Raw genomic sequence first — 121896 nt, forward strand, 5'->3', positions numbered from 1 at the left:
AATGGACTAGTTAGCTTCCAATCAGAATAAATACTAAAGAAGATGAACTCAAAAGAGAGGATGGGAAGCCCCAAAACTTTATAGGTTGAAATACTCAAGAGCCTTGTATGTATTCTCACTCTTTATTTGCCATATCTAGAATTATTATATATGAAAATGATATGCATTTTAAAAAAATGTTATGGGCATTTCTATGGGGATTTCTTTTCCTTCAGGAAGCAGATTATCTGTTGCCTGTAGGAAAGTTTTTTTTTTTTTTTTCTCTGTTCTTTACTACTTTCCAGCAGTTTCCATTCAGGCTCAGGAGTGGCCCACGACTACTCTTTTACTCTTTTAGCGGTTCTGCTCATAGGGGCAGATAAAGTGGAACATCTGTCTGCTGGTGGCCTTGTTCTGGTTTAGATGTGGTTCTCTCAGACCTGGTCGTCTACTAGCCAGCCCTCCTTGGAGGTACCCCTCAGACGCGACCTGCTGAATCAGGCTCGGGGTATGACTTACAGTAGCATCCCCGTCTGGACTTATGGAACCTATAGGTGTGGCTCCTGAGCACAGTGTGTTAATGTGTTCTGGTCTCTCGGCTGAAATTACTGCCACTATTCTTAACTCTAGTAGGACCCCTCTATGAGGTGTCTGTATGCCCTTTAGTGGTAGCTTTTTGTCTCTTGGTATAGACATTGCGACTTAAACCCAGTTCATTGCCCCGTAGGTTCAAGTTTTGTAGAGTCATTTGGGACTTTAAGCAACAGATGCGATTGGGTTTAAAACATATCAACACAGATTAAATAAAAGACTTATGGTAGGGTTGTATACTGATGCAATTACACTGTTGTATACCATAAAACATAACATTTACTTAACTAATCTGTCATGTTGTAACCACTATGGCAAACCAGCTGTTTTGCTGATGGTTACGGTAGAACATCATGAAGTAGCAGTTAAAGTCACGCACGTGCAATATGACGTCTGAATGCTGTTGCTTTTCCATCAGTTGCAGTTGCTTATAGTCCCTTTTTTTTTTTTCGAAGGGGACAGCCCATGCCACTAATAAGGATTATGTGGCAATCATATCTGATCATGTGCCCATGGGAGGTTTTTCTGTTGGACGTCACCCCCTGGATATGCAGGTTCTTTCAGTCAGCCTTTCTTGTATGGACTTTGACCCAGGGAAAACTGTATTTGAGTATATAAGCTTTTGAGCAGGTGGTCATAGAAGATTTTTCCCTTTCTGATGCGGGGACTGGAAGTGAAGTGCAGCCTCCTAGTCTTTGCCTCTGTGAGATCTATGTTTAATTTCAGGTGATGTTGAAATTGTCGATAGCTTCCTTCCTACATATAAACCTGACAAATTTGTGTGTAGCATGCTGATATGAGCAAATGAGATGTATTTCTCAGGGTAGTGCTAAGTGCTACTGGCCAATAAAATGGTGTGATGCTACAAGGGCTTCAGTCATCATCACACCAATGGTCTTCCCATAGAGACGGTATGCAGTGTTTAATTTCCTTTCCTATTCAGCGAACCAAGGTTACATACATAATTAAGAAATTTCCGCTCTTACTAATTGGAACATACCATTTTCATAAAATAAACTTTTACCTCACCATATAATTATTAAGTAACTTTCATCCCATATTTAAGAACAAGAGTAAAATTGACCATATATGCAATAAAAGAACGGATAAAACCAATAGCATACATTTGCACAAACATCTTAAACATTTTATAAAATTCCCCACAAGTTTGTGTTTCCTTTAAGGCCATGCCCTCTCAGCTCAGTAAATTTCAGAGCATGCATAAGAATAATAAGAACATAATATAAACAGTGATAGAGGACAACTCCAAGGTCTCCTCATCACAGAGGGGATCATATAAACATATACTTTTTTTTCTGACAGCAGTTTATTGTGTTGTGTGATAAAATTGCAGTATGATAATATGACCATAACCTGATGACAGCAATCTGTGACATCTGTGATGTTACACAATATTTAAATTTTATATTTACACTTTATACTGCATATTCCATCTGTCATATATAATCTGTTTCACAATAGCTGAAAGTCTTCCTGACTTTATTACATTACAAAGCATGCAGCATACCTGCATTGGATTTATTCGGGGTGTCTATTTAGACTAGGTCCACCCACAAACGTGCAATAAAGCTAGTCAACACTATAAAAGACGGCTGTTAATTGCTCGCTCCAGTGGCATACATGGTAAAAGTGCATAACAGAATTTTTGTAAAAATGTATTTATTTTTTCAAATCTCATATTACATCGGAAAGGCATTCATTTTCAATAAAAATTAAGGAAATAATCAAAAAGTTCAAATTAAAGTATCGGGTAGATGTAGGGTAGGTGTAGGGCTTTATTGTCAGTAAGTTGGCATCCATTTAATAATTTGAATTTAAACTATAATTTACTATCAATATGTTATTATTGCATAGGCCTACTGTTTTACAATGTACTATAATACTGAGGTGCAGACAATTGCCAGTATTTGCAATAAGTAGAATAAATAGAAGAGAATCCTGCTATTTTCACTTAGTGTAAAAAGTGTAAATAGCATCTATCTCGATTTACAATCAGTGAAAATAGCCACTAACGGATTTATTTCTTATTTGGTAAAATGAGTCACTATCTGGTTAAACATTTATTATTATTATTATTATTTTATTCCAATTACTGATGAATTATTGCCATTGTTTACCACAGCAGAACATGTTTAACATCAGCAATTCCATGTAAAAGAAATCAGAAAGACTTAAATGACAAAACAAAAATTTACAATGAACATTTAAACAACTAAATAACAGAAAACACTTGAGATGTATATTATATATATATATATATATATATATAATACTATACAGATAAAGAAAGTCCATTATTGCGAATGAAAGTCACATTTATAGCACTGTAATGGATTAAAAGCATTTATTTTATTTCATAACCGTAACCCACAGTAATAAATGTGAAAAAAAAGTGTTTAATAAATTAATATGGTCAAAATATTAGTTCCCAGAGATCAGTTGTTCTCCTGAAGACACAAACTTGGCTCATGGTTTTTGTTGATGCTGATTCCACCGACTGAATTGTTAATTTGTCTTAAATTTGTCACGAAACTTAACTACTCTTTTCTTTAGCAAAACATGTCTCAGGCGAACCTTTGCTCATATAGATTCTTTTTAATGAGGTTCGCTCAGGTTAAATTAAGCTTGGTCTGTGTGGGAGAATGGTCACCCTTCTCCTCAAAAGTCCCTCAGTACCTGATGCATTTCAAATAATTCTTGAAGTAATGACGGGCTAGTTTGTTTCTCCCATCCGCTCGTCCTGGAAACCTAAAGCGCCTGTAATTGCTTTGTCTGTGTTTCTTCTGGTGGTCAACTGAAAGTCCTTTGCAGGACGCAACCAGCAAATCTCCAAGACCATCAAGAAAAAACTCTGCAGGGGTTTAGGGTAGAGAGACAGAAGAAGGGCAATCATAAAAATATACTCAAGAGAGATAGATACTAAAGTATATTTTCACAGACAAGAATGTCCAAGACAGTCCCAAAAATCTTGTTCACTTTGCTTTGTCATGAAACATGAAAAACAAGAATTCAGTGTGCAAACCATAAACTATCCAGAAGCACCAGGATGCACCTACCAGTGTGAGCCACCCTCTTCAGAAACGGATCAAAGCCAACCCGTCGCACAGCATCTGTCCGTGCCAGAAAGTAGTTGACGACCCCATCTACAAAGAAACATCCGTCAAAGCCTGGAACTGGTTGATTCCTCCTCCCATGGAATCGTCTGAGACAACCGCCCTCCTCTTCATCCCCTTCCTCGTACTGAAGGTGGAAAAAGAACTGATTTCTTCCCACTGCACCGCCAACCTGCAAACAGAGAGAGAGAGAGAGAGAGAGAAAGGAACTGTTTCTATAGCTGAAATTATCCCTTTTTATTTACAGGTTAATAGTTAGAGAAGGCCACACAATCTTTCTTGCACCATCAAGTCAAAATGAACACTATACAAAGAAAAAAGAGGTGAGCACAGAAAAGCAACGAGTCTCACTCGCTAATCACTTTATGGATTATTTGTATTTAAGACACAGAAGAACTTCTCATGAAACTTTTTAGGAATTGAAGAACATGAGCATACCTTAACACATTTAGAAGGCTACCTAGAGTCTCAGTTTTTTTTAATCACTAACAAATTTGTGCATATGCATGTTTTTAATGAATGAGACCCACCGATTAACCTTTTAATTTCCTTTGCAAAAAAACAAACAAAAAGTATCACTTTACTGACCACATCCAGTTCTGGAACTTTCTCCATTATCTCCACAAAGCTTTCAATCCGTGTATTGTTATTGAACATGTAGTCATCGTCAACCCACAGGATGTATTTAGTGGTAACCTGAGATATAGCCAGATTCCTGCCTGCAAACCAGCCCTGAGGAAACAGATAAAGGGATCTTCCATATTTTTGTCACCTGACAGCATTATGTTAATGACCCACACACACTATTATTAAAGCAGTACCAATGAAGCCTTAAAACATATTTACCTGTGCAGGAGGCATAATGTAATGCTCTAAGTTGTAGCCAGTCACATTTTGTGGCTCCAGACTGTCGTCTGCAATGATGATCTTGATTTTGGGGTAGAACTGTCGGATGCTGTTGATGAGTATGTTCAGCTCGTCATATCTCAGAAAGGTCTTGGTTGTTATGGTCACCTGTGAGTTAATATCTAAGACCCAGAGAAAGAAGGGGAAAGGGTCACTGACCATACATAATCTATACAACACCAGATACGTGCATGTTTTGTGGTCTTACCTGTCCCTGGGTCATACAGAACAGGAACTGAGGATCTCTTGATAACAATGGGAAATATGGCCTCATAGTCCTCAAAAGAAAAATTAACTAAGGAGACAAGGAAAAGTGGTTTACAGTAGGCTAAATTGAATTTCAAGTCAAAAGTAAACTAGACAGTAGAAAAACAATAAAATCAGTAGCTCACACCCATTCTCTGAACATACTGGACAAAGAGGGTGGTGCTGGCATTACCCAGATCTTTAGTCTTCAAACGGTAGATGGTGCCGGTGTAGGTGACTCTGGAGAGCAGATCATTCAGATGTGTGCGGCTGCTGGATGAGATGGTCAGAGTACTTTGACCCTGTCCTTCCACCTGATCTCCATCCAGAACATCCTCCACTGAGAGTACTCCTTTCTTCACACTCAAAGTCACCTAAGAGCACCAAAGTGGTAGATCAGGGGTGTCAAAGTCTCAGCCCTGCAGAGTTTAGCTTCAACCCTAATTAAACGCACCTGATTCAGCTAATCAAGTCCCTTCAGGCTTATTTGAAAACTACATGCAATGTGTGTTTAGAGGATGGTTGGAACTATACTATTCAGGAAATGAGTTTGACAGCCTTGTGGAAGATGAATGGATGAGCAGTGTGATATTCATTAATAATCAGGACTGGAGGTCTTTCACAAAGAAAGTAATCAGTAGTGTTGAGTTCACACTTGAAGAACACAGAACATATTCATTTGGATCCTGTAAGCCTTGGCAAAGCGAAATACAATAGACCTTCCACCTTGACTGACAACATCAAACCAAAGAAACCCAAAGGTCCTCCATGGGCCACACAAATGTTAAAACAAACCTTATATAGTCTTCTTTTTTGTGCATGCAGAGCCAAACCTGTGAAAATGGGCAGTTCAGTTCAATTCATATTTAATTTTCATAAATAGTAATTTATTTATTAATTTATTTCCTTTAACCAAGATGTAAAATTTCATGAAAGTACATCCTTACTTAGTTAATATTCATTTTGAAGACAAAGTAAATTGCTAATTTATGTATTGGCCTCTGACATATAAGATCTAACATCCAAAAGTAGAAAGAGATATCTAAGCATCTAAGATATCTAAGTCTTAAACACAGCCAAGATCAGAAACCTCTTTCACATGAAGAAGGGAGTTTTACCTGGTATCACACTTTTTGCAAGAGGTTCCACTACGAAACCCTGGATGGGATATTGGAGGGGTGAGTTGGGTTGGGCAAGTATAAGTGACTCCATTTTTGTCCCCATCCTAAGAAATACAGAATTAGAACTTTTAGAATTTAGCCAAAATAAATTTAAGAGTAATGAAAAGGAAATAAGGACTAAGAACTGGAATGTTCTTTGACCTGAGCTGGTATTGGCGGTACTCCTCAGACCGACGTCTCTGAAGGTCTTCCAGTTCATCCACTGGCACATTTTGAGCATTTAAAGAATATCCTTTACAGGAACAAGACGAACGATTTTTAATGGGAAGTGGCCCAATGTTGCGATCATACACTCTGTGAAACCACATAGGCAATGACAAGGTAAATATCACACATAAAAGGTCATATAAAATTATACAGAGGTAAAATCAAGTTACAGAGATTATAGTATTCTAAATAAATAACTAACCACTGACCTTTGTTTAGAAAATTGGAGGAGCCCTGTGCTGCAAAAAAAAAAAAAATGCCCATGAAACAAATTTGCAAGACAACAATATGATGAACAACCGAACACAAATATGAGCAAGATAGAGTAGTAGGGTCATACCCTGATGGCAACAGTCTTCTTATGTCATCTGTAATATCCAGAAAACCACTTTGTATACTATAAATGCCCAGTGCAGTAAAACAGAGCCCAGTCAGGAATAACTTAAAGAGAAAGCTGTAATTCATTTCTAGTGATTATCTGAAAGGAAGAAGTCAAAAGCAGATTATGACGCATTTATAGGTTTGCTGGGGTTGTAAAAACCAATGAACTATAAGTGCAGTAAAGTTAGTTTATGTTGGACATTCAGCGAAATAAGGCACTTTCTCAAAAGTGCATAAAAACAATAAAAAATATACACATTTCAAGATTTGAAAACATGCAAACCATAATACAAATAAATTGTGGAAGAAGTGAATTAAGTGGAAAACCATTAATAATTTTAAGCTGTGAATGGGATATTCACCACAAATTGTTACATTGTTATCACATCGTACTCCAACATTTTCTTTTAACTGATAGAAACAGGTGTTGTTATGACACCTGTAATACATTCAGCAACACTTTTAACATATCATACATGACTTGGATTTTGGAAAAGACATTTAGTCTATTTTAAAGGAATTGTTCAAAATTCCAAATCTAAATAACTTCCTTGTCATGTGACCCGATGATGTCACACCAGTTTTAATATCTTCACACACACCTGACACAAATCATACATGGCTTTGATTTTGGAAATATGATTTCATCTATTTTTGGTGAATTTTTTAAATATTCAAATCTATATAACTTCCTGGTCATGTGAGCTCATATTGCCACACCTGCTGTATTGTATTAAGAAACATTCTAACTTACATTTTGAATAATTAATAGACAAATTTGAAAAATGCCCTTACAGACAAGCTTATTTAATTGTTGTAGGAATGAATGGTACAGTGGACTATGTACTACTTTAGGACATTTAAGGCCTGTTGGCTCATGAGAGAGCCAGGCTCAAGACTTATTGGAATAATGTCCTGATTTTATTCTCCTACTGTTGTTCCTGCATACATAATACACTGGGCATGGCAACATGAAATCACATGATAAGGAAGTTATATAGATTTGAATATTTGAAAGGTTCACCAAAAATACACTAAAATCCTATTTCCAAAATCCAGTTTGTATTAAGACAGCAACAATAACAATCCAGGCTCCTTCAGCCTTTCAGTACAGATGAAATTATAAATAAGGAAAATAAGGTTTATGATTAAATATTACTTTCCTTTTCACAATCATGAAAACCAAAAATTAAATGATATGTAAATTCAAGTTAAAATTAAGAATAATCACAACAACATTATGTGAGAGCAATTGCAAAACGAAAGTAAAGAAGTTTCAGGGTTCTCTAAACAGAAAGAAGAATTGGCATTTATATCATTAATATCATTAATGTCAGTCATGTGACCTGATATTGTTACACAAGGCCGGTTTATGTTCACAAACAAAAGTTTACTGTGGATTTTGCACTTTTGAGACACTCCTAATTTGATGCACCAAAGTGGGGATCGTTGTGAGGACTTTTTTATCTTCTGACGTTTAAAACAGTCACATTATTGAATAATATTATTATTAATTTTGATAATATGATTGTAAATGTGATCTGAACGAGAAAAGCTACAGCATGATCCATGACTATTATGCGATTTCAATAGGGTGGCCATATGTTATTCATACGGGACACTTCCTGGCCAGGATTTGAATATTGATATTGAACGATGATCAAAAACAACAAAAATAATCCTAACAAATGAAAAAACAAAAACATACTGATCTTAGGCCTACTAAATATATAGGCTAACCAAAATAAAAAGAATACTGTAGCATTGTCTGCACCTTACTCCCACACACACTACGTGGCTCCAGGTGTTTTTCAACATTATCCCTTAGCAGGGTTGTTCAGTATGAGCTGTTTTGCAAGGTTCACCCAAGAGTCCACCCAAGCTTCTGAAATCAAGAAGAAACTCATTCAAGCCATAGGCCAAAATCTGCTGCTCTATCAGTACATTCTTTCCTAAGTTTACAGACACCTGGCACACCTGACATTTCCTGCCAATACTGGCGTCTCCGTTTCTGGGTCCATGCAGGTCCATCTGATCCACTGATCTATGATAGATAATTGGATTGCTCTTAACGTCATAAAGGGAGAAGCTATCGTACGCTTTTATTAAGAAAACATTTCTTAACGAGTCACTGTTTGTATATGCTAAGTTTCGCAAACAAAAATGATGTTTGTTTAAAGTTGGGATTTCCCCTGAATTTTTCCCTTCTTTTTAAAAGTTCCGTTCATATCAGATCGGAGGAAGAAGACACACCTCAGCATATGGTGAGTGTGATTACACCAAGTAGCCTACAACATGTTCCTGGATCAACATCCTTGTTAATCTGGGTTGGGTTTAGGGGTAGGGATATATTTTTGGACTATAATGTTGATCCAGGATAATCAAAAGACTTGGCAAAATCACGGCGACCCTCAGCATATACAGGTGCATCTCGGTAAATTAGAATGTCATGGAAAAGTTCATTAATTTCAGTAATTCAACTCAAATTGTGAAACTTATGTATTAAATAAATTCAATGCACACAGACTGAAGTAGTTTAAGTCTTTGGTTGTTTTATTGAATATGGTGACATGCAAATCAGCTAATCAACTCAAACACCTGCAAAGGTTTCCTGAGCCTTCAAAATGGTCTTTCAGTTTGGTTCACTAGGCTACACAATCATGGGGAAGACTGCTGATCTGACAGTTGTCCAGAAGACAATCATTGACACCCTTCACAAGGAGGGGAAGCCACAAACATTCTTTGCCAAAGAATCTGGCTGTTAACAGAGTGCTGTATCCAAGCATGTTAACAGAAAGTTGAAAGTGAAAGGAAAAAGTGTGGAAGAAAAAGATGTTCAACCAACCAAGAAAAACAGCAGCCTTACAAGGATTGTCAAGCAAAATCGATTCAAGTATTTGAGTGTACTTCACGAGGAATGCACTGAGGCTGGGGTCAAGGAATCAAGAGCCACCGCACACAGAAGTTTCTAGGTTGTCGTATTCCTCTTGTTAACCCTCTCCTGTACCACAGACAACATCGGAGGTGTCTTACCTGGGCTAAGGAGAAGAAGTAATGGACTGTTGCCATTGTTTCAAAGTCCTCTTTTCAGATGAGAGCAAGTTTTGTATTTTATTTGGAAACCAAGGTCCTAGAGTCTAGAGGAAGGGTGGAGAAGCTCATAGCCCAAGTTGCTTGAAGTCCATTGTTAAGTTTCCACAGTCTGTGATGATCTGGGGTGCAATATCATCTACTGGTGTTGGTCCATTGTGTTATTTTACACAAGAAAAAAAATGTTTACCAAGACATTTTGTAGCACTTCATGCTTCCTTCTGCTGACCAGCTTTTTCAAGATGCCGATTTCATTTTCAAGCAGGATTTGGCACCTGGCCACACTCCCAAAAGTGGTGTGCTTGACTGGCCAGCAAACTCACCAGACCTGAACCCCATAGATTCTTTGGGCTATTGTCAAGAAGAAGATGAGAAACAAGAGACCAAAAAATGCAGATGAGCTGAAGGCCACTGTCACAGAAACCTGGGCTTCCATACCACCTCAGCAGTGCAACTGATCACCTCCATGCCACGCCGAATTGAGGCAGTACTTAAAGCAAAAGGAGCCCCTACCAAGTACTGAATGCATGTACAGTAAATGAACATACTTTCCAGAAGGCCAACAATTCAGTAAAAACTTTTTTCTTTGTCTGATGAAGTATTCTAATTTGTTGAGATTGTGATTTGGTGGGTTTTTTTTTATGTGAGCCTAAATCATCCCAATTAAAAGAACCAAAGACTTAAACTACTTCAATCTGTGTGCATTGAATTTATTTAATAAGTTTCACAATTTGAGTTACTGAAATAAATTAACTTTTCCACAACATTCTAATTTATTGAGATGCACCTGTTTAGGGTGAATTAAGGGTGATTGGGATAGTTTTAAAATTTCAGACATGAGCAAGGTTTCTTGTCATAAATTAAAAACATAAGCCTAACACATTATATATTTCTTTATTACTGAAGATGTTAATTATCAATTTCAGGAGGAAACAATGTATATAATGATGAACTTTTCTGTAAACTAAAATTTGGATGATTGGGACAACGTTTGGGTGATTGGGACAGCACTTTTTCCCATTGATTTAGGGTAGTGAAATAATATTAACTGTATTGCACAAGTTAGTTCATACTTTAATATACTTTTATATGCAGTATTAACTTTATTTCTCTCTTCATAAATCCATCCAAAATGTATACAATACAACACATGTAACTGAGGTAAAAGAAGGCTCGAGGTCCAAAAGTCACTGACAACATTTAAAAATCAAATATGAGACAAGTAAAAATACAAATAAAAATGTTTTAGGTAAAAGAAACAAACAAAACAACAACAACAAAAACAAAATGTTTTGGGTGGTCTAATCACCAGTTAACTATTTGACAAACATATTTAACCTGCACAAACATTTAACAGACACATGAGTATAGTTTCTATTGTTTCTACATGAACTACTTCTATTTGATAATTTTTATTTTAGCAAAAATCGAGCTTGTGAATATTTTTGTGGTTGATTAGGGCTTGCATAAATAAGGTTGCGAACCACTGATTTAGGGTATACAGATCATATACAGTGGTTCTCTATTACAAGGTAAATCATTTTCTAAAGTGTGTTTGGGAAGATGGGACAAAATTAAAACAACCTAATTTGGAAAACAGAAACATGATATTAATGATATTTTTTTCTTCTTTTTTCTTTTTAAGGATTTTGTAGTAGTAGTGCATCATATTTGTGACCCTGGACCACAAAAACATAAGGGTCAGATGTATACATCATCTGAAAGCTGAAAAAAATATCTTTCCATTGATGTATGGTTTGTTAGGACAATATTTGGCTGAGATACAACTATTTGAAAATCTGAGGGTGCGAAAAAAATCGAAATATTGAAAAAATTGCCTTTAAAGATGTCCAGATTAAGATCTTAGCATTGCATATTACTAATCAAAAATTAAAAGTTTTAACGAAATGTACAAAAAATCTTCATGAAACATGATCTTTACTTAATATCCTAATGATTTTTGGCATAAAAGAAAAATGTTGACCCATACAATGTATTTTTTGTTATTGTGACAAATATACCCTAGTGACTTAAGGCTTTTGTGCTCCAGGGTCACATTTATGTTTCCATCAAAAGTTTGTATAATATAGTAGCTATGAAAATTTTAGGACCTTATTATGAAAACTAGCAAAAGCTTATGTAATTTTCCTCGGTTCATGCCATAGACGGTTCATGCATTTAATTTCCCCGCCCACCTGCATGATGTCACTCCAATGAGGGCACCCCATTTTCTTACAGCTAGGACACAACAACAACAAAAAAGTTTTTATTTTTGCTCATTAGGTGAGAAAAAAAATTCTGTATAGTTATACTGTTCCTTTTGTCCCAACCACCCTTAAAGGGTTAGTTCACCCAAAAATCAAAATTATGAGCTCTCAGTCCCTCCATTGAAACTGTGTGTACGGTATACTGTCCATGTCCAGAAAGGTAAGAAAAACATCATTAAAGTAGTCCATGTGACATCAGAGGGTCAGTTAGAATTTGTTGAAGCATCGAAAATACATTTTGGTCCAAAAATAGCAAAAACTACTACTACGGTTCGCGAACGAATCATTTGTTGTAACCGGATCTTTTTGAACCAGTTCACCAAATCAAAATGAATCATTTGAAACGGTTCGCATCTCCAATATGCATTAATCCACAAATGACTTAAGCTGTTAACTTTTTTAACTGATTGAACTTCTGTGAAGAGAGAACTGTAAAAGACCATTAAATCTCCCTATCTCTGAAGTGGGCCGTCATCTTTACCTCCAGCCATAGAGGGCAGTGTTGTCATGGACTACCTAACATCAAAAAAGGGAAGTTCAGCGGGCGTGCGCGCTGTGTGTATGTTGGCGCACTTTTCATGTGATGCACCATTAAATGCTACCAGTGAGTGAAGCGAGACGAATTTACGGTTGCAGACTGAATAATAGTTTTACAAACGAGTTGATTTCTACCTTTTAGCTCCTGGCTGATGAAGGACACAAGGTATCGTTTTTATTCCATTGTCTTCTAATCTTTGAGAGACTGTGTTTATTGTATCGATCTCCTCTAAGTTGTTAGTGGGTCGTTAGCATTTGCAGATGGTAAATCAGCGATATGTTATATAGAGTGTGTGATTAATTGTTACGGTCACATTCATAACACAGTGTAGTATTATTGCCCATTTCTCTAGGTTTAAACTTCTGAGCGATTATTCACAGGAAATTAGGCCCTTATTTGGTCATTTTTATGTTTTAGCCTTTTCTCTCTGAATTGAGATCGTCAGCTTTCAAAATATCTCATAGATAAATTAATTCTGTTGTCATTTAGTCCTTATTGCATTTTAAAAGGAGATTGTTGCAATTAAAACAATTTATAAATTCATACAGGTCATATGTAACATTATAGCACTTTGAAATAAGCTTGTTAATTGTTTAAAACCCATTTTTGGCAGGTGCTTTTAACTGCATTAAATATTGTTATTGTTAGATAAATAATTCATATTCATATTTACTGTAAGGCATCTATTTATATGAGCCTGCATAATGCTATTTATGGTGTAGCCATTTATGTATACAATTTGCTGTCACATGTCTGATGTTTGTTCTTTGTTTGCTTTATTCAGCTCTTACGGTGTTTTGGAAGGTGTTTTTGGAAAATAAATTCTTCTTTAACATCAGTTCTTGAGAGTGAATCGCATCTGTTCAGCCGGGAATGCTACAGTAAGAGCTTCACCCAGAAGATCAACAGCTTCTCCTTATCTGTCCCCCTGTAAAGAAAATGGACGCTTCTGGAAATAACGACCCAGACCAGCAGATGGATGCGCCTCATAACGGAATGGAAGAGGAGGAGCTTCACCGTTCTGGTCGACAACGCAACCCCACGGAGAAGATGCGTGCATATAAAAAGGAGGAGTCCCTGAAAAAGGAGAAAAGATTGATTCAGCTATACGAACAATGGAAGGACTGTGCTCGCAACACAAGGGAAAAGCTTAAAACAGACGTTAATGAGAGCCAACTGATAGCACTTATTAATGCACTTGAGAAGGGAAGAGATGATGTCATGCACGTCTACCTAGAAATTAGAGATTACATCGCTCCTTCCAGTGACACAAGACGCAGAATCGATACTTGTGAAGCTGTGACGAAAGATATTTCAAAGATCATCTTTGACAGAATAGCATGCCTTGAGGACTTTGATCAAGAAAATGTGAAACACAGCCTTCGTGAGTTACTCCGTCACGATTATGCTTGCTCTGTCTATGGATCCACAGTCTCACGCATCACATCATCAAGGTCTGCAGCTATGTCAATTGCAGCCAAGCGGGCAGATGCAGCAGCTGAAGTAGCAGCCAAAGAAGCAGAGTACTCAATTATACCAGAAATTGAAGCTCGAAAGTGTGAATTAGAAAAACTAAAGGCAGAGAAGGATCTAAAAGCAGCTAGAGCGAGACTGCAGGCCTATGATCAAGAAATGGCACAGGAAGCCAGCATTCATAATTCAGACACGAATACAAGGGAAAAGCAGGATGTAAGCATAACAGGGCAACAGCATATGGTTCCATTTCCCATCCAATGTCCTACCAACATCACAGCAACAAGCCCTACTGACATCACCGCAACATCCTCACCTCCAAAATCTGATATATCGTATCTCGCTCAGGCTGTCCAAGATAGCATAGCCCTGAACAGACTGCCAACAACAGAACCACCTGTGTTCAGTAGTGATCCTATCCAGTTCATTGAGTGGAAGGCTGCATTTGTGTCGCTCATTGGTGGAAAGGCCATTTCTTCTGCTGACAAGCTGCACTATTTAAAAAGGTATGTTGCTGGGCCAGCTCGGAAGTCTCTTGATGGCATCTTCTATAGGAATGATGATGAGGCCTATAATGATGCATGGAACAAACTGAACCAACGGTATGGACAGCCATTTGTCATACAGAAGGCATTTAGAAAAAAACTAGCCAAATGGCCTAAGATTCAGCCCAAAGATTCTGAAGGTTTTAGAGAATTCTCAGATTTCTTAAATGCATGTCATCAAGCTATGCCTCATGTCAAGGGGCTTGAGTTACTAAATGACTGTGATGAAAATCAGAAATTAGTACTCAAATTACCAGATTGGGCAGCGGCACGGTGGAACCGTCAGGTCACGCAGACGCTGATTGAGACTCATGACTTTCCAAAGCTTATAGATTTTGTGAACTTCATGTCCATGGAAGCAGAGATTGCTTGTAATCCAGTCACTTCCTTCAGCGCTCTCCGTGCCTCTGACCCCACTTCAGAAAGGTGGAACCTCAAGGACAGCAAACGGAACAGAGCTAGCGTCTTTCACATCCAAACAGCTACGGAAAACAAACAAAATGATGACAACAAACAAAGGCCACCTAAAGGAAGCTTCAAAATGTGTCTCTTCTGCAAAGACATCAAGCATATGATTCACAATTGTACTAAATTTGTGGCAAAGTCAGTAGAAGAGAAACGAAAATATGTGAAGGAGAACCATCTCTGCTATGGTTGCATGAAACCAGGCCACAGTGCAAAAGACTGCCGTCACCGTCTATCCTGTGACACCTGCAATGGTAGACATCCAACGTGTCTACATGATGAAAACTACAGAAGGAAAGCAAACTCTGCACTAGCCTCAAACCCAGATGACACGGAGACAACTACTACTACGTCTCACAAAGTAGATAATGGTGAGTCATCCACCAATACTTCAATGATTGTGCCAGTGTGGGTATCAACTGAGAGAAATCCAACCTCTGAAAAACTTGTTTATGCACTGCTTGACACCCAGAGTGATACTGTGTTTGTCGATCGAGAGCTAAGCAACCAGCTACAAGCTGACTCCTGTCCTGTGAGATGGAAGTTGACAACAATGACTGCAAAGGATGTTGTCATGCCGAGTGAAAGAGTGTCAGGTCTCAAAGTAAGAGGCTATAGCTCCCCCGTTGTCCTCAACCTGCCAAGTGCTTATACTAAGGACTCCATTCCAGTGAACCGCACTCACATCCCTACTTGTGACACAGCACGACACTGGAAACATCTCTCTACAATAGTGGACAAAATTCCACCTCTGCAGGATTGTGAGGTTGGTCTCCTGATAGGCTACAGCTGCCCAAAGGCTTTGGCACCAAAACAGGTGATATTAGGTGGCGATGATGAACCCTATGCAGTCCATACAGACCTTGGATGGAGCATTGTTGGTCGCTTGTCTTCACACCATGAATCACAAAGCTTCAACACCATCTGTCATAGAGTCAGCATTAAAGAGCTTCCCCCAGTGACTCCAGCGGATGTTATTAAGGTATTGGAGTATGATTTCAAAGACGCTGGTGAAGATAATAAAACTGTCTCACAAGATGACATCCTCTTCTTAACCAAACTGCAGCAAGGCATAAGGAAGAACAACCACGGGCATTACGAGATACCTCTCCCCTTCAAAGAGAGACCTCACTTCCTTAACAATAAGCAGCTTGCCATCGTAAGGCTCAATCATCTTAAAAGGAAATTACTGAAAGATGAACAGTACAAGCAACATTATGTAAGGTTTATGGAAGAGGTCATTGAGAGAGGTGATGCAGAAGAAGTGCATGATGAAGGAAAGGGTGGAGAGACGTGGTACATCCCTCACCATGGAGTGTATCACCCTAAGAAGCCAGACAAGCTCCGTGTTGTCTTTGATTGCTCTGCCAAGTACCGGGGAACCAGCCTTAATGATCACTTGCTCCAAGGCCCAGATTTAATGAATAAGCTGACTGGTGTTCTTTTAAGATTCAGAAAACATCCCATTGCCCTTATGTGCGATGTTGAGAGGATGTTCCACCAATTTCATGTGGAAGAAGCAGATCGAAACTATCTCCGCTTTCTCTGGTGGAAAAACGGAAACTTTGCTTTACAGCCACAAGAGTACCGCATGAAGGTCCATCTTTTTGGTGCAACCTCATCACCTGGATGCGCCAACTATGGTTTGAAACACCTCGCAAAGGAGAATGAGTGCATGTATCCTCTTGGCTCAAAATTCATCATGACAGACTTTTATGTAGATGACGGTGTCACCAGTGTAGCCAGCACAGAAGAAGCCATCCAAGTAGCAAGAGAAGCTCGACAACTGTGTGCCTTAGGTGGTCTTAGACTACACAAGTTTATTTCAAATGACAGAGTTGTCCTGGATAGCATTCCAATTTCTGAACGAGCCATTGATGTAAAGGCACTTGACCTCAACTTTGATGACACACCTGTAGAAAGAGCTTTAGGGATCCACTGGCACATTGATTCTGACAGATTCAGATTCTCTATTGACCTCAAAGACCAGCCAGCAACACGCCGTGGCATACTATCCACAGTTGCATCACTGTATGATCCACTGGGCTTTATTGCTCCTTTTTTGCTCAGTGGAAAATTAGTACTACAGGAAATGTGCAGAAAAGGAACAGGCTGGGATGAACCCCTTATTAAAGAATTGCAGCCAAGGTGGGAACTATGGAAAGCTGATCTTGAGAACTTGGAAAGGATCAACATTTCCCGCTGCTATGTGCCTGCAAACTTTGGAAAAGTCATCAAAAGAGAACTTCATCACTTCTCTGATGCCAGCAACAGCGGATATGGCCAATGTTCCTATTTGAGACTTACCAACGAAGAAGGAAACATTCATTGTTCACTTGTTGCAGGTAAATGTAGAGTTGATCCCATTAAGGTTCAGACTATTCCCAGACTTGAACTCACAGCTGCTGTCGTCTCAGTTGCCATGAGCAATATGCTTAAACAGGAACTGGATTATATATAGACATAGAAGAGCACTTCTGGACCGACTCCCAAGTGGTTTTGGGATACATTAACAACGAAGCGCATCGCTTTCACACGTTCGTAGCGAACAGAGTGCAGAAGATAAACCTCAACACTACTTCTCACCAGTGGAGATATGTTCCCACCAATGAAAACCCTGCGGACCATGCGTCCAGAGGTTTAAATGCTGGTGAGATTCTTACATCCAATTGGTTGACAGGGCCAAAATTCTTATGGAACAAGTATATACCTCCTGTTGCGGATATTGACACTGCACTAACAATTTGAGATCCTGAAGTAAGACGGGCTCAGACAATGAGTGCAGAAACAGCAGGACTGAAGCATCAGTGCCTCTCAGACCGCTTGGCAAAGCTATCTTCATTTTCTGGAGCTGTGCAAGCTGTAGCTCGCCTCGTCCGCCGAGCCAAAGGAGATAAGTCCAGAAATCACAGTACAGTAGCTGAACGACAAGATGCTGAACGCATCATCATTAAGGACTTGCAGAGAAACACCTATTCAGAGGAGATCAAGTTCTTGAGAAAGCGGGCCCAGCTGTCACCTCGTAGCAAGCTGTATCATCTTGATGCCTTTCTTGATCTAGGAGTAATCAAGGTGGGAGGAAGACTTTGCGATGCGCTCCTACCCAGTTCAGTCAAACACCCAGTTGTCATTCCTAAAGATCACCACATAACAAAGATGATAATCTCTCAATGTCATGAGAATGTCTAGCACCAAGGAAAGGGCCTCACAATAAATGAGATCAGATCACAAGGCTTCTGGATTCCAGGAATGAGCAGAGCAGTAGCATCCCATGTGCATCACTGTGTGACATGTCGTAAGCTCAGGAGACCAGCAGAAGAACAAAGAATGGCAGATCTCCCCTCAGAACGTATAAATCCATCCCCGCCATTTACATACTGCGGTATGGACTGCTTTGGTCCCTTTGCCACTAAACAGGGTCGGAAGGTACATAAAAGGTACGGCCTCATCTTCACATGCTTCAGCTCCAGAGCTATTCATATAGAAATGCTAAATGACATGTCTACAGATGCCTTCATCAATGGCCTGCGCTGTTTTGTTGCATTACGGGGAGCAGTGCGCCAAATCAAATGCGACCAAGGCACCAATTTTGTAAGAGCAAAGAATGAACTGAAAAATGCTCTAAAGGAAATTGACACTAATCGTCTGACAGTGTTCTTAGCGGAGAAGCAGTGTGACTTTGTCCTAAATGCACCCCATTCAAGTCATACAGGTGGGGTATGGGAGAGACAAATCAGAACAGTGAGAAACATTCTTCGCTCAACTCTCTCACAGTCCTCTGACAGACTGGACGATGCATCACTTCGGACATTCTTCTATGAAGCTATGGCGATCGTTAACAGTAGACCACTCTCAGTTGACAACTTAAGCGACCCCAAGAGCCTTGCACCTCTCACCCCAAATAACCTGCTCACTATGAAATCCATTCCAGCACTACCACCTCCAGGCAGGTTCGTCAGAGAAGACATTTATGCAAGGAAAAGGTGGCGTCATGTTCAGTACCTTGCAGAGCAGTTTTGGAGTCGTTGGCGTAAGGAGTATCTATCCAACATCGCCACCAGGCAGCGCTGGCACACAGCAAAAAGAAACCTGCAAGTGGGAGATATTGTCATGGAAAAGGCTGAAGATCTGCCCAGAAATGAGTGGCGGCTGGCCAGAGTTACAGAAACTACTACAGATAAAGACGGGCTTGTGAGACGAGTCAAGGTATGCCTTGGTGACCGGAATCTGGGGAAGGATGGTCGTCGACTCCACAAGCTGTCTGTCATTGAACGCCCAGTTCAGAAGCTGATCCTGTTGCTAGAGACCATCTAGCTGCTTCTGAGAACAACCACGTGTATCCTTTTTATTGTATTACTTAAATGCTGATATACATTTACCATAGTATGGACACTTTGTCCGTTTCTGAGTTAAAGGTAAAAAAAAAAAAAAATTTTTTGAAAATCATTCATAATTTATAGTCCTTGACGTTATACAAATCACTCATGATTTGGTGGGAGTGTAAAAGACCATTAAATCTCCCTATCTCTGAAGTGGGCCGTCATCTTTACCTCCAGCCATAGAGGGCAGTGTTGTCATGGACTACCTAACATCAAAAAAGGGAAGTGCGCGCTGTGTGTATGTTGGCGCACTTTTCATGTGATGCACCATTAAATGCTACCAGTGAGTGAAGCGAGACGAATTTACGGTTGCAGACTGAATAATAGTTTTACAAACGAGTTGATTTCTACCTTTTAGCTCCTGGCTGATGAAGGGCACAAGGTATCGTTTTTATTCCATTGTCTTCTAATCTTTGAGAGACTGTGTTTATTGTATCGATCTCCTCTAAGTTGTTAGTGGGTCGTTAGCATATGCAGATGGTAAATCAGCGATATGTTATATAGAGTGTGTGATTAATTGTTACGGTCACATTCATAACACAGTGTAGTATTATTGCCCATTTCTCTAGGTTTAAACTTCTGAGCGATTATTCACAGGAAATTAGGCCCTTATTTGGTCATTTTTATGTTTTAGCCTTTTCTCTCTGAATTGAGATCGTCAGCTTTCAAAATATCTCATAGATAAATTAATTCTGTTGTCATTTAGTCCTTATTGCATTTTAAAAGGAGATTGTTGCAACTAAAACAATTTATAAATTCATACAGGTCATATGTAACATTATAGCACTTTGAAATAAGCTTGTTAATTGTTTAAAACCCATTTTTGGCAGGTGCTTTTAACTGAATTAAATATTGTTATTGTTAGATAAATAATTCATATTCATATTTACTGTAAGGCATCTATTTATATGAGCCTGCATAATGCTATTTATGGTGTAGCCATTTATGTATACAATTTGCTGTCACATGTCTGATGTTTGTTCTTTGTTTGCTTTATTCAGCTCTTACGGTGTTTTGGAAGGTGTTTTTGGAAAATAAATTCTTCTTTAACATCAGTTCTTGAGAGTGAATCGCATCTGTTCAGCCGGGAATGCTACAAGAACTGAAGATGAACACCGAGCCGAGCCAGATAGCGAACAAAAGACTGACTCGTTCATGAGTCAAGAACCGTTTCTGTCAGACGCGTCCGATTCGAGAACCGAGGAGCTGATGATACTGCGCATGTGTGATTCAGCGTGAAGCAGAATGACACACAGAGCGTCTGAACCGAACTGATTCTTTTGGTGATTGATTCTGAACTGATTCTGTGCTAGTGTTATGAGCGCGGGTAAACCGAAAGCTTGAATCAAGGGCAATCATCGCCAATGACGCCATTACGTCGAGCGCAAAAGAACCGGTGAACCGTTTTCTTCAACCTGTTTATTGAATCGAACTGTCCGAAAGAACTACTGGTGATCTGAAAACCGATGAAACCGGTTCTTGACTCGTGAATGAGTCAGTCTATTGTTCGTTATCTGGCTCGGCTCGGTGTTCATCTTCAGTTCTCTCTTCACAGCAGTTCAGTCAGTGTACTGTTTGAGTACATTTAGTGTCAGCCACATTAAAAAAAGTTAACAGCTTAAGTCATTTGTGGATTATCAGTTCGATTTGGTGAACTGGTTCAAGAAGATCCGGTTACATCGAATGATTCGTTCGCGAACCGGATATCACAAACTGCTTTGTTTTGAACTCTCACAACAGACACGGAAGAGAAGACAATGCTGAATAAAGTCATAGTTTTTGCTATTTTTGGACCAAAATGTATTTTCGATGCTTCAAACAAATTCTAACTGACCCTCTGATGTCACATGGACTACTTTGATGATGTTTTTCTTACCTTTCTGGACATGGACAGTAGACCGTACACACAGCTTCAATGGAGGGACTGAGAGCTCTCGGACTAAATCTAAAATATCTTAAACTGTGTTCCAAAGATAAATGGAGATCATACGGGTTTGGAACGACATGAGGGTGAGTTATTAAGGACATAAATTTGATTTTTGGGTGAACTAACCCTTTAATTCACAGTTTCTCCAGTATTTTATTCGTTGTTTATGAAGGCTAATTACGCTGTGCTGTAACGTTGTCATTCGTACAGAGCAAATTGCAAATGTTTCAACAATTTCGTTAACATCATGTTTTTTTAAAGCAGTTAATGATTACACGTTGGGTGATTTATTTGTTAATTCAACAAAATATAGGCTACTTGTAACAATTAACTCCAATTGAAATTGTAATTCTAGAAAAAAACACAGTAGAATGTGCACTTGAAGAGTTGGAAACAGATGTTGCTCTCATCAGGAAATAAAATACACGCACACAACATCATTCAGAGAAAAAACGCAGAACTGCGTTCTAAAAGTAAAAATTAATTTATGCACCCATATTCTAAAACTAATCTTGTTTGACTGATCAATTGTGATTCGGGTGATTTTAGGTCAACTCATTTCAAATCAATGACTTGGCTTTAAAAGGACTTTGGCCAATACAACTGGTTCAAATCTGCGCAACAAGCTTCCAGGTCCAGATTGCAACCAAGCACAGCATCCTTTTTTTTTCTTTGGGTCTAGATTTCTCTGCAATTGGTGGACTTTATGAAAGCTGAATATCCGTTTATCTATTTACAAAATGAAATTTAGTTTATTTTGCCTTTGCACTTTTGAATTAAAAATACTATTTATTTAAAAAATATTCAGTAATTTCAGTCCCAAGTCACGGCCATGCCTAAAGGTGTGTGAAATGTATGAATGATGCTCCTAAATGTTAAAGGGTGGAGGCTTGGACACAGTATTCGTCAAGCCACAATTTAACAAGCAGATTAACATTATTTAGTTAAAATACAATACATCGGTTTTAGTAAAAACATATTTAGGCTTCGCACACCCTATTGTTTATTTGAGTCTAAAGTAATCAGATTTAAACAGTTTTCATCTGTACTGTCGACCTCCAAAATTATTTGAAACTATTTAAAAGTGCACAATCATTTAAATCTGTACAGCGATAAATCATATGAAGAAGCAGGTATAAGTAGAGCAACAGCGAATTATGAATACATACCTGTTAGGCTGTCATATATCAGCAAAACGCAGCACCTGCATCAAAGACTACTAGGAGGAAAACGATCTCTCACGTTATTTATATAGCTAAATAAATAAATATAACAATCAAAGACTGCCTTTGGGTGGGGTTGTCTCACGCATCAAAAAGGACTACCAATATGACTATATTGATTTATTTCTTTGCACTAAATAATGTCCTGCTGTAAAAACACCTCTTTGTATCTCATCCTGTCTGCAACATGTTGCAAACGTCTTTTTCCAAATGTTGCTAGAGATGACACCCCCAACCAGAATAACTGTTCATTAAAATCACAAAAGAGCCAAAGTGGAAATACAAGTGTGAAATGCAAATATCACTTCCTCACCCCTTCTGTGAGCACCAGTATTTCTCTCTGCAATTTGCACTGTAGACTCACAATTTGTCTCTATATGCTATATGACATACTGGATTTAAGAAACCATAAGTGTCTGAAATGGGCTAAATAAACTTCTGTTACTCCGAACTCATGTGACTCACTTTCTTGAGTAGAACACAAATTAAGATGTTTAGTTAAATGCTCAAGCTGTTTTTTTTCCCCATAAAGTAAATGTAGATGAGGACCTGGGGAAGTTGACTTAAAGTTTTTTTGTGTTTTATGGGCTTGGGACAACATTAGAATTGTTAGTACTCCAAGACACTGTGAAGCTTGATGTATACGTTTCGTGTTGTTTCACGACCTTTGTGACCTTTGAAATGGTTTCCCGTCTGGTGCGATCAGTGTTGGGGAAATTAATTTGGAAATGTAATAGGTAACAGATTACCCTAAGTTACCCATATTAAAATGTAAATAGTAGTGTAACTATTTCAGTTACTTTATTAAAGGTAACCGATTACAGTTGATTACTTTTCTGTTCAAACGAATGCTTTCAATAGGTTAAACATTTTCAAACATTTTCAAACCTAACCCTTACTTTACCGTAGCACTAAAAGCTGATTACTGTCAGACTTTCAAAAGTCTTCATTTGAATTAAGATTATGAGAATTTCATTTTACAGCATAGCCTCCACAAATTCAGAGATTTTACTTTAAGATCATTTTGAGGTCAAATACAGATTTAAAAACATAAGAAAATATTTAATAGCAATTATACTGTTTTTGAAATCGAATTTTTGCATAACTATGACAAGAAACACTGGAATCTAATACACATTTACAAAACTGCGATCACAGTGCTAGAAATCCCTGAGGATTTGAAAGCACATAAGACATTCATGATAATTGGGCAAAGACTGGGAATCACAACATGGAGGACAAGACACACCAGGGATCGATGAGGTTTGTAGCGCGGCATCTCCAGAAGAGCTTGCCCAAGTCCTGATAAACACACTCCCACAAGATCTGACCGGTTCCTTGGCCTTGTTTACTGCTGCTGACCACAGATTTGTCCAGGTATAGATTGTCATAAATCATAGCAGCTGCACATACTTGCAACAGAACGCGTGTGCAGATTCATTAAGCTCATATTCCAGAATACTTAAGTAAAACTTAAGTAATTAATGTCAATGTCATTTAGGCTACTGAATGTGTGAAGAGTGATCCTCACGTGATATACTTTGGTAAAATAATGATTAAATCAGAATTTATTCGCCCATGTGTCAATTTAATCCTGTTTGCTGATATTTGTTCCACTGAACTGGAGACATTTTGAAGAATATTTATTCAGGTCGTTTCCATAGAGCTAGCTTATTTTTTACAACCGCTGTCATATTAGGTATCATGGACTATTACAATAGCTTTGCATGAAAAACAGACCAGAACTTATGTTTGACGTCACTTCTGTCAGATGGAATGACTGAGAGTAAATAATACTAATGAATAATGAATAATTGTATTTATTTTTACACACAGTGAAGTCATCGTCTTGAAATGTTTGCTTCAAATGACCGGTGGTCTACAGTATAATGATACAGTACTTCTGAATAAGACATCCAGCCTGACACCTGCGGTGATGAAAACCCTGAGCTGTACATTTCAACCTGTGAAAGCTTCCATCTGGTGGATGGAAGGAAAAGTGAGCTTTTTCTGATTTGGCAACATCTAAAAAGGAAACACTAAATGTCATACCTTTGAAAGGGATCTCCATTTTTAAATAAGGTGCCTGAACCTGAAACTTGGATAAAACACGAAGACTCATTGAGGGTGTAAGACATACAAATATAGGTAAAAGTTTGCTCTTTTTATTGGCTATTCTGTTATCACTAACCAACTCTAAATTGTTATTAGTCAACTTTGTCAAATGCACTACATTCAGCAGCTGTACCGGGGCACGTGTGATTTGAGTCATGTCCTTTGACTTTGACAAGTTTTATTAGTCTCAGTAGGTGTGTGTGTGTGTTCTCTCACCCCTGTGGCTGAAGGTGAGGACAGCGCAGGCAATAACACCAAACCCATCACTTGAACAAATAAAGCATGAATTTAATAAGGAACCATTTAAACAAATTCCAACACTACCACCTTGTGTTCACTTTACGCTATTGAAGCCACTGTTAACAATCATTCCTTGAACCATATTTTTATTTAGGGAATAAAAACACGTATTTTCTGAAAAACCAAACCTGGTTACAATGCATGATATGAAAGCTTATATATATAGCACTTACTATGACAAGTGACTAGGCTTCAAATATTATTTCACATAGTTTAGTATGACTCCTAGTGCAAACAAAAATCTTACTGCATTAATACAATTCATTAATCTCAATGGATTATTACAATTACAATTAATGGCAAAAGGAGTGTTTGGAAATGTAAACAAAGCTTTCTGTTAGTCATATTCACATCTTGCCCCTACCTTGTGCTTTGGGTTGCAGATGCCCCCTGAGCTGTTCAGGAATATGACTTTCAGAGGCTGCTGTGACCTGGATCGGACTGAGGACAGAAGAGCGGCCCGCTGCATCACGGCCCACTGGACAGACCAGAGGAATCACTCTGCGAGAACTGGGGGATCACTGCTGATATACACAGACAGACAACACACAGACTCCGTTATCAGCCCATTATCACTTGGTTAAAGTGGCTGCTAAACCTGCTCTCGTCCTGAGTGTGCTGCAGTTGTAAGAGGGCCTCTGAGTTAAAGAAGGGCATCACATTAGCTGAGTTGTGCTGAAGTGCTTCTGTTAAAGCCTGAGAGTGTTTCACCATCATACTGTAGTCCCGGCAAGGGAGGATTCAGGCCCAGTCTCAGTAAGCAATCCCATCACCACCACAAGCTTCATATCCATCCGCTGCAGGAGCGAGAGCCCAAAGGCCAGACTCTGAACCATCTCATGGCTATCAAACACCGAAGTGTCAACCTGCAGACTAAGCAAAAATCAGCTTCAGGCTGTACATAAAAATATATATTTAAAATATATTGAATACAATTTTAATATAAATTAAAGTAGAAAATAATTATATACACTATATATATATATACACTATATATATATATATATATATATATATATATATATATATATATATATATATATATATATATATATATATATATATATATATATATATATATATATATATATATTAGTTGTAAATATAAAAATTATTGAAATAATATTTTACATTGTTTTACCATTTCTTTGACTGTTTGTGAATAGCTGGCAGAGTCTTCACATAAAACATTCAAATTCAGCTTCTGATTAAACCTGGTTACAATGTACAAATATGCCACTTAAACATTTTTGACTTGTTTTTGATTTTAAAACTATGTTTATACTTATTACAAACTAATTTATTAATAAGAAATAATCTATATGAATAAATTGATATTTAATATACATTTATAGCTTATAAAAGTTTACTAAAAGAACATATCTGCATCAAGATATTAGTATTATATTAATATAGAGTTGTAAAATAGGCTGAAAGTGTTATTTTATAAGCTTTTTTTTAAAAATGAGACAAGAACCATGCAACTTTAAAAACAATATTTATATTTATATGAATATATTTACAAATTAATTCATAAATAATTTGCATGTATAAATTCATATTTAATATATACTTACAATATATACAATTGGAATAACACATTATTAGTTATATTTTATAAGCTATTTAAAAAATATATTAGGAGGAATTTATAAAAAAAGATAAATATATAAAATATATTACATAATGATTTTAACATTTAATCTAATATTACAGTTTAACATCTTATTGTACTTCAATTATGTCAATTATGTTTATTTTTTAATAAAATATATATTTTATTTAAAGGTATTCTATATACAGATTTTGACCTAATTGGTTTATCAGATTGATTTAAATGGGAAAATCCTGTACCATATGGCTATAAAAACACAAAGAAAAAGAAAATATATTAGGCCTAAATTTGTTGTAATTAACATAATGAAGTGCATTAAAGATTGCATTACGTCAATGTTTCCCAAACTGGGGCTCGTGAAGGGGTTGTGAGTTTAATTAAAGCTAGTAATTAATCAAAACATAAAAATGCAAAATTGAAACAAATCATTTTAAGATAACATCAAAACAAATACTGACAGATGTTCAAAAATATACATTTTTTTTTGGCAGTGGTCAAATTTGTTAGTTCAACCTATTACATTATTCGCTAAAACATTCGAGTATGTCCTTGTGCATATATGTAATACAGAAAGGAGCAAACACAGTCGTATTTTGGCCATGTGGATCCAGTTTGAAAGCTGGTATTTCCCTGAAGATAGAGACATGATGTTCCCGTTTGGTAATCTGCTGTCAGTGAGAGCTCCATATGGTGCCAAACACTCACTGACCTGGATTTTTACACTTTCTCTGTCCACACAAATCTGCTTAAACTCCAGGGCCCGTATTCATAAACAATCTTAATGCAAAAAGTAGCTCCTAGTGACAAAATTCTAAGAAAATTCTTAGAAATGTGGCCGTTTACTCTTAAAATTAAAGAAAAAATCCTAGTAAAGAAAAAAGTAATTCAGAAAGCATCTTAACCCTTAAAAGAGGTCTTAAGGTCAAACTTGTTAGGAGCACAGACGAGATCATGTTTGTAACTGATCTTATTAGAGACGTGCTAACATCTCCGACACAGCGCAGAAATGCCATAGCGCCAGAAATGAATCACTACATTACGATATTTGGCAACTGGGGAAATGCAACAATGCAGTAGTGATGATTTGGGTCTGTCACAACCTTCTGTAAGCAGAGTGATCACACAAACAATTACAGCACTTTCAGAACATCTTATTGTGTCGCAGTTCATTTCGTTTCCACTGGACATTCCCACCTTGTAGGCTCAAAAAACTGCATTTATGAATATAGCAGGCTTATATGTGGGTACAAGCAGGGGTAATGAACCGTTAATAGTTTGTGCTATATGCTCCCATGTCTGCTTCTTGTCCCTTGCTGTGAAACCCGGCCCGAATTTTCCTTTAAGAATGGCCTTGTGTTCATCCACTAACTGGGCCAACAGTAAACACTGTTCCTCTGTCCAGTTTGATACATTACAACCAACATTCAAACTGCTCAGACCCCTCCCAAATCAACCCAAATCAGCATGTGACTCCTCACTCTCAATACTTAAAATCACTCTTTTTTTCCTTCTTGGACAACCAACCAATCACAGTCTTCAAAAGATTGTGTCATACATAGCAACAGGGTCAACCCCGCCTCCTCACTAAGATGAAAGTTTTTGTCTTTTCCTTACTCAGAGTTGCTCTCAGATCGGTCCCGAATCGCTCTTAAGCCAAGACTCCTACGTAAAAGTTTTTAAGCTAAATTAAGAGTTTTCTGAGAGGATTCTTAGAATCTTTATGAATACGGGCCCAGAGGTTTAAAGCCCAGCCTGTGCAACAGAAAAGCAACTGCAGATACAAGTCTCTTATTTTTGTACACATTTTGTGTTTTAATATAGACCAATGCAATAACCAAGAGGACTTCCTTAAGCGCAGTGACACTAAATCTCCTGAAATTATGATTTGAAAGTTCAGTCAGGGCATTTGAGGAATCGTGCGCATTAATTGATGTGTAATCCTTTGACAGCAGCTGCAGAGATTTGGGCTTTGAGGCTTTACAGTCAACCAGAAGGAAACGAATTTAACAGACAAACAGTTTTGAGCACATAAGGACACGCGAGGTTAGTTGGCAGAAAGGGTAGGGAATACATTGTTTTTATTGTACTAAGAAACATAGTTATTGACATGCATTCATTTTCTATTGAAACAATATAAAACATCAAGATCACAAATGAAGGGAAAAGCATTTGTTTTATATATATATATATATATATATATATATATATATATATATATATTAAAAAAGGGAAAACTAAAATGTAATTAAATTTAATTAAATATACAATAAAATAAAAATAACCTTGATATTTTACCAAGAGTTTGCAAGATTTCAAAGAGATGTCTGTAAGATGCTGCTGAACACAGTATTGTAACCTATAACACATCTACACAACTAATTGGTAACCTAGCACAGATTCTAATCTGAATGCATCCTAGATTAGATCAGATCCAAGTTATCAAATACTTCTGTTCAAAGTTTGCGAACTGCATCTTAAGAGTTTCGATTTCCATCACCACATCAACTCATGGAATCAGTCCAGGATCTCACTGAATCTGTGTATTTGCTCTTTGTTGGGAAAAGGGGTCAAATCAGGTGATTTATCTGTGTTTTTATAATCCCAAAAAAAGAAGTAAAGTGTCCTAATCTCATGTGAAACTGCCTTACTCTTGCGCTTCCTCCTCATTCTGTTCCCAGTGTTTTTGTTTCTTGCGTTTTCTCTCCGCCATGATCAAGGCACCAAAAACAGTCACAATCACAGTAGCGGTGATGACTAACACAGTAACAGTCTCAGCCACACACAGCTGGCTGTCCACCCAAGCCAAAGAGGCTTCGGCGAGCTGCCAAGGCTCCCGACAAGTTACGTTGCGATAGTCATCCACGTAGAGGTGCCGCACGCTGAGCAGCTTACTGAAGACACGGTGCAGGTCGCAGTCACAGTTCCACGGGTTCCCAGCCAACTGCAGGTGCGTAGCAGCTGTGTGCAAGCTGAGGAACGTCTTGAAGTTTAGCTGTTCCAGATGATTCCCCTCCAAACCCAACAGAGACAGACTGTGCAATGGTGCTAGTGCATTGACCTCGATCCGAGAGATGTTGTTGTTGCCCAGGAGCAGAACTTCTAGGGCGGGGAGCATTGTGAAGGATCGGTCTCGCACGGCACCCAAGTGGTTCCCTTGGAGGTAAAGGTGGCGCAGACGGGACAGGCCACGGAACGCACCTGGTTCGAGAGACTGGATGCGATTGTGGCTGAGGTCCAGCTTCTCAAGGTTCTCCAGATGTTCAAAGCCTGACGTTTTCAACAGCTGCAGTGCATTGTGGTCCAGACGCAACTCACGCAGAGAAGACAGGCTCTCTGAGAAGTTAGGAGGGATCTGTGTGAGGTTATTACGACTCATGTCTAGCTTCTCCAGAAAGGACAGAGAGAAAAAAGCCTGTATGGGAAAACAGACATTTCTTTAAAATGTACTAATTCATTTACCATAAATAAATAAATAAATCACTCACCCTCATGCCATCCAAAATGTAGATGAGATGAGTTTTTTTCTTCATCAGAACAGATTTGGAGAAATGTATTTCTTCACTTGCTAACCAATGGATCCTCTGCAGTGAATGGGTGCCATCAGAATGAGTCCAAACAGCTGATAAAAACGTCTCTCATATGATGTCATACTGCTCAGAAAATCAAAACTGCTTGATTAATGAGAGTGTTTTGGTCTTTTGGGGATTAAAAAAAAATATTGAATGGATTTTTATTGTAGGGTGGTTGTGTCCAAACACTGCCAAGACACATTATATACAAATGCCATGAAAAAGTTACTTTTGTGCATCTGATGTCCCTGTTAAGGCGTTTTAACCCTTTTTTCTTCACACAACATTTCCTGATACTCTGGAATCGTGTGGATTACTGTCATCGTTGTTTATCAGCTGTTTGGACTTTCGTTCTGACGGCACCCATTCACTGCAGAGGATCCATTGGTGAGCAAGTGATGTAATGATAAATTTCTCCAAATCTGATCCAATGAAGAAAAACTTATCCAAATCTTGGATGGCCCGAGTGTAATCAAATTTTCACGTTTTCGGGAGAACTATCCCTTTAATTAGCTGGTTCAGGTGCATTTGATTAGAGTAGGAGCTGAACTTTGCAGGGAAGGTAGATCTCCAGGACGCAGGATTGGGTCTCCTGGAATAAGTGCTCTTACCTGTGTTTGAAGAGCCTGGATGCTGCTGTCTGAGAGCACTAGTATACGCAAAGACCAAAGGCCAGCAAAAGCTCGACTCCGGATCTCCTTAAGCTTGTTTCCTCCCAGGTCTAGGAGCCAGGTGCCATGGGGGAGTCCATGTGGGACGTCCTCAAACCCCCTGGCGTGGCAGTCCACCAGGTCTGAGTCTTCATAACACCGGCAGAGGAGACTACACCGTCTCGAGCTCCTCGACGGAGACAGAAAGAGTAAAAACAACGCGATGGACGGCAACATGATGTGATGACAGCTTCAAGAGAGCTGACTGGAGCTCTGCAAGCGCGAGAGTGCGGTCCCGTATTCTGCACGCGGCGATTAACAGATCCTCAGCTTTCCTCGGGAGAGGAACGAGATCCCGGTGACAAACGCGTCCGTTTCTATTAAACTGTAGTTTCTGTAATAAGACGGTAAACTAGACTTATACAGTTGAGCAGAATATTAGCAGTGCAGCTGGAATGTCTATCAGAAACACGAATCGCCTTAAAACTAAAAGCCAATACGCTCACACACGCAATAACAGATAATTGCACTAAAGAAGAAAACTTACGGTCTTTGTCGAGGAAAAATTAAAACCGTACTACTACAGAATGCGCGGAACATCAATTAATTAAAAGTTATTGTTTGATTCCTTTCCTCCACTAAAAACACAGAAATCAACGAGGCTCTCTTAGTCAATAACAACACTCTTCTTTCTCAGTTATTCAGTTCGGCTCCACACCAAGATGCGCAACGCACTAGTGATGGGAAGACTCATTCCCGCGAATCGGTTCTTTCGAACAGGTTTAAAGAACCGGTTAAAAACGCGATTCCTTTACGTTGTAACCATAGACTTTAAGGTCATAATTTAAACGTATAAAAATAATAACTGCATGCTATAAACGTTCCAAAAGTTACGTATAGGTAGTACATATTGCTGTTTATTACTTATTTTATTGTGTCAGTTCAGTTGGTTGCAGCTAGGATTCAGCTAAAAAAAAGTATTTTAGAACATTAATTTACATTAAACTGTACAAGTTTCTGTTTAGTTTTAGTTGAACGTGTATATATATATATATATATATATATATATATATATATACACAGAGATGCATACATATATAAAAATAAAATTAAAATAACAGTTAAATTAAGTCATGTATTAAGTCATGTACTTCTCAGCAAAATCTTCCAAAATTATTGTAAGTAATTCAAACTAGAAATTCCCATGTTCAAAAAGGAGTAGGAAGTTCATAAACTTTTCAGGTCCCACCCCATTTCTCTATTTAAAAAATCATTAACATCTGTCTGCTTTTGCTTGTAGCCTATCGATTTTTTTTAATAATTAAAATGAACTGTTTTGCATTTGCTTCAATAAAAATGTCATAGAAATATTTTCAGAGCTTGTTTTATGTAATCTATCATTTCATCCGCCTTGTGAACCAGTTCAAGAATCATTAAACACCAACAACATTTAATTAGTTTTTAGTTAGCCTCTATAACCATTCACTGTGTATGTCCATAAATAAATAAAATCCCAATGAATCTTGACGGAGACTGACAGTATCTAACATTCACTTTTGTGCTTCACTTTTAAATTTAAAATAAAAAGTACAATTGTTACATTTGTTGAGTGAACGTGTGATATCTCATTGTAAATTTAAGAGGCCCAATACAATGCCCTAATAACCTGAATGAGCAATGGGGGTCAGGGACAGAAACACAAGATCATGCGTTAAATAATGCATTGGTTTGTACCATAATAATGGAAAAAACTTCAGCATCAATGATTCATTCCAGTCAAGGCTGTACATATTCATTCAAACTCAAAATGACAAGGGATCCCCTTAGATTCCCTAACAAAACGAATAACTAACTTGTCCTGTCCCCTGTACTTGACCAAGTTGACTAAAACCTATTCTGTAAACCATTTTATTATATATATATATATATATATATATATATATATATAAAAAATTCTGCATAAAATAAAATAGAGATTAAAAACAAGTGAGATTTTTCTCTTTTTTTATTTGTTCATTACTATTTTTAAAAATAAAAAATAAAATACTGCAAAAGAAACCTTTAGGCAAACAGCAACCCCGTTAACACAGCGATATAAACTGGTATGTGACGTGGATGCCTGTCACAGCTTGGCGCCACTGCTAGAGCCTCCATCAGGCTACAAGGTTCATGAGGCTGGGACGGGGAGGATTTCGGCTTTTTTTTATCCGGTGCTGCCCGTCCCCCCTGTCCCAGTCTCTTAACATGGCAAGATATTACTTTAACATTTCCCAAAAAAGTGATTACAAATATTCCCGTTCACAAAAGAGATCAGTCCTGTCGTGAAAGTTAAGCAAGATACGAGCCGTCTAATGCTGACACATGTCTAAGCTGGAATAACAAAGAAACGCAAGTCTCTCATTGGTCACTGCATGTACCCCCTATCAGTTTGGATGTGTTCGGATATAATAACAATACTACAAACATTGCATCATAGAAAATGGTCCCACTATGGAAGAGGCATTCAAAATGGCAAGTACAGGACCAATATGGAAGAAAATCACAACATCATATATATATATTACACGTAAACTGAAAGGATGCTTCCAGTACTCAAGAGTGTTACTCCTTCGTCTGTCACTTAAAAGTGACATTTAAAGGTAAAAAAAAATGAGTTTTATATTATTAATATATATATAGTGTTTTGGAAAATGAGATGTTGGGTAGATGCTTAGTGCAATTCAATTTCCCCTTGCTCCACGTTCAGCTCTCAGTCAATCTAAATCTTAAACTAAAAACTAAACCCTGCATGAGCGCTAAGGAAGTCAAACGGCATTTATCCAATCTGAAAGGTTTTAGAAGTTAGGAAAATAGTTTTTGTTCTACCCTCACACACTTAGTGCCACATTTTGTAGTGGTAGAAAGGAAGATTATGGATTGGAGGAGAACATGTGATTTCTTTGTTGCTATCCAAGCAAGATGAAATGAACAAGTGTGTTATTTGATGACAGGAGGAAAAAAACAGAATGGGATTCGGTGGAGTGACGTTGGAGGGGAAGTCAAATGTTGTCTATATGAAATGATTTCCTAAGACGGCACTCTATTTTCTTGTCAGTGGAAGCAGTTTTTCTCTTCAGATGTGTAGGACCATCATCCCTGCTCAAAACGCTGAGTATCAGCTATCTCAACCTTTATATGGTGACTGGTTAGAAAAAAAAAAGCATCAGAAAATATTAATTTAAACCAAACAACACTTCCTTTGTCAGCATAATGTTTCCTCTTTCTGAGCCTGGGCTCATGATGATAAAGCAGAGTCTTTCTGTGTTTGTTGAGCTTGCTGTGAATGCTGCACTGATTTTTGGCTCTCCAGATCTCGAAAATGTTTCTCGACCTGTGGACAGAGAGTTCAAAGGTTAGCACAGCAAGACACCTCACCAAAAAATTACAAATAAATAAAAAAAACTAAGTCACTGTCGATAAGATGTTAACCCTTAAATGGCAACATGCACCACAGGATACATATTCTTTAGTCTCATGTAGGAGGCACGACGAAGAGTTTTTTTTATTATCACAGCGGAGGTTGTTTGGAGTATGGGGGTCACATGACTTGGTACAAAGTTTCTGTGCTTGTTTTGTCAGTTTGACCTAAAGCCAACAAGTACACCACCCATGGGGCTAAATATTCAGAAAATATAGAAAGTAGGCATATATTACAGGGTTGCACGATTAATCAAATGCAACTATTGACGATTATCATGCACATTTAGTCAGTAAAGCTGGTTCTGTGATTAGCAGTAAATCTCCATCACCTGTTTTCAGGTGGAGCAGCATTTACTACACAGAGCTATGGCCGGGGAATTTATTTTTATTTTTATTATTAATAATTTTTTTTTAAAATGACGACAATTCGATATTGATTCTCAAAAGCCGCGAATCGATCTTTTCAGATATTAATTTCAGCAAACATTTAAAAGAAAATCTGATTAATGTGAATCTTTTCATTAGTCTTCTCCACCAGCTGTCACTCTCTTATTTATCTCGCGCAATGTCACAACAGAAAGTCTGTCACTCATTCAGTGCTTATAATGCTGTAGAGACAGTTGACAAGAAAAGGCCACCTTTCCACTGTCTCCAATGAACGACAGCCCAGATGTCATTCATTTCCAAGGGAAAGTAGTGCGGGAGCTGTGTGGAGTTCCAACCATATGCGCTTGCAGAAATATCGGATTCAATTTGAGCTTGGGATGTGTTCAAATATTTGAACTTCTGCTGCTAGACCATATGCGACCGCCCGACCTAATGTGATGTATTCTTATCAAAACTATCGGCGCGAGGTCAGAATTACCAGTGTTTTGTTCACTTTAACATTATTCTTTAAACACTATTTCTGTGAAATGGTACTTTAGAATAATTAGGGCATAAATATTTTTATAATTATTAAATCTTTATTTACTTTGATTAGCTCCATAAAACCTACCGTTTTTATTTTGGGGGGGTCATTTGATTTGTGACGGTGCATTCATACATTAATTATATTCATTTTACAATGGTGAATATGCCGAGGTAACAGTTTCCGAACGACCAGTTTGAAAGTTCTGCGCGATTGCCACTAGAGGGAGAAATGCGGCAATCGTGTCCGTGATTTATTGCCTTAGTGATTTAATTTTGATTAATTGTGTAGCTCTAATATGTTAAATACCAATCTTACTTTTTTTTTATTCCTGTACTGGCAAAAATCATTCTAATACGCTGATTTGGTGCTGAAGTAACATTTCTTATTTTTAGCACAATTTAAAGCGGATGAAACAGCTGCGATACAGCTGTGTGTCAGCAGTGATACAATCCCCCCCTGGATTCTTTGATGTTATAGAATCAGTTTCATGCACCCTTGCAAAACAAAAATATGAATTTCTTTCAAAAAAGAACAAGTGTGTAGAACAGATTGCAGAGTTGAGACGACTTACTATTTTTCGCACGTGGCTTAAAGCGCTGCCCTCTTTGCCTTTACAGTTGTCCACTTGGTATGGCGGACTGATGACCACATCATCCATCACCATGATGTTTTTCTCTTGCCATTTGCAGTCTTTGATGCTGTGGTGAAGATGAGGAGGAAGAAAGTGAAAAATTCATTCAAGCCGCAGTTGTTTCAAACAAGTACAGAGGACTGTTAGTACTAATAATACCACATATAGATTCAGGACAGGCAAAAGCCCGAAGATAAGCAGCCAACTGGAAGGGAGCATTACAACATTCCCATCACGTACGTTTTATGAATGGCCTGGAACAGCTGTTGGCCCTCTACAGATACACCAGCACTAACTGCATAAGCTTGCAACAACTTCTCTTCCTTTTCCGCCCGTGCTCTATTCACAAGCTGCACGCAGAGGACGAAACACAAGAACATTACAAATAAACACCGTTCTTAATCTCTTATTACTAGACACACAAATAGAATAGGTTTGGCCTTACCTTGTTAAAATTGAGAGATGCTAAAGGTTGAGGAGTTTCAGCGCGGTCACTCATGACGTCCACATCGGACACGTAGGCCAAGTTAACAAGCACCACGTCGCTGAGATTGGGTTTACCGCTGGACGGGGCACATTCTGATGCCACGAGTCAAGGTGCTGTATTTATTAAAGCAATGCATGCCCCACACAGAAAGATGGAAGCCACCTAGACAGGTATCATCACGGCTGTAATTAGCTGCAAGCCATTCTTTGTGTATTTCTCCACTCTAGTTTCATGCTTAGCATCTCATGTTAACAAACAGGATAAAATGACATGAATGTCTGTCAGTAAGGAGATGAGTGTCATGGTGGAGGCGGTTTACTAGCATGACCGAGTGCAATCAGATACGAGCCGTGTCCAGCTGAGGAGAGAGTACTGTGGGCACTACAGCGTTCGTGCTGGCTATTGGGGATTAAAGATACATCTAGGAAGATTTATAATGGTTTAAACTGAACACTTCGGTCTCCAAACCCTCATTAATCTCTTAGTTCTAGAAAACAAGCCGACATGAGGGGTTTTCTGATGCATGCGTCAAACTCTGGTCCTGGAGGGCCAAATGTCCCGCAGAGCGTCGCCTCAATTTCATCAGGACTTTAACATTACCAGAAGAGATGATCACATTCTGCAATGGAAAATTACACAGTCATGAAAAATATATAGATCAATTTAAACCATTATCTTTTGAAGTGAACAAATCAGGCCCTAAACCCACGGTTTGTGAGTGATTTTTACTCTATAAAAATTTTAAGTGAAGAGCAAAGTAGAATTAATTAGCAAAACGTCGAATTATTGTGCTTTCTTTAAATAACATGTCATACAATATGTCTTTCTTACGAAGCATTTCCAAACTGAGCTTTCTTAAGGGAAGCTTACTAGTCATCATTCAGGAGAAAACTAATGCAATAGTTAGCTGAGCTAATCATCTGAAGAGGTTTCATAAATCTCCTTACACAGAACAACTGGTTAAGGACTGCTCTTACCATTTTCTTAATATTGGTTTTTTTTTTTTATGTAGTGATTTATTTTGAATAGAGGATCGCAGCACATCAGCAGGATAGCAAGCACACCACAGAGTACTCATGTTGACCGACAACTGCAATTATCATGGCATGATGCGTGGGAGACATAAAACAGTGAATGTACATGCATATGTAATATGCACGACAGGATACCCATTTTGTGTTAAGCAGAGGGACTAGGATGTTAACGTTGAGGCTGGCTGACGCCCCCCAAGCACGCATGCGCACATCTGAACACGGCAGAGCGCAGTGCTGTGTTTGACAGCCCGTCCACCCGCATCCACTTCCATTAAGCTTGATAGCTGCGGTTCAAAACATACTGCAAATAAACGCGCTGAAGCCTTTCGTTTAAATCAGAAGAATTCAGATCTTCTAAGTTGGATTTACATGATTTTTCTATATTTTTTTCAGTCTTGTGAGATTACTGGATAATGATGTTAATTCGCTAACCCGTTTGACGAAGCGAAACAAATGTGTGGATCGGTCTGTTTGAACGAATCATTCGTTGTTCTTTCTCTGAAATCTCAGGGTTGCGAAACAAAGGAAATTATTTTTATACCACATATGCTATTTGAGATTTAAGGGGTCAGAAAAAATGATTATAGTAAACTAAACCGGAAAGATGACCATAAATGACATATGTTAAAATTATAATTTTAATTTAGCCTTTTTGGTCTTAGTTTCTTTATAATTTGATATACATCACTTTAAAAATGGTTATATATATATAAAAAAGTAGTTGAATTACACACACACAAAAACACCAGCGAACTGATTGAAGATCCACAACTAAAATAATGGCAATTTGACATTTACACAGATGAGCAGAATCTACCAATAATTAAACATTATAATCATTACATTATATTATGCTAAATACTGAAATACCCATAATACAGCGCACGTTTGTGGATAAAAATCCCAGATGTTCTGTGAGAACACGAGAACCGAGTAATAATTAACGCTACTATTATAAAACACTACGTTACTTAAAAACAACCAAGCTAAATTTCATGCTATGCGAGTCCAAATGTGTTAGTTATCGAGAGGATGTATGAACTAAAGAGCACGAGTATAGAATGTGGTAATGAGTCGGAAGTTCAGCGCGCGCCACCCGACTCACGTGCGCTCAACACGGAAGCGAGCGCGAGTGGACGCTCTCCACCGAGGTAAAAATTTCTTTGGCATTTACCCCAGACCAGGCCTGATGCAGTTGTGGATCCCGATGATTCAATGACAAGCTGAGACGACAAAAGGATACTCAAAGTCAGCATCTTGGAAGGGTAGTCAAAAGCGACGACCTCTCCCTGCAGGCGCTGGCCCAGGCAGGTGATGCAGGAGACACGGCTCCCGACGCTGAAATACTCCCCTGGACCAGGAGCCGCCATCTTCTCCGCCAGGAAACGGGAGCAGCACTGCTGCCAACTCTCGCGAGACAAATAAACAACCGCAGCTTCAAAAACAAGCACATTATTTTTAAAATTTATTTTCATGATTTATTATTATCATCAGTATTATTTAATATAAGTTATTTATTACAAATAAATGAGCCTGCAACATATTAAACTGAAACCACTCGTGTATCTAACTATAACAAAAATGGGAAAAAAACGAATCTCCAGTTACCTGTGAGCAAAACAGGACTGGAGAAAAACACAAGAGCTTCAAAGAGGAACCTATATACTAAAATACAGGCTATTTGAACCATTAGTATTAGTATAGGACTATTTTTTTTATTACAGCCCGTGATCATTAATACATTACACACATATTGTAAAAATTAGAAAAGAAATTCATCCCACTCCTCCACATCTACTTATATCGTCGCGTACAGTGTCACGCGCCTTCTTTTTGAACGTGATTTTCTTCAATGAGGGCGATAGGGGGCGGGAAATTTGGCAAATTACGCTGCAGCACTTTTATATTATTGCAGTTATTTATTTTAATTATTATTTTTTATATAATCCCCAAAAACAGCAAGGTTTTTAAAGGCAACTTTACAAAAAAGAAGCCCAAAGTCACGGACTTGGACTCATGTGAACGCGCGCAGCCGAGGAGGCGTTCCTCGGGATGAATGAAGTGACGCAAAACCCGCCGCTGTAAACGAAGCCACGCCCACTTCACTACAGCGTACTACATACCCTCATTCACCCAGTTCTCACTTACTCATCTTCCTGGTTTATGCACAAGGTTGGCTGAAAACACAGAGTGGCCTGGTTTTACCTTCTGTGACCTCATTCAGTGCTTCTAACCTTTTTGTTGCCCCACACCCCCACATATGATGATCCCACTTGCAAAGGACCCCCTTAAAGGCAGCTATATATTTTCAAGTATAAAAAACCCTTTTATACAGTGAAAAACAAAAATAGTGTAAATGACTAAAACCTATTATATTTAACCTTTTTCTACCCACCATAAAAGTTTTTTTAGGTCTATGTATAAACCCAAAAATAAATAAAAAATTTGGTCCATGGTATTACAAAGTTCTCATTATTTTCTTCAGTATAAAACCCCATGAGCTAAATGAAAAAAACAAACAAACAGATACAAATACAATAAAACAAATAAATTGTCACATGATTTCTGGGCTTAACTTGCACCTCACACTCTTGTATTTTAATATGCAAATTTTTGTATGTGATTATTTTGTCTACAGTTAAAAAAAAATATTATATTTGTCATTATAGTCATTATATATTTTATATAAATTATAAATATAGTTAAGATGCTAAATAATAGTAGTAATATATTACAAATGATCAGTGATTTAATTATTTTAAAGAATCACTAAAATATTAAATACAGAAATTATGCTGAGTTTAAAAATTTTCAGGATTTTTGCTTTGTTGAAAAACAAACAAGCAAACATCCGTGCATTGATTTTATACTCCATTTAAGATGATATGCAGAGCATACACAGCTAGACAACATTGCAGCAAGATAAAACGGTAAGAAAAATGTCTTGTATCTGTATCGGCACTGGCTCAAATGTCTCCATGTATATGTTGAGCAGTTGGAAGAAAAAACAATCAAAGAAACAGCAGGATTCAAAGGGACAGCAATTTTTAATGATTAATAGTCACAGTAATTGATTGCTCAAATAGCGTGTATTGCACATGTGTACACATATATGCACCCTATATACATGTGTGTAGCAGTTAGTATACACACCTTTGTATTGTCGCAACATGAAAGCATTGAAAGAACACAATAAATCAGGGAATGTGCTTTGATAATTTCAGATAGCTTCTGCATATCAATATGACCAGAAGATAGACAAGAAAGACAGGAGAGTAGAGAGCGAGAGAGAAAAAAGATCTTAAAAATCCAAGGTCAAAAGATCTCACGAATTGAAACACCCAATCACAACAAGTGATGTAGAACAGCAAAGAAATGAAGGAGACACAACCTCTATTTCAAAAAAAAAAAAAAATATATATATATACAAGCACTCTTTGAACCTCGAGGTCACAACATATACACAACATATGAATTATCAATAAATATACATATTTACCAAATAGCAAAATATGTGTCAGAGACAGTAAAGCCATCTTCCACGGCGAATGTCCATGTCTTTTCCACATACAGAGGTTTCCCGGTGTCCATCGTAAGGCCCTGCTCATGCCGTTGACGTCGTTTTCTTCGAGTAAAGAACAATGCGAAAGAGACCATGTTGGAAAATGTCCATCGAAAACAAACCATCTCCCTCAGCGCCTCGTTTAAGAATACCAAGTGTCATACTGTATTACATCTGAGCGATTATTTCCCCTCTCTATGTATTGCTCAACCCCTCGCACCCAAAGAGAAGGTTTAGGTCTCAAAAAGGGACCTCTCGGGGTCATCCGATTCATCCAGAAAAGTATAAAAGGAACGGAAAGGAAAAGGAGAAAATGTGTTCACCACCAACTGCACGGTCAATAAACTGCCACCATGTAAGGTGAAAATACGAAACTCTGCACAAATGGTTGATGATCTACATCTAAACGTTACGAAACCTGATCAAAGTAGTTCCTGATTCAGACAGCACATCCCATAGCCACACAGAAGAGGGAAATTATCTTAGTGTATATTACAGTATCTAAGTACAGAGGCTAGTGTCAGCCTGATTTTTCACTAAGTGTTTCCTGTTTCTCTTTAACCGACAGCGGTTGGCACGAAAGCAAGTCAACGGTTAGAGACAGAATGAACTGCTGAAAGTGACGTTAGTTTTCCAACAGAGCAAAAACAGCATGTAGAAATACTTTATCAGATGGTGACGTAACAGAGACCTGTTGTTGTCGCGAAAAAAACAGACACAAAACACAACTGGCCGTTCACTTTTTAGCTATTGTGATATATCTTTTAAAAAAGTTAAAGTTATTGCCCAGAGGCTATGAGGCCGTTGAAGAGACATTATGCAATTTTTCATCGATTCTCAATGAGACAAACATCGATCCGTAAGCAACACAACTAGTCATTTCTGACTCCACATAAATAAATCAAAAGAGAGCAGAGTCAAGAAATGCGCAGCGAAGTTTCTGTCGTTTCAACATCAACAGTTCATCGGTGAATGTACACAAAGAAAAACGCTGGCGAGAGTTCACACGTCATTTGCTGAGATAATTCACTCTGCTTTTAATGCCTCGTAATTTGCGTCTGAGAACTGAAAGTAAAAAAAAGAAACGCGATTAGGTTCGGACCTACAGTGTAGTTATTAGTGCAAGATGCCCGAGGCCCGGTTCAGTCTCGTTAAAAAAGTATTTGCCATTAGACACGTCGTCACCTCTCAGACTGCTAAAGGAAGAGGGTGACATTAAATAAAGACGCAGTGGATTACATCGAATTTGGCCCCTGAAACGCTTTTGTCACACAGTGAAAATGTAATGAAGGATTGTTATTTCAGGGTCATAAACAAGCCATTGCATTTCATCCACGACTGCACAAATGATTAACCAGCATACAGCTGTTAAACGATTAACTTTCAACAGTTATGAACAATACTAATCAGTCTGAGGAAAACGAAACGTATCCAGAGGATAAAAGCTATATCAAAAGATGTCGAAAATGTAACCAAAAGTTTGCAGAGTGTTTTAGTGTTCAACAAAGAAAGTGGTATTCACTCTTATTGCCGGAAAATATATCCTTAAATCCTGAAAAGGGACAATGCCAAATGCACTGCACAGTGACATAAATCAACATCATTGATAATATGTGTAGCACGCTGTACATTGCTCATCAGAGAATACTTCAAATCAGATGACCAAATTAACACTGATACAGACTTTTTTCTTTTCTTTTACATTTTTGTACAAAAAAAAGGAAATTTTTTAATAAACAAAAAAAGTCACCGCTAACGCTCTCTCGCCAATAGAAATAACGTCAAATAAAACAAGTGTCAAATAAAAGAGTGTAAGGGAGCCAAACAAACAAATGGACAAAGGAAAATGAAGTTAAAGTAAAGAAAGTTGGTCACAACATCTTCAGCGTTTCCAAACAATCAGGTTGTGTGCTAGTCTGCGGCACAGGACTGATAACTAAAACAATCGCTGAATTTCTTTCATTTGTTCTTATTTTAGCATTAAAATATTAAGTATCAAAACTTTTTACCCAAGAACATAACATTTACACCAAAAAAAAAAAAAAGGAAACCTAAAGAAAAAGGAAACCTAAAGAGAGAAATGGAAAGAAACTGGGGCAGTAACCATTTTGTGCTCTCCGTCGTTCATGGCTAAAATGAGTTTTGTTTGAAAAAATTAAGGCAATTTGAAAGACAAACAAATCAATGAAAGTTAAGTCTGAGGATTCACGATTCATTAAGTATTGGTGTTGTCAAATGTTTTCCTTAGTATAAAAGGCACCAAGTTCTTGGAAAAAAAAGTCTTTCTTCGAGACATTACCACAATGCGTCTATCCTCGTCCTCCACCGAAAGTTGAGACGGACGCTTTGAAAATCTTCTCCTGGTATTTGACACCTCTGTCTTAAAATGGATGGGTTGCTATAATTCACGTTTATGTGCGAGTATGTAATAGCAAAGCCATATATTTTAAAAAAGTACTGTTTTCTCTAAGAGAAAAGAAAGGCTAACCATCATTCTGGATAAAATGCTGCAGGCTCTTTTACTGTAAGTACAACCACAGCTGATAAGAAAATGTTCCATAGGGGATATAAAGTATTTATATATACTTTTTGTATGTTCAAATGTGTATACAGCACACACAAAACTACATATATATGCTTATATATATATGTTTGCATATATATATATATATATATATATTATACTTCTATTTCTCATATGTTTGTGTGCTTTTCATAACAGGCTATTATACAGATGAACAAGTATACCAAGTAATCGACACGGTACAGTGTAAACGAGTATACTTGTCTGCAAAAGGTGTTTCGACACATCAGGCTCCTCTTGTGGGAACCGTGTTGCTTGTGAATGAGTGTATATGTGTGTTTTGTGCCGAAATATTTTTGCTGCTTGTTGGCTTTTTTTTTTTTTTAACTTTGTACATTACCCTTTGTACAGAAAACAAAGCTTTTCGCGGCCCTCTGAGCGACAACATCCCTGTGCTGTCGCAACATTTTGCCCTTCCTCTTCTTTTTTTTTGCATTTTCTTCTTAGTTCAGTACAATGAGAAAATGAAATCAAAGGCCTCTCTCTGAAGAGCACTCCATTGTTCGGCCTGTCCAGCTGCGCAACCCTCACTGGAGTGGTCCTGTAATTACCCATCATGCCTTGTCGTCCCCTTTCGGCAACAGTTTGCTATGCTTTAACCTCAGAAAAGCGAAAGTGGGTGGGCTGTGAATGTGTCAGTCAAGCACCTGGAAATGATTGAAGGACCGAGGGAAGCAATCAAAGAGCTGGGAGGAGGAACATGAGGCGTGACCAGTGCCAAGCACGTGTGGACAAGAAGGTTTGAGCATTGATGCACTGTGCTCGTTCTTCTACAACACGGGCTCCTCCTCCATGGGTTCCTCTGCTGATCTGAGGAAAGAATGATTGGTTAATGAAGGGTAGAATTGTGTGTGTATGACAACAGGTTCTACTCGACTCGAGTGGCAGTACCTGCTGGTTTCTGTGGAGGCCTTTTGCTGATCGTTGTCCACAGTGAGAGAGGCCATGGCGGTCAAAGTGTCTGCCTCGTCCTTCTCCCGTCTCTGAGTGTCCAGTAGAGACTGGCCCACTGTAGGAGCCAACCTCTGCACTGACGTCCAGTGTTTACCTACAGATCATGAGAAGAGAAAGACTGATCAAGATCTTTACCTCATCGAGACCTCAATACCAACTAAAGTGAAAACCAAATTCAAACCATCAAAAAACATTTTCATCACTTGAAATAAAATAAAAAAATGAAACCATTTTTGTTTCAGCTAGTTCAGCTACTTCTGATTTTAATTTAGTTGAAAAATTCTAAAAATATAAAATTCTAAAAATGGCTATTTAAAATGAAATATTACAAATAATTCAAATATTAATATAAATGATAACAGTAGCTAAATTATACTAAATAAAATTGCTCAATACTGTTTAAAAAAAATTATGAGTATGACGTTTTTTGTTCCATGACAGCACAATAAGCACATAAGCTTTATAGAAAACTACAAATAATTATATAAGATTACATTATATAAAATGAATATATTTTATATATGTTCCATTAAAGACATTTTTCTGAATAAATCCATTAACACGATACTGATATTTAACACACTTTCATATGAAGTAACAATCAATGAATGAATGTAGAAATGAATACAATACAATACAATCTTCAGCGAGTTTCCTTCAGTTTTACTTACTCTGAATCTCAATGACCCTCTCCAGAGAGGCTGTGGCTTTTGGACACGGTTTCTGTTGAAGCACTGTCAGTGGTACAGGATCCAACTGCAGCACACATACAAAAAAAATTATTTGTTTATTTCATAAATACGAATACTATTAAAATCTCACGTTCTACTAATATTGACCTTGCCGTTTTTACAGTATGTTGAGGGTCCCAGAGACCCTAATGATGTATGTGTAAATATAATAATACCAATTTTAAAATTAACTTCTTATTTCCCCTTCAAATTGTTCAAACATGTTCCTCTGAGCTAATTAAACCAATCAGGCAAATATTATTTTATCTTTAACCTCTTGTTTCATCGATGAGTCTCCAGAACAGAAGGGTTAAAGCAGAAGCACTGAGTTATGCCGCTCAAATAGAATCGTGCACTGTTTAGATGTGTGTGAATGAATGATGGGCACCTCGTCTCCGAGCAATGCAGCCACGCAGGACTCGGATGCGTCACAGATGGCGGTGAGGTCGTGACCTCCTTCCAGCGCCAAAACCACACGGCCGCCAGCCAGCTTCATCAACTGCTTAGTGAGATGACCGAAACCTACGCACAGAGCCAGGAGCATGCTGGGTAATTCATGATCTATAAACAAACTCCAAAGCCTTCAGCAAAACTTCCCCCAGTTATCATGCTATTGAGCTCATACGGCCTAGTGTACTACCAGTATGACACCAATATTTACTGCTCCGCCAAAGCAATGACCCAAAAGAAATGAGGTAGGGAGTCCAAGTTCCAATAAATAAATGGATTTTTTGTGTATAATACAACCCATCTATGCAATCAGTGAGAACAAACAGCATTTGCGCCATCTAACCTCTTGTACTGGAAACGGAAAAACAGCAAACTCACATTTGGCGGTCACATTATATCCACCCAGGGGGGACTGGTGGCCCTCCACAGCATCAAAACCAGCTGACACTAGCACTACATCCGGGGAGAACTCATTGGCTATGGGCATCACCACCGTCCTGCAAGCACACAGACACCGAGACTTTGATTTATAAATGATCTGCACAGACTTAGATGAGTGTACTCCAAATATTTAATACATTTCTAAAGAGCAATCACTTTGACATAAAAAAATATTAAAGAAATTGATAATAATAATACACCTGCATACAGAGCTGTGCAAAAGTCTTAGGCTATTAGCATTTTCACCAAAAACAAATAAATAAATAAAGGTTTTAAGCTAGTTATTTCTATCTTTTGTCGTAGTGTCTGTAGGAAATATCAGTTTACATTTCCAAATTTTACTTTTACCATTAATCGTAATAATGCAGATCTGATCTCATCATAATCCAGAACTCAATCCAGAAGAGCAAAGCTACTGAAAAACTATGTGCAAGATTACAGAGGACTATAGCTGTTTTAAACAAAAAGGATGCTCACACCAAATGTTGATTTAATTTAGTTAACTGAAGTTAATTGACAATTAAAATCTTTTTATGACATTATTTTTGACAACATCCTCAGACTCCAAAACATTCAAAAATCTCACTGGATTATTACGATTAATGGCAAAAGGAAGGTTTGGAAATGTAAACTGATATTTCATACTGATATATTACAGCAAAAGATAGAAATGGTCAAAAAGTGACTTAAAACCTTTTTTTTTTTGTAAAAAATATTAATAGCCTTAGACTTTTGCACAGTACTGTATATAAATACACACACACACAAACATATTTAAGTGTTGAAAATCGGCTATATTTAGTATTTTGTATAAGGTTTCTTACATGTTCTCTATTTCTCTCTGACAGATAGCAAGTGCAGATCTCACCTGAAGGCAGTTAGATACTCCACATCACCCATAGGTGGCTCCACTCCACCTGTCCAGGCAATGTTGACATTAAAGCCCTCTCCTGGACCTACACCCACCTAGAGAGGAGCCCATGAGACAGTCAGTAAAAACAAGACACTGGAATATTTCCACAAAACAAAACAAAAACAAGGCAATTTTGGCCATGTGACTACAGAAGGCCACTATTCTCACAGTTACTGAAATGTTGTTACCTCCTCAGGAGCTCCGCTGCCTGGGAAAAAGTTGCCATCGTCATAACGGTGCAGGGAAATGTACAGCACATTGGGGTCATTATAGAAAGCCTGCTGGGTCCCGTTTCCATGGTGAATATCCTATGAAAATGATTGGAAGACGGTTTTGTGACACAAGAGTCGAGTCTGGTTTTGTTTTTTTGAGAGTCTGTTAACATGTCAATGAAATAAAATGAATTTTAGAGAAGATTTTCATCTCTAAAATCAGCTAAACTGAATCGGTACAGTAATTTAGCTTGTCACGTGTGGAAAAGTTGCTGAGTATCACATGGAGATCCTAAAAACTCACCCAGTCTATAATTAGGATCTTGCCCACCCCGAGTTTTTGCTGCAGCAGTTTGGCAGTGATGGCCACTGAGTTGAAGAAACAGAAACCCCTGCCGAGATACACACAGAACAGTGAACTCGTATTCATCTGAACACACACAAATGATTTATCCATCAAGATAACAAACATCTGGACACACAAAACTCACACCAAGACATAAAAGTCCACATAAAAATCATTTAAATGCATTTCGTAGATTTTTTATGTAGAATAAATATGATGAAGTAAATAACTTTAAATGACGTATTGAAATATTTGTAATACAATATTTTACACACACTCAAAGAGAAAGGCATTTCAGACTACTTACATGGCAGTTGATTCCTCAGCATGATGACCAGGAGGACGGACCACCGCAAACCCGTTCTGTCAATAAAAAAAAAATAGACAAGAAGGGAGATGAGGACAACACAAGAGATGTGATATAATATAAGCACTGAATATTTATGCCAGAGCATCGAATAAACTTGAAGCTGTGATGAGAAATAAAAATGAACCTTCAGCTCTCCGGCAGCAACTTTGAATGCCAGCTCAATGACGCAGCCCACCGCCATCCGGACGGCTCCTGACGAGTGCATCTCGTTCCACACTGTGTCACTGTCCACCTAAAGAACATCAAATAAAGTTAAGTACTGCCACAAATGGGTGAACTCAATACTGATCCTATTTACTTCCTCAATAAATGTCCACGGTGTTATTATATATATATATATATATATATATATATATATATATATATTAGTGCGGTCAAAGCATGCGATTAATATTTGTCTGGTTTAACGTGTCAAAATATTTAACGCAATTAACGCAGCATCCGTATTTTCTGCCATCCGTTGGCTAGCTTTACATTATATGATCACGCTCTTATTCATTTAAATGCTTTTAAACATTTCAAGCGTGGCAAAAGAGAATGCGCTGTCTGTGAATGCCCTTATGTGACACATACACACCTACACACACACACACACACACACACAATGCATAGACAGGGCGCCAGAATCCAGTTCTCTTAAGCGCTTGAACTAACAATAAACATCCCAAAGTGCCAGTTTTGTCGATTATCCTCATAAGAGCAATCTTAAATGATTTATATAAAGTCTAAAATGAACAAAAAGAGTTGTGAGAGAATGAGGCGAGATCCATAGACAGTAAATAAACGGTGAGACCCGCGTGTCTGTCTGCTCTTAAAGGGACAGCAGCCAATAAAGCTTCCTGTCAGTAAAGTTAAAGAACAAAGGGAACAGAGAAAATGACTCGCTGCTCTTGACTAAATAACTTTTGTAGCTTTAATAAGGATTAACTATTTAATTTATAGTTTATGCAGTGCAGACTGCATATAACTTTGATAACTTTATTAGATTTCTGTATATTTCCTAACTGTTAAGACAGGAAGGGCAGGAGTAAACATGACATTTATTATGGGTTTATGTTAGCATTGTTTTAAGTTTACTTAAATTAAAAACTGTTATATTTTTGAAGCCTAATAATAAATGTAAAAAAAAAAATAAAAAAAGAAATCAGTAGCTGTATTAATATCAGTAATACTGGCCTTCATTCATAAAAAGATGTCATTTAAACAAGTAATGAAATTATTACATTAAAAAATATATTAAAAACGTACAAAAACATTTATTTTTTATTGCGATTAATTGCGATTAATCGCAGAAAAAATGTGTGATTAATCTAGTTAAAGTTTTTAATCGATTGACCACACTAATATATATATATAATTTAAAGGCTTTGTTTTATTTAATTATTATATTTAATCATATCTACAATGTTAATATTCCAATCTAATCTAACAATAATAATGCAAATTTATTTCAAATAAGCTGAAACATTTATTAATAATAATTATTATAATTTTTGTTAAATGTTTTTATTTACTTTGATGATAATAATAATTTTTATGTTTCTTTTTATTATAATATATACATTTATTATAATCTAAAGCAACAATGACAACATTAATAATAATAAATTAAATTATTAAAATAAGATTACATCTAAATACTACTACGTACTACTACTAATAATAACCGAGTACTAAATGTAAGTAAGGTTGGACAGTCAAGGAAATAAATTATATAATCAATAATATATAATCCAATAATACTTTTCACAATACAAACGAATCCTAATAGACAAATTCCTGCCTACATTATTTGCCAGAATATTGTTTTGTTTGGAAATACCTCCTATAATGTAAAATGATATACAGTGTGAATGCCATTTCATTCTTTATAAAACAGATGAATGGAGAAGACGTACCCCAATACCTCCACACGGTAGGACAGCATACATTTTTTGACTTATTGGACCTAGAAAATAAAAAAAGCAAATCAGAAGCTGTTCTTAAGCAGTGCTATGTTGAGCCCCACATCTGTTGTTCACACATTATCTATTCAGTTAATGACATAATTGGCTATGCTAATTCAGTCTGGAGGATGCTCACTGGATGACGCTGAGGCAACCATCATCTGTCTTGCTGTTCTACAAAGAGCACTCAAGGTTGAAACTGTCTGCACTTCTTCAAAGTGTGTCTCACTCACTATACAAGTGGAGGTGGTGGAGTGATCGCAACTTCACCTTCTCACCCGCACACACACAAACGCACAGTCACACACACACACACACACACACACACACACACACACACACACACACACACACACACACACACACACACACACACACACACACACACACACACACACACACACACACACATACACACACTTCACTGGTGACTCAGAAGCGGGGGTGGGCAAATGTCTAGGGCCTAAAAAAAGCCTAGGCGTCTGTCAAAGGAGCTTCACTTCAGCAAGCCATCGGATTGGAAGCAAGCAAGAGAAGCTTTTTGTTGATGGTGTACTCTAGAAGGAGAATCCTGTTTTGGTGTCCTAAAATCAAGACAGCAGCAACTACTTACATCACAACAGAGAGTTTCTAAAACACACCTAAAAGTTTCTTGCTGTCCAGCTTCTGTCGGTTCAGTGGACTGGTGCCGTAGAGCAGCGTGTGGTACTCTGAATGCACTGTTTGGATTTCATCTAGTGTGGCCTTCCTTCCTCTGATCCTCTGCACACAAACAAACACAGAAGTGCATTCAGGGAACGTCTGTGATTTACCTGAACACTACAACGATTCCCACTATTCTGAAAAACTGAATGATGAATAATGAATTTACAATGACTTTTCTAGGACCTTTAAAAACATTTGTGATTAAAGATTTTTAAACAGCATTTTGATTCAGAGTCACTATAAAGTATTCAGATTATTCATTATTGTTTAAAATCGAATGATATTTTCATGTTTCCATTGACTGATGGAGCCATAAATTGCGAAGCTGTGAAATTTCACCTCTAAATGATTAGTTAAATTATGCTGAAAGATAATTATAGATTATATACAGAATATATATAGAAATATTTTGTAATAATGTCCTTACTCTCACTTTTGATCAATTTAATGCATCCTTGCTAAATAAAAGTATTCATTCTATCAAAAGAAAAACAAAGCTAGAGTGTATTTGCAAAGAGCTGAGCTTTAAAGGGGTGGTTCAGTGTTTTTTTTCTAGGCTTGATTGTGTTTATGGGGTACAGTCTAACAAATTAATGCTTCATTTAAAAAAAAAAAAAAAAATTTTTATTCCACACTGCTCTATCCCTTCTCTGAGAAACATGCTGATCATTTCCTTCTTTTATGAAGCCCCTCCCTCAGAAGTAGGTGATGGGCTCTGATTGGTTAGCTAGCCCAGTGTGTTGTGATTGGCTAAACCGCCTCTAGTGCATGTCTAAACATCCTGCCCCTCACCTCAGCGGCATGTGCAAATGCTACTGCTTCTGTTAGCATTTAACACATGGTTTTATCCAGATTAAAGCTTTGAAGAAGTACGGCAACAGCACGCGCGTCCATGTTTAACGCTTCTCATAGATATGTATGTGAAAATAAGTGTATAATTGTAACAGTTCATTGTCGGAGACAGATAGAGAGATGCAGAGAATGTGCAGAGCAGGGGGATGCGAGGAACAGTATTAAGATCCTCTGCGTTACAACATTGATTTTGAAACTTGTGAATCCATTAGAATCATTAAAAAAACTGCCCCCCTTGCCCCCTTTCTTGCCTTTTCCTGGGGGCAGGGTTTATCTGGGTTTGTTATGTCACGAACCTGGCAAGTAACTCGTTTGTAGTCCCTACCAACCATTTTTGTAGGCATTAAACTGAGAATTTTAAAAGACGATATCTCCATTGGTATCGAACTTTCAGCTTCGTAACTTTGCAAATATTATGCTCAAACAGCAACAGTACACACTAACTAACGTTAAACAACATTAAACTAACGTAAAACTAATGTTATTTCTGCATGATCCTTCCAGTAGGTGGCACACTCACCTCACAGCGACCAAGCAGCCCTGTTTCCTGTAGCCTGGACCAAACACTCTGAATGCGACCGGCATGTTCGGGATGGATGTTTGTGTTCCCACATATGCACTGGTGCTTTAGCATGAAGGTGTCGTACACCAGCCCTGCAGAGAGAGCCAGGAGATGATTAAAAAACAAGTCTAGCAATCCCAGCATCAATTCCATCCTGAGTATTAATGCTATAAAACATGAATTAAGTTTTAATCTAATACACAAACTGCCAATTCTTAATCAATTCTCCACTCATGTGCTGTCCTGTGTGACTGATTGACAGTGGTGCAGTGTACCTGTTGTGAAGAGATGCTTAATGGGCACCTCATTCAAGGGTGCTCCTTTATGACAAGAAGTGACGGGGGACGATTGTGCCCTTCCCAGAGGTCTGTGGGGCATTCCTGTGATGGACAGAGAGGCCTGGAACACATTCAGTTGCTGCACATGCTGCTGGTCCAAATACTGCAAAAAGAGAACCCAAATATCATGAATTCAGTGACGTTGAACAGTTCAGTTAATTTCATTTTAATTCAGATCTGTTCAGTACACTTTGAACCGGGTTCTGTTCAGTACAGTTTAATTCAGTACAGCAGTTTTAAGTCCAATTTAAATTGGATTATTTCAATTCAGTTCAGTTTAGTGCAGTTTTATTCAAGTTTCAAGTTCTATTCAGATCAGTTTCGCTCAGAAATGTACTTTTTTTCTGTTCTGTTCAGTTCAATTAATTTAAACAGCTATTTTATTTTAGTTTATCTTAGCTTCAGTTCTGCTTAATTCAACTGAATATTAATAAAAACTATTATGTAATATAAATACTAAAATAGAAACCAAATATTAATAATAACATTAGCATGTTAAACTGATGATATCGGATGTAATGGTGATACTAACCTTGGTACTAAAGTATTTAAACAGTATTTAGAATACAATTCGGTTTAGCTAAAAGATTAGGCTTCATTTAATTGTGAATCTAGCTTCACAATTAACTAGATTTAATGTAATGCAGTTTATAAACCTTTGTTTTGAAGTTAAATTAATTCAAAGGCCTTTTGATAATTGAAAATAATAATTGAAATAAAATGAAATAATAATTAAATGACAGAATTAATTAATTTTAATAATTGAAAATATGATTAGATTTTTCATATGAGATAAAAAAACAAACTTAAAAAAAAAGAAGAAAAAAATGCCTTGGCAATTAGCTGAAATAAGTCTAAGCAATAAATTAAATAATTAAATAAATAAATAAATACACACAAACACATATATATATATATATATATATATATATATATATATATATATATATATATATATATATATATATATATGTGTGTATATATATATATATATATATATATATATATATATATATGTGTGTATATATATATATATATATATATATACAGTGTTGGGGAGTAACTAGTTACATGTAACGGCGTTACGTAATTTAATTACAAAATAAATGTAACAGTAATCAGTTACAGTTACTAAGAAAAAATGAGTAATTAAATTACAGTTACTTATGAAAATTGTAACGATTACAATGAGGATTACATTTGAATATTTACACACATCCACATACAGCTTATTTCTTTCCCAAATTGCACTAAGACATATGGCCCATAATCTCCGAGACGCGGAAAACACATTCGAATCCAGTCATAAAAATGGAATTCAGCATATAACGCGGACGCAATATGCCACATTTTGGACGAATAAATCAAAAGTAGGTCAGTACACTTGAATCAAAACCCGATATGGACTGATGTCTGTGAATATTAAGCCGCAAAAAGACTGAGTATGAATCCTGTACGTTCTGCGTGTCTGTGGAAATCAGGCGCTGACTGGACATCGGGAGAACCGGGACTATTCCCGGTGGCCTGGCAGACGATTTGGCCTTCTACTTTAATATTGTTATTGTATAATTGCAGGCCGAATATACTAAAGCGATTATTTCCGAATCCGCCATTCGATAATTAAATTTCTAATAAATCATGAATCGGTTAGTCGTGACTGGCAATGGTTGGGCTCGCGCGCTCTCCGCGCCTCCGCCGAGCGGTTTGGATCAGACTCCGAGTAATCAATGCGAGAGAGAGAGAGACCGGAGTGAGATGTGTAAGCGCACAGCTGGAGAAGAGAAGTGACACTTCTGTTCAGGGTTTCAGGTGCAGGTCAGTTTCATCTGTAAATATGCTAATGTAGTTTTGTCTTTGTTTACTTAGTCAAGCAGCAGCAGCACATTGCTCGCAATCACTCAAAATACTGTATAAACGACGTCATTATTATCTTTTGTAATGTTACAGTAGTAAGTTAGCAGACAAATCATCATATTTTATCATAGGTTTAGGGGGAGCTAGAGGATACAAAAACACAACCCTTAGGAAAATTTATATAGCCTATGGTATGGCACTAACCGTGGTTTAATTATGGAATTTGTAGTAAAAATAAATACAAGTGGTAATTCATTTGCCAAAAAAACAAAATTGCACTTACAAAACATGGTAAAAGTCAAATAAAAATCTTCAGTATTAAAGTCATGAGAGAGATGGATGGATAATGGAAGTGAATGTGCAGTTTAGGAGAGAACTCTTAATTACGTTGCAAGTCCCCCAACCTAAGGATTCAAATCTTTTTCATGTCAGGTCCAAAAAAAAAATAGGGTTGTCCATGTTTCAGAATGGGTTGTGGGTGTATGAGTGTGAGATTTCCCAGCCTATTTTTTCCCCCAGTCCGCCCCTCATGGAAATTAATCTCTAGAACAGTCACTTCATGAGCATTTTTTACTTATTTTGAGAAACTATCATCATATCATATACAAAGAGACAGCAGTGTTTCAAAAAGACACCAATGTTTCAGGAGTTTAGTACACAAAATAGGACACATGCTTATTAGATAACCGTATTTGAGTTGATGTATATGCTTTTATTTTTTTATTAACTATTTTTCCCCAAACCATTGTTAGATGCAGTTAGATGCCTGTAGTTATGCAAAGATTTGGTTTCAAAAACAGTATCTATAAACTATTTCTTTTGATTTTAAATCTGCTTTGAACTTCAGATCAATCTCTAAGTAAAGTCTGATTGTGTGGTGGAAGTGTTCAAATGTGATCATCTTAATTTAAGTGATGAAGGATGGTGAAAGTCTGACAGTATTGAGCACTACTGTAAGGTTAAACCTGCATGGTGTAAAATGGTTGAAGATGATTTACAGTTGCAAATTAACATTCATTAGAAATTTATAAAAGTAATCAAAATGTACTCAAAAGTAATTAGTTACATTACTTTATTAAAGTAATTAAAAAAGTTACACTACTATTACATTTTAAATAGGGTAACTTGTAATCTGTAACCTATTACATTTCCAAAGTAACCTTCCCAACACTGTATATATATGTGTATATATATATATATATATATATATATATATATATATGTGTGTATATATATATATATATATATATATATATATATATATATATATATATATATATATGTATATATATATATGTATATATATATATATATATATATATATATATATATATATATATATATATATATATATATATATATATATATGTACAGTACAGACCAAAAGTTTGGAAACATTACTATTTTTAATGTTTTTGAAAGAAGTTTCTTCTGCTCATCAAGCCTGCATTTATTTGATCAAAAATACAGAAAAAAATGTAATATTGTGATATATTATTACAATAATATAATAATTGTTTTTAAATGTATTATACTTTAAATTATCATTTATTTCTGTGATGCAAAGCTGAATTTTTAGGATCATTCTAATATGATGATTCATTATCAAAGTTGGAAACAGTTCTGCTGCTTAATATTTTTTCAGAACATGTGATACTTTTTTAGGATACTTTGATGAATAAAAAGTAAAAAAAAAAAAAAAAAAGCTATGTTTTTAAAATATAAATATTTTGTAATAACAATAAACACTACTGGTCAGTAAATGTTTTTCTTTCTTTTTTTTTTAATAAAATCAATACTTTTATTCAGCAAGGATGTGTTAAATTGATAAATAGTGATAGTAAAGAAAATATATGATTAGAATATATATATATATTAGACATTTTTTTTTTTTTTTGAATAAATGCAGTTCTTTTTAACCTTTTATTCATCAAATATATTAGACAGCAGAACTGTTTCCAACACTCATAATAAATCAGAATATTAGAATGATTTCTAAATGATCATGTGATAGACCGGATGTTACATGTGACACTGAAGGCTGGAGTAATGATGCTGAAAATTCAGCTTTGCATCACAGGAATAAATTTTTTTTTAAAAGTATATTCAAATAGAAAACTTTTATTTTAAGTTGTAATAATATTTCACAATATTACAGTTTTTTCTGTATTTTTGATCAAATAAATGCAGGCTTGATGAGCAGAAGAAACTTCTTTCAAAAACATTAAAAATAGTAATGCTTCAACAAACTTTTGGTCTGTACTGTATATATATATATATATATATATATATATATATATATATATATATATATATATATATATATATATATATATATATATATATATATATATATATATATATATATATATATATAAAAATTACAGTTTACATTAAGTAGCCAAAAGTACTAAAATGAAAATGAAAATCTAAACAAGAAAAAAAAGCTGATTCAAAATATTAATAAACACTGTAATCTTATATAAATAATACTAAAATAACACTGGTATGAGGGTGTAAAGAGAAAGTTAAGATCATAACAGGCTGAACATCAGTCCAAACACACGATCTGGACCATCTCACCAAAGAAACTCAGCGAACATTTGCCAAAAATCTACTCAAAAGCCTCCTGCAGTAAACAGCCGCAGAGTCTGCTCTATATCAGATTAAGGAATGAACGCGTGCATGTGTGCATGAGCAGCACAACAGCCTCTGATGCAGTACAACGTGTGAGGGAAGCACATGCGAGATGATGGGATTAATACTAGTGTTTTTTTTTTGCATGAGACCTTGAGGTTGAAGGTATGCCAACACTCAAATATTCACAATTCCCTTCTTCATGCCAACTCCCTCTTTATTCAAGACACTGAAGCCATGCAGCATCTGTCTCACTCACTATGGCAGGAGACGGGGCTCAATTTGTATTCAAGATGCTCAGGCAGACAAGCAGAGGCATTCACACACACACATGAGGACATAGGTGGGGGTGTTTTAATGAGAAGGAAAGGCCAGCTAGGGTAGTGACTGACCAAAGTGACAAGTGTTTCGTATATCGCAGCCTCAAAGGTGACTGCATGTCACAGCATAACAGATGCACACAAACACACACTGTGGCGTGTCACGTCACCCCGGTGGGCTGTGATTGGGTGTGAAGTGCAGGGCAGTGAAGGCGGGCGGGGTCTGGAGGAGGAGATGAATCACCAAGGAGAGATGAGTCAGAGACGGTCCATTCATGGGGGAGTATATGTGTAGATATGTGAGTGTATGTGTGTGTATGAGTGTGTGTGTGTGTGTGTGTGTGTATGAGTGGGTGTGTGTGTGTGTGAGTCTGCCGCTGTGCAAGGAGGATGCAGTCTGAATTCTAATGCTGTGCTCTTTTGAATTTTTTTCTCAATGATTGCAGGCAGAGCGAGCGCGAGCGAGGAGGAGGGTGTTGCTCTTTTTTCAATAACTCTCTCTCCTGCTCATTCACTCTCATTCATTCATTTGATTTTCCTTCCTCCCTCCCTCACAACAGCAGTGTGTGTTTGTGGGGTCTGTGCTAAGTTCACCATTAGCTCTTTTTGAGGATCAAATCTGCCTGGAAGTCATGCAAATGCATGGGCTGGAATACATAACTGCATGAATCACTGCAGTGGTGCTATCGTTATATATATAACAAAATGACGAATAAGAATCGAGAGATCAAAATTTCTCAATAGATTAATAATTACAACATTACACAAACATGAGGCACAAAAGCCCTTATGAAAAGTATGATGATGATGATGATGCAGTATAATGAGTGTTTGCAGTATAGTGAAAACGAGTACCTGAACTTGAAAAATCATTATTACCCTAAATTGCCTTGTATTTAATTTGTAGCCTTTTCTGTTCCTGTTTGTCCGGTCATGTGTAAATTAGAGGTCGTGTTTTGTTTGTCTGCCTGCTTAAATTACCTTAAAGTGGATTATTATAGACATTTCAAACTTTATCATTATCTTTGTGTTCTTCCCTCAATCTTGTGAGACGCATAATAGTATAAAAATCATATTAAAATATAAACAATATAATAAAAATACAACATTGCCAAGTCCCACTGATACTATAGTTTTTAAACACTGCTTTGAAGAATACAATAGTATTACTATGAGGGTAAGGTAAAAACAAAAACAAAAAAAAATTGTGCCAAATTCAAAATCCATGGTAATACAATGGAACATTTTTACACGATAAGAAGAAACCTACTCAGTAACGTTTTAAAAAGATCATCCTCTTAAAAAAGTGCTATAGTACAGTGTATCGGAGAGTAAAGCCAAGGTACTTTTTTTTGCAAGATAAGAATTAATCTGAATAAAGAATACATCTAAAAAGTGCAGCTCTTTGACAAAAACTGGTTTTACACTTCCTGAACAAAATGTGAGTGGTGCTTGCCTCTATCAGCAACCATGATGCTAAGAAGTGTTGCTTACTGGCTCAAGTCACAAAAGCTCACCTCTGCTTCCTATATGCTATAGCTTCATATTAAAGTTTAATAATTTTGGATAAGAGTTTGGTAAAATCCTGAACTATGTATGAGCAATAGTAGTACCTTTAATCTAAATGCCTAAGCAAGCAGCACTAACTAGACAAACCTCGGAGGAACCCCCCCCACCATCGTTCCCAAGTCAATTTCATTTCATCTTCCTATCTAGCAATTATTTATCTGTCTCTCTTCCCCTCTTCTCGCCTGCTCCCCTACTGCCTCCAGTAGTGAGTCACTGGTGGGAGGAAGAGAAGAGAGCAATCTTCCTCTTTAATCCCTCCTTTTCAGGGGGCGAAAAAGCTGCAAACGCTCTGGTTGAGAGGGATACCCTCGATCTCCAGTCAGCAAGCCCCCGCATGTGCGTCCCAACACTCATCAGGAACTTGCCTACGCACTTAAGCTCTTGAAAAGTGCAGTGACAGAGTCATCGGAAAGACATTAGATGGATCTTAAAAGTCTAATGATGACACGGAATCCACACAGCTGCTTCTAGTTCAATAAATAAACAAAATAATAAATTTAAGATAAAAAAACCCATCTTGTTTCATAACAAATGACGTTAAGCTGTTACGTGCATAGGCTTTACATGGTGACTCATGCAGTCACTACGCTGCTTTTTAATGACTGAAATTCGCTCAACACTAAAGCTGAAGAATGTTTTTGAATAGTGTTGGTAGCTTTGCATGTTATGCAAAGTAGAACGGGAATGGGGAAAGATGATAAAGGAGAAAGGGATAAATATGGAAAGCTGTCTTAAATTGTTATCAGAATGGCAAACAAAGGTAAATGCAATTTTAGAAGGTCAGTGATCCTTAGAAGGTCAAGAAACTAAAACTATGCAAAGTAAATGTTGGTGGATCTGTAAATTCCTTAAGATGTGTGTTTTTTTTTCATTTAAAATAGCAATGGCATAACGTTGGCGTGGGCATAGCAGTTTGTAATTTTGTCCAATTCTGTTTGGTGACAATAATGTAGGGCTGCAACAACTAATCGATAAAATCGAGGATGAAAATCATCAACAACGAATGTCATTATCAATTAGTCACGCACAGAAAACTTCCACCAGTCACGTCAAATTACAGCAGTGAGTAGCGCATTTCTATGGACAAAATGCATCTAAAAATAGCGTTAGTTAAATTTAGGTTTAAAAATCAAACATGTAATTAAAGTATTGTATGATAGTAACTGTAAAATGATAACGTGTGAATGAATATAAATTTAGGTTTTTTACATTAACAGAATAACTGACAGTAACAGGTTACTGTGTTCAGAGTGAATGTGTTTGTTTCTGCAGAACTTTCCTCTTACCTGTTAACACTGAGTTTGTGTTTTTTTTTACTATCTTCTTCATTATCTTCATTTTTATAATACAGGGAATTAAATTGTCCTTGGTCCATTTGTCTATTTAAACTGTCCAGTTAAACTGCGCTTTATAACTCTTTCACAAATAACGTATAGCATAGAGATATATTAACCATACAATACGTTTTAATAGCATGCAGTTGGCATATTTGTTTGAAGGACAGCATAGGGCAGGAAGTTGAATAGTGTGTTTTGTAAAAAAAAGAAAAAAAAAAGGAAATAAAAATAAAAAAAAATTATTAATAAAAGAAAATAATCTGCCAATTAATCGATTATCAAAACAATTGTTAGTTGCATCCCTACACTAATGGCACAGAAATTACCAAAACCTTCAGTTTCAGTCGCTGCAATAAAAAGACAAAAAAATCGTCTTTGTAAAAATCGTCGCGTTTCATAAAGGTGGGGCATAGAGGAGCAACAATAATGTACAATATGTGGAAGATAATGCGTTTTTTGAACCTTAAACCACATAAACACATTGTATTACACCAAATATGCAAAATAATGTTCTTTTTAGCAACATCATATAACCCCTTTAAAGAAGACAACAAGCTGTAATTTCTCACCTGGCCATAGGGGGTGCCCTCTTCATCACATTCCCTCAGTTCAATTGCTTCATCATCATCATCATCATCCTCCAAGTCACTTTCTGTGCTTTCTCCCTTCAACTGTACCAGACGCTCAGAAGGGGGTGTGGTCTCACCAGAGCTCTCTTTCTGTAGCCCCTCCCATACATGATCAAGCCCCTCCCCTCGCTCGTCCTGCATCTCTGCGGTTTCTGTAAGCTCCTCCTCAGTCTCCTCAGGGTGCGTGGGAGGCTGCCGTGGAAGCTCCACCCCTTTTGTGAGGATCTGAAAGGAGGTGGAGTTTATTAGCAATTTTTTCATAAATAGCTGAAACTGCATCAAATATCTCATGCTAGCACATAAACCTTATTTAGCTGGTAGTGTTTCTGTTTCTCAAGGAAGTGCTGGTGCTGCTGTTGCATTACGAGGTGCTGCAGGGCCTGTGGTGTTTGAGGCAGGGGTGCTGATTGTGTACGGCTCAGTGGCCGGTGCCTAGGCAACTTATTCACTGTACGCATGTTGCTGGTCACTCGCTCACCCGTTACCAGCGGAGATTGTCCGTACATAGGAACTGCGTGATAAAGATCAAGACGAAAAGTGTAAGCTTTTACACCTACACATCAAACTGATAATGTTCACTGTTTTTAACATTCATTCTTGGAATCGTAGTACCGTGACTTTTGACATTTCTTGTTAGCACATTGCAGTCCTGACCTACAAAACCTGTAACGTACTCAGTGCAATTACTTGAATGTAGACTATTCTAGCTACACAAGTTTAATTTCAAACATTGTTTTTCCCAAGGTGGACATAAGCATAAATTATATCAGATTTCTCTTTCAGGTCAACTAATGGCAACTCATGGTGGAGCAACACCAAATCTTGCAAAGTAAATAAAAAATCTGTTAAACTGTAAAAATATACAGCTAAATACATGAATAATGAAGAAATAATGAATGAAAGTATGTGTACCTGCGAGAATTGCACTCTGTTGACGAGCCTGCTCCAACAGTAGGACGTGCTGGAGCAGCGAGGAATGGCTACTGTGGCTATTAGAAGTGGAAGGGGGCTCGGGGTCATGGGGTGCCCCAGTGGGAAGGCACGTCGGCAGGGACGATGTGCTGATGAACTTGCCTGTTAGTGCCCCACCTTGACGCAAACTCTGGATTGCTTGCAGCTCTGCCTCCTGCTGGGCACTGAGTTTCTGAGGAGCCTAGAGTAGAGAAGAGAATGAGAACTTAATCTTTAGACTTGGGAACACTGAGCTGCTTAAAGCTGCAACAAAAGGTACCAAAGCCTACAAGGCTGTTTTCACACTTGGTTTGATTGCTTGGTCCAAACCAGAACCTGTTTGATTCCATCCCCTTCTAATGCCCCCGGTGCTCTCCTTTCAATTTGTACTTTTGGGTCCAGAATTGCAGTATGCTTGCTCCATCAATGAGAGCACCACTGTGAGAGCTTGTTTTATATACCAGGCATGGGCGTAGAATATGCAGGGGATTTGACCTCCTACTTTTAATAAAATGTAAACTCGTCCCCTACACTTTTTTTGGGCAAGTGTGAATAAATATAGATTTAAATTTAAAGAGTTCAAAGAGCCAAATTCTGACGTTTTATTTGTATCCAAAACAAGGCAATATAAACATTGTGGCACACTAAAAACCCTCATGCAGTGCGTTTCATTCATAATCCTAGTCGGAGGGCACTCTCGTTCAGAAAGTCCAAGACGGAGTCATAGAATAATAACCTATGAAATGCCAGGAAATCCCTAATATCGACGAAGGCATATATCTATCACTGTAGCTAAGCTGATTAAAAAACAGAAACGTTTAGACAGATGAAACATGAAGACAATAAACACATTTGATTGCGTTGAAATATTGTTTATTGTGTTTAAGTCAAGTCATTAAGTATATTATAAGTATATTATTTGTTACAGTAGGCTGTAGAAACTATAAAATATATAGTTTGCCTTATTATTCTGTGATTAAAAAGGGAAAAAGTGCAATATAGGACAAATAGCATTCAAAGTTAACCAATTATAAACTGTAGTGTAGTTCACATGAACCATACCCATGACTGGACTAGGGTGCGGATCAATGGTGTGCATCTTCTGAAAAACACTTTCACATCAATCTGACCAAAAGCTCTAGTGTGAAAGCATCCTAATGATCTAGCAAGCCCACTAGGGTTCAGCCTACACCACTTGCTAACTCTGAATCACTATCACAAAGCCACCAGGCTTTAGCTGAGGAGACTCACCGTGATGTGCGCATTGGCCGGCAGTCCAAGAGAGATGTTGGGCAGAGAGGGAGAGGTGTAGAGGCTAAGGGGACTCGGTGTCCCATCTCCAGTCAAAGACTGATGCAGAGAACGCAACTGCTGCCGAAACACAAAAGGAGAGAAAGACGTGAATCCCACAGGACAAGCAACAGACCTATCTTTCAGGATGTACCCTTCAAACAGCACAAAGAATCTGTTTTATCTCAGCAAGGCATCCTAGACAAGCAGTTTCGGCTTGACTTGATCACTTGAAAGCATTCTTCTTTGGAAATCCTTACTAAGTTGTATTTGTGACTGGGAAAGCAGCATGTGGGAATGAATTGTCTGTATTCGGGATTGGATGAGTTCCATTTGAAGAAGACAACAGTTGCAGTTGCCACGTTAAAGAAATGAGCTAAGCAGTTATAAGGATAGTTAAAATGGGTTTTGCATTGACCCATTTTCTTATTTCTAAAGAGTAAAAAATTACCCAAAAGAGAGCTATGTGAGAAATACGGAGGTGTTTCTGAGTGCTTGTAATCCCATCATCTGACCCTATACTTGGAGTGCAGCCATTTTCAAAGCCAAAGAACAAAAACGAATGGTTATTTTTTACAAGGCAACATTTATTCATCCCCAAAGACCCAATTTAAGCCTTTCATTAGAAGTTGTTCTTACAACATACGTCATTCTCACTCTGATTCAAAGGATACACTTAGAAAAGACGAGGAAGTAAAAGACAAAGCGGACATTTCGTGGCAGAGCGCCCTACCTGCAGCAAAGATGATGTCAGCATTCTATTCTCCTTTGAATTTATCCATCACTTCTCTCAAGGCTGTATTGCTAGGCTACAGAGGCTCTGGAATAGCGATCTAGGACTATTTTTGGGGAGTGGTACGCAGACGTTGCATGCTGGACAGAGCTAATGAGATGATTTTTAAGTCATGTCCACTGGCGCCTATTTGAAGGGATTTTTTTTCTCTGGTTGCATTGATGAGACTGACAAAGTTTATTTATTTTTTCTTTGACAAACTCCAGCACACTTCATCCTCATCCATCCATTCATCACATCCACTGGCAATAACGTAATATATTAAAAGACACTATACAAAGGGATGCTGAAAAAAAAAAGTGTAAAAACAACCAAAAGTGTACATCACACAATAAGTAACTGTTTATATATATATATATATATATATATATATATATATATATATATATATATATATATATATATATATATATATACATATTAATATTTTATATATTTTTGTAAACACTTATACCCTTTTTTATAAAAAATTATATATATATATATATAAATATAGAATATAGAATAATATAGAATAAATACATAAATTATAGAATAAATAAAATACAAAAAATAATAAATACAATATAGAATAAATACATAAATTACTAAATCACAAACTGCATGTAAACATTGTAAATGGCATTATTTGTTTAAAAAATTGTTGTTTTGCATTTAATATGCTGGTCAATCCAAAATTAAACACAAACTGGCTCATTCATATTCATGTTCCTTTCCTACAGCTTCAAGCCCCTTGTGAAATGAGCAAACGCAATTTCACTCTCTCTTGGCTCTCAAGGTTAAGGTGAGCCTCAAGACTAGCTATTTAGCATGCAGGGTTGACCCCAGGCAGCTTCCTGCTGTCCATTCAGAGCAGCTGTGGCCATTCTTTTGCCTACAGATATAACTCACTGCAAGGCTGACTCTTGGAATGTGTTTGTGTTTTTTTGTTTTTTTGTTGGGGATTAGCATACCAGTGTTATCCCAGGCCATAACAAGTCCCTGTACAATAGACTGTTTCCATAGAAACAGTGTCATTATCTAGGTGAAGCCAATTTATTGTGTCTTTTTTTCATCACTAACCTATTGAGAACTGAGGGGAGTGCGAGAGCAGAAGAGAAACAAATGTGTAGGGGGTAAGTCTCTCACCTCAGCGTGGATGTTTGGGACGGATCCACTGGAGCCATTCTCGGCAATGGCACAGTTAGAGCTGTTCGGAGAACTGGGACCCGAGCCAGGAGCACTGCTGCACATAGAGGACACTGAAACAAACACACATTTCAACAAATCACATTTTAGCTGCATTGTTAGAAAACGTAGCTGATGATTTCACAATATTTTGTGATTGATTGAACCAGTTTTAATGTATCAGCAGGACGTTAAACTGTTCCCTTCCTCCGAGCTGCATTTATATTAATATCATAGAAATCACACAATTCCTATGTGACCATTATTTCTGTTTGCAAATCTTAACACATCTGACTGCAGCTTTTTTGTTTCTTTTTTTCTTTCACAGGCAAATTTGAACACAACTCAGGTGCTGATATAACCTCAGGATTACATCTTCCATATAAACTCTATGTTTGTGAAGCTGAATGCACAACTATGCCGAAATTGAGTGTTTGTTTTAGTGAATATATATACATTTTAATAATAAAGTATTCTTACATTAATAAAACATACATTAATAAAAATAATGAAACAAAAGTAAATAAGTTAAAATTACACAATAATGTCAAATTTACACAATCATTTTTGTGCACAATTATAGTGTCATAGTACACACACACAAACACTTGTAGTATTTTATGTAAATGTATTTTCCAAATATATTTTTTCATGAAAATATATTTAGATGCCTTTATACTTAATGTAAGGGATCTGTCAAAGATAGATCATCATTCTTGGGAGAGTCCTTAGCATAAAAAGGTTTGAAAACCTCTAGCCAGAAAGTGTAGTTCTTGGTTCAAACCTGTTTTAATGCCTTCCTTTTCCATAACTCATGAGGTTATGCAAACAGTTCTGCATTCTCACATAAGGTTTACCTGAGATCTCAATCGCCCTTTTCTTGAAGGTGCTAATCACAGTACCATCTTTCCGTCTAAGAAGTGGGCTGCTCCTCCTCTCAGCGACCTTCTGTTTTAACCGTGAACGTACCTTCAGATTGGGCTCAGAGGCTGAACAGAAGAGAGAAAGAAAAACAACCCAATCACTTGAAAAGAAAAGGAAAACCCTGCATGATTTGAGCGGTCACCTTTGCAAAGCAAAATGTACTGCTTATGCTCAGGGGCTTGCTCAAAATCCTCAACCCTAAGTATGAGCAATTATAATTTATTAATAAGCACCACAGTCTGCATCTGTAACTGTGCATCAGGACCATGGACAGCAACCGCCAATCCCTTCCCGTTTCTCTCTTTCTCTCACTCACTCATTGAGCTATAGATAAAAGTTATATTTACAGTGTTCCCTATTATATCTCTTGTTTATTCTGGAGATGCCGGGCCATATTTAACTGAAATAAATAAATAAATAACTGAAGTAAAAAGGGATTTAAAAGAGAGAGAGAAACAAAAAAAAGAAAAATATTGGGGCAATTATCCAAACATGGTAAAGCGGCTTGACTGAGCCATATGTGTTTTTCTGGACCCCTTTGTGCGTCACAGCCACACTCGGCATATAGATCAGAAAGGACTTTAGCCTCTAATGCTATCAGTGTCTTTAGTATGGATTTAATTAGATTTAAAATAAAAGTGTGAGACAAGGGGGAGGGGACTGGATGGAAAGACACACAAACTGAGGGCACGTTATGTAAGGAGATTGCTGTGGTGTTGACATAACAGTGGTAATATGGAGTAAGTGCTTCTCTCATGGTAAAAGACCCGTCTGCAATTTCTTTATCAGTGAGCTGAAGTCCAAGCTCACTTGTGTGTGTGTGTATGTGTGTCAGTTCTATTATAGAGAGCTTTATAAAGCAATATGGGTGTGACAATTTAAAAGATAGCCATGTGTAGAAAGCAGATAGCAGATGTGTGTGTGTGTGTGTGTGTGTTTGCGGGAACAAACTCACTGAATCTGTGTGGGAGTTTTGGAGTATGGCTGTCGGCTACGAGAGTGAACAGCAAATGACCAGCAGTACTTTGAAAAAATTCTCATAAATAAAGTCGAAAACATGTCAAAAATGATTTCAGACAAGGTTTGAGGTGCTTCTCGCTATCTGAATATCTCATAAACAGACTAAATTGGGTTTCGTTTCAAATCTAATAATGTCAGCAGGCTGTGTGAGGGTTAAACTGTGGAATAATAAATCTCATTATTTTGTGTGAAAACCATTTTGTCATGAATTAAGGCAGGGTTATTATAGTAAACTTAAAAATGTAAACCATTAAAAAAAAACATTACTGTCACTTGAAACAAAACAAATGTAAATGTAAATTTCAGCTAGTCACCAACATATCTCAGTCTAATTTAGTTTAACTTTATGTACCAAAATAATAATTGTATATATATATATATATATATATATATATATATATATATATATATATATATATGTATATGTATGTATGTATGTATGTATGTATGTATATATATATATATATATATATATATATATATATATATGACAAAAACACAAGACAAAGAATTACTAAAATTTTAAAACTGATAAAAAAAAGTACTATTAATGAAAACTATAAAAGTTTTGCAATGGTATTAAAGTAACTGTACTCTAAGGTGTGTGTTTGTGAGTCTGTGCTGTTCTGATGACTCATTATGACTCACACCTGCAGACTCCTCACTTCATCCCTACACACACACACACACACACACACACCCTTGCATCCTCTGTGACACCTCTGCACTGTTAAACAGCTCAAACTTCTCCACAAAAATAAAAACACTGGTGATAACAAAATAAAGACAACAAAGATAACTACATTTGCATTTTTCTGGAGGAAATACAAGGGCTTGCAAAACAGAAAAGGAGAGTGTTTACTGGTAAAATGATCCAGAAAAAGAGAAGACATCCAGTGGAATGGGATAAAAGCGACCCAGCTGACACCAACAGCTGAAGTGAGAGGGCTGGTATGAGATCATCACTAGAAGTTACATTCTTACAGTGTAAGTCCATGAGTGACTTTCAAACATTAAAGGTACACTACCATTAAAATGTTCAGGGGAAGGTTAAGATGTTTAAGATGTTAGACATTTGCTATAGTGTTGGGCGATATAGTAATTTTTTCAAATCGTCATATCGTCAGCCCGTGAGATCGAGGATACACGATATTATCGTGCATGGGTGGAGCAAGAGACAGACTCTTTGTTCTTGTCATAGCATAACTATTTGGTGTTTTAAACTGCGCAGGTGCGCGAGAGAGAGCCTATGGAATCACCAGTAATCAAAAAAATATGCTTTCAAACATACTGATAAACTAACGTTAAATATAAAAATACGGTATTTAAAACAGCTAGTTCATATATAGTCGGACGCAACTGTCATATCACACGTCCTGTGACAAATCTGCCACATCTGTGCACGGAAGTTATCAGTCTAAATGTTCTGCAAAATCAGTCAATGGTGAAAATCGATATTAGATTTCTTTTAAAGTCCAACAATTGAACACTAATATTGGACATAATCGAACACGTTAAATATAAAGTATTCAAAACAGGTAAGTTGATATATTTGGAGTAAAGTTGAATTGAACTGATGCATCAGTCATACAGCGCTCCGGACCGCGCGCCTCATGACGAGTCTGACGCACCGCCACAGAAACAAGAATGAGATGCAGTCTAACATAACTGTGGCATTAAACTCAGTTAGTGAGGGCTCATTTAAAATATTGCACATATATAGGCCATTCAGATTACTTGTTAAAGTGCAATGAAATACCTTATATCTGCAGACGATGTACGTCTGTTTGTGGATGGAGACTCATTCCCCGGCTATAGGCTCGAATCCTCATTTGCACGCGTGTGCGTGCGTGTGTGTGTGCCCAATAAAAATAAAACTATAATAATAATTTTGAGCCTATGAGAATGAGCCTAATATCATCTTGACTATCAACAAAGACATCTGCTATTGTCGATATCTCTGACTATCGTTGATACACGATACTATCGTCTACTGCAGTGGTCTCCAACGTGGTGCCCGCGGGCACCTGGTAGCCCGCGTGGAGTCTCCGAGTCGCCCGCCGAGCACGTTCTATAAATAGCCTAAATTGTAATCTTTCATTTTTTTTTATGATAATGGCATAAAATGAGAAAATAACTATTGGTGACATTTCATATACCATTAAAACATAATAAAATAATTCAATAATTTAAAATATTTAGAATCTGCACGTCTCTCTATCTCTCTCTTTCTGCGTCTCGTGCGCGCACCTCTCTCTCTCTCTCGCTCTTCGTCTCGCGCGCGCGCACCTCTCTGTCTCTCTCTGTCTCTCTCTCTCTCGCTCGCTCGCTCTGCGTCTTGTGCGCGCACCTCTCTTGTTCTCTCTGCGTATCGCGCGGCAGAGGAGCAGCGTTTTAATTTAGTTAAACACAGATATTATGTTGCTTTTCTAATTTTACATGCAAGTATGTAAAGTATATCATTCAGTCACTATTTCATATTTATGCCGTTGTTCTCTCTCCCTTTCCCCCCGTGATTTTGTCTATATCACGAATATAAGACAACCCCCCATTTTTTAAGACAAAAAAACTTGTCTTATATTCAGGTATATACGGTAATTATATATTCAATAGTCATATTTAACAATATTACAGTTTGTTGTTGTATTTTTCAAAACTTGAAACTTTGTGTGTGTGTGTGTGTGTGCCTATATCAAACAAGTAGCCCTCAAGACTATTTTATCCCTTCAGGGAGCCCTCACTCACAAAAAGGTTGGAGACCCCTGGTCTACTGGCACAACCCTAATTTGCTATCGTCAATACTTCTGACTATTTTGAACCCTAATGTAAAAGTGTGAAGTAAAAAGCACAGCTCATTTCATATAAATAGGAAAGACTACTCACCGGTCTTACGGAGAGGGAAGTCATCCTTGCCCTCATAGGACCCTAACAGTGGGGGGAGTTTGTAGGAGGGTGGCGTGCCCGGTGTGTTGCTCTGTGGAGGGGAGCTCTGCTCCAAGGACGCATGGTGAGCCCCCCTAAAAAAGCAAGCACAGTCCATTACAAAGATTCATCCATCACAATTCAAATGAGTACAAATGAGACCCATAAACATGATGTAACATCAGTATGCTCATGTTATGAATGAACTCATTTTACATCATACTGCGGAAAAATAGTGCACATTAAACCTGAACAATAAAGGTGTATTTGAATTGGGTTTACCAGCCCAGAATAAGGCTGAGTGATATGGACTAGCAAGGTTTCGCTCACCAGCACTTCTGGGAGAAGGAATGGTTTAGTCCACCAGGGCCAGGTTCCTTTTTGTTCAACAGGAACTCCTGCAGCTTCAGTTTGACTTCAGTACTGGCGATGGCACCTGAGAACAGAGTAAAAGCACATCAAAAGTCATGTCTGAATGGAGGAGAATGATATATATATATATATATATATATATATATATATATATATACACACACACACACACACACACACACACACACACACACACACACACACACACACACACACATGCATATTTAGCACTAAAAAATTTTTTTTTCTATTTAAACTTAATTAAAAATGCCATTTATTCTATTAATATCAAAGCTAAAATTTCAGCAGCCATGACATCATCAATGTTGAACATGTTTTCTGTGCTACTTAATATTTTTGTGTAAATTGTGATATGAATGTATTTCAAAATATTTTGTAACATTATAAATGTCCTTACTGTCCCTTTTGATCAATTTATTGTGTCCTTGCTAAACAAAAGTATTAAGTCTGTTAAAAAAATGTCACTGAGCCCAAACTTTTGAACTGTACTGTATAACTGATCCAAAACAAAAAATAAACATAGGTACATACTTTATGTCTTACAGAGTCTTTCATGTGAATGCTGCACATAATAGCTGCTATGTGTGCACTTATGAGGTTACTATGAGATACTATGTAGGCAGCAGGAAGCTTACAAGGTTTTGGAAATGATCCAATATGTTAATTTTGTGGTGCAATAATACCTAGTACTGCATTCAGTTGGGTTTTTTTTTTAAGTGTAAACAACAAAAGATGAGAAATAACCGCAATTTGTGCCTGCTGTGCTTAAACAACTTCAAGGGATATCCATGACAGTGTGTAATTATAGCAGCAAACAACAATAAACATTAGCTACATACTGCTCTGCAAGGTGTTGATTCATTGAACTAAAAGGTGAACAGTGTATTTGAACAATTCACATTTTAGAAATTAGCATCAGAATGATGAGCGGCGACAGTGTCGTCGAATTAGTTCACTGTAGAGTGTATATAATGGATGGATTAATAGAGAGATACATACTCTCTTTGCCCTTCTCTTTGTTACGTAGCATGATGAGCTGTTGCTCCAGTCTCTGCTTCTCCATCTCTTCATGACGCTGCTGTTCCAACTTCATCTTCTGCTCCAGCTCCTGCTGACGCTTTGCGGCAAGGATCTCCTGCTGTTGCTGTTTAGGAAGAGTTCATAGGTCAAGAATCCAAGTTCAAGGGGATGATGTATACAGAGAGGACAGAAAGAGACATACCTTAAGATGTTCCTGTAGCTGCACTTCATGTTGGCGGGTCAAAACCTCGTGCTGCTTCTGGAACTCGGCGAACAGCAGCTGTTTCTGGAGCTCTTGTTGTTGTTTCAACAAGAGCAGCTCGTGCTGTAGCTGTTTTTCCCTCAGCGTCGGGTCCACGGTGCTTAGTGTGCTCAGACGCGGGTCTGTACGCAGGTCCACTGCCCCTCCGCTACCTCCAACCTGATCTCCTCCACCTCCCACAGGGCTCTGCATCCCAGAAGGTAACAAGGTCTTCACATCCACTGCTGGAGAGACAGAGAGATAGTCAAGTAGTGAGTCATTAGAATTATAACCTGTTCAATTCTTAAAGGTGAACCCTGAAATTTATGCACCACAAACAGAATAAGGATTGTTTCCCAACAAATATATTTCTCAGCAACATCTTCTACATAATTAAAACTGTTTATCTTTTCGTAGCAGTTTTAGTTACAAATAAGTAACAAACAGTATTAAAGAATAGTGCCTTTATAGTAATTTGAACACAGACTTGGCTTGCAGGCTACAAAGTTAACGGTATGCTAACATAGCAGCAGGCATTGCAAAAGGCTAAGACTAAAGGCTATTGGTTACTAATATGCTAAAATAATAGGCTAATCTGTGAACAGTGTACAAGCTATTAGGTTAAACGGCTACCTTTGCAAGTGGAAAAACATGTTTAATTTAATTAAACAATGAATATCTTATTTCTGTATACATATATATGTGATACAATTATAATTTTGAAGGAGCTTTAGGACCTACTTTAATACCAAAATGAAACAATTTCTATGAAATTCAACATTCAATACTTTTGGGTGAGAAATATATATATATATATTTTTTTTTAATTATTATTTTTTGAAAGAAATTAAGACTTATTATTACTTTAAGAATACGTAAATCGTATTAATCAAAAGTGACAGAAATATTTTGTAACATTGTAAACATTGCCTTTACTATTTAATTTTTTTTTTCTTTTGAACTCTTAAGTTATCAGAGTTGGATCCTGAAATAAATGTATCTATTTATTTTGTAACGGGACACTTCTGAATGGGTTCAAACTTGTTCCCTTAACCTCTTTGCCAGTACTGCTCAAAATAGTCTTACAATCTGTTTAGAGCACACAGTTACATAATCAAAGACCATGGGTGTATTTGCAATTGAGACGGTACTATTTAGTTCATGTAAGATGCATCTGTAAACCAGCTTTATCCAGGAAGCACAGCATAGAAAAATACCAAAGTTGGTGTAAAATCGGTGTTAAAGGGCAAAAGTTTTGTTATAGGTCATGAGGAAAAAGTCATGGCCAAAGCCTGCCTTATGTTAGGGCACTGTACCATTGAAGAGGGCATGCCATTATATTACCGATTGGGGAAACCAAGAGGATGTCCTGATGCTCATTCTAAAAAGCAGTCCAACCAATCACTTTTTCTCCATCTCTTATATTAACAAAAGCACCACTTGCCACAAAACTGAGCTTCCCAAAGCTTCTCAGCAAAAGTTTTTGGCACAAGTGATGTACTAAAAAGGCCCCACAAACCCATCATTCCTGCTTTTGTTGGCATTACTTTTATTGTTGCACTTTTTTCCCCCTCTTTAAATAGTCTTTTTAGTTTCACTGCAATAATGTGGCATTAATGAGTTGCCATGGGAATAGCGTTGCATTTTCTGCCTCTTGCGCAAGTTAGTTTACGCTCTCTCCAAAGGCATTCAGTCAGGAAACAGAGTGCTCCCATTAAAGATGAGTGGGTCATAGCTGATAAAGCAATACAGAAAAACATAAAGTTAAACATTTTACACAGATTAAAGTGCAAAAGGACTATAAAGACCAATAGGTATAACTTTACAATAAGACCTCATTAGTTAATCTTAGTTAATGCATTAAGATTCACAATAAGCATTAGCTACAAAAGTTATTAATCTTTGTTAAAAAATACAAGTCTTAGTTCATGTTAGCTCACAACTTGTTATTAAATATTGGAATTTTTCATTGGCAGTTTATGTTAACTAATGAGTTAACTAATGAAGCCCTAATGTAAAGTGTGAAAGAACAATAAAGAATCAAAAGATTTTTAGACATCTAGGACATGTTGTAGTCCAGATTAACATTACAAAAATAAGTTTTAAAATGAAGAGCCTATTAAGTCTTAATATTTAAGTATTTGGCACTGTGATGAACACCATAGCAAATCCACAACTCTGACTGGCTATTTAAATCTATTTAAATATGTTTTAGAAAGTAGCAGCTGCTTTATTTATGGGGTTTCCAGGGTAATGGCTGCATTTTTGGAGTTTAGCGCCATCTGCTGTCAGAGAGTGAATGTGCTTTCATTCAGCACGTCTCTCACGTGTTCCCCATGTGCTTCTCATGTGTTCTTGTTTACATCAGAGAGCACACGTGTCTTTCAAGCAGCATACAGCGTTGTTGTGCATTTTGACTAGTTGATGGGAAAAGTATTCTTAAAATGCATCCCAAATTCAGAATAATTTGTAAAGTATTCACGGTATTGAGAGGTGCCCATGCTAACAATATCATGCATATTCATTACCGTGAATTTATAACGTCAATGCAATGCAAAGTCATTTTTGATAAAAGTGTCTGCCAAATGGATAAATGTATTGTGACAGCCCTAGTTAGCATTCAGCATAACTCATTACCATCATCATGGTCATCACATTTGTTACAATATTAGCAAATAACTGGGAAAAAAACAGGAAACACTGGCACAAAAAACATGAGTGTTTTACCCTAGAAATTGGCATATCACGTATGAAGCTATACTTCGTCTCTTCAAACTCCAAAGAGTCATCATGGTGTCCTTGAGTCTGCAGGGGTCTCAAGGTTGAGGTAGGACAGCACTATGCGGGGCCCCCTCACTGCTGAGAACAAATTAACCCACGAGTCACTCAGCCTTTACCGTAGCCCAGCTCGCCCTCCCAGCATCGGCTAAAGTTTACCAACATGCTAATGATCAGTTTTTTTTGCTGGATGCCTGGCGGAAGCATTCGGCTTACATGAAAATCAGATTACTCCCCCTTTATCAGTCAGGGGCTAAAAATAGCCTTCCTCGAGCCCTTGGGCCAATTGACTGTGTCAAGCCTTTTACGTCAGAGCCTCGCCAGCCGAGGTCACCAGGGCTACCGCTCCTGTAACTGACCACATGAGCTTAGCATAAACTTCCCTAGACACATAGTAGTCGTCCAGGAGAAGAACAGGGTGCTTCCCATGTATGAAGTTCAATGGTGTCCACAACAAATGGCTCAAAACATTACCTAATGAAGTACTCCGTAAAAAATGCAGAATATACAATATAGGCCGTTCAGGCTTCAGGGGCTGCATGCAAAAACAAACAGACTGCGTGAACACTGTAGTCTGATTCACAATTGAAAGGAAATGCGAGACTAGATGACTAAACAATACTTTTAGTGCTAGTTGACAAAAAAATTACATAATAATTAAACTTGTTTATAGGCTTTAGGACTGTCAAAACAAAAAGAAAAATTTAATTTTGAATATTCATCGATAAAAAAAAATATGAAATGAGACAACGATGTAAGTGTCATTGCATTTTAATGCTTTTGTTAGCCTATCCAGTTGAGGCCACTAGATATGGCGCTGCTACGTTATTCATACAATATATTGCGGAAAAAAACAGAGCAGTAGTATGGAGAAGATGTTGTTTACACCAAAACCGAAACCAAGCCGTTGGTAAACACCAAAAAGTTTTTTTTTTTTTTTGTTTTTTTTATACGATGAAGCCAAGTACATTCAAAAGAGATGAGTTTTCAACTGTCGCTTGAAAATTGTCAAGGATTCGGCATTTCGGATAGGGGTGGGAAGATTATTCCACCAGCCAGGAATGGTGAACGAGAATGTTCTGGAAAGTGATTTTGAGCCTCTCTGTGATGGTACCACGAGATGTCGCTCACTAGCGGATCTCAGACTTCTGGAGGGGATGTAGATTCATAATAGTGAGTGGAAGTAGGTGGGTGCTGAGCCTGTGGCTGTTCTATATGCAAGCATCAATGTATTGAACTTGATTCGAGCTTCAACCGGCAGCCAGTGCAAGGAGATAAAGAGAACTGTAAAATGGGCTCTTTTGAGTTCGTTGAAGACCAGTCATGCTGCTGCATTCTGAATCTTTGGTAAAGGTTTGATTGTGCTTGTTGGAAATCCAGCCAGTAGTTCAGCCTAGAAATTGACAAGGCCCTGGACAAGAAGTTGTGCAGCATGCTCCGTTAGAAAGGGCCTGATCTTTCTGATGTTGTGCAATGCAAAAACCTGCAAGATCGAGCAGTCTTTGCAATGTGGTCTTTTAAGGTCAGCTGGTCATCAAAGGTTACAACAAGATTTCTGACCGAAGTTGATGGGGAAATTGTAAAAGAGCCTAGTTGGATGCAGAAATCATACTGGAGGACAAGAAGCTCAAGTCTTTGCCAGGTTGAGCTGTAAGTGATATTTTTTCATCCATGCTGAGATGTCTGCCAGGCAGCCTGAGATCCGTGCAGCTACCGTTGGATCATCTGGTTGAAATGAAAGATAGAGCTGTGTGTCCTCAGCATAGCAATGGTGGGAGAATCCATGTGCCTGTATGATGGGACCCAACGATGTCATATATATGGAGAAGAGGAGTTGATGTGCTTTGGATACCTCCCCTCCCAAAGCCACACTGAAAGACCTATCAGTAAGATAGGATTCAAACCAGCGAAGTGGAATCCGTGTGATGCCCAGGGATGAGAGGGCAGACAGGGGGATCTGATGATTGACAGTGTCAAAAGCAGCAGATACATCCAGCAGAATAAGAACTGAAGATTTGGAATCAGCTTTTGCAATCCGCAGTGCTTCCGTGACTGACAGTAGTGCAGTCTCAGTTGAATGCCTAGTCCTGAAACCTGACTGGTTAGCGTCGAGTTTGTTGTTCTGTGAAAGAAACAGTAATATCTGATTGAAAACAACTCTTTCAAAAGTTTTCGTTATGAATGGAAGGAGAGACAGGTCTGTAGCTATCTGTCATAGAAGTGTTTAATCTAGGTTTTTTGAGCAGTGGGGTTACCCGAGGCTGCTTGAATGCAGTGGGGAAGGTGCCTGTGAGGTGTTGATGATGTGTCTGAGTGCTGGTAAAAGTGTAGGAGAGATTGCTTGGAGGAGGTGTGAGGGGACTGGGTCTAGAAGGCATGTTGTAACTTACTCAGCAACAACAGATCTTATATCCACATCTTGATGAATACCCTAAAATAACATATTTAGTTAACTGAGTTTGCATTCAGAATGGGATTCGATTGTTTGATTCATAGATTAAGCAGTATATTTCTTGACTTTCTTTTTTTTTTTTTTTTGACTAGTCAGTTACAAAATTTCCATTTGAACATGAAGGAAATTATTTATGGAGCACATACCTATTTATGAGCTCTATTAATATTAAAACTTGGTTACAGCCATGTAAATGTTTTGTTAACATGTTTGTTCACAGTCTAGCGTGTTTGCAGCAGCAGCAGCACACATCAGTAATCAGTCCAAACACAACATCTATGTGACAGACTCCCAGATCCCTAAAGAAAACTCCTTAGAGGTGATAATAAGCAAGCAAAGGGACAATTAAAGACAACCTTCCTATCAACTCCTTCCTGTCCAACAAAAGAAAACGGCAATTCCGTCACAGCTAATGTCTATCCTTTATCAAACTTCTCCTCCATTTTAAATATCACCCGCCTCCAAATTGGTAGTTACTCATCAAGGACCTGTTTTTAAGTTGAAAGGAGAAGATGAAAAACGCATGAAGGGAAAAAAAAGAAAAAGGGGAGGTACTCCGGGACTGTAGTTTTCGAGGAAGTCCTCAGTGTGGAGGTTGGGCAGACTGAGGGGGTTTCCAGGCAATTGGGGAAAAAAAAAGTGGAGACTCAGTAGCGCCCACATGTAGAACACATATACAAACTTGCAGAACGATATAAACAGCATCAAGCTTTCATGAAATGTACTGTAAAAGATAATAAAATAAGTATTTCTGTCTTGTTTTCTGGTAAAACAATGGGCATACATCCTTAAAATAAGAGAAGTTTAAAAAATAAAAAATAAAATAAAAAAAGGGAAATGAGAATTTCTCATATATATATATTTCCTGAGAACAACTCTGGAAATATGAAACTTTGCTTCTCAAGTAGCATAAGGATGTTTAGGCATTTTAATGTAAAATCTCACAAAAATAGGGATGCAAGATATTAAAATTCTGAACAATACCAATAAGCCCAAAATTTTTTTTAACTGATACAGACAACATTAAATGACTGACTTTAAAATTCTATACTATTTTGCTAAAAATTAAAAAAAAAAAAAAAAAAAAAAAACGAAATCAGTTCTTTTAAGGCTACAAAAAACTTAGGCACCACAATATAATAATACACAGTATGAAAAATGGATATTCATCTTGAGATTTGATAAATATTATATTTTAATTAAATTATTAGTCCTTTTATAGATTACATATGAGTCTTAGATGACAGAAAATGTCTTCTAAATGTAAAATGAGCATACACAAATATCCAATAAATAAACAGTTCAGCTGATAACATTTTTTAAATGATTTGTGCACACATAAATATAAAGTACACAACTTTCCATGTTGTATTGCAGTTTCTCTGGTGTTTTTCCAGGTGATGTATAAATGAGGACAATGGTGATCTCGTCCCATGGGAAAGGTATAAAAAAGCAAAAAACATTTCCGCAGAGGTACTTACCATGCATTAAAAATGAGGTAAGGGCATTGTAACCTGACAGGATAAAAAATAGAAGAGAGAAAGAGAGAGAGAGAGGTACCTCCTCATCAAAAATAAAAGAAGGCGTTGCATAAGGAATGGGTGAGCGAGAGAGAATAGGACAGGAACGAGAGATGACAGACTGGGTGTAGTAAAACTGGGTGATGTTATTTGGATAAAAAGCCAAGCAGGACTTATCAATGAAGTGTCTGGAAGTGGGCCAGAGAATGCATGAGTAGCCAGATTTACCTTTCATCAGATTATATCATACTCCATGGATTATGCTAATCGCCTGTTGGAAGGACTAGAAATAGCTTCCTCTCACTCCATATCACTGGCATTAGAAGCAAGGTGCCAGTGTGTGTATGTGTGTGTTTATCTACACTCGTTCTCCTTATACAGCAGTTAGCTTAAAGGGTTAGTTCACCCAAAAATGATTTACTCACCCTCGAGTCATCCTAGGTGTATATGACTTTCTTCTTTAAGACGAATCCAGTCGGAGTTATATTAAAAACTGTCCTGGCTATTTCAAGCTCTATCATTGCAGTCAGTGGCTGTTGCAGTTGAACAGTCCACATGTCATCAAATAAAGCATGCACATTCATAATAATACATTCCACACACGGCTCCTGGGGGGGGGGGGGTGTGGGGGGGTTTGGGGGTGAATAAAGGCCTTTCTTTTGTAAGAAAAATATCAATATTTCAAATGTCATATACACCTAGGACGACTCGAGGGCAACACAAGCTAACACAAGCTAATTTTCTTTTTTGGGTGAACTAACCCTTTAAGTTTGTTAATAAGCAGATGGGCAATTGTTAATCACAATTCCCAGCTCAGTCATATTTGAATTTGACAATAAGACTAGAGCACACAGTATTGTTTAGAATTGTAAAACCCTGACTAGAACGACAGTAAACAGAATAATGTGCCAGTGCTGTGCATCGAAAGTGCAAGTACTTACACATTTAAAACAAATGTACTAGCATCTTCTTTCGGAGGCTGCGTCCTCCGGAGGTCATATTTGTCAGCCGCATAAGTCATTTAGATGGTCTCAATTTCTTTCTTTTTCTTTCTTTCTTTCTTTCTTTCTTTCTTTCTTTCTTTCTTTCTTTCTTTCTTTCTTTCTTTATTATGCTGGAATGACCCTGGCCCTCTACCAGACACAATAAATAAATGTCTGAGCACTTTCCAGAGCTTACTTCCACAATCACAGCAAATAATCATCTGAAGAGAGACTAAAAATCGGCCCATGGAAGATATTTATCACACTTACAAATTCTTTTTAACATTTTGGTCAAAATAATGAAATCCAATACAATGCCTTTTTCAAGTTATGTATTGAAATAGCTGGCCCATTTCCACCATAGCAGGGGCTCTTTCCTGGCTTCAAGTTCCTTCCCCCGTCTTCCTCGCTTTCCTCTACACCTTCGCCTCCTCCTCATCCCCCCGGCCCCCGCCCTCTCCTACACTCCCAGAAGAGATTAAACACAAGCAGTGACAGAACACAGTCTGTCTGCGAAAAGCGCAGATATAAATAGCCATGGATTAATAATGCACTGGGGGTAGCGGAGGGGGGAGGTGGGGGATACGCTGCGCTTTAAAAAGTGCGCAAATCTATTTTAGGATGCTACATTTCCAGGCGGCTCTCTGTGCATCTCTCTATCGCACTGTTCGCTCTCTTCCATCTTGCTATAAACGTCGGTGATGAATGCTGTGTGTAGTTTTTTTTGCAGAGATGGCCTTTGACCTGAGGACCCTCATGAAAATCATGCCGATGGCCTGTCAATAATGTAATTAAAGCTCCGCCCAGGGACTGCAAGCAGGGATTTTCCATAGATGTGAACCGATGTGCTATGATCTAAACCAGCATCTAACCAGATGATGATCTGTCAATGCGTTACAGAATCTAGTCGAAGAACTAAAACATTTTCAAGGATAAGTTAAGTGAAAAACTGTGCTTAAGTTGACATCTAACCACCATATCCTTACAGACGTCGTCCCTCATGGCAGCAACAACCTAACGTCTCCTCTCCTCTCACCCGAAGGGCCGTCCTTTTGTTTTCAGAGCTCAGTTGAAAGAGAAATTTAAAGCTGACACAATTTGCTGACACCATTTCCTGTGTGCATTCCAGCCAGAAGATCTTTAATAAATGTCTGAGCAATCAGTCTAAAGCCCTGTTGTGCAGATACAGAGAGAAATAGACAGCAAAAGAAATATATATATTTTTTGTAACATTTACAAACTTATTTGTCTATCACAATCTGCAAGAATCAATTTATTGAATTATATGACCTTTTTTTTTTAAGTATGGAAAAGTTGTTACATTTGGAAATTTATTCTAATAATAATTCTATATCACTATACATACAAAGAGACAAAGTGAGCAAGAGAAGTATATATTATATTGTTAGACAAGACTTAATATATTAAATATTAGAGCCCGACCGATATATCGGCCGATATAAGGTCATTGCATTTAAATCGGCATTTATAACGGCCGATGAAACATGAGAAACAGAGTCTCATGCTTCACTCATGTTATGAGTGTTGCATAGTGTGCCCACCAGAGGGAGCTCTGCAGCTGTTTTGACGGTGAGTCTGTCGTTCGTCATGTGAAATGATTGTAGATTTAGTTCATACCCTGTATATAAAAACTGTGTGGTAGTTCTAGCTAACGGTCCTATCATTATCACTTCTAAATATTCTGTAACATCACTTACAGCCACTAATGCATTGCTATATTAGATTAGCCACAAAGCTAATACCATGTTTATCAGTGGAAGAGCGCGAACGTTAATAGGAGGTCAAACTATAACGTTAGCGTTTAACTTATTCTTATTCTATTGCGGTGTGTTTCCCACATAATGACCGCGCAATTGGGCCTTTCACACAGGACGCGGTATGCACGGCGCTTGCCGCTGGGCTCAGCGTTGCCCTTCTGATACAACGCGATTTGCGCTGCGCTATGGCTTAGGCGGAGTTTTAAAAACGTTTAGCGGGAGCTCTTTCATAGTCTGTTGTTCCTCCTTTTCGGTCAGCAGCAAACATGTATCTGTCCCGTTGTAAGAAGCGAGCGATAGCGCTAGTCCTGCTGATGAGAATTAAGAGAGAAGCAAGGAAGAAGAGGCTACCCTCAGGTCCAGAGAACAATTTGGTGAATTCAGGCTGGTTACGTTACTCTAACGCTAATATAGCTTCCTTTTTAGTAGGCCCCTTAAATGCTTGCTATTAACTTGTTTGAAGGTGGTTCTTCTCAAAATTGACAGAGGTGTGTTCGAATTGATTCCGTAATCTTCCGGTAATAGTAGGCAAGACGATGTTTTGATTCAGACTGCACAAAGAGAAGAGGAGAAGATATACGGGTCTCTTGTGAATGTGTCTGTGAGAGCAAATATAGTGTAGTTACAGTAACTACAGTAGGTGCGTCAGAAATGATTAAACCAGAGGGGACATGTAAATAAATGTGAGCTGAAAAAGCGCTTTTTTTTTTTTTTTTTTTACATATTGTTTCAAAGCAGCTTTACAGACATAACAGAAAAATGTTGAAATAATATTGTTAAATATAAGTAGGTAATACCTATTGCTTGACAAATAAAAAATATATATATATTTCTCATTTTTGCCTATGTAGGAGATCCCAGTTTATTATTATTATAATTCTAATGATGACATGAGTAATGATACATGGTGATATTATTAATACACATGCTTATTCTTTCCCTGTCTCTCTTTCTGCCTACAGATGGCTGAAAAAGGTGAATGCTGTAGCAGCAAAGTGTGGGACTACTTCTGCAAATACTTTAACTTTAGTATTATAATTTATTTACAGTACACACACAGACTGTTAAAACCAGCTTCAACTGGAAGAAAGTAAAAGTGTTAAATGTTTAAAACCAGACTGGTTTTTGATCATTAAAAAATATATACTTTTGATGTGCAATTGTTTAGTCATTGAGACTGTAATCTAAGTTTTTTTTTTTTTTACATAATCCATTCTGTAAAATGGTTTATACAGCCCACATACATAGAACAGGCAGATATTTTGCTATTGAATGTTGTGTAAGTGCAGTTTATAGGAAATGGGTCTAATATCCAGATTATTTTTAAAATCAAAATATCGGCTTATAAATCGGCTCTTTTCGAGTTAATATCGGCATCGGCCCCCAAAAATCCATATCGGTCGGGCTCTATTAAATATATTATTTTACATTTAAAAGCAAAAATATTTATATTCTAATATATTATGAAATTATAATTTGAAATTAATATACATACTACACACACACAAACACACACACACATACATATATATAATTTGAGGTGAATATAAAAACTAAATATCTATCTATCTATCTATCTATCTATCTATCTCGCAAACCTATAAGAGAGACAGAGAAATAAGACAAAGAGAGCAAGAAAAGCTAAGGACACTGAGGAAGGACCTGAAGGACAGTCATTAATAAATGTGCCTCCACTTCCCTCTGTTCTGCAGAAGCATCTCTGTAGGTAAGCTTTGGGACAGCAGTGAATCATGGGACGTGTTTCCCCAGCACAGAAATAACCTAGAGGCTCAGAAGGTGCAGACCTGTGATATATTAATACAGAGACCGTACACAAACATACACACACACGCAGCAAGAGCGAGATAAATTTGTACTATAAACCAAAAATCTTCAGGACAGAATGGAAAAAAGCTAAATGTATTAGGAGTCCATGGTGGTTTGCCTTCAAATAAAAGCTGTCAGTGGAAACCACATGGCAATGAGCAAATAATCACAGTAAGAAAAAGTTGTAATCAGTCAATTAAGACTTTAGTGCAAGGGTGACGTTTTCAGAAATGACAGGACTGATTACTTTTCCCTTAAATGTGCTTCATTTTTATAAATAGTTTGCGGTTTCATATTGATTTTACTGCTTTTTGACTGAAACGGTCTCCTGCATCCGCAGCCTCCCTGGAGGAAGCGTTTATTATTTGAGCTCTACAGGCTCTTTCTACCATCCCCCTGTTTTTAAGGCTATCTTGCAGAGAGCCTGACTTACGTCATGGTTATTTTCTTTAGCAATGGTACACCATCTACGCTTCAGAAACGAGCAGGAGAGATGGAGAGGCAGAGAGAAAGAAAAAAGCATGAATATTGCTTTCCAGAAATAGCACATAGCGACGTGCGGTAGGCTGCCCTGTCAAATCGGTTCTGCATCCTCTCCTTGTTAACGGCACATAGATGAACGAGAGCAAGGGAACTAGGAGAGAGAGAGAATCAAATGGAGTCCGTCAGACCCAGCCAATGGTTTGGCAACACTGGTAGATCCCCTCACTCTGGGAAAACAAGAAACCAGCAGTTCTTTGGTGGAAGCCCAAAAAAAGACAGCTGTAAAAAGGCAAAGTGAGGGCTTGCGCACCGCATGATGTTAGTTCATAACGACTCTTGATCCATAAGACATGCGGACGATGACGTCAATTAAAGTGGATAATGACACTGCTGGAAGTCAACAATATTTATCGGCTAATGCATGTCGATTCGTTCACGTCATGCATGCTGAATGGTGCTATTTTAGCGTGAGAACAGAGCTTTATATTAACAGAGCTTTATACAGTTGAGAGAAGACAAGAAATTATGGGAATAGAGGGGCTAATGGTATTGGGATATGATGCCAGTTCTAGCACATGCACTAATCACGAGACTCAATTTTTATTCCTACTTATACTACTTGCATGATGACTAGTTTTATTAGTAGACTAGTTAAGGCTGCTATGGCCGATTAATAAAAGAAAATAAATGTAAAGAAAATAATTGTGTAATATCTATCTATCTATATATATATATATACTTATTTTTTTCAGGATATGTTCATGAACAACATTTGTATGAAATAGAAATGTTATTTACAGTCACTTTTAGGGCTGGACGATTATGGCCTAAAATCAAAACCTTGATTAATTGAACATTTTACCTCGATTACGATTAATGAATGATTATTTTGTTTCCGTTTTGTTTTTTTGCCCTCATAGTTCAATGACAAGGTTTGTACTGTAAGCAGGGACCCGATGCAGGTTGTACCAGTGGGCCCTGTTTGAAAGTGTTTAATTTGGATGTTCGTTCTGTTTATTTGTTTGTGCTATTTACACAGTTTAAGTTTTTTCAAGTTTTTAAGTGTCCAGGTACAGAAACCGAATAATTAAATGTAAAATAGCACTGTAAAAATTAAACATACAGTCAAACCAAAATTTATTCAGACACCTTCAACATTTCTCACATTATCAGTTTATTTGCTATAGTTTAGAAAATGGTAATAAAATATGACAAGAACTCAGAGTTAAACTGTCAGAACAAGTTCATCTTTGATCATTTCAGATAACTTTGATTATAATCCATTACATATATTTCTATCAAACAAAACTTCAGACAACAGTCAATACTTTGTCGGCCAATTACAAGTAATGATTAATTGTGTTCAGTCTGTGGTGTGAAAAGGTTGCATTAGCAATTCCACAAAGGAGAGCTCAGTTCAGTTCAGTGTTACCGTGAGACGCAGCTCTCTCTCCGCTTGCGCACCGAGCACCGCGCGCAAGTAACCAGCTGCTCAGTTCAGCTTTTCCGCATCTTGTGTTTGAATGCTTTAAAGTTTTTTGAATGGTTAAATTGGCAAGTGGCAAGGCAGTATCCTTTTAAGGAAGAAGTATTAACAGGATTAAAAAACCAAAATAACTGACATGGGAAAATTAAGTCGGTTAGAGGTTCTGAATTTCGGTTTCGATTACTTTTCGATTAATCGTCCAGCCCTAGTCACTTTTGACCCTTTTAATGCATCCTTGCTAAATAAAAGTATAAATGTCTTTAAAATAATAATAAAATAATAGAAGTTAAAACTGAGTGTAAAAATAGGCATACACTATTAAATATTCATAAATATGCTGGCTATTGATAAGTCAATATTGAAAAGGAAATTGTGCATGTTAAATTATCTCAAATTTTACATTCAAATTTCCTTTGCCATGCAATGCTCACCTAATATTATTATTTAATAAAAGTTTTTCAAGTATTTAAAAAGACTAATATTTTAATAACATTGTTAATGGAATTTTTTGCAAATCTCTAAATTACTTCCATTAACCTGCTTAATGGTAATGGTACTGGCAGAACTAGTCAACAAATTAGTGCAAGTCTCATTAGCCGCAATGCGTCGGTGTGTGGTCACTTGTTACTTGCTTTTAAATGACTAAGCCATCACTGAATAAAGGCTTTTTATATTCTTCAAAATTGATATGGTTTTCAAAATTAGTGCAACCCCTCACACATGAAGCAAAATGACATCTGACTCCATTGTCCTTTGTCGGCATCACATGGCACTAAACTTGGTCCACCAACTCAATTTCCCATCACCCCCCTCCTACACCATCAACCCCAAATACAGTGTCCCATTCAACAGCGAAACCTCTACCAATCATACCATGAGCTGTGTAGCCCAACCGCCGTTCCTTGGGGCTCTAGTTCAAATGGGACAACTTTTCATGAGCAAGAAAAAAAGCAGAGAAGAAGCAGCAGCCGCATGCAAAGCATAAACATTCAGACGATGAAATGTCATCGCTAAGTAGCAGGCTGAGTGCCGGCCACTGTTTACAGGTTCTATAAATGCACCAGCATTGACGTCAAACGCTTGCATGAGAGGAATGTTGTTTTCTGGGTAAACTTCAATGTGTGGTGCGGAATTCATCTCACACCACTTTTTAGAAAGAAGCAAAGAGGGGGTCGCAGGGTGTATTCCAGCAGAAAAAGAGGGTTTTTCTCTTAAAAAAAGACATGATATGAAAGCATTTTGGGGTGGGATTGGAAAAACTCTTTCAGATTATTAACATTATTAATATGTCTCAACATCAGAGAAACAGATGGCTCACAAAAATGACCATTCCTGACAGAATACCACCAACGTTTTCAGATTCAATGACTGCTTCTAGTGGGTACAAAAATTCACCCACAACAGCCGAATTCCCACAGCACATTCAACTCTTGGCTTGTGTCGCAGAAAGGTTATTCCTTTTCTTATTCAACTATTTCCAGTAAAGGATATTAAAAGATATCAGGAATTAAAAGGCATGGGTCATTTGGCAAGAGGCAAAAACAACAAAATAGTCTGCATCTAACAGTCTGAACCATACTTTCACTTATTAAGATAAGAAGGGAAATGAAGATGAGGAGGTAAACGAAGAAGTGGAAAGTCATTCTTCACTAGCAGAATATCAAATAAAAACATTGGCGGCACGTGTCAGCAGAACCCTGGCCTGCGACGAAGATGAAATGCAGAGACAGCTTAAAAAAATACTTTACTGCTAAATCTTACAGTACAAATGACTGAAAACAGAGAATCTATACATCAGATGTACCACTACAGAAATACCGGATGTGGCAAGCCGACAACATACAGCAGCCTAAAAGTCAAAACCATTGGTTTTTTTTTGTTGTTTTTTTGAATGCGCGCTCATTGCTGCCATTATTGAGTGCTCATCGATGGCATTTTAGAGGCTAGGCTACACACAATTCTTGAATGCCACTTATATAATTTTCCATTAAATGCAAAGAAAATTTTCCTTTTGTTGTTTGACAGCTTAATTAAAGCATATGCCATACAAAAAGAAAATGAATAATAAACATTGTACTTTTTTTCACAGCAGTAATGTATCTTTAATGAAGATTTTACATTTCAGTTGTTGACTTTCATTCTCATTCAGTGTGTTCTCTGCCTCTGAACTGATGACACCTAAAATAAAAAGTTTGTTGAGTATTGGACACAATACTTGTGGGAATTTTTTTTTACACGGATGTGGCACTTTTGAATTACTGTAGGCCATAAGGAATCACCCAGAAAGCAGCTAGCAAAACCCTAGTACCCTACCAACAATGATATAAAGAACAGACTTGCTGTAAAGAGGCCTCACTGCTCACCAACTTTATACATACTGCTGTCTACAATATCTTGCATCCAGAAACATACCTGAGCACTATTATAGGACTATCCTATACTAAACAACAATAATAGGTAAAATTAGACCAGTGAGATATTATTAGCTCATGTGTAGGGTACAAATAGAACAGCTTGCAATATATGCATATTCTATTTCCACTCGGCTGCACAATGTCCTCCTCAATCTAAACTGAATGCTTCCAATGTCCGCTATGATCTCCTTATGATGAACTACTGGAGTACATTAAAAATAATCGTTTCCCATGTTGAGCATATTTTTGTACTTTTTTGCATCAACCTTCCATTGTTGTCGATTTGGTACTTTTGTAACCTGTCAAATGAACACCTACACAAACGTAGAATCGATATCTGCAAGACAAAAAAGAGCAACAGATAAACAACTGATCATTTGAATCATCCACTGAATCACTGACTGACTGACTCATGTTTGTTTCATTTAGATCGTCTGTCAACCCGGACATTAAGCGCACTGCAGTTTGAGAACAGATCTCAAAGTAGGTGTTGAAAGACCATAAAGTGGGTGGGGCTAATGCATTCCCATAGTGCTCCAGCTGCCATTCAAGACATGGGACCATAGGCCTGTAAACAGCCGTGACATGCCAGTTGCTTATTATAGCACGGGGCATCACTGGGGAGGACATAGCTGACTAGCTGTGGTGGGAACGATACAGCTAAATTTAGAGGAGCTCTTCATTTTGGCAACTAGAAGTAATAAGCAAACTTGGTATGCAAATGAAAGTTCAAGACTAAAAAGCCCTAAAGTTTACCTTTCCCTTGGCCTTACAAAATCTAAATTCACAGTTTATTATTTCTGCATTATTCATTCCAAATAACAATAAAGTTGGTCTGAAGCGATGTGATGTGTGTCATGTGACATCATCAATCCATTATTCTTTGGTGGTTGGCCTAGTGAAAATGTTGGCAGACAAGTACAAATCTAAACTACTGACCCAATTTGTAGAAGAAAAAAAAAAAAAAAAACACCATCCAAAGACAGATAAAAGTAAATGTTTAATTTACAAGAAACCGGTTACAGAAGTCAAATGGGTTGCTACCATAGCACTTTGTGTTTCACATAGACTTTAACAACGAGTCAGGGCCTTTTTCACATGACCATGTATTGGCAACGTTCTCCCATGCCAAATGGCAGCATGGCCATGCATGACAATTCCAGACTGTTTGGCTAAATCCATTAGCTAGTTCTGGCATATAAATCAGATGGCACGTGCATGCCAACACAACACCCAGTATTGTTTTGCATGTCCCATTTCTCACCAGAAAACATTGATATTGCTGCAGTGACATATAGGAAATTCGCAAGATATTTTAATATGTGCTTTATGAGAGGAACATAAATGACATCATATCTAAAGCAAGCAACTAAAGAGTGTAGGTGAGTAAGGGAACCATCAGCATATGGATGAGACATCTTAATGTCAAAGCCATGCCATTAATTTATAAATCAGCACCGATTCAATGCATTTGTTTCGGCTCAAGTGTTGGCAGTTTCTGTCACTGATTTGAAAGATACTGTTCTTTGCTTTTGTTTGAAGAGACTGACACAATACAAACTGCTATTAAGGTCTATATTTCTGCTACACAGTTTAAACACGGACCACAGAACAAAGGAGGTTCAATAGACTGAATTTATTTCCAATCACACCCGTTTAATCTTAGCAGGGATTTTCTTCCTTTTTAATTCAACAGTTTAAAGTTACTTTCTAAAGTGTTCTTTTATTCTCTAGGACTGTTTTACAGTCACATATTTTCGGTCAGATAAAAACTGGGACAAGCAGCCACCGGTCAGTCATCAAATCTGCAATCCACCTAATCCATAATGATTCAGCTTGATGTTGCAAGGCTTTTTCCATTACATAGCACAGGTATAATTAATTAAAAACCTCCTCAGAGAGTATCGACTTATAATGATTCGATCCCAGTTCAGCAAGTTTAGAAGATCAACTCAGCTTATCCCGTAAATCTGCAAAGAAATGTTCCAGGGGAAATCATTTGGCCTCAATCATAAAGACTATTTTTGGACCCAAAATTTGTTTGTAGGGTTCGCATATTCAAAAGTGTCTGCTTAAACAAAATCACATCAATATGTCAGACACCTCCTGGCTGGATAATTCACAGTGCTTCACAGTGCAGCAAACATATGTCTAGACGATCACAATAACTGTGCAAACCCCAGCGCTACCTATATATTGTATTGCGTAATCAGGACACATGCTGTACATGATGTGTTACAGCAGATGTGGATGAGTGTCATGTTTCCTTTGGGACAATTAGACATGTCAGCACTCTGTTGTGCCCTAATGATTAGAGAGACAGACTTGCAACCCAAAGCTTGTGGGTTCGAGTCTTGGCCAGAACTCTCTTCCACCCTCAATACCATGACTGAGGTGAGACCCTTGAGCACGGCACCGAACACCCAGCTGCTCCCCTGCTCCCCGGGCACCACAGCAAAAATCATCAAAAGTGACAGTGTTGATCAGACATTTACATTTACAGTCACAAAAATATTTAGATTAAATGCTGCTCTTTTAAACTTTCTAGTCATTAATGAATCCTGAAAAAAAAATCTATCACGGTTTACAGAGAAAATATTAAGCCGTATAACTATTTTCAACATTTTAAGAAATAATAAGAAATGTTTATTGAGCAGCAAATCAGCATATTAGAAATTATTTCTGAAGGATCATGTGACACTGAAGACTGCAGTAATGATGCTGAAAATTAAATTTCGTCATCACAGACAACATAAATTACATTTTATAATATATTCCAACAAAAATTAGAATAGAATAATTAGAAAATTAGTTTTTAATTATAATAATATTTTACAATATTCCTGTTTTAATTGTATTTTTGATCAACAGAAATTAACATGAACCATGATTAATAAATGCATAATAAATGTAGAAGTATTATTCATTGTTAGTTCATAATACCTAATGCATTAACTGGTGTAAACAAATGTAAGTTCCCAAAAATAACATATATGATTATCAGTGGAATAAAATTTTGTGAACATCAACAGTTCAGGATTTCAAAATTCCAAAAGTTTCTTTTAACTGACTTTATCAAGACATTATTCCAATACAACAACAACAATAGCAGTTCATTCAGTAGGATCTTACAGGAATCTTAAAGAGGGTTTTAATATTTTTTCAAATAGAGCTAAAAATTCCAATGGGAATCAAGGATTTAGTGTGGTTATGCTCTCAGAGTGCTGACTACATGATCATGGTACAGTACGTGCCCTGAAAAGTTGTGAACAACAGTTTATTTTCATAAGAGGGGTTTGGAAAAGAGAAGGATTTTTTTTCTCCACTTCAAAACTCTTTCTGTAAACACAAAACAATTTATTCATTTGGCAGACGCTTTTATCCCAAGCGACTTACAGTTAGAAATACAACAAGCGATTTACCATAACATTGCAATAAACGTGAAATGCCCGTTATACAAAGCTTCAGTCGTCGTTCAAAACATTAAAAGCTAGGAAGGGATAAAGGATAATAAGTGAAAAGAAAAGGTGAAGGCATATCATTTTTGTTATTATATTATTATATATATTTTATTATTATAATATAATTTTTTTTAAGAGGAGGCAGTTAGCTGCTAACGGAAGAGATGAGTTTTCAGTGGTTTCTTGCAGATTGTGAGGGATTCGGCTGTCTGGATGGAGTAATACCCTTCTCATTTTCTTGGATAGCCCTGTCAACACTAGACTGAACCCTTACTGTAACACATATCTGTCACTCCAAATCAACAGAGAACTGCCTTAATACATTTCGAACCAGTACGAAGGGGTTGCTTTTACAGTTAAAGAGGTGAAGGACTTGATAATAACAGCGTATCTATCTATTTGAACAGTTGACAGATAAACAGGCCCGGGGCAGAGAAAGGAAGTGGCTGCACACCCACACACTGTTATACAGTCATTCCTCTGTGTTGATTCAAGCGCAGGTGAGAGATGGCCGAACCTTACAAAGCTCTGACGGGAATGTTGACATCACTTCTGACAAGGACGAGAGACAAGTTTACTCTGCCAAAATAAGGCTAAGAGCCTCTCGAACTCTGAGGAACAAGATCATTTTACACATCTTACAACATAAAGAACAACAACACTTTATTCTACAGTATTCCTGTTACATGTACTTACTATAGTAATAACAGTACATTATGTATAATTACATGCAAAAACCCCAAAACCAAACTCTAATCTTAACCTCAACCCTACCTTACATCCATGCTGTTAACTAACATTACTCAGTATTTAAAGAGATAGATAGTTCACCCAAAAATTAAAATTCAATCATCATTTACTTACCCTCAAGTCATTTCAAACCTGTATTAGTTTCTTCAGCTGAACACAAAAGAAGATATTTTGAAGAATGTGTGTCACCAAACAGTTGCTGGTAGCCACTGACTTTCATAGATTTTTTTTCCCGCCACTATTTTTCAAAAAGTCTTCAACATACGAAAATTAACTCATACAGGTTTGGATTGGACATGAGGGTGAGTAAATGATGACAAAAATGACATTTTTGGGTGAACTATCCCTTTAAATCCCTTTAAACAAAGACACCAGAAACTAAAGTGTAATAAAAAAAAAATTAAACAACGGTTGAAAGTCACAATGGTCATTTCGCAAATGACAAAACATTTGCGTCTACCAGGTTTAACACTCACAAGAGCATTCCATATTAACTTAACAAACTTAAAAGATTAACTAGCCTAAGAGAATGCAATAAGAAACTGTGCAAAAGAGTGACGTTGATTGTGGTACTGCGTAAAGGAAAAGCAGCCACATTTGTTTAAGGGTGCCCAATCCAGGTTTACACTATGACCCTCATGGTTTTACCCAAACAGAGTCTGACCCAGACAAAACAAAGTCAAGATGTAGCCACAGCAATACTGTTGTTCTATCAAACAAACATCAACAACGTTTGAATTCAAAGAAGCTTCAATTGCAGGCAATGCAAGCCTGTTTCTACCCCTCACCCTTCTTTCTTTTTCAAAACAACACGCGTATATTCATGCACGCTTGCACTTGTGTATCTGCTCTTCTCCATCGCTCTCTTCAACTCACCAGTGCTGGGCATGCTGGTGCTTCTGGACTGAGAAAGCAACTCCACGTGTCGCTCTCTGCTGGATGTGCTGTCTGAAGAGAAGCAGGACTCGGTCTCATAAATTGTCTGCAACATTGCGCACAGTCCCGGTACGGTTGGCTTCAAAAGCATGCCAGTCTCAAAATATCGCCACTCAATTAATGCAAAAACAAATTAACATGAAAAAGTAGATGCCTGCCCACTCTCCATCCAAAAAGGTCAAATATGCAAACACATTTGTAGGAAGAGGGGAAAAAAGCACCACTTCCTTTATCAAAAGGTGCATGCATGCAAAGAATCGAACATCGCTTTGCCCATTAGTTCCATGGTTCAAAAAATTAAATAAACAAAAAATAAAAATATAATCAATAAACAAATGCAGTCAGAACTGGTATCCGTGAAAGGAAATCCTGTAGACAAATTCTCAAATTATCCACTCAAACTCACAGCTTTACAGCCACACAAATGAGTCTATTCATACACCACATCGCCTTCTTGTCTAATTGTCGATGTCAGAAACAAACTGCTAATTCACACCGACAAGTCCAAGTATGGCTTGTATCCAAGACCCCTGTCTGAGCGTGCATATATCCTGCAAACGTCTGAAGTCATACATGTGGTTTTGGCGGACTCCAAAAGAGCCACTTCCCTTATGACGAAATGCGACGGGATGAGATGAAAGCGACAGAATGGGAGAGACGATCACTAAGTAGATCGCTGGGAGACTTTTGCTCTGTTCCTTCCTTCCCCTTGACTCTCTGTACAAGTCCTCGCTTACAGCACAGCACACAAGTCACCCTTCTGATGAATGGGCTTAAACGAAAGCGTCCGACTGTAATTGTTCAAAGCCGAATCTCTGCACCCTCACCCGCTGTGTGAGGCGAATGGGAGAGCAGAGGTATAGAGACGTGGAGTTTACAAACAGACTGGAGCTGCTTCAGGCTGCTGGAAATAGCTGCCGAGCGACAGGGGAGGGGCGGGACTGTGCTATAAATAGAGTCGGGAGCCGAGAGAGAGAGAGAGAGAGAGAGAGAGAGAGAGAGAGAGAGAGAGAGAGAGAGAGAGACTGAAGATGGAAGAGAAGGGATGGTCGATTGTTTATCATGTAAATAAAGGAGCCAAAAACAATAATAGGAGCTAAAAAAGAAGCCAATCAGACACTAGACCATGACAAGACTGGAGGAGTGAGACCAAACTGAGTTTAACTCGATAATACAAGCCAGCACAAGGGCAAACCAGATACAAAACAACAGGAGCGCTGCTAGGTTTGTGCCAATGTACGCTATAATGAATGGAACTAATTCATGCGTTTGAAACACAAGCGTTTAAATCTACGCTTTTAATACAGAGGACTGCTTCCTTCATACACAAGGAATCTGCGTCAGCACTACTGACACAGAACACAAGGGTAACTGTTTCACAAGCACATGTGGGTCAAAAGACTAGGGCAGCCAATGCAGCATTACCAAACCTGTGATATGCCAAGCGCTCTAATCTCACTCTATTATTTAAAGAAAAACAAATAAATAAGTAGTGAATAAAACAAATAAAAAAATAAAAATAAAGTTGTGTTCAAACTGTATGAAAACCAAGACCATTTCAATATTTAAAAAGACTACAATGATGTATGGAGGTGAATTTAAATCATTAATACACTAAATCTTTGTTATGTTAGGTGTGAGGGCAGCATAATACATCCATTATGAATTGCACTATTGATTTCATGCCCTCGGAGTTGATTTATGACAAGGTTTTCGGGCATCGATGTTCCACATCAGTTTTTGGACCCACTGCCAAACGCAAGTTCATCGCATTTATTATACAAGACAGACTGACCTGTTGCACAAGCACAAATCTCCAGGAAAGATGCTTCAAGACTAAATAAGAGGAAGAACATTTCTTGCAAGGAAACATTTCATGCAAGGAAAGTTGGTCCCAGACCAATATTAAATGGTAAGATTTATCCAGAACGTCTAAATTAGACCTCTGACGTGTTTTTCTTAGAGCAGTCTGTCACCATGACCACAAGTGTGTTGGAGAGTTAAAATGGACTTGGCTCAAGAGCAGGCAACGATCAAAGAGAAGCTTTGTCAAGCAGTTGTTTGAAAAAAGACGCATTTAAAAACAACATGGAACAGATGTGCATGTAGCCAGCATCTCCAATCACTGCCTGGCCATAGGGCATGATCTAAGAGGGCAAATACAGGTTATGTGTGTGTATTTACTCAGGAGAAATCAAAGCACTTCAACATTAAATGTTTTGGCACCCCTAGCAGGGCTAACACATCATTTGAAGCAAGGCTGAAAATAGAAACACGTTTTGTGAGGCATGATTTGCCCATGAGCAATCGACAGCATGTAGCACAATAAAATAATAATAACTAAAAGTATATAAATAGATATATTGAAACATTTATTTAATAAAACAAATGTAATATTCTATTATTCTAATCAAGTATGCACAAATGCATTTAAAAAGTACAAAAGTGCAAAAAATGCATTTTATATTAAATTAAGATTTTTAGGTAAATACATGCATAATGGATGTAAAATAAATATATAAACATTTAATAAAAGAAATATATTTTTAATACTATCATTAGTGTTATCTAATGGATTGTCCAAAATGCATTTAGAAAGGCATTTAATTTCCCTTTTTGTTTTTATAAAAATGAATCAAATGTAAAATAAATATTTAAACCTTTATGAACACAGGTGTAACATATTAATAATTATTAATATTATTGTGTGCAAAATTTAAAACAAATTAAATTTAAATGCTCACATTAAAAAATCTTAATTTTTTGCACCTAATAAATCAAATTCAAAATAAATATTTAAACATTAAATACAACAAATTCAATACAGTACTAATATAGAGTTTGTACAGTATAAAAACCATTACGCCTATGGGATGTCCCCACTTTTCACAAAAACAAACGTGTGTGTGCAGCGCATGCTTTCATCTTGAAAATAACTTAGACTCTGCTCTTGTTGCTCTTTAAGTTACAAGCATGCTTAACTGCTATTTGTCCCAGAGCTGCGTGGACGTCAAACATTTTACATAGTCCTTTTAACTTCAGTTTTGTCTGTTGGCTTCAGTGTCCAGCCGCCCCTGTTATTTATAGGTGGATGTACCTTTTGGGCTTTCTGACGTTAGTTGGGCTTATATATAGCCATGGGAAGGTGGGGAGAGCACACCACTTGTTTTTGAAGCCCTTTTTTTCAGCAAGTGATGAACTCATGTTGGTAATGTCAAGGACTTTGGCAGCAGACTTTGTTTGACAGCTAGTCTCTCGCCTTTAGCCAGACCTGACCCAATTAAGGCCAACCCAAAGCTAGCCGTAAGCTTTCGCCACTGGGTTCTGAAGGAATCTTGGACGCTGGAGAAGAATGGCAAATAAATGTGTCCGTTCCTCACTGTGGCTGTGGACAGATGGGTGAAATATGCGCTGAAGCTTCAGGAGCATGTGAACTCTCTTTCTCTCTCTCCCACCCTAAATAACATTTACTGTAGTAGCTCACACTTACAAGCCCACAAAAATAGTCTCTGTTTGGATGGGATTAATTAAAACAAAGCCAAGAAAAACACAGCAGTTTCTCATACAGATAACCAACTCTCTTACCGTGGACTGTCCTGTGACCGCTGCCATGTTAGGAAAATGTATTTTAAGTATGCTAAGGCAAGCATCACGATTACTGTAGGGTTAGTGGGTTCTTCTAAATCCCCAAACCCTAAAATTTCAAGTTTTACATTCATTCATTTAGCTTTGCAAATGACAAAACTCATCACACACTGTGCGGATTGTAGAGAAGAATTCAAAAACTTTCACTATAAAATGGGTAAAAAATATTTTTTTTTTAGTTTATTTTTAATAAATTTGCAAAGTTGTGATAAATCTGGTTTATTCTTTGTCATTATGGTGAGTGGGACATAGATTTATGTGCAAAAAAAGTCATTTAAATCAGTTTAACATAATGCAACATAACAAAAACATGACTTTTTATAGGCATTGTAGGTTATCAAAAGATTTGTAAAGAAAATAAATCCATATGAATTGAGCAGTTTAATCTCTTTTGATGATCCTATGATATTCAGACACAAGCATGTAATCAGCTCAACCATACTTGCGTGACACGCGAGAATGAACCTGACTGGTTCAAGCAAGCATGCTTGAGCTTCTGAATGTTGTGAACATAGCTTGCTGATCAATGTTTATATTTGAGCATACATTAAATCTGTTCATCAGTGACTGTGCCCCTTCAAAAGACTTGGATTAAATCTCTCAATTCATATTTTGGGGTGAACTATCCCTTTAAGGGTGTCCCACACACAGCCACTAGATGGTGCTGCTAGTAGTAAGACATGTGAAAGTGAAAATGTGAGTGATGTGTAGCCTAGTATAGAACTTCACCCATCCAAGTGCACAAACACAGCAGTGAGTAGTACACACACACACACACACACACACCCACCGTGAACACACAGGGGTTTGGTGCCTTGCTCAATGGCACATTAGTCATGGTACTGAGGGTAGAAGAGAGCACTGGTCATTCACTCCCCCCACCTACAATCCCTGCTGGTACTGAGAATCGAACCCGCTGCCTTTGGGTTACAAATCTGACTCTCTAACCATTAGGCCTAGAGCTGTAATCGGGCCTTAAAAGTTAGGCCCGACAGGACCCGAGCCCGACAGGTTTCGACCCGAGCCCGACAAGTACATTTTGATTGACAGCTTTTCAAAAGCCTGAACCCGTTTACAGACCGACATTATTCAAATGTGCGCACGCACACAGCTCTTTTGCCTTTTGTCAAGAATGAGTCATTTATAGATGTTTTAACATAATTTATTAATAGAGACAACACCACTTGGAAGTTGGAATAAAGAAATAAAATAAGTCATCTGTGACATCTTAACAAATAGGCATAGGCTCATTTAGCCTATAAATAGACCAACGCACCAATAAAAACGAGTCTTTTTTAACAAATAAAATTAAGATCAATTTTTATTGAAGATGGGTATTTGGCAATAACGAAATTAAGATAAAGGCTCCGCCGGATTTGCTTCGCCACTAGCAGCTGACATTTAATAAAAGAATAATGCCAACATTAGTGTAAATACTCAGTCCACATTATGCATTTAAGACTCAATGAATATATAGTTATCATTTGAAAAACCTTTACTCACAGAGATTAGGCTAAGCCTACATGTTTTTGTGGAGGAAAATGATTGAATCCACTGTAGGTGTCTTCAGCGCGTTCCTGCGCTCACTGATGGTGCGTCATTATTCACTCATTATTCTCATTATAAACATGGTCAAAACCTTTCCACACCTCAGACTTTGCTTTAGTTGCTGGTGCAACCAAAACGTAATCGCCAGAGGCAAGCCTCCGTTACACCTACTCAGCATCCATTTTCACATCTTTCTCCATTTTCGCCGAAAATAACCGAAACACATCACATGACCGGAGCGCAAGCCCGAGCCCGACCCGAGCCCGCGTAAGATGATATAAATTAAGCCCAAACCCGTCGGGTCCTATCGGGTCCCTTCGGGTTCGGGCAAAGATCTTCAGTTCTAATTAAGGCCACAACTGCCCCCAGTATCCATATCTAGTATTCAAGTGACAGTATCCATACATACAATATATGTATTTTAAATAACATATACACCCTAATATAATTTTTTGTACATTTAAATTTTGGTGTGATGTCACTGCACCTGAATCAGGCCCGGGCACTCAAAGATCTCGGGCGGTGCTGTGGGATCATTTCACTACAAGTCGATCTAAAACGTCGATACCACCTGAATAAACAACTGCCTGATTGAGGAGCGATTTGTTACCTGTCTTTATTATGAGCAAACATAATTTCTCAAGTCCACAAAATCCATGATCCATTAAATCCTGAAAGTGCTGTCAAGTCCAAAAACAAACCCAATGAAAGAAATTAAACCGAATCACCAGGAAGGAATGAGAAATTAGCTCCAGTTTGCAAAATTGTTTCTTAAATGTCCTCATTTGAGAGACTGACAGACATTCCTGTGAGAAAAAGGCAAAGAGAATTAGCTTTCAGTTCTGCTCTGCAATGGGGTCTAAAGGACACACACACACACACACACACATGCAAGCCTTCTAAACAATCCTTCGGAGCACATACATAGGCAAATGCAGACAAATGTATCATTAAACTGCCCATGACAGCCTGATATGGCGCCTGTATACATTTACAGCGAGAAAAACAACCTTTTTTAGAATCATCATTTGATGACTCATATCAAGGCATAGACTGATGCACTTACACCCAAAGTGAGGATTCACACACAGACACGGCACAGGGGACGCATACAGATTCTTTCTCCTCAAATAGAAAGCTGCAATGACTCATTCTCTGCACAGCCCCAACTGCAATGCTCCTCCCTGCCAGCAAATGCACACACTCACATACACATACAGACTGGTGTGTATTTATTCCACCGATTCCACTAAATATTAACACATACAGATAATGACAGGATCCTCTGGGTTGGAGGACAGCCTCCTGCAGTATTCCAGAGAAATCAATGTTTCGAACAGGTTGACTAATTCAAAGCGGTGTTTACTGACCCCTGTGCCGCTCACTTTTCAGACAACAAACCAGGCTCATTATAATGCAAGTTGAGTTGCAAATGGAAATAGAGGTTTAAAAAAAAAATTATGGATGAAGAATAGCACATGCACATACATTTAATGTTTGCCATTATGTCTGGAAAATGCTATGTTTAGAGCATTTGGGGTTGTGTAAATGGATATAAGAATGTGATTGAGCAAATGCTTTCAGTAGAGAATTTATGATGTTTGTGGATATACACAGTTTAGTTTATCCACAAAAAATATATTTTATAGAACTCAAGGGTTTCCACACACGATGCACTCTTTTACAGATATGACCAGGGCTGGGGAGCAACAAAATACATGTAATGGCGTTACGTATTTAAAATACAAAATATGAGTAACTATATTTCGTTATAATTACATTTTAAATAAGGGGTAATCAGATTACAGTTACATCTGAAAAGTATTTTAGGTTACCAGTGATTACTTTTATTTTGATGTCATTTATTAATTTAATATTTTAGTAAACAGTTTGGGGATTTCAACCAATATCGCCACTGATTTTCCATTGAAAAAAAAAAAAGAGCATGCAGCAGCTGTTCATTTAGCAACTCCTAGTGAGCATGCTCATAATCACGACACAAACATTCTTCTAGAATTCACACTTTGCATTCAGTTAACAGATCCATACGAATCATACATGAAATAAAAGTTTAAGTCAGACAATAGCTTTATGTGCTTTAAAGATGACTGAAGTCTTTATTCATTCAAAATTTTCAATAATAGATCATCTTTGGCTCGGTAATACAAGTTCATGATTCGATTCGTGAACAGATGTTTCTTTTGAGTCAATCTTAAAAAAAAAAAAAAAAAGATTTTGTTTAACGAAACCATTGTGGTTCACAAACTGGATAGATCTGAGGTGCAGGGCTCGTAAAATCGCTAGCCGACATCCCGGGGCTATTGTGTTTTCCAGTCGGGACCCAAAATGTATCACCGCTCAGCCCGACGGGCTATCTTGAATAGTGATGTAAAATTCCTAACTTGATTCGCATTGTTCACTCACTTGAAGGGGTGAAACGGATCGTAGTTGATTGTTTGCACTTGTTTCTAAATCTTGCCGATTCAAACATTTTAAACCATTCGCCCGCATTCAGAGCTTGTGCGCACTCATTCAAAGCATGCGCTGAGAGCAGCGTTTCACACAATGCGCTTAAACAGAACTGATTCGTCTTTCGCGTATCCTTGCTTCTGAATGAACACATAGACAAAAAATTATCTCAAAATAATTGTCTCTGTAAATATTCTCGTAAACACAGTCGGTTATGTCTTAAGTGAACGTATACAGTGGAGAAAGAAATATCCTATGCATTATTATATAGGATTCGTGCACTCGGTCTTAAAGGTGCAGCAGCCTTTAAATCCCTGGTGTTCCATTAGTGGCACCTGCTGTCAGAGAGTGACATTTGTGTCTCATTCACAAAAGGTAAAATCATATCATTCTGTTTTTAATTATTTTTTTTATTATACAGGGCAAATAACATGTATTTAGCATCTATTTTTGGATAGTAATTCAAATGGTTTTCTCTGATTTAAAATAGAGCACAGACAATTTTCTTGTTTAAATTTAGATATTTCTTTTAGTTGTATGCTTTTTTTAATTTAAAATTTGTTTTAAAATTTCAAGCTAGTTTTATTTAACATTTCAATGTCACAAAGAAATATGCAGCATTTTGTCTTTTGTCTAATAATAAAAGGACACATTTTCATTTATAATTTGTCTTAAATCTCATTTTGTAAAAAATATATATATATATATATATATATATATATATATATATATATATATATATATATATATATATATATATATATATATATATATAAATAAATTGTAAGAAAACTGTATGGTGTGATCTGTATTGTGAATTTTATTGCATCATAAGCTTATTGAATCGTTACATCCAGATATGCTACTAGTTTTTGATGATCATGCTGTTTTTTTCCACAGTAAAGTTCAGCCGATGTCTTTTTTTTATTTTGGTCAAGTTAAATTCATTTCTGGCTACCAAAACCGGAAGAATGCCTGCCAGAAGGGCACACCCTGAGGTGTGTTTCCCAAAAGCACCCAAAAACTATCATGTCGTTCCAAACCCGTAAGACCTCCGTTTATCTTCGGAACACAGTTTAAGATATTTTAGATTTAGTCCGAGAGCTCTCAGTCCCTCCATTGAAGCTGTGTGAACGGTATACTGTCCATGTCCAGAAAGGTAAGAAAAACATCATCAAAGTAGTCCATGTGACATCAGAGGGTCAGTTAGAATTTGTTGAAGCACCAAAAATACATTTTGGTCCAAAAATAACATAACCTACGACTTTATTCAGCATTATCTTCTCTTCCGGGTCTGTTGTGAGTGCGATCACGACGCTGCTGACTTTATCTTTGTTATTGGGCGCAACAGAAAACACGTCAGCAGCGTCAATGAAGCGTCGTGAACGCGCTCACAACAGACCCGGAAGAGAAGACAATGTTGAATAAAGTAAAAAAAAAATACCAAAATGTATTTTCGATGCTTCAACAAATTTTAACAGACCCTCTGATGTCACATGGACTACTTTGATGATGTTTTCATTACCTTTCTGGACATGGACAGTATTCGTCCGTCCCCGGCAACTCACTCCAGCCCACCGCCTCGAGCGTCCACGGCGGCAGACTCCCTCGCCCTGCTCGATGGCACCGTGGATTCAACCCAGCGGCGAGGGATCTTTGGCAGCGCGTCCCCCTCCTTCCTCCCTGGTTTCGGCCAGTGTAACAATATAAAACTTCACAATTATGGGAAAAAGGAGGCGGGAACCGGCGGACATCCAAATGAAAGCGTTAATAACCAAATAAACACAAAACAGCGCGACAGCCCCTCACGGACGACTGCCACGCACAAACAAAACCAAAACACAAAATAAAGCCCAGGCCTGGTCCTCTCTCATCCTTCACTGTCATCGCTCCTCTTTTGTATCCTTCCGATCCTCCTCCGTGGGACTCGAGACCTGTGGGTCGAGCAGGTGTCGCTCATTTCCAATCACTCCACCGGCCTCGCTCTGTTCCCACGGCTCTCGGCCCCGCCCCCGCCCCACTCGTCACAACAATGTTTGTAGGTGTCCAGGTACAGAAACTGAATACTTAAATAAACAGCATTGCTTAGTCTGTATAAATGAAATATAGATTTCTTGTTAAAACTTCAAAGTAATTCAGTAAAAAGCAGTGAGTGGTTTTCTCCCATTTCATTTCTTGGATTAACATTAAGGACACTGACAGCAGCTAGTAAATTTGGCGCGGTCACTTTAAGAGATAATACATCCAATATGGTACACATTCCATTTTTTTGCAACTATTTACTTTCACTTAAGACATAACCGACCATTTTTTCTAGGATACTTTCAAGGTGACAATTTTGTATGTATGTCATTTCAAGAGCAAGTAGAGACAAAACTCAATTCAGTGTTTAATGGCTGTAGACGCACGGGTGCATAATTAAGCTTTTCATGTCTTGTTGTGCTTGTACGTTTAAACTTGCGAGGTGTATTAGTTCGTTCAGGCACGGGAGGAAGCGAAGAAGAGCTCAGTTTGGTGTGATACATTATTGCATTGCTATATCATTGAAATTGTGATATGACACTTTTTAATCATGTAAAAATGTATACTGGTATTTTCGTGGACGGTTATGATATAGCACGCCCCTAAAACCAAACATATGTTGTTTGGCAGAGTATTTGAGGTAAGAGCTGTAGGCACAGCCCTATTCTGGAAAAGGGGGCACGGAGCAGCAGTTCATTTGCATTTAAAGATACATGCACGAAAACAGCGCATTTCTGCTTCCACTCAAAATAGGGATTTTCAAAATTATATAATAAATGATCTGTCGGGTATTAAAACCTCGCAGACACATTCTGGGGACACCTGAGACTTATATTACATCTTGTAAAAAAGGAATCATTAAACCAGAATAGAGCAGTAATCGGGCCTTAAAAGTTAGGCCCGACAAGTACATTTTGATTGACAGCTTTTTAAAAGCTCGAACCCGTTTACAGACCGACATTATTCAAATGTGCGCACGCACACAGCTCTTTTGCCTTTGTCAAAAATGAGTCATTTATTCATGTTTTAACATAATTTATTAATAACTAACGTAGACTAGACCACTTGGAAGTTGGAATAAAGAAATAAAATAAGTCATCTGTGACATCTTAACAAATAGGCATAGGCTCCTTTAGCCTATAAATAGACCAACGCACCAATAAAAACGAGTCTTTTTTAACAAATTAAATTAAGATAAATTTTAAATTAAGATGGGTATTTGGCAATAACGAAATTAAGATAAAGGCTCCAGATTTGCTTCGCCACTAGCAGCTGACATTTAATAAAAAAATAATGCCAACATTATAGATATATACTCTGTCCACATTATGCATTTAAGACTCAATGAATATTTAGTTTTCATTTTAAAAAACTTTATTACTCACAGCGATTAGGCTAAGCCTACATGTTTTTGGAAAATGATTGAATCCACTGTAGATAGCGTTCAGTGCATTCCTGCGCTCACTGATGGTGCGTAATCATTCACTCATTATAAACATGGTCAAAACTTTTTCCACACCTCAGACTTTGCTTTAGTTGCTGGTGCAACCAAAACACAATCGCCAGAGGCAAGCCTCCGTTACACCTACTCAGCATCCATTTTCACATCTTTCTCGCGCTAATCGAACACATCACCGATTCCATCGGGTCCCGTCAGGTTTGGGCAAAGATCTTAAGCTCTAAACCAGAATCTGTTATTTAATTCATAAACAAAATGTAATAACATTTAATGTAATAAAAATCTTCATAGAAAATAATATTTTTTAAAATTATATAGAATTATTTTATAAAAACTGTGATTTAATTAAATAAATAAATAATATAATAATATCTAACCATAATAATTTTGATAACTAAAGCAAAAAATAAAATAAAAAAATAATCACAATCATATTTGCCAAAATAAATTGCAATATGACTTTTTTGGCCAAACGGTACCATCCTACACATTAAAACAAAAGTAAGGAAGCTGACATCAAGAGCATTTTGTCATTAAATAAATGCTAGTACATTAATTTATAAATGATTTTGCAAAATAGATAACAGCTAACCCAAACTTAAGAAAGAATTTATTAAATATTCAAGGGGGATAAAAATAAAGAAAGCAGTATGTTCTTCTGTCACTCCACAGCATCTCTGAATGTGCTTGCACAACCTTTGTGTTACGATGATAGCTTCGTCAAAGACACCTGTATTATATCAAAAACTACGGATTTACTTCAGCAAGACATGGACATGCAGTAAAGTTCAAAAAGAACATATAAAAAAACACCTTAAAGACACATAACCCCCAAAAAATTGAACACAAAGCGAGAGTGCAAAACGCTTGAACTTGCCTGTTGCAAAAGCATGGAGCCCATTACAGGGGCTTCTGTAGATGAAATGACCTTTCATTGGAGGAACAGAACTGTACGACATGTCCCCAATAGAACAAAAGACCTCGCTGCATGACTGAATGGATTGAAACTTGTTTTTCCTTGATGGGCCTGCATATTCTGGATCACATGCAGCTCCAGGCTTACTGGACATCATCAGAGACAAGCAAAGCGAGGTCCTCTGATACTGCATAACATCAAAAAAACCTTGAGATGATTAACATGATGATAGCTGATTATTTCAACTTGGAGCACTTGGCTAAACTATGACAGAGAGCTCTCGTAAGGCCCTACATTAAGTTGTTGTAAAATAACAGCAATAATAAAATAATTCAAGTAAGAATGCACTGATTCTGGTACATATAATTATTCTTATTTATATGCTAGTAAAACTGCTATGCTATTTTGTTCAAATTAAATATTAATATCTGAAATAGTTTTAAATCCTACACATACATTTTGGCATCATAATATTATAATGTACAAAGAATGGAAATTCCTTTAGACGTTTGCTTAATTTACATTTAACAGTGTTAACTTTGTTTTGAATTACTAGTGTTAACTAATTTTAGCCGAGAACTTATATGGTACTGATATATTTTGCATTCCTAGATACAAGACAGTCAGCAATGTACAAAAAATCACAAATCTTTCAACTATTTGTCTTATAAACTATTTTTATTACAACTAAAAATAATCAAAACTATTCCTCCATTCTTTAACCTAACCATATTGTAAACAGCTCATTATTATTTTTTATTTGACACTGCAGACCACAACTTTTCATATTTGCCATGCTGTGCATCTCACGTTCACCTCACAATCGCCATTTAATCAAGTACAATCATTAAATCAAAGTCTAATTGAAAACAAAGTAAGGTAATAAAATTACATTTAATTAAATAGTATTTTTATTATTAAAATATAATGTATTTTTTAAAAAAATTATAAAATACAAAAATTATCAAATATAAGACAGCAATATAATATAATATAATATAAAAATATAATATAATATAATATAATATATGCAATGTAATATAATATATAATATAATACGAATAGGGGTGTAACAGTACACATTAGTGGTCGACCGATATATCGGCCGATATTTTTCAAATATCGGCATTGGCCGATAAGTTTTTCTGTTTGGCCTATGCATTCATGGCAAATGATTGTGTTACAAGTAATCAAAGACAGGAGCTCAATTCACAAAGTGTTGTAACTTGCAATCACAGCAGTAAAATCCAAACTCTAAAAAATTTCGGCTCATTATGACACTGTCGTTCACAGTGGTTTTCAAAAGTAATAGCACTTCTAAAAAATATTAAGTAACACTCCTCAATGTGTTAAAAAAGATCATCTAGAGAATACGAAATGACTCGATACCTGCTAGCTGAATAGACAGACCAAGTACTTGCATCAATGTTAGCCACAGAATCACAACACTCCATCTGCTGTTATATATTAAAAGCACCTTCCTGAGCTGGTTTTATTGGAGCTGTACACTCAATAAAATGTCAATCACATCGGCAATCACAAAGAAAGCACACGTAAAAGAACCAATGAGTTTGCATCACAGCGAGCAAATGGGCCAATCAGCGAAGAGTCCTCGGGCAGTGTTGATGTGGAGTGGGGCACAGCGTAGAAGGTTGCCACGGCATCCACTGACATTCAAAGACGTCATAAGGGGGACAGAGGGTTAATAGAGGTTGTTACCGGTTCTAATTTTAAACGCTAGAGAGTCAGAAAGAGGCAAGCGAGGAGCGCTGGGGAGGAGAGAGCGGGGGCGAGCAAAGAGCCGAAGTAAAGGTATGAATTAAAGGAGCATTAAGAGGGGGCTGAAGGGAAAAGAAAGGGGCGAGGATGAGAAGAAAGCTGCAAAGTACGCCAACAGATGTAGGAAGAGGGACAAAATCCACAGGTTTTGTTTGACTGAGTAACAAGTCAAGAAACAAGCTTCACCTGAGACGAGACAATTATATGCAATTACGCACACAATCATAACAACGGGTTACTCGGCCACTGTAAGACCAAAAATCTTCTTCGAAACGTGATCTGTAATTGCTACAGCTGTGAGTCACGTTGCACTACTACTACTATAACAACAAGCGCATTTAAATAAAGCTACGCTAATCACTTGTTTTCCTAACACAGCGCTAATACATGTACATCCAAATAATGCCTTGTCACCAGTTACAGTGCAGATTTTAAAATATGACCACATTTTATGGACTAAAATAATGCTCACAGTTTTAATTTAATTAAGGGTTTTAGATGCTTAAAAGAGTTTCATACAGTGAGGACTAAAGCTATATATCACAGCTGCAAAACAATTTGCAATAAACCATTAATTCCAGGTAAATTGGTAAATTGTGGTTTTTATATTATCAAAACAATGCAGCTACTGGTAGAGAATAGCATCCAATCATCTAAATTTGTTTCCATTACAGTTTATGGGCTTGTTTTTTTCCAATCAATCAATAAGAATAAGAAGCCAAAATGTAAAAATATGTGACTGTACAGCTGACTAATGTTAGTTCTGAAAACAGAAAAATTAACAATAAAAGCTAAAATATACACTGAGCTATCCAAATCAATCAATCAATCAAATAAACTGTCCTCACAAGTCGGGTAAGGAAAAGCACAAAAGTTGCTGAACAAAATGCAACCAAATTGTGCTTGAACAGATTTATACTCATCTTTATACTCAAGTCAATCCAGGGAAAACAACAACACTTCACAAGCACAGCACTATCAAAATCAGAAAATGCAAACGTTCACATACTGCAGCTCTTCTTTGTAGGCCCAGATTGATTCTGAAGACTTTGGGGCTGATTCTTGAGTTAAAACTGTACAACTTAGCAGAATGGAACTGAGACTGGAATATACCACACAAACTAAACAAATTTAAAACACTGGGCATCATACACTTGCTGACTTTGTAAATGGTTACAGAGAAAAAGGACTGAGGATCACACACTACCAGACTTTCAAACACAACAATCTCACATACGCCACTTTTCTAAGAGACGCATGACAAATGGTAAAGAATATTTTCTTCAACTGCCTTAAAATATCAAACACGTTTGATATCCTCAGACTGGACATCAAAATCAGAAGCAAAAAAAATAACCGAATATGTGGCCATCATACACAAAAAAATATGCAGACTGGCTTTGACTTTCAGCAACTAGTGCTGCCTCCTGCACACTGGGCAAAAGTCACATAGTGCATTCCATTAAACATGCAAACACCTGGAAGTTTTATCAAATGAGACAAAAATCCATTAGCAAGCATCGACACGAATGAGCAAAATCTCTTACCGGGTGTGTTTGGAGAATTCATGGATGACGCCATGCGTCTTCTCTGCCTCTGAAATTCTCTAAGTAGCAGGAAAAGATGCTTTCTGGATAAACCTCAATGTGCAAACTCAGGTTCGTCTGGTTTCCGAGGCAAGCTAAAGAAGCTCTAAAGGGGGTCCTCGGCGTCAGCCATGACTTTAGACCTCACGAGGAGGGCTGTGATGGCTGGCTGAGCACCCTCACTGCAAGAGACACAAACACATTGAAGTTAATGGGTCTGAGAAGGTTTGCAATGCAAGATTCAGTAGAATGAGGCTGTGTTCTGTCTGTAAAGCAAAAATCATTTAAATAATAACATAAACTAAAGCAAAACAGCTCATTTGTTTTTCAAAGAGAGAATAAAGTCCCCTAGCTGGCTATTAACAGGGCTTGTAAGAGTCATTAATGCTTGTGTCTGAATTTTGCGCTCATAACAGGGTCGGATGTGCCGCTTTCAAAACAGACCCTGAGGATGTTAATGGATGACTCACCCTGCCTCTAAGTCAGTGGAGACGCACTACAATACCCACGCTGCCTAGCAGCGACTGGATATGCAGCAGGGTAGCACATTACCCATGCTGCCTTATCATTCGACCATGAGCCCTGCCCCAAGCAAAGAAGAGAAAGGTTCTGGACCGTCTAGTTTTAGTGATTATTAAAAACACTGGCCCACACTTCCTAAGCCTTAGGCCTGTTAAGCATTCAAGTAGATAATATTATGCACCGAAAAGCATTCAGGTTTGGGAATTTTAACATTCTTAAACATTTGTATGCAAAACAACACATCAACAAAAAAATGTTTCTGTGCACACATCTGCAAGACACTTTTAAACAATATGCAAAGACTTAAAAAAAAAAATTTGTATTTTATTTTATTCATTTATTTAATGAATTTGCAATAAATCAAATTAGCAGCTCAGCAAGCTTCGAGTTGCCTTGTCTTGCCTGCACTGGGACAGTAGCCTCTCCTGCTGGCTGAATCATGCAAATGCTGTCTGTCCTCCAGCATAGTAATTTGTCTAATGACCTAGTACGACTAGAGCATATTTCCTTTGGTATGGAATAGTTAATGCAATCAATCACTTCTCTTTAATTATTGAGTGGTCAACAGTATTCTAGGTATGTAGAGTTCCTACTTAAATGAATCATTATCTGTATGAACGCGTGTGTGTTATCATCTCAGATCCAATAAACCGTAATGAGTGACTTATAAATGTCAGAAATATTTGTGCAGTTTGCTTTGACGCACTTATAACGTAATTTGAAGTTTGGCCAGAAATGTACGGTTGTTGGGTTTCTTTTGCGTAATGTTTCGACTGCTAATCTCAAACTGCAAATCCCCAAGTTATGAGTCTCAAAGAATGTGGCTTAACATAATGGAGGTCTACATGACGGTTCCTTAGAAGTGTGTTTGTGAAGTTTCACAACCTACATTCATTTCTGATGTCCACCAAATCAGGTCATGAAAGATGTAATAGAATGGACACTTAACGCAAATAAAAATGAGCTAAAATATCAAAGCTGTTTCTTTTATAATTAAATGAGAAAATGTAAATAATGAATTACTGCATGCATAAACAACAGAATGGCACAAAAACAAATATATATATATATATATATATATATATATATAAACACAACATTTAAATTTTCAGTAGTATAGTATGAAAATTGGATATTCATTTTGAGATTTGCTAAAGATGACAGTGAATAGTGTTAAGTGTTATAGTGTTTGTTTTATTGCAAATTAGTGTATTTAAAGATTAACTGAGCGTTAGATGAAGACAAGGGTAAAAACAAGGAACATGACATGCACAATTAAATATCAACAACTACACATAAATGTTATATATATATATATATTTGTATATCTTTTTGCCAATAAGGGAGATCAAAGTCCTTTTAGGCAAGTCGTGCCACTCGGCCGCCATCTTGGCAACGCCTCCGGGCAGCTATTTCAGACTAACAAGACCAGGCTCCTATCTAAATGAACGGGCAGAGAGTCAGAACTGCACTTTCAATGGTCACCGGGACATAAAAACTGCATGTATAGAAACAGCAGTAAAATATGATAAGAATCGCTGAAAACGTTTAATGACTTTGCCCCAAAATAAGGTTTAAAATGCCTTTTTCTCCACAGTTTATACTTTTACTATGTATGCGCAAGGCTTCACGACACCAACTTAATTTATGTCTATCCATAATGCCGGTGTCTTTTACTTAGAATGTAAGGTATATTTGTGGTCGATATAAAATGCTTTAACTGGTAGTCCGGTGTCTTCGCGTTGTTATCACCCTCTTTTATGTGGATTCCATCTGATCTTGCACACACCACAACTCGCTGTCGCCAAATCATCTCCGCTGTCGCAAAACCTCAACTGTGCGCATGCTTCAGTGGAACCAGACGATAGGCTTAAATGTTTCCCGGCTTGACTGTTAAAAGCAGATGATTGGCTTTCCAGCAGGAGGGGCGGGACATGTGCATACAACCGCCATCTTTGCCGTTAGGAGTTTTCCTTATATAGTTGTATGGAGGATTGAGGAAGTGGCATGTCTCTGGGGAAATTAATACTTAAAAAAACAACAGCAATCATTAACTAACAACAACCAAACAATTAACTAGCAACCACCCTAAAAACACATAGAAATGCAATAAAAACCACTCAGGACACAGTACTACTAAATGGCATGCACAACTCACATTTTCTCATAAAACCACAGAAATGAAGTTCAAAAAGATTCATTCTGGAAAGTTTCCATCTGCAAATAAATCTAATGGAAGAGCTGAAAGCTCCTCCTGCCCAAATCTTTGCCTCTCCCTCTCCACTCTCGTACAAACGGTCAGGCTTGCTGCCAGAGCACTGATCAGCGTTTAATGGTCTTGGATGGATGGGACATTTGAGGAGAGTTTAACACTGGCTGGCCTGTCAATACTCCCGCTTGAGAGAATCATCCTTCCTGAGGTACTTAGCTCTCTTTCTTTGCGGCTGAGAATATGAGAAGGCACCAGTCACTCAACGAGGGTGTGAATACCGTGGGGGTGGAGATGTGTTGATTAGCGCACACTAGAGTCCGCGATTGATGTTAAACCCTCACGCATCACTCTGAATGAAGGTTTCCAGACCATCCAGGTCCACTAATTCTCCATCTGTCACAAAATAGTGACACACGTCTTCAAAATGTTTGTTGTCTAGTGTTGTTCTTGCTTCTTGAGGCCTTAGTATCTCACTAGAGATGATTTATACAAATTTCCAGATTTGATTCAGATTTAATTATTTATATTTCAGTTATGTCGGTTTCGCTCATATATGAAATAAATTCCCTCTCAGTTTTATCTAAGTAAATGTTTCAGACTGATTCAAACCAGTAACTGTCTTTTAGAGCTATTTATTAAAATAACTCATAAGAGTCAATCATTTCAGGATTCAGGCTACACTGTTTTTGATTCAAAAAAAGAATTGGCCCATTGAAGTAAAATACAAGTTAAATCAAATAAAAGCAAAAATAAATTCTCTCCGAATTTAACCTCCGTAAATGTTTTGGACTGATTCAAACCAGTAGCGCGTTTTCGAACTATTCATTAACGAGGTCAACGGATGCTAATTTCACTTTTACATGTTGTTTGAACATAAATGTGTGTTGGCAGTGAGTGTACACATCTACCCTATAATGCTATAAATCCACCCAGTGGTTTTTATTTAATCCCTAAAAATAATATCCCCTTTTTCAAATCAGGCCGTTCTCAGCTTCTTGTCTGATTGACGTCACACGGACGAAGGCCATGATAGTTGATTGACAGTGCTGTCTTACCTTAGAATTACCCTGTGTGAGCTGTCACAGTCCGACCGCCATTGTTTCACTGCGGGAGCAGATGTAGACAAGAATGGCTCCATAGTGATCGAGGTGTTCTGTTGTTGGATGTTATAATAAACATAGCAGTCGTCATTTACTCCTGACATCTGAGCCGCTGAAGATGCAGTGGATGACTTTTGTTTGTGAAGGGAATGTGCTCCCAATCTACCTAAATGTGTCTGTGTTTTCGCAAATCATTCGTGATCCAGCTTCACCTCAAGAAGAAGTGAGCATAAGGGTTTTTAATGAATCTTTGCAATCGCCGTTTCTAATAACGTGCTAGTTAGCATACACAGTCTCTCAGAGCACAGTTCGTCACCCCATAGAAGAGAGGGGCGGGGTCAGCAAAGCTCATTAACATTTAAATCAACATTCAAAAAACAGGTTTATTTTTGCAGAGCTGTTTGACACCAGGTAAAAAGTTTTTTTTTACTCTACGATTGAAAAATTTTAATCAAAGTATGTTATAGACTTTTCATTAAGACCCTAAAGAATCATATCAACTTGTGGAAAATGGGCATCCGATGACCCCTTTAAAAGAACCAACTGAAGAATAACATGAAGAATAACCATTCAGGATCATTTCATAAACTGGCTCACAGAGGTAAAATAAAATTAGAAATCACTATGTGACCCAAAACATTAATTTAAAATTATACAATCTTCTAAATCGACAATTTACATCCTCATTTTCTTGCAGTTCATATAAAGCATCTATCCTGACTACGGTTTATTTTCTAACTCACACAAAAACCATAAAGAGCTGCAGAAAGCGGTCACAGAAATTTGCATTATGCAAGTGACATGAAGACTAGGGCTGTCCCTTTTGTGAAAAAATCTTTTTCGATTTTTAAGACATAAGTGTTCATTAAATGGATTGTAAAATCGATTTTCCCATGTCTAAAAAAAGATGTTTCCTTTTTCAACGTCAAATAACGGACGAACGTAAAGAGAGCGCTGGAAACGCACAAGTCAGCAATATTTCTTATTTATTGGCATGAAGTTTTGTGCAGATTAACAAACAGCAACAGGAGTGCAACATTCTCGAAAAAATATATATGCAGAGGGGACGGCTGTCATAACAAAAGAAAAACATCACTGCAGGCTTCAACCCGGCTGCATTTATGATTTAGGCATTTCAAAAATCTCCAAGATTATTTTAAATAATGGTTCAATCCATTTCAAACAACTGTTTAAAAAATGAAACTTTAAATGGACTTGAGAACAGGCCATGTGTGTTTTTTTTATTGAACGTAACCGACACTTAGGCTAGGCGGCACTAGGCAGGCATGAAACGCACAAAAAGGCTAGGGCCATTACAAATTTATTGAACAGGAAATCAAGTTGATTAACATTTTCGGGGTCCAGAGCAGAGCGTTTTTTATTTACTATATGTCCAGCTGTTGAGAAGACGCGCTCCGACCGCACTGATGTCCCAGGGACACTCGGGTACAGCTGCGCAAGGTGGGGGTATTACTGCCAATTTTCCACCACAAAAGCCGGTCGCTGTCAGCTTGTAATGGTCCTTTTCATAACTTTCAGAATCTCCTGTAACAAGGCGAATTCGCGTCTACCGCGCCGCGAGACCTCAATACGCGCGTAAACACGCCTTTACATTGACTTAACATTGAAATCATTCGCGCCAGACGCTCTATTCACGTTTGGTGTGAACGCAGCATAAGAGGTCGCTTTCGACGTCACTGGGTCTTATAGGCGCGTAAAATTGCTGGTATTTTCTGTCTAGCTTAAGCAAGGCATACTGCACTTTCGGAATTCTTTATTTTCTTTTTCTGCTTGGTTGTGAGTTTTGTTATATCTATATTTTTTAATTGTTTAATTATTTTAAAATTAATAGTGTACATATTTGGTTAAAATCGATTCCCTATTTTCATTTTCGAAACTTTTTTTTGGTTGGTCCGATCGATTGTGCAATCGATTTTCGAACTAAAAGTGACAGCCCTAGTGAAGACTAAAATAGTACAACAGATTTAGCATGCTGCTGCACTCCCCATCACCTCCTGGGACAGACACGGCGGGGAATAAGCGGACCATTCGATTGCAGGCCAATGGGTGAGCTGTTCCACAAGAATCAGGTGAGAGCTGCCTGGTGACCCAAGAAGAGACCCAAGGAGACAGCAGAGACAAAAGCCCTTGCGTCATTCCCCTGAGATGAGATCAAGAGGTTTGTTTGACTTGATTTTAAAGGAGACCCTTCAGATTCAAAGCTGAGAGCCGGAGTAAACACTCATTTAACCAAATACAGATAATCAAGAGATGTTTCGTCAAGCAACAAGCATGTTCATAACATACTACAACATTTAAGATCTATAATATTTACACCTTTAGTTGGGCTCCAGAATTAATCGCATTTCTAATCGTGATTACAATTATGGATACCACAATTACATAATCGTTCAAAGCAGAAATTAATCATTCAAAGTCCACTTGTTATTCTGATGCATTTTTTTTCTTTCTGCATGTTTTCTTAAGTGGTTTTCCCATTATTTTAATTTGAGGAATAACATTATAATACCACCCATATTTTTACCTTTTTTTATAATTTAAAGAAGAAACCAATCTGATGTATAGTTGACATTTGAGGCTTAATACTATAAAAAAAGCATTAAACGGTTTTCAGTTAGTGTTTTCATATAAAAATATGCCATGCAGTTGCATCAAACAATGGTATAAACATCATTCAATGTAAATTGTTATAATCGTATTTAATAAATCACAATAACAATTTCAAGGGAATAATCAACAATTATGACTTTTGTCATAATCGTGCAGACCTAACCTTTAGTAGCAGGTGCACGTAGCCAGGTAAGGTTACAGAGTCCTTGCCACTGTAGAGCAGTCAAACCGAAAGCCGAAATTGGTAATTAGCATGCAGCATGGAGCATGTTAGGTATGGCAGCCACCCAAGAGAGTGGTGGTGTCCTCCATCAGACCTCTTGAGTCTTTGCCCGCTGTGCTCCAGGATCCAAACTCAGCTCACTATCCCTTTAGCAATGGCTGCCTAACCCACCAGGCATTTCAGATGTTTTGATAAAAAAAAAACACTGAAATATGATGACACCCTTGCAAGGGGCTCCCTTTCTAAAATATAAATGCAGCTATATTTCAAGTATTAAGGTCCATAATACTGTGTAATAAATGTGTAAGTATTATCTGGGAAATATAAATATTAACTTTGAATTAAGGCAAGCCACCACAGGTAAAACCACAGTTTTTTCATGCACTGGTCAATTTTAAGATTTATTATTATTTTTTTTTTTGGCTTTTCACATGTTTTTTTTTTTTCATTTCTTCCTAGACTAGTGGAAAGAAATCGTGTAAAATAGACTTTTAAGTATTTCTTTTAATACACTTTATCTATTTGTATTTGTAGATATCAATTAGGGTACATTCAACAGTGAGTTTATTCTCATGCACTGAACCAGAAATCTTCTCATCAATAGCACTTACACCAAACTTTTACCGTTTCATTGCCATCTAAATTATGAAGGTTTTTACAGAGAGGTTCCTCATTTCCTTGTTTGTTGCATATCATTGTTTGTTCATTTGCCTGATTTTATACAATATTACATTTTTAAAACATGTACATCTTAAGGTGTTTTTTTAAGGTATTTTACCTGTATTTTGAATTACTCATTACATTGTGTAGTGTTTTACGGATAAAGGACATTTCTGTACTTTTAATGGAAGATGCACTGGAAATTTTCTGCCAGTACATTATCCGTTTTTCTACTGATTTTATTTGTCCTTACAGTGTATGGTGAACATATCAGTAAGTTTTACCCTATTCACCTGGGGTTTCCTTTCTTAATCTTTTTCTTTTAGTTCCACCAGTACTGATGAATGATCTCTTGACATACAAGTAATAGGAAACATAATAAAATACAGTACTGTACAATTTGTCAATATTAACACGTACATAATAAAATAATAAATACATACATTAATTCTTAATATTTAAATATATATACAAATAATAATTCTTAAATACAATAAATCAACTTCCCCAGACTGAATTAATCCAGCACATACCAGAATGCAAATAAACCCACACAGCATAACAACATTTCACTCCCTCTTAACATGCTGAATCTCTCACTCTCTTGCTGTCGTTTCAATCACGATTCAGTAGTGCTGCTCTGATTCCCTGCAATGCATCCTATTATAATGTAGTTACCACTATTGTGCCGTTAAGGGTCATGGTATAGCCTACTTACTGCAATTTCAAGCAAACACTCTGAAACACACCTTACACACATTGGTCACTATTACTCAACGCTTACATGGCACTTTACTCAATTGTTTTTGAACCATGTACAGAGCAATAACAAAAATCACCACTCAAATGCACAAATGCATCTTGTGGACGAGGAAGTGGATTTCTCAAAAGGAATCTGGCGTTATCCCCGCCACAATTGGCAATATTGTGCAGTTAAGGGTCGTGGTATAGCCTGCTCACAGCAAATTCAAGCAAAAACCCTGAATAAGAGACCCATAACAAATATAAACCCAGAAGTCTGTTGGGAAATTCTGTCTGTTCTTTTCAATAACCTGCTGAAATATAGACCAGTATAAAACTGTAATGTCTAAAATAAGCTGTGTGACATAGTTTGCCAAAAAAAAAAACACTATTCCCTCACTCAGTAATTCACTACATTTTGACAAAGAATGATATTCGGATTCGCACAGAGCTCTGTTGAGAAACACCACACAATCCAGGCATTACTAAGAATTACAGTTAAGTTTAAATCAGATGTCAGAGAAACCAACAGGAACGCTTACAGACAAATACACACAAAAGATATGATTCAATTCAGGATCGTGAACAAAAAGAGTAATGTGGCCTGACATCACCTGATAACTCATCTATCTCAAAGCCCTGACCACAATGCACCTAAAGCAACAAATTCATTCAAATAAACAACTCATAAGTTCATTATAATTTAACGGCGGTGCTGTATTCAGTCATCCTCTAAATTTAAATCTACAACTGTACACATTCAGAGGAACGCCTTGAGTGTCATGAATCTAAGATGGCAAAACGAGACAAACAAAAAGTCTAGGTTACTTTTTTAAATAACCTTTTTTTATGTTTTTAAAAGAAGTCTCTAATGGTCACCAAGGATGCATTTATCGGTGTACCATAAAAACAGTAATACTGTGAAATATACTAAGAATTTAAAATAACTTTTTTTTTTTTCGTAGTAAATTTCAACAGTAGTTAGTAATTTTCAACAGTAGTTACTCTAGTATTCAATTCATTGTCACATGATCCTTCAGAAATCAGTCTATTGTACTGATTTGTTGCTTTTCAAAGCTGAAAACATTTGTACAGCTTAATAGGATTTTGGAAGCCAAGATACATTTATTTAAAGATTCTTAGATGAACAGAAAGTTCAAAAGAAAATACTGTATAGAAGGTACAAATATCCATTAAATTTTAAATATATTACAAAAATCTATTTATATCTCCACAGATTGAAAATAAGCATTGTCCAATATTAAATTTAAGATTAGTTGGCTGTGAGCTGAAACTCCTATACTATTCTTGTTTTTCATTGCAAATGAGTTTTCCTTCAATGTAGAACCTGCATGAGACACAGCTACTGTACATCATCGCCTGCTTACTGTCCGTTTGATCCATCCATGCTCACAAGCTCATTACACAAAATCTGAAACACACCTTGATTAGTCAGTCACTAGATTATACATTGATTAGATGCCACATTACTCAACTGTTTTTAAGCCTGTAATGTCCAGAGAGATTACAAAATCACCAATCATCTGCACAAACTGTGGAAGAGTGGATTACCCAACACTCAATCTGGCTTGAAATTTACCCCTACCCATAAAAGTTTAAACACTCAACAGCCTGCTGACATCCTGACAGGGAGTTGTTGGACGCCTTGGAGCAGTCAGGATCATGAAAGAGAGTCCAGGTCATCTGTGTAGTGTAACCACAGCAACATCGGTTTTCACTGCGTCAAAATATTTTTGGATTTCCACACTCCCTACATTCCACACTCACCTCCTGGCCCAGAGGGGTTACAGTTGTATTGTTAAGCGGCTGAAGGAGCTGGTGTGGCTGTGGGTGGTGCAGAAGTTTGGATCTTTTCTCCGTCATTCTACACCCAGAGACTATTCATTACTAGAGCTCACCGTGCCTTTCATACAGAAACGCAAAACAGACCAGCATTCTGCATTCCATTCTGACAAACGACGTCGTAAAGACGAGGGTGTGAACGTAGACGTGTAGGTGAGGAACAAGACAACCAAAGAAGCGGAACAAGTTTTTACAATACACACACAGACACACAACTGATAGAACTACAGATGTCCAGTGCAAAAATTAACCTTTAAGTGTTTCAGTCACCTTTTATTTACCCATTTTAAAAAAAGAAAGTATCTAAGCTCCTTTAAAGCACAATTACCTTACATTTCCTACAAGCAATGCGTAGTTTCTTTGGAAGAGCGGATCAAAGTCCAGGTGCCTGTCAGACCAGATTGAGCCAATCAAAACAAACCACAGAACAAACAGACAAAAATAGACATAACTATGTATACTGTACGATAAGCGAAATGCAACTGAATAAAGCTTCCAAAATAGTTATGCAACTCTTTATTGCATCTGCGGTTACCTAGTGCAAACATATCACATGCCTAATCACATTAGTTGGTTGGACAACAAATATAAAGCTCTAAACAAGTGAATTTCCTTGCTTCTATCTAATCTGTTCAACATTAGCTTGAATCGGTACAATCAAAGCAAATGTGATCAGATTAAGAAAATACTAGGACATCCTTCACTTCAGAAACCACTGTCTTGTTCTCCTTTTCTTCTCCCATTACAGACTACTGCTGTGACATGAATAAAATGAACATTTGGTAGTCACACTCAGACTTTCCAAGATGTAGATGAGTTTGTTTCTACAACTGAACAGATTTGGAGAGAAAATTAGCATTATCACTTGCTCACCAATGGATCCTCTGCAGCGAATGGGTGCCGTCAGAATGAGAGTCCAAAACATCACAATAAATTGAAATGAAATCGAAATTGTGCCTAGGCAGAAGCTGCGATTGTCATGCGTATCGTTCAGTGAAGCACGGTTCTGTGATCAGCAGTGAATCTACATCGGAAGGCCAGAGGGCGCTCTCTCTGAAAATCCAAATATGCCCCGCAGAAGAAACCCAGGAAATGCCTGGAAAGATTCAACTGCTTTCATTGATTCAACATGACTAATAAACACACAACTGCAACAATATATGATTTATCTGAGTTCTTATTATTACATTTTTCACAATAATACAGTATATCTATAATGCAATGCTAATCGACATAGCCTTTATCACATCTTAATACAGTGAAATGTTGCGTGCCTTATTCTAAGAAGCCGCATCATCTCACAGAGGATTTGTTTCAAACACTTGACTGACGTTATGAAGTGATTTTGGAATAAAAACATGTCATTAAATGGGGTATTTTGGTAGAAAATACGCAAACAGCTTTCATAATTACAGAACGATTTCATAATCGTATGATTATATTGTCTATATATATTTTTTGCGTAGCTTGTCAGAGAACTATAGCTCTGTGTAGTAAAAACTGCTCCATCTGAAAGCAGGTGATGAAGATTTACTACTAATCATAGAACCAGCTTTACTGACAAGATGGGCATGACAATGGCATTCGATTAATCGTGCAGCCCTAATAATCCACATGACTCCAGTCCATCAATTAACGTCATGTGAAATGAAAAGTGACATGTTTGCAAAGGATGGGTTCAAAATAATGCTTCATTCAGTGAAAAAGCCCATCCCCTGTTGTCCTCTCACAACAAATTCCACTGACATATTTTCTTTAGAGCTGTTCAGGAGGAAGTGTTATTATTGATAGAGAAAATGTATTTTAGCCTAAAATCAAAAGATTAAATTAAATTATTAAAATTTAAAAACATCTTGATGCATTTGTTTACTACAAACATACAGCTTGTGGACTACTTGCATTATTTGTGGATTATTGTGATGTTTTTATCAGTTCTCATTCTGACGGCACCCATTCACTGCAGAGGATCCGTTGATGAGCAAGTGATGAAATGCAAAATTTTAAACTCAGCTACATCTCGGACGGTCTGAGGGTGAGTACATTTTTGGGTAAACTATTCCTTTAATACCCACACCTTAGGTTTAGATCCAAAATACAGGAGCACAGTCCAGGTGTCATGGCTAAATATGAAATCCAGCTGATTTGCACAATAAATCAATACTTAAGATATAACCCTTTCATGATTTTCAAAATCTAAACAGGCACATCATTGTATCAATCCCTGGACCTATTGCTTTGCCAGTACTAAAACCAGATGGTGGTCCTCCACAGATCCATAAGCAGTGAAGAGGGTGTAGTTTCCTGGAAATAACTAATGGCCTCAACTCTCTAGTAAATGTTACTAAAACAGATAGCGCTTGTATCCTTGAGCACCTTCATATCCACTACGACCCGACCCTTCTCACATCCTAAAGAGCAAACACTCCGTTTTAAGCTACTTTAATGGTTGATCTAAACCACCCATTAAGTCAAAAATCTTTTAAATGCATGTAAAAAAAAAGGAACTACTTGAGATTCTCAGAATTCAGAAGCACCACAATAAAGTGCCACTAAAAATATTTGTTGTTGCCATTCAGCTAGCCAAATTACTGTTACATAATTGCATCTGACCTGGCAATACTAACCTACAATGATGTGTTATTTGTTACACCCATCTGAACTCACAACATAATAATGCTATAATAGCATCACCTTACATGCACATAAATCTTGACAAATGAGGCACATCCTGCTTTAGCCGAGAGAAAAATGTCAATCTCAGTGCGTGAGTGATACACCAGCCTATTCCTGGGACTTGATCTGATGAGTTAATCAAGAGAGAGAAGAAAAACTGAGAAATGATTTGATTACTTGAAGTCATCAGTCAACCCACTTGACAAGAGGTGCAAATGCTGAACAGTGGACAGCCTTCACTTGACCTTTGTGAAATACAGCTATTATCTCATAACCAAATGATAATCATTGAAAATGTCACTGTTGAGACATTAAAATATCACTGCATCCAGATAGAAAGACAGACAAATATACACACAGAGAAAGAGAGAGAGAGAGACTAATAACATAATTTTAAATAAACTCGTACCAAAGTACAGAAGGTTCTCTCCCATAAAAATATTTAAGGTAAAAATTTGTTAGAGAAAGAATTCAGAATTTTTGCCTATAATCATCAAATAGAACATTATGCTGAAACAAGACCCCAAAACATGTAATCACTGAATAAAATACTTTAGACATAGCTAGTTTATTTTCTGATCCCTGTAAGTTATCACAACCTGATTCTTTTTTTCATACATAACGTTAGTTGCGCAATAAAAGAAGATCATGGTGAATATGATATAATCGCTTCTCTTCCAGCTGCAGAAACAACATCTGCGCTACACTGGAGCTCAACCCGATCTCAACCCGACTGGACAAAACGCCCAAATAAGACACCAGGAGACTGATGGTCATGAAAATATCAAACTCATCCCGTCAGGCGATTCCCACGGGTAAAGAAATGGCGATAGTTTGCTCTAATGCCAGGAACTCGGGACTAAATCAGACAAACTCTTGCTGTTTGTTTAAGCCTGTCAAGGATGCGAAACTGACAGTGTGAAGATGTCTTAATGCATCACAAAATCAATCTGCTGTCAACCTACCGTGTTTCCCTGCGGGTGAGACCGCTGCCTGTCGGGTGCATGTCAAACCCAGGAGCGAACAGACAGAACATAAACCATCCCTATCAGACGATGGAAATGTTTCTTTCTAACGTTACTTTACCTGATACTTGTCGTTCCGCGCGCCGTCACGTTCCGTCTTATTCCAGCGCCTGTCTTCCACTTTCTCACTTTTACAAAGCTGTTTTCCTCCTCTGTTCACGAAAAGTACAAATTTTCCTGTCTCAACTCTCTCTCCTCCATATTTGCAGCTTCTCCACCAACAACATAAATGACGTGCTATCGACGGTCACGTGACCACGGCTGTGGGTTCTAAAAATAGCGCGCGACACGACAGATTACAACCCGCAGAGCGGGTCTCGCGGGTCTCGTAGATGCCGAAGTGAAGACCGCTGTTAATTATGATCGTTTCTTCCGAGTGTCTGAGGTCGCTACCAAGCACGGCCTCCAGTTTACCGGGACTTTTCTATTTTTTACATATGTATAGGCTTTATATATTATTGAACAGGAACTAAACTGGTTTTAGGGAGGAGGCCGCCCCCTCTCGGTAGGCTGCTAAGCATTGTGATGCGTGGGGAGAATGAAGTGGGCGAGAGAGGATGCGTGTGCCTGTTTCACTTATAACATTTTCTTAAAGGTTCTTTATTCGATTTCAGCC

At 37.4% G+C, this 121896-nt stretch overlaps 4 protein-coding genes across 9 annotated transcripts; all 4 read right to left on the bottom strand.

The window, feature by feature from the left end:
• Window positions 1-2918: 2918 nt before the first annotated feature.
• Window positions 2919-6724, bottom strand: LOC132148551 (beta-1,4 N-acetylgalactosaminyltransferase 1-like). The gene is made up of 11 exons (XM_059557239.1): window positions 6585-6724; window positions 6454-6483; window positions 6179-6331; window positions 5975-6081; window positions 5652-5689; window positions 5050-5230; window positions 4819-4905; window positions 4551-4732; window positions 4293-4436; window positions 3648-3876; window positions 2919-3442 (listed from the first exon to the last, which is right to left on the bottom strand). Exons 1-11 carry the CDS (start codon window positions 6707-6709, stop codon window positions 3261-3263), a joined length of 1458 nt encoding a protein of 485 aa, XP_059413222.1. The 5' UTR covers window positions 6710-6724; the 3' UTR covers window positions 2919-3260.
• Window positions 6725-28811: 22087 nt separating this feature from the next.
• si:ch211-237i5.4 (slit homolog 2 protein) lies at window positions 28812-31812 on the bottom strand. The gene is made up of 2 exons (XM_059557240.1): window positions 30743-31812; window positions 28812-29974 (listed from the first exon to the last, which is right to left on the bottom strand). Exons 1-2 carry the CDS (start codon window positions 31016-31018, stop codon window positions 29207-29209), a joined length of 1044 nt encoding a protein of 347 aa, XP_059413223.1. The 5' UTR covers window positions 31019-31812; the 3' UTR covers window positions 28812-29206.
• A 956-nt stretch (window positions 31813-32768) lies between these two features.
• Window positions 32769-38708, bottom strand: LOC132148949 (protein LSM12 homolog B-like). Its single transcript, XM_059557759.1, has 5 exons — window positions 38549-38708; window positions 36230-36363; window positions 36025-36134; window positions 35725-35851; window positions 32769-34151 (listed from the first exon to the last, which is right to left on the bottom strand). Exons 1-5 carry the CDS (start codon window positions 38673-38675, stop codon window positions 34056-34058), a joined length of 594 nt encoding a protein of 197 aa, XP_059413742.1. The 5' UTR covers window positions 38676-38708; the 3' UTR covers window positions 32769-34055.
• Window positions 38709-40333: 1625 nt separating this feature from the next.
• Window positions 40334-121649, bottom strand: LOC132148950 (histone deacetylase 5-like). 6 transcript variants are annotated; one of them, XM_059557764.1, is made up of 26 exons: window positions 107592-107809; window positions 107054-107165; window positions 71300-71583; window positions 71077-71221; window positions 70015-70120; window positions 69646-69779; window positions 65676-65807; window positions 64780-64892; window positions 62820-62939; window positions 61530-61770; window positions 60923-61128; window positions 60558-60842; window positions 52209-52374; window positions 51892-52025; window positions 50456-50576; window positions 49767-49816; window positions 47993-48100; window positions 47806-47861; window positions 47457-47544; window positions 47129-47248; window positions 46896-46993; window positions 45965-46083; window positions 45525-45658; window positions 45077-45161; window positions 44343-44499; window positions 40334-44261 (listed from the first exon to the last, which is right to left on the bottom strand). In XM_059557764.1, exons 3-26 carry the CDS (start codon window positions 71549-71551, stop codon window positions 44222-44224), a joined length of 3210 nt encoding a protein of 1069 aa, XP_059413747.1. In that variant the 5' UTR covers window positions 71552-71583; window positions 107054-107165; window positions 107592-107809; the 3' UTR covers window positions 40334-44221. The 6 variants fall into 6 exon arrangements, with proteins under 6 accessions (XP_059413747.1, XP_059413748.1, XP_059413746.1 ...); XM_059557765.1 differs by lacking the exons at window positions 107054-107165; window positions 107592-107809 and adding an exon at window positions 121342-121649; XM_059557763.1 differs by lacking the exon at window positions 107054-107165 and having other exon boundaries at window positions 71300-71580.
• Window positions 121650-121896: the final 247 nt, after the last annotated feature.

Source organism: Carassius carassius, chromosome 9 (genome assembly GCF_963082965.1).
Source record: "Carassius carassius chromosome 9, fCarCar2.1, whole genome shotgun sequence".
Lineage (NCBI taxonomy): Eukaryota > Metazoa > Chordata > Actinopteri > Cypriniformes > Cyprinidae > Carassius > Carassius carassius.

What these genes read in the sequence shown, in the direction of transcription:
- LOC132148551 (XM_059557239.1), bottom strand. Translation starts at nt 6,709, where the DNA reads ATGAATTACAGCTTTCTCTTTAAGTTATTCCTGACTGGGCTCTGTTTT. An exon ending in CTCCAATTTTCTAAACAAAG is followed by an intron (nt 6,332 to 6,453) that starts GTCAGTGGTTAG and finishes GTGGTTTCACAG; the next exon opens with AGTGTATGATCGCAACATTG. An exon ending in TCTGTATGACCCAGGGACAG is followed by an intron (nt 4,733 to 4,818) that starts GTAAGACCACAA and finishes TCTGGGTCTTAG; the next exon opens with ATATTAACTCACAGGTGACC.
- si:ch211-237i5.4 (XM_059557240.1), bottom strand. Translation starts at nt 31,018, where the DNA reads ATGTTGCCGTCCATCGCGTTGTTTTTACTCTTTCTGTCTCCGTCGAGG. An exon ending in TCCAGGCTCTTCAAACACAG is followed by an intron (nt 29,975 to 30,742) that starts GTAAGAGCACTT and finishes TTTCCCATACAG; the next exon opens with GCTTTTTTCTCTCTGTCCTT.
- LOC132148949 (XM_059557759.1), bottom strand. Translation starts at nt 38,675, where the DNA reads ATGGCGGCTCCTGGTCCAGGGGAGTATTTCAGCGTCGGGAGCCGTGTC. An exon ending in CATCTCTCAATTTTAACAAG is followed by an intron (nt 36,135 to 36,229) that starts GTAAGGCCAAAC and finishes CTCTGCGTGCAG; the next exon opens with CTTGTGAATAGAGCACGGGC. An exon ending in TTCCAGGCCATTCATAAAAC is followed by an intron (nt 35,852 to 36,024) that starts GTACGTGATGGG and finishes TCTTCACCACAG; the next exon opens with CATCAAAGACTGCAAATGGC.
- LOC132148950 (XM_059557761.1), bottom strand. Translation starts at nt 92,297, where the DNA reads ATGCTTTTGAAGCCAACCGTACCGGGACTGTGCGCAATGTTGCAGACA. An exon ending in TACCGTGTGGAGGTATTGGG is followed by an intron (nt 48,101 to 49,766) that starts GTACGTCTTCTC and finishes GATGTTCTTTAG; the next exon opens with GTGGACAGTGACACAGTGTG. An exon ending in GCCTCCACAGAAACCAGCAG is followed by an intron (nt 44,262 to 44,342) that starts GTACTGCCACTC and finishes TTCTTTCCTCAG; the next exon opens with ATCAGCAGAGGAACCCATGG.